Below are 136,540 nucleotides of genomic sequence, written 5' to 3'. Positions count from 1 at the left end.
CAGGCTCAGGGGAGGCCACAGGTGCTTAGACTTTGTCCAAAGTGGTGCTCATTGAACACGCTGGGTTCTCAAACAAATGTTAGGGCCAGCTGGTTAGACGGGAAGCTGGGCCTCGCCTGCTTGCTTTCTGCAACATTTCTTGAGCATTGCTGGGTGTCCAAAGCAGGGTGAGATTCCAGAGCAGTCACGACAGGATGTGTGATTGGTGCTCACTGCACAGTGCTGGGGACGCACAGGGAGGATGCCACTGATGGCGTAGGGGGTGGCGGTGGGGGTGGGGGGAAAGTTGCTAAGACTTGGCAGAGGGAGCAGCACGTGTCCAGGTCTACTGGTTCTCCAAGTTTGGTCCTAGAGCAAAGGCATCAGCATCACCTGGGAACTTGCTGAAAATTCTACTGTTTAGGCCCCACTACTGACCTACCAAAGCAGACACTCTGGGGGAGGGAGGAGGGACACCAAAAATCTGTTTTATCAAGACCTCCAAGAGACTCCGAGTAGTTTGAGAACCACGACTCTGGGAGCGGCCTGAGGATGCTTAGGATGAGCGCAGAGCAGAAAGGATTCGTGAAGGCTCTCTGATGCCCGTCAAAGGGTTAGACTTTGACCCGCAGGTGCGGCCTCCAGGTTTTTAAGCAGAAGCCTGTGGCTCTCACACGCCCTCTTCCAAGGCGGGGTCTCTGGGAGCCCTGGCTTTCCCAGGGCCCCCGGGACAGAGAGCTTACCGGCGTGGGACTGAACTCGCCCACGACCCCCGATACCAGGCAAGAGAGGTTGTGCCACAGACCCTCCACTCCCCAGCACCAGGCGCTCGCCGTCCAGGTGGAGGGGAGCACACGTGGGAGCCAGGGGCACCAGCGGAGACAAGAGCGCAGAAGGCAGGCGCTCAGGCCCACGCCCGCGGCTGCCGGGGAGGTAGGCGCTGCGAGCCCTGGCTCCACCCCTAGCCTGCGGGGCGCGGTGCTTTGGCCCCGCAGGCCCCGCCCCGGCGCGCGCCCGGCCCGCCTCCCCGGGCGTGCGGGCCGGGGGGGGAGACTCAGCCCCGCGCCCGTGCGCGCGCCCGCGGCCGGGTTGCAGGGCTGGGCGCGCGCCCCGCGTCCCGGGCAGGAAGATGGTGGCGAGCGCGCGAGTGCAGAAGCTGGTGCGGCGCTACAAGCTGGCGATTGCCACGGCTCTGGCCATCCTGCTGCTGCAGGGCCTGGTGGTGTGGAGCTTCAGCGGCCTGGAGGAGGACGAGGCGGGCGAGGTGCTGCGACAACCAGGCGGGCGGGCAGGCCGGGCGCGGGGGCGCGCGGGGTCCTGGCGGGGCTGCGGGCGGCCCCAGCCGGGGAAGTGGGGCACGGGCCGCGTGCGTGCGTGCAGGGCGCCGGCGGTCGCCTGGAGCGGGGCATCGGGCCCCCGGCACTCCCTTACCCCGCAGGCCTAGGGAGCTGCGCTCGGGGACAGTGCGTGACCTGGAGACCCGGGCCCTGGTGCATTGGGGGCCGGGGCGGGAGGAGCAGGTCATGCTGGGGTGGTCTCCGGCCAAGGGAGCGATGAAGGTCAGGCGCGGCGAGCGGGGCTGGGAGGCGGGGCTGGGCCCGAACCTGCTCGGAGGTGGGGAGCCCCAGGCCAAACTTTCTGAAGTTGGGAGGGGGCGGGGATGTGCGCGCCGTGGGCGGAGGAGTGGGGCCAAGGGACCCAGAGCGTCCTTCCCCAGCTGAGCCCAAGGGGGCAGCGGCCGGTGAGCAAGTGGAGCTCGGGGGTGGAATTCGGGCCTGGGACAAAGTGTGTACCTGGGAACTGAAGGAACAAGGAGTGACCCCGAGGGAGAGAACTGGAGTCTTCCCGAGGTGTGGCTTCCTCAGCCAGAGGTTTGAAGAACCTGGATGGGTCTCCGGAGGGCAGGGGGAGGAGGAACTGAGCTGGTGAGTTGGCCTCAGGACCTTAGGGAATTAGGGAGGGGCCCTCTGGCTCTAAGGGAATGGGGACTGTAACAGTCCCAGCCGTAGAGCAGGGGCAACCAACAGCCGTCTCAGCCCCCAGGTCCCTGCCTCGAGGGTCTTTCTCCCTCTTCCCTGATGTGGTTTCAGCTGGAGGCTCAGACACCTCAGCGGTGTGGTGAGGAAGGGTCCATTGGGTCTGGGTTCATGCTGCGGAGATGGAGAGGACAGGCCACACCACAGTCCTAAGCTGAGGCCCAGAGGTCAGGGCCTCCCTGTCCCCAGCGCCCCTGTTCTGCTGCCTCCAGGGCTCCGGGTCAGAGACTCTGTGTGCTGCTGTCCTCGGGCAAGCCCCGATACCCACAACCCCTTACGGCATCTCACCAGCCTGGAAGGCCTGGTGTGGAGACAGAAGAGCTGCCCTTCCCTTTTTTTGGAGAACCCAGAGGGTGGGATGGTGGTGGGGGCTGGAACAGAGTCACATGAGACCATAACTCCAAAAGGAGGTGGGGGCAGGGGCAGCTGGCTCCGTGACATCCGTGGGGATGTGGACCTACAAGTAGGACAAGCAAGTAGGAGAGTGTTTCGGGCCCAGTGTAAGAAGACTCTTTGGGCAGATGGGACATTCCAAGATGGAATGGGCTGCCAAGGCAGTTAGGGAGCCCTCTGACACTGGAATATGGGACCACTCTGGGCTACCGCCCCCATCCCCCCCCACCTCCTCCTCCAGCTTACTGGCTGAATGAATAGGGGAATCCTGGATTGGAATGTTTGAAAAAGCTTGTGCGGTCCAGGCACCCATTGCTGCTTGGACCCCCTCAGCTGCTCCCTCACCTGACTCTGGGGTTGCCAGGCAGCATAACGGGGTGCATGGGAAGGTGAGTGCTGAAGCTGGACCGCCCACTTCACCACTCTCTTCCAGCTCTGACCCTGAGAAGACCACCAGCAAATCACTTTGCCTCCTCCCTTATCCTCATCAGTATCCCTCCTCAAGATGGGGATAATATTGGCACCTCCTATGTTGGGCGATTATAAAGATTAAGTGAAAATGATGCCTGTGAAGCACTTGCAGGAGTTCCTGGCACACGCTCAGCTGTCAGCAAATAAATAACTCTTATTATCCCAGCACTGTGCATTGGGAATACGATTCATTCATTCATTCATTCATTCCATAAATAGGTATGAAGTCCTACTTTGTACCTGACACTGTGCTAACACTGGAGATACAAAAATAAAATAGATGAGGTCTCTGCCCTCATGGACAGGTAATCTACAGGAAGAAACAGACAGTGAAAAGGAACTCAATAGAATTACAAAGGGGTTGGGTTAGATCAGGGGGTCAGGAAAGGCTTCTCAGAGGAAGAGGTGGGCAGGAGAGTTCAGGTAGAAGGCCTGAGGAGAATGGGCTTAGCTGGGCACCCTTGAGGAATGGACAGGAGGGTGTGGTGCTTTCCCTGGAAGAAGGTTCCATCCTGTGCAGCTGAAAGGACCACAGCAAGGGGCAAGGGTTTTATTCTGAGTGCAGCGGGAGAGCACCGAAGGGGTTTAAGCAGCATAGGATTCAGTGTGCATTTAAGACGTGCGCTCTGCCCATCTATGGAGAGGCTGTGAATCCCAGGGATGGTCACTAACCTCCAGAGAGCCGCTCGATAGTTTCCAAAGCTTTCACAAACACCATCTCACCACTTGTTTTCAATGCAGCCTGAGGAGTCAAAGGAGGTGGGGATGGGGGGAGCATTTCTGTGTTCACCCTCTCTGTGACTCAGAGAAAGATTCTAAGGTGGGGCTGCAGAGCCAGGAAGTGGCAGAGGATTTTAATTGCCTCCTTGGAGGAGAGGAAGGAGCCTCTGAGGCCAGAATGCATCCAGGCCAGAGGTCAGAGGACCATTCCCCACCCTGTCATCAGAAGGGCTCCCGGCCTCAGGGCTGCTGGGGGCAGCCTGTGAGGGGCACAAGGCTGGGGCTGTGATGATGCTCTTTGGACATGCCTGGAAGGGACGGAGGTGGGGGCTAACTGCCCACCAGGGCCTCTCTGATTCCTCACTGCTGCCTCCTTGTCCCCCAGCCTTCTCTGGGATTGTCCTTCTCAGGGTCAGCCAGCTCCCACTGCAGTGCGGGGACCAACATGCCCATCTCCTCCCACATCCTGGCCCCCACCACAGCCAACCTGGCCCCGTGCCTCATGCCCTACCCTCCTGACCAGCTTCCTGACTCACTGATACTGGCTTCCACTTGGAGAGCCTACAGCTGTCTGCCATCTCTACCCACCTAAGCTTGGGAATGTCTTTCTCTGCTTGCTGTGTGGCCAGGTCACGTGTCACCAGGCTGATACACACTCAGCCCGGTGGGGCTGCATTTACCTTTCCTAGGGATTCCCCAGCCTGTGGCGCCCTCCCCAGTGTGGGTACAGAATAGGGTCTGCTGCCTCTTCTTGCAGGTATCTCTTCTCGGATGGGAATGGCCGCCCCCAGCTCCCACTGGCCATCTTTAAGAGATCAGAGGGCAACCAAGCACTGTGGCTCATGCCTGTGATCCCAGCACTTTAGGAGGCCAAGGTGGGAGAAGCGCTTGAGCCCAGGAGTTCGAGACCAGCTTGGATAACATAACGAGATTGCATCTCTATTAAAATAAATAAAATCAGAAGATCAGAAGGCTGGCTGGGTGCCAGGCACAGAGGGCATGGGTGTAGGGATGGGGCTCTGGCCTGAAGGTGGCTGTCATCCTGACAGCATGAGGTTCCTGATGTGCTCAGAAGGCCTGAGGAGAATGGTAGTGGGTAGGGTATGCAGGGGTTGGGGGAAGCCCTGGGGAGGTGAGGAGCACAGAGAACCCAACCCAGCCGAGTCCAAGATGTTGAGGATCTTGGGCCTCTCTTGACTTCACGTTTGACTATTTCCTTCTCCCATCTGAGTAATCATAATGATAAAGATGGCAGCATTGGGCTGGGTATGGTGGCTCACGCCTGTAATCCCAGTACTTTGGGAGGCTGAGGCGAGCAGATCACTTGAGGTCACGAGTTCGAGACTAGCCTGGCCAATACGATGAAGCCCAGTATTAACTAAAAATACAAAAAGTTGCCGGGCATGGTGGCACACGCCTGTAATCCCAGCTACTTGGGAGACTGAGGCACGAGAATTGCTTGAACCCAGGAGGTGAAGGTTGCAGTAAGCTGAGATCATGCCACTGCACTCCAGCCTGGGCAACAGAGTGAGACTCTGTCTCAAAAAAAAAAAAAAAAAAAAAAAGTAGCAGTACTTACTGAATGCTGTGCCTATGCCAAAGCTTTGCATTCATTCATTCATTCAACAAATACTAAGGCCAGGCACAGTGGCTCAGGCCTGTAATCCCAGCACTTTGGGAGGCCAAGGTTGGTGGATCACTTGAGATCAGGAGTTCAAGACCAGCCTGGCCAACATGGTGAAACCCTGTTTCTACTAAAAATGCAAAAAATTAGCCGGGCATGGTGGTGCGCACCTGTAATCCCAGCTACATGGGAGGCTGAGGCAGGAGAATCGCTTGAACCCAGGAGGCGGAGGTTGGAGTGAGCCGAGATTGCACCACTGCACTCCAGCCTGGGCAATGAGAGCAAGACTGTCTCAAAAAAACAAACACTTACTGAGTATGTACTACAGCCAGACACTCTCCTAGGCGCTAGGACTATGTCAGTACATACAGCAAAAAGCCCTGCCCTTGGGGAACTTACAATCTTCTGAGGAGAAAGACAAATTAAAAAAAAAATCAAAACAGTATAAATAAATAGTAGGGTGAGAGGAAATATTGTGCTATGGGAAAAAGCAGAGGAGGAGGAGGGAGGGCTGGCACTGTAAATCCAGTAGTCAGGATGGCCCTACTGAGAAGATGGCATCTGAACAAAGAATTGAAGGAGGCAAGGAGTGAGCAGTGGGGCTATCTGGGTGAGGGTGTGCCAGGCACAGGGGATAGTGGGTGCAAGGGCTGGAGCCAGGAGTGCCAGGGGGGATGAGGGGACGCAGAGAAAGCCACTGTGGCTGCAGGAGAGTGAGCATGACAAATTCCCAGATGAGGTCAGAGAGGCCTGGGTGGAGAAGGGGGCATCCAGAGAGCTCACGGAGCCTCTGTAGGCTCCTGTAAGGGCCTTGGGGGTTTTTTTTTTTTTTTTTTTTTTTTTTTGAGACAGAGTCTCGCTCTGTCACCCAGGCTGGAATGCAGTGGCCGGATCTCAGCTCACTACAAGCTCTGCCTCCCAGGTTTACGCCATTCTCCTGCCTCAGCCTCCCAAATAGCTGGGACTACAGGCGCCCGCCACCTCGCCCGGCTAGTTTTTTTGTATTTTTAGTAGAGACGGGGTTTCACCGTGTTAGCCAGGCTGGTCTCGATCTCCTGACCTCGTGATCCGCCCGTCTCGGCCTCCCAAAGTGCTGGGATTACAGGCTTGAGCCACCGTGCCTGGCCAGGGCCTTGGTTTTTATCCTAAGAGGGGCCACTGGAGGTTTGGAGCAGGGGAGTGGTGAAATGGGATTTTAAGAGTTGTAACAGAAACACCGGCTGCTGTGATGAGAATGGAATTTAGGGGAACAAGAGTAGGAGCTGGAAGACCAGGGAATCCAGGCAGGGATAGTAAGGGAGGTGTTGAGAAGAGATCGGATTCCAGATATATTCTGAAGGTGGCCCCGACGGGATGTACTGATGGAGTGGATGTGGGGTGTAAGGGAAAGAGAGTCAAAGATGACTCCTGACTGGGCGCGGTGGCTCACATCTGTAATCCTAGCACTTTGGGAGGCCAAGGCAGGTGGATCATGAGGTCAGGAGTTCGAGACCAGCCTGGCCAACTTGGTGAAACCCCGTCTGTATTAAAAATACAAAAATTAGCCAGGCGTGGTGGCATGTGCCTGTAGTCCCAGATACTCAGGAGGCTGAGGCAGGAGAATCGCTTGAACCCAGGAGGCAGAGGTTGCAGTGAGCCAAGATTGTACCACTGCACTGCAGCCTGGGCAACAGAGTAAGACTCTGTTTCAAAACAAAAAATTGATTCCCAAAAGTTTTTGGCCTGAGCATCTTGAAGGATGGAGATATCATTAACTGAGATGGGGAAGATGAAGTAGGAGCAGGTTGGGGATGAAGAGCGGGAGGTACTTTTGGGCTTGTGGCCTTGAGAGGTCTATCAAGCTCCCACGTGAGATGTCAAGGAAGCTGGTAGTTAAATGCCTGAAGGTTCAAGGGAGCTATCCAGGCCAGAGAGATCAATTTGGGAGTGGGGATGGAGTTTAGAAACCCAGAGACTGAAGATCACTTAGGAAGTGAAGGTGCTAGGACAGGAAGGGCCCCCAGATGTGCCCTGGGAGACAAGGAAGCACCAAGAAGACCATAAGGAGTGGCAGTGGAAAGAGGAGAAAAGCCAGGTGGGTATCCTGGAAAGCAAATGCGGAGGGCGCTTCAAGCAAGACAGAGTGGTCCATTAAGTTCTTGGCTGCTGAAAGGCCAAGAAAGAAGAGGACTTAGTCTTGGAGAGCTTGTGAACATGGAGGGGAAGGCCGGTGGGAAAGGGTTTATGAGGCTGGAGACGGCTCTCCCTAGCTGCAGTGTCTCATGCTCATTTGTTATTCTTCTTTACAGCTAAGGGAGCATGCTCAGAGAAGTTAGGGAACTGCTGGTGAGTTGGCAGAGCTAGGCCCAGAGCCCTGGAGACTCTAGAGTGTTCACCCGGTGGCCCCTGTTCCTCCGTCCATTCTGCATCTCATCCACCAGACACCAGCTAGGTGTCTGTGTGTGCCAGCTGCTCTGCTGGGCCCTGGGGAGATGGAGCTGACATGTCTCTTGTCAAGGAGTTCACTACTAGAGGAACATCCAGGGCCCTGGAGCTCAGCCCATTCCACTGCAGGGCAAATGGAATGGCTGCATGCCAGGGGCCTTGGAGCTGGATCTGAAAGGATGGATGGGATTTGATCAGGCAGGGCAGGTAGGATGGGGGAACGGAGGAGGAGGTGGCTGGACATGCTGTTCAGTCACCACCAGGCCATCTAGGGAAGTGCCTGGATTTGAGGAGAGGCAGCAGGTACCAGAGCACTTAGAGCCAGGAAGCAGGGGCGCGGCAGCGGTAGCGGTGCCCTGCTGCACGTGCAGCGAGGTGACAGCCTCCAGCTGCGGGCACCTTCAGGCCCTGTCTCAGCTTTCCAGCCACGGACTGAGTGTGGAGGTGGCTCAGGGCTCACCAGCTCCAGGCAGTACATGTGCTAGAGTTTTCCCGGGAGCCAGCCAGGACTTCCTCGAGGCTGTGCTGGAGAGAGAAGCTCTTCTTGCCCCTCTCCTTGCATGGTCATCTCCTTTGTGGTCCAAAGCCTTTCCCTGCCAGCCCCTGCCCCATCGCTCACGGGGGTACCCGCAGTGAATCTCACGCACTCTGACTCTCTCTTGATCTGCTTCCTAAAGGACCCAAGCAGTATTGGGGTCTCAGACTTCACCTCCGTCATCCCCCATGGGCACTCCTCCTTCACTGTGAAATGGCCTCAGTCTTCCCACATGGAAATGCTTTGGATTCATCTGGAAGTTAGAGTCCCCTGAAGACCACTGTCTCCTCCCAGCCCTCGGTGGGAGTGCTGGGTCTTAGGTGGACATTTGTACCCTTGGTGGGGTCTTTGCACCCTTCCCTTGGGACACGTGGATATTTATTTTAACATCTGCTGAAAAAGAAAGTGGTATCTGAGTCCAGAACAGAAAACCAAGCACAGTGCCATGTAATCTGAGAGCCAGTGGGGGACAGGGGTGTTGGTATGATGGAGGGAGGACCAGTGCTCCCTCAGTGGCTGACTAGGGAGGCGCTCCCGCGGTGGTGCTGATTGTGTGGAGTCCTTAGGTGAAAAGCACTTCTCTGGGTAAAAAGTGAGCAGGATTGTCTAGGTCTGAGGGTGCCCCCAACCAAGATGGAACTCAAGGAGCAGGAGGAGGTGAGGGGCTGCCCCAGTGATGTGTCTGCATATCTTTTACAGAAAGGAAGACAGAGGAAGCCACGGCCACTGGACCCTGGCGAGGGTTCCAAGGACACAGACAGTTCAGCAGGACGACGGGGCAGCGCAGGCAGAAGGCATGGGCGCTGGCGGGGCCGTGCTGAGAGCCCAGGAGTGCCCGTGGCCAAGGTGGTACGGGCAGTAACCAGCCGGCAGAGGGCCAGCCGGCGGGTCCCACCTGCCCCACCCCCAGAGGCCCCAGGCCGCCAGAACCTGAGTGGGGCAGCAGCTGGGGAGGCGCTGGTAGGGGCAGCCGGCTTCCCACCACACGGAGATACAGGGAGCGTGGAGGGCGCCCCCCAGCCTACGGACAACGGCTTCACCCCCAAGTGCGAGATCGTGGGCAAGGACGCGCTGTCTGCACTGGCCCGGGCCAGCACCAAGCAGTGCCAGCAGGAGATCGCCAATGTGGTGTGCCTGCACCAGGCTGGGAGCCTCATGCCCAAGGCTGTGCCCCGGCACTGTCAGCTGACTGGTGAGGGACAGGGGTGCTCCAGCCCTTCCCAGGCTGGGGCAGGGAGGTGGCATGGCCCGGATCCACACTCCCATCTCTCTGAGGAAGAAAGAGCCAAGGGGGGCCTACCTCCCTGCCTAAGTCTTCATCCAGTTACTTACTAAGTGGCAGGGGCAGAGTGAGGACCCAGGAGCATGGGGCTCCAAGTCTAGGCTTCTTTGGAAGGCAGGCAGCTCCCTCTTCCCATCTCACCCTGACCCTATGACCCTGGGGGGCCTCGCCAACGCCCGTCCTCTGCTCTCAGGGAAGATGAGCCCCGGCATCCAGTGGGATGAGAGCCGAGCCCAGCAGCCTGTGGATGGCCCCCCGGTGCGAATCGCCTATATGCTGGTGGTTCACGGCCGCGCCATCCGCCAGCTGAAGCGTCTCCTCAAGGCCGTCTATCACGAGCAGCACTTCTTTTACATCCATGTGGACAAGGTATTGTGGTGGGGAGAGGCCAAGGGGTCTGGGGTGAGCAGAGCAGAAACAGAAGGTTGCCGACAGACAGGGTCTCTGACCTGGCCCAGGTAGCCTAGAGAGAGAAACTGAGGCCCTGAACAGGGAGGTGGCAGCACGAGCCAGCTCAGCTGCTTAGGGGCTGGAGCCCTGCCCTGTGCTTTCCCTGTCTTGTGTCCCTTCACTCTGTCCTGGGGTGGGAGTGGGGATGGCGGTAACACTGGGGGCTAGCTGAGTGTCTCCTCCCCACCAGCGTTCCGACTACCTGCACCGGGAGGTGGTGGAGCTGGCCCAGCGCTATGATAATGTGCGGGTGACGCCCTGGCGCATGGTCACCATCTGGGGCGGGGCCAGCCTCCTAAGGATGTACCTGCGGAGCATGCGGGACCTGCTAGAGGTGCCTGGCTGGGCCTGGGACTTCTTCATCAACCTCAGTGCCACTGACTACCCAACCAGGTGTGGGGATGGGGCTCTGAGTCCTCTGGATGGGAGGGGATGCCTGTCTGGGCACCTGGGGTTGCAGGGCCTTGGTGGACCTTCTCTGCCCCATAAGCCTAACTCTGGGATCCGCCCTGCTCAGACATGGGCCCCTGGGCCCCAGCCATGTTTTAGGGGAGGGGTTGGTGTAAGATGAACTGAGAGTTGAGCATGATAGGAGATGGGGAGGAGGAGGAGGAGCCAGAGGTCTGTACCTGGTGTGCTGGATCAGACAGCAAGGGGCAGAGGAAGGATGGGGTGGTCTTCCTCAGGGGCCTCTGGTGCTCACCACCCCAGACATCAGCCAGGGGTAGGGCACATGGCCAGACAGCAGTCAGGGAGAGAGAAAAGCCAGAAGGTCTGCTCTGTGCCAGTGACTGCACAACTATCTCACTTGGCTGCCTGTCACCCCATTCCTTCACCAGGACCAATGAGGAACTGGTGGCATTCCTATCCAAGAACCGGGACAAGAATTTCCTCAAGTCACATGGCCGGGACAACTCCAGGTGAGGGGGTGGGAAAGGAGACCCTGGCCCCAGAGTCTTGTCCCAACACCCCCAACACAGTTGGGCTCAGTGGCTCCAGTCCTGGGTTTCAAAGTCTCCACACCAGTCACAGGTTGAGGAGTGTTGGTTGCCAGGCAGATGAAAGAGCTTAGACCCCACCCTGCAGGATCCCCAGCCATGGCCTCTCTGCCGCCGGCAGGTTCATCAAGAAACAGGGCCTGGACCGGCTCTTCCATGAGTGTGACTCGCACATGTGGCGCCTGGGTGAGCGGCAGATCCCGGCAGGCATCGTGGTGGATGGCGGTTCTGACTGGTTTGTGCTGACACGCAGCTTTGTGGAGTATGTGGTGTACACAGATGACCTGCTTGTGGCCCAGCTACGCCAGTTCTACACATACACACTGCTCCCAGCAGAGGTGGGTGGCCCAGCAGGCATGAAGGCCGGGGAGGGCATGGGTTGGGCTGCCTACAGCTCACCTTCCACCCTCCCTTGCTGCTTGAAGTCCTTCTTCCACACGGTGCTGGAGAACAGCCTGGCCTGTGAGACCCTCGTGGACAACAATCTGCGGGTCACCAACTGGAACCGCAAGCTGGGCTGCAAGTGCCAGTACAAGCACATCGTGGACTGGTGCGGCTGCTCCCCCAACGACTTCAAGCCACAGGACTTCCTCCGGCTGCAGGTGCTTGCCCGAGGCCCCAAGGCTGCCCCTGGCTAGTTCTTCTCCCCTGGCTTTTCACCAGGAGAACAGCAGGGTGGGCCAGTCAGAAAATCTGGGAGGCCTTGGCCTGGAGCAGCCCTCAGGGGTCTGGGACTACAACAGCAGCAGGAAAAGCCGCAGGAGGCTGAGCTCTAGGCAGTGCTGAGGGGCCGGCCCTGCCATGCCCTCTGGGGCTTCCAGAGCCCTTCACCCTCCTTGCCTCTCCTGCTCTAGCAAGTCTCCAGACCCACCTTCTTCGCCCGGAAGTTCGAGTCGACTGTGAACCAGGAGGTGCTGGAAATCCTGGACTTCCACCTGTACGGCAGCTATTCCCCCGGCACGCCAGCCCTCAAGGCCTACTGGGAGAGCACCTACGACATGGCGGATGGCCCCAGTGGGCTCAGTGATGTCATGCTCACCGCTTACACGGCCTTCGCCCGCCTCAGCCTGCACCATGCCGCCACTGCTGCACCCCCACTGGGCACCCCACTCTGCAGGTGAGACCCCCTTCTGACATACAGCAGGCACTTGGGGTGTGGTGCCCTAGGGGGAGGCCAACCAGAGAGTGACGTCCCCTGCCCACAACAAGGCCCCAGTCTGAGGCAGGGAAAAATGCAAATACCGAAAACAAGGCTAGAGCCAGGCATGCAGGTGCTGTGGGGCTGAGATCTGGGGGAAGGAAGTACCTGGGGAGGGGACTCCAGGCCAAGTCAGGTGTGCTGATGGCATCTCCCTTTCTCCCTGCTGGCACCTTAGGTTTGAGCCCAGGGGCTTGCCGTCCAGCGTGCACCTGTATTTCTATGACGACCATTTCCAGGGCTACCTGGTGACGCAGGCGGTGCAGCCCTCAGCCCAGGGGCCGGCAGAGACGCTTGAGATGTGGCTGATGCCCCAGGGGTCGCTGAAGCTGTTGGGGCGCAGTGACCAGGCCAGCCGGCTCCAGAGTCTGGAGGTGGGACAGGTCTCCCCACCCCCTTGCTTTCTCCCAACCCCTAGCCAGACTTGGGGTAGTGGGAAGAGACCAAGGGAGACAGACACCAAGGGAGGGGTAAAGTTCTTTTTCCCAGTCATGGCAGGCATGGTGGTGCCCCTATGCAGACATCCTGTGTCAGCCCCCAGCCTGTGCACACTGAGGAGCACTTCCCGGTTGGGTATGCAGAGGACATTCAGGGAGCAGGGAGGGAATTATCATTTCCACTACAACACAAGCCCAATCTTCCAGACTACAGCGATTTCTCCTAGAGGGGCAGGGACATTCGAATTGGGCCATGAAAGTACGCTTCTAAGTGGCTCCTCATCGCCTTTTTGTTTTGTTTTTTTGAGACAGTCTCGCTCTGTCACAGTGGTGCGATCTTGGCTCACTGCACCTCTGCCTCCCAGGTTCAAGCGATTCTCCTACCTCAGCCTCCCGAGTAGCTGGGACTATAGGCGCGCGCCATCACGCCCAGCTATTTTTTTTTTTTGTATTTTTAGTAGAGACAGGGTTTCACCTGACCTCGTTATCCACCTGCCTCGACCTCCCAAAATGCTGAGATTACAGGCGTGAGCCACCATGCCTGGCCCCTCCTCATTGTCTCTTTCTTAGAGACTTTGCCTTCATGTGGGAATGGTCTCTGGGTGGGACTTTGAACCTCATCCCTGCCGTATGGTCCCCAGTAACGGCGACTGACCTCCACTGCCTAGCAGTCAGAATGGAAGCCTAGAACGAATCTCAGAGCTAGGAGAGATATTAAAGATCTCCTAGTCTGACCCCTTCATTTTGCAGATGGGGAAACTGAGGCCCAGAAAGAGACAGTGACTGGCCTGAGATTACACAGTGAGAGGCAGCCTCAGAGGAGGGAGAAGGACCTTTCCCCCACACTCCTGCCCAGCTGCCTCTCTCTTTACAGGTTGGCACTGACTGGGACCCCAAAGAGCGTCTTTTCCGGAACTTTGGGGGGTTATTGGGGCCGCTGGACGAGCCTGTGGCCGTGCAGCGCTGGGTCCGGGGCCCCAACCTCACAGCCACAGTGGTCTGGATCGACCCAACCTATGTGGTGGCCACATCTTATGACATCACAGTAGATACGGAGACCGAGGTCACGCAATACAAGCCCCCACTGAGCCGGCCCCTGCGGCCAGGGCCCTGGACTGTTCGACTCCTTCAGTTCTGGGAACCGCTGGGTGAGACCCGCTTCCTTGTGCTGCCCTTGACCTTCAACCGCAAACTACCTCTCAGGAAAGGTAAGACTGCAGTTCTCAAATGAGGCCCAGAAGCCAGACAGAATAGGACTCGCCAGAGAGGTGACCCCAAGAAGCCAACCATCAGAGCTGATTCCCATCCCTAGAGTAAGGGAAGCATGGAAAGGCTGAGGCCTTGATCTTCTTTCCTGTAGCGTGCAGGGTCCTGCACTGCAGTGTGGTGGAAAGGGGAGCTTTACAGTCATGCACACTTGGTTTGGAACATAACTCTGACGGGTTCATTGGCCTTTTGTCTTTGGAAGTTACTTGGCCTTCCTGGGCCTCAGTCTTAGCACGTGAAGCAGGAATAGTACACCTATCAGGGACCTTGTGGTACATGCGACACAAATCCACTCAAGCGAGCTTGAGTTAAAAAGGGGAGAAGAAAGCTGGGCGCGGTGGCTCAAGCCTGTAATCCCAGCACTTTGGGAGGCTGAGACGGGCGGATCACAAGGTCAGGAGATCAAGACCATCCTGGCTAACACGGTGAAACCCCGTCTCTACTAAAAAATACAAAAAAAAACTAGCTGGGCGAGGTGGCGGGCGCCTGTAGTCCCAGCTACTCGGGAGGCTGAGGCAGGAGAATGGTGTGAACCTGGGAGGCGGAGCTTGCAGTGAGCTGAGATCCGGCCACTGCACTCCAGCCCGGGTGACAGAGCGAGACTCCGTCTCAAAAAAAAAAAAAAAAAAAAAAAAAAAAAGGGGAGAAGACTGGAAGAATGCAGAGGTCTCCTTCACAAAGCTAGGAAATGTCTCAGGCCTTACTGTGAACCAGAGGTGCTTTCTCCATCTCTCTGGGGCCATCTTGCTCCTCATCCTGTCGTGTCTCTATGCATCGACCTCAGACTCTGGCTCCCCATCCATGGCATCTCAGTGCAACAGACACTGACCAGGGACTTTTAGTTCCCAGGTTCCACATTCTTGGGACAGAAAATCTGACTGGCTGTCCCAGTCCATTCTCTGGCCAGGTAGGCAGGGTCATGTGGCTCTCTGCCCACTTGGCTGAGGCTAAAGGAGTAGGCTCTGAACAGAGACAAAGGCTGGGCAAATTTCCTGCAAGGAAGGGCCTAGTACAAGTAACTCCCCTGGAAGATATGAGGGATGAGCCTCTGGAGGGAAAGTGGCCAGTATGCAGGAGGTGATAATTGTAGGTGTTTCTTTCCCCCACCCCGTCCTATCACAAGAAGGTGGGTAAGAGGGGGGGTACCCTAGAGGAGGAGGGGGTGCTGGTGGGGCTGCAGCAGATCCAGGATCCAGGGCAGGCAAGCTGTGTCCCCCACACACCTGGACCTCCCAGTCAAGGGAAGAATGGCAGCAATGCACAGCAGGTAGGAACAGGGGCTGTGCCTCAAGGACAAAGTCAGAGAAGGTGCTCTAAGCTGAGGGGACAGAGCTGGCCAGTGTCTGTGCATGAAGGGCTGAAGTGCCCGAATACAGGCTTATGAGGGCTCCGGGAGCCCCCGATGATGGTCAGGAAAGGGTGTGGGACACAAACCAGACTGTTCCCTTCTTTCCTAAAGTGCCTTGAACCCACTGCTTTATTGCATCCTAAAGTTGGGAGTCTAGAGCTTACTGCCTTGATTTTATAAAACTCAGTTTTATAGGCACAGAAAGTCCCTTGGATTAGCCCAAGGTCACTCAGCAAGCTGTGACTCAGAAGTAGGGCTGTGACAGGAACTGAGGTACCCAACTCCTGGGTCTGGCCTCCACAGAGTCTGTGTGTGTGGGGGGGGGTGCTTACTGCCTGCTCTGCACCCACAGATGATGCCAGCTGGCTGCATGCGGGACCCCCCCACAATGAGTACATGGAGCAGAGTTTCCAGGGCCTGAGTAGCATCCTGAACCTGCCTCAGCCGGAGCTCGCAGAGGAGGCTGCCCAGCGGCACACACAGCTCACAGGCCCTGCACTCGAGGCCTGGACAGACAGGGAACTGAGCAGCTTCTGGTCTGTGGCCGGACTGTGTGCCATAGGCCCCTCTGCTTGCCCCTCCCTGGAGCCCTGCAGACTGACCAGCTGGAGCTCTCTGTCCCCCGACCCCAAATCAGAGCTGGGACCTGTCAAAGCAGACGGGCGACTCAGGTAGCAGGGCCCCAGCCAGTACCCGTGGAGAACCCGGGGAATTGCACCTTACAGACAATGGAGGGGTGTCCCCTCCCACAGGCAAGAACCAGAGGCCCAGGCTGCACACCCATTCAGCCATCAAGAACCCACACAGATGACAGGGTGGACACAGTATGAACTACTGCTGATGTCTCTGCTGGGGATCAGAGGGCTGGCGGGAACGTGAGAAGGGTGCCAGCAGCATTCCACACCCAGCTCTTCCTTGCCTTCCTCTCTAGTTTTTTTTTTTTTTTTTTTTTAACTTAAAAAGGAAAATGGGTGGTAGGGGGAGAAACTAGAACAGAAGATGTGCAATAGGGCTCAGAGCAGCCCCAGGAAGTGGGCCGTGTCTATGGGGAGCAGGGGCCTGCCGAGCCCACCTGCTATTGTTCTGGATGAGGCTGGGCCTGCCTCACTCTCCAGGGCCTCATCCCCCAGCGTAGGCCTGTGGTGCTCGTGGCTGAGGCTCCACGAGGGTGCAAGTGCCCTGCCAGGCTCTAAGGCCTGAAGAATCGGTGATATGGGGGGCACTGCAGAGCTGGGCTCTAGCAGGACAGTTATATTGTAGCCAGGGGACCCTGGAAGTGGGGTGGGGCTGGCTCCAGGGCTTTCCAGCATACCCTGCCCCTGGATGGGAAAGGCAGGGTCAGGGCCCACTGAGAGCCATGCAGAGTTTCCCAGGTGAGCACTGGAAGTGTGAGGTCACACGAGCAGCGTGGGAAGAAGACTCTGTCAAGACTCTCAGAAGAACCTGGAGTAATTGTGCCTGAAGCTCAGCGTGAAGTCTGAAATATGCAACAGAAGAAATATATCTCTATCTCTCTACTCTGGGCTCTGTGTTTTTCCTCCTGGGTGTCAGGAAGCCATCACCATTCATTGGGTCTTCTCCAGAAGTCTTAGCTGGTAGCCTTGAGAAGGTAAAGATCTCATTCCCTCAGATGGAGAACACTTTAGAATACACCCAAGAGGGACTCAAGAACTCATCTAGCCTGGGTGCAGGGGTTCACGCCTGTAATCCCAACACTGGGAGGCTGAGGCAGGAAGATTGCTTCAGCCCAGGAGTTTGGGACCAGCCTGGGCAACACAGTGAGACCTCGTCTCTATGAAAAAAATTTTTTTAATTAGCCAGGCGTGGTGGCGCACATCTGTAGTCACAGCTACTCAGGAGGCTGAGGCAGGAGGTTGAAGCTGCAGTAAGCCAAAATTGTACCACTGCACTCCAGCCTGGGTGATAGAGTCTCAAAAAACAAACATCTAATCCAACTCCTTTTTTCTGAGGGGTAAACAGGCCCAGAGAGGCTCGAAGACTTCTTCTTTGCCACCCAGCAGGCCAGGGGACCAGCAGGACCTGAGCTTAGTTTGAGAGCCCTGACCCAGCACTTCCACCCCCACCACCGGGCCAGGCTGCAGCAGATGCTGGTTCCTCTATCCTTGGCCTTAGCAGGGCCCATCCTAGAAGCCTGGCCCTGCCACGCGGGGTACCTTCAACAGAGGCAATCCCAGCCATGACCTGGTGGTTATGATTGGGGCACTTTTCTTTTAGGGGCAAGAACAGCAGCAGCCTAGGTCCCTGGTCACTGTCCTAGGACCCATGTTGAAAAGGGTTGTCCATCCTCCCTCCCTTTCCCAAGCCTCCTCTCCCCCTCCCACTCTCCTGCCGTTGTCAGCCAGGGCTTGGTATCAGTCCTTCACACCTTACTTAATGTGGGAGCAAGGGTGAAGGTTTCTAGACCTCTAAAGTCACCCTATCAGCCAGCCACACTGATCTCAGCTCAGGTTGGGGAACAAATTCCCACCCAGGCTGCCACATGTCAAGTTCTCCTAGTTGCCAGGACGGGGCAGTGCTGACAACCAACTGATAACAGCATTGGGGTTTTTGTCGGCTGATCATGCCTGCAGTATCTCAATCCTTACAGCTCTTGGAGGGAGAAGGGAGGCATTTTTATTATCGTCATTTAGCAGATCAGAAAACTGAGGCTGTGAAATGACGAGCCCAAAGTCACAGCTAACTATTAGATGATGGCAGCAGCCTTCAGAAAGAGGCAGGAAGCCTCCAGAGCCACTCAGTCACTACACTCTCCTACTCACATAAGAGCCTGGCCGGGCAGGTAAGTAGGAAGGAACTAATGGCAAGAATTCAAAGGAAAGAGTGCTTAGGTTCGGAGGCTAAGATTATTCATTTTCTTCTGGCTCCTATTTTAGTGAACATCTGAAGCTATACCCTGGTTCTCTAGAATGTTGGGGTTTTTGTTTCCCAGTATCAACTCTCAGGTCAATAAAGAGGAAAAATTAACAACTAGGTTCAGCATTTTAGGCACGGGCAGTAAATATTAGAACACTTAGACTTTGCTGCCCAAGAGCTCACAAACTAGCCGGTGGGTTTAACCTGGGCTATGGCTGTGCTGTGTTAGGCTAGCACAACAGTTTTCAAAGTAGTAGTATTTTTAGAGACAGGGTCTGGCTCTGTTGTTCAGGCACGATCATGATCATAGCTCACTGTAGCCTTGACCTCCTGAGCTCAAGCGATCCTCCTAGGTAGCTTAGGGCCACAGGTGTGCACCACCATGCCTGGCTTTTTTTTCCTTTCTTTTTTTTTTTTTTTTTTTTGGTAGAACAGGGGTCTCTCTCATGTTGCCCAGGCTAGTCTCAAACTCCTGGCCTCAAGCAATCCTCCTGCTCCAACCTCCCAAAGCATTGGGATGACAGGCATCAGCCACTACTCCTGGCCTCAAAGTACTATTAAAAAAAAAAACAAAAAACAAAAAAACCTTAGGTAGGACATGCACTTGCTGCATCCCTGTCCTTCACCATATTAGATCAGGTCGTAGTTAGCCATTATTGTCACCTGCTGTAAACATTTTGAGTTTACATTCTTCAACTCAAGTGAGTCGTGATCCTGACAGAGGATTCTGATTTAATGGGTCTGAGGTGACAACCCACAATGGTATGCTTTTAAAGCTTCTCAGGCCTTTCTAACAAGCAGGCAGGCAGAACCAGGGAAGCGTAGCCCCACCCCTGCTGCTCTGGCAGGCCTGTCTTGGCCCCACTGAGTTCGAAGCACTGCAGGACCCAGGACCAGGCCCCAGGACTCCTCCTGAGAGGTTCAGAGGGCAGGCTTGGGGGTGGAGGCACTCCTCTCCCATTCTCTCCCCTGTTCAGGTCACTGAGGTGAGTGGGAGCCCAGCTTTGCTGCCCAAGTTCCTAGCAGACAGTGTTCTCTACCCCCCCACCTTTCTGTAGGGTTAGCTCAGCCTGGAGGCTTGGGTTTTTTGAGGTTTTGAAATCCACTCCAGGCTGGGCCCCTGGGTTCAAATTCAGGATTTGGGCCAGGCAGGACACAGAGTGGGGGTAGGGAGCAGGTGCAGGCAGGCTGGGCACCCAGAGCTACACAATAACTGCTTTGGAGGGAGGAGAAGAGCCTGGACAGAGGCTTTTGTATTTCATGGCCTGGCGTACCCAGTTTCCAGGGCAACCATGGACACCACGGTTCTGTTAGAGGTGGAAGCCAAGACCAGAAGACAGCCAATTGACATTCAGAGCCCAGTTACCTGGGCCAATGGGAAGTGGAGGTGGGCAGTGGAGCTGGGAGGGATCTGGAACTGAGAAGTGCGGAGATCTGAGCGAGTTGGAGTCCCACTGGCTGTCAGGTTCAGCAGAAGCAGGGCCTGTTCCTCCCAACCCCTGCTCCGAAGGTTGTAGCGGGACCCTCATAGATGCCAGGCCTACAGAGGCAGGAGAGGCCGAGAGCCTGGAAAACTGCTTACAGATGCCCCTGCTCTGAATGAAGCTGTTCTTCCAAGCCAGGGTTCCCAGGGAGGGGTGTGGCACCTGGGGGGAGGGTCAGCCCTGTGGCCCTGCTGGCTGCCCTCAAGGCTGATGCCCTTTCCTGGCATCCCCTGCCACTGCTTCTCCGTGTGCAGACATCACCATGGACAACAGCCTCCTAGCCATAGTCATGGCCACCGGTGAGTACCTACTGCCATTCCGTGTCCCAGGGGTGGGGCAGAGGCACCGTAGGCAAAGCCCAGCTTCTTCATCTATAGGGTCACCTCAAGCAACAGCCCTCCCCAGCTAAGACTTGAGAAGTATGCTGTGCACGGCTGGCCTTTGATCCCTCTGGTCCCTTCCCTGTGCCAGGTCCTATGATGCCACAATCTTTGGTAACGAGAGGAGCTGGGCACCAGGGGCTGTTGAGCTGGGCTCTTGGGTCCTCTCCTGCCTCCTCAGATCCACTGTTTCTCAGGGTATCTGCTCCATCCCCTCCCTTTGTGTCTCTGTAAAATCTCCCTTACACACATCACCCCCTGGGCTGCAGGCAGGGAAGGGACAGGGCTACTCTGCTCCCCCTCACAAATCTCTGCCCCAAGGACTTGATGCTGTAGCAAAAAAGAAGCTGCCTGCACCTCAGTTTGCCTTGCTAGGCTGGTATCAGTCCCAGGCAGGTCATTCCTACACCAGCTTGTGGAGTGAATTCCAATCTGGTGAGGAAATGGGCCTGCATGTGCTGGGTCCAGGCTGCCCCTTGATGGTGCCTCTGGGGGGAGGGCAGCCTCATCTGCGGTGTTCATCATGGCCATCCTGCTGCTGCTGCTGCTGCTGCACCAGCGCGACCCCCAGTGCTGCCAGGTCCTCTGCACCTGCCACTTCTTCCGGAGTCCCAGCCAATACGTAAGCACCCTGACCCACCAACCCCTTGCCTTCATGGCCCCCACCCTGACCCAAATCCTGACAAAAGGGCACCTGTCCTCTGACCAAGGAGAAACAATTGTTCAGTATGGAAAGGGCCTTTGGAATCTTTCTCTGCAGCATCCAGCCTGGGTTCCCTCTGAGTCAGGGGAGCAGTGTGGAAAGGGTTAATAACAGCTAGGCCCCTCCCTGACCATTGTTAAACATAACTCAGTGCAAGGAGCTGCTCAGTGAAGACAAGGTCTTTTTCCAGCTCCCAAGGGAAAGTACAGAACCCCGACTTCTGGGGGAGGGGGTAAGTGGCAACAACAGCACTGTCAGTCCTCTCCCCAGGGACAGCGTGCCATATGGCATCCTGTACAGAAAGGAAACAAAATCTTCTGAGCTGCAGCCCCCCAGGCTCTGACACCATATCCCAACACTGAGCACCAGACAGGATGGAGGGGTAGGGACAGGAGGTGGTTTTCTCTGACTCCCCACCAAAGGTCATCAGACCTGGCTACCAGACGGTGGCAGAATGAGCTAGTGGCCAGAAAGGAGTGGATTATCTTTACACCCTAGTCCTTTCCAGAAATGCTGAGGGTCTGAGCTTTGTGACTTGGCCCAGGTGGAGAGGATTAAAGGGATGGAGAAAGGGGCATGGAGGGAAATAAAGGGTTTGGAATCTGCTGTCTTGCACACTGACCCTGAGCTTCACCTTGAGTTGTGCTTCATGATCCCAGGACTGCCCACCTCCCTACTTCAGCACCATGGGATGCCACACCGAGGTCCAGCCAGTGGAAAGGAGCCGAGAGTCCCAGGGGATACAGGTGAGGACCCCTGGACCTGCCACCTGGGATGGAGGAAGAAGTGCGCGCTGGGGTTGTGAAGCCAGGCAAGGGACCTAGTGTGGTTAAGGGGACTAAAAAGAATGCAGGGCAGGGCAAGGATGGGATAAGACCGGAGAGGCTTCTTGGAGGAGAGGGAGGAGTGCAATACCCCGAACTCAGGCTTGCTCTGGGGAAGAGGACCCAGACCGAAGCTGGATAACGCTGGTGCATGCCTCCCTGGCTCCCTTGGCTTTTCTTGGTCACAGGGCCACTCCCAGGTGGCTGAGGTATTCTGTGTGGGGCTGCCCAGGAGCCACCAGCTGCCCCTGTGGCAGCCAGCTTGCCTGCCCAGCTATGAGAGTGTTCAAAAGAAGGACCGGCAGCAACAGATTCACCAGCTGATTGCACAACGCTTCGGGCTCCGGGCCTGCAGAGAGGTGAATGTCCAGCCTTCTCAGCCCTGGGTGCCCTGGCTAACCCACCTTTTCACTTACTGCATTTTAACACACAATACCCAATTAGAGGCCCTGGGGTCAGGAAAAGGGCCACTAGTGGAGAACTCAAGGATATGAGTAGAGGCCCCAGTTCACTTCTTGTGTAGATGGTGCAGACCCCAGCCCAGGGAGGGCTAACCAGAGGGGTTTCCATGGAGCCAACATCTCCAGGGGAGATGCAGAAAGCAACAATCCAAAGAAAGGGTGTTACATATATGGGAGGAGAGCAAGAAAGTGGCTAATACCTTTGTTCTCCCATTTCTTCAGCTGCCACCAAGCTATGAGGACGCCATAAGGTCACTGCCTCCACCGCCGGCCTGCTGTGGCTCTACTCAGCCATCCCGGGAAGCAACCACCTGCCCTGATCAGGGGAACACCACAGTGTAGGAGGGAGCAACCACTTCTGTCTGGCTCTTCCCCTTTCTCCAGGGGACTGGAAGGGAGAACACTGAGCCTGTGGAGACAGCCCCCATCAATCTCCCCTGCCTAAAGACTACTCCAGCTGGGCCTTGGTACCTGATGCCCCCACACATGGTGCCAAAGTAAATCCCAGGTCACCTCTGCCAAGGATGTGCAGGAGATGAGGAATCCAGGGTAATGTTCTGGGAAAGCAAGATGACATGTTCAAGGCAGAACTCCAGAACTGGGAGGCTTCTCTGACCTCAATCCCTGGAGTGCCTGCCTTCAAGGCAGAGTAGAGTCCCTGAAAGGAAGCCACTGGACCCAACAGGCCCCTCTCTGGGACCGTAGCCAACACCACCTACCTCCAACAGCCAGGAATGATCATCCAAAATGAGATTTTCTTCCTGGCTCCTCCACTCAAAGGCAAGCCTCTAAAGGTCCTGGCTGGGATGACAATAGAGTGGCCTGACCCCTGCCCACTCTAAGCCCTCACTGAGTATTCCTGAAGCCAGATTCTTTGCTACTGTTTATCGTTTGAGATAAATCAAGAACCAGAAGAGAATGTGGGCCTGGTAGGCCTAGCTCTTCAGGTGAGCAGGAAGAAGCCATTTGTTACGTACTCTGCCCTACCACTGGAAAGACCTCGGCAGTCCGGGGCAGATGAGGCCTGACGGAGCCTCCCAGAAGCATATCCTGCCATCCCACAAGCTCTCTCTCTGCCCTAGACCTGGAGAGGTAGGGAAGAGGCTTTCCTGTGGCTATCTCTGGGGCTACAGCCCCAGCTCCCTTTGCATGTGGCTACGGGAGAAGAACATGACTGTGTTGCTTCCTTTACTGGCTGCCTCCACCCCTCCTCCCAGGGCCCAGCCCCTGGCCTTTCCTGGGATCTAAGAGGGGAAGCAGCAATGACACCCTCAAGCACGAGCTCCCCTCCTTCCCCTCTGGAGGACAGTGCCAAAGCAAGTCCCCCTTCTCATTTCCTCACTCAGATACATTCTTTCTTGCTTTGAGGCTCCCCCTTGGTGTGCACTAGAGAACCTGGGTAAGGACCAACAAATCACTAGGCAGTTCCATCCAGGTGTGTCCCTAAATAGCATGCGTTCATGACTCTGGCTCACTTTATTTTTGGCCCCAGGTCAGGTCTCCCAAAGGGTTTCCCAGCAGTCACTTCAGAGTCTCCTGCAGAATCACCATCAAGCAGACCTCTTCCTTGGGAGGCCGTGTCGTCACCCCAACCCTTGACTTCTGGTATCACCATCTCCTGTCACCTGGGCTCCAGTCTCTGTCTGATGGCCTCAAACAGGACATCAAAGCATAGCTACCAGTTTGAAGGTGCCCTCCGGCTTGGCAGGAACCACGTGGACAAAAGTCTTGTAGAGTACAGCACCCTTGGGCAGCCTGGTGATCAGATCCACAGCCTCCGTGTTTCTGGGATGAGGCACGTAGACCTCCTTAGTGTAGCGGACTATCCCCTCTTCCAGGGCATACAGACATTTATTCTTCCCAAGACCCACCTGCAACACACAGACCCGGTCAGCTGGTCAGCGAGGTGGCCCGTCCCAGAATTTTGGGACAGACTTCTCACACAGAGCCACGCCCTGGGGCCGAAGAGGGGGATCAGAGAATGCCATCTCAGGTTCCCTTTCCCACTGGCTGGCACTTCCAAACCTTCTGCTTCTTTACTGACTCATAACAAATGAGGGAAAAGAAAGCTCCAACAGCCAACGTGGGTCACTGTTCAGTCCCAGGGGGCTGTTACCTGGAGCCATGTCTATGTAACTGGTCAGAAGCCACAGTGGACAGATCCCAAAACCCAGGAAGATGCCCTAAATCTTCACTTAAGACTTAAACAACACTAGAACTGTCATATGTCATATTAAAACACTAGTTTGATGTAAATTTTCATCTAGGTAGTGATTTATAAAGTTTAGGCTCTATGGAAAATATAGACCAAAGCTATATGTATAATGCATATGCCAATAAAACAATCATACTATTGCATCAGCTAATACCCATGTAAGCCCTTTAATACCCATTACGTCATTTAATCCTCACCTTGTAAAAGAGGTATTATCTCCAATGCCATTTTTCAGATGAGAAATACGAAGCAGAGAGGTTAAACTATGTTGGATGTACAGTTGTTAACCATATTTTTTAGCTTTTTCTTTTAGAACTTCAGGCTGGGTGTGTGGCAGATTTTACCCATGTAGTCCAGCACTATTCTGTCTCTCTGATTAAAAGAATGGGCTCTGGAGCCAGGATGTCTGGTTCAAATACCAGCACTGCTACTTACTCCTGTGTGGTCTTAGGCAAGTTTACTTCACTGTGCCTCTGTTTTTTTTCATCTGTCAAATGGGAATAATATTAGCTACTTTACAGGATCAATTTGAGGATTCACAGTCAACAATCATAAAGGGCTTAGAATACCGTCCAGCTCAAAATATGTTAGCTTTGATTGTTGTTGACATAGCTACACATCTAATGTCTTAAGTTCTAAAAGGTAAAGCTACTACATATGAAATTATCCAAAAAGGGGTGAGGGAAGGGAAACTGTTTACAAAGGAAACTAATATTTAAAATAATGTGAAGAGTAGAGTATCGTTCTGTCTCTGTAACAAAGAACTGTCCTACCCTATAAAAATGATGCCAACTTGCTGAAACTGAAATCCCCACCTGGTATGAACCTAATTTCTGGCACACTGAATTCTATTTCATTAAATTCAAGCTATCTTTCAACCATCTACAAGTAAGTCTATGCAAAGGGAGAGGTCTTAGACATAATGAAAAACTAATAAATTGAAATTAGTTTCCCAAGACTAAAATAATATTTTAGATATCTTGTCCTCCAAGAACTGAGGGTTAGAAAGAAGAACCAAGAATACCAGGCCAATGCAACACCAAAGCAAAACATAGTGATCTGGGAGTTAGGCAGACCTGGTGCAAATCCCAGCAGTCACTTGCTCCTTCCACCCCCTCTAAGTCTCTGGCATTTCACCTGTAAAATAGAGACAATACCCACCTCACAGGGATGCAGTAAGGAAGAAATGAGATCGTGTAGGCATGGGAATCAGCAAAATGCTTGCCATTTGGTAAGCACCCAATATATGCAACTGTTACTACCATGCTTAGGGGCAAGGAGAGGTCATCCTAGAAAGGAAAAAGGGGGCAGCAACAGAGCAACTCACATGGGCACCTGGGTGCCAGCGGAAATGGCGCTGTGTTCCAATGATGTTCCCAGCATGAACATAGTGACCTAGAAGAGAAGTCCACAGTGATTGGGGCAGCATAGCAAACTACCAAGAAAACACGATGGCCTAAATGCTGCATACCAACTTCCAAGCCTGCCCCTGGCCAAAAACAACTCCCAGACAGTCCAACACAAGCACTGCAGGATCTGCCACCCAGCAGCTCTTATCTCTAATTGCATGGTTATGGCTCACACCCACCCACCCTATGACCCTTCCTCAGGTCTTATCTGTTCCTTTAATCTGGAGCCAATTATGATGGTGAGGAAGAATAGGGCCAGGAACATGCAGGGTTCTTCTGCTCTCCTAAGGAACACCAGGACAGGGTGCAGCTGGGAAGGGGAAGCCAAGGCACATCCTCACCTTCCATTTTCTTAATGCCTAGGCGTTTGCCTGATGACTTTCCACCAAGGTTTCTGGAGCTACCACCCGTCTTCTTGGATGCATATCTGACAGCAAGAGCTGTAGCAGGAGTGGAGCTCAGCAAGGATGTAACTGCAAAGAAAACAGAAACATTGTTCAGACAGACAGGCTCAAACTATTTCTGCCTCAATGGGGCACATGCTGAGAGGTGAGAGGTGGTGGGGAGATGAGAAAGATGTGTCAGGGGAGCAGAAGTGCCACTGAGTGTATTAGTTCTCAGGGAATACCTGAAGGTCCTTGGCTTTCTTCTTTTGGGGGAGGGGGCGGGGGAGCAGTGAAACATAAATGGAAAAAAATAAACATCATGTGTTCTGGGTCCTGACACATTTAGTCTAAATGTGCTGAGGAGAAATGGACACCACAAAGCTGCCTGCTTCAGAGGCTCACTCACCCTCATGCACCATGGAGGGGCCAGAACAGACTTGGGAAGCCCAGCACATCCAGAGAGGCTTCTGTTTCAGGCTCACTCACGACTTTTTCTTTTTTTTTAAGACGGAGTTTCACTCTTGTTGCCCAAGCTGGAGTGCAATGGGCGCAGTCTTGGCTCACTGCAACCTCCGCCTCCCGGGTTCAAGCGATTCTCCTGCCTCAGCCTCCCAAGTAGCTGGGATTACAGGTGTGTGCCACCACGCCCGGCTAATTTTTTGTATTTTTAGTAGAAACGGGGTTTCACCATGTTAGCCAGGCTGGTCTGGAACTCCTGACCTCAGGTGATCCCAAATTGTTGGGATTACAGGCCTCACCCGTGACCTTCTCAGCTATTCACTCATCCACTGCTCACCAAATACTAGTAAACTAAAAGGGTAGCTGGTCTGAAGGTGGCTCCCACAGGGTCCTGGCCATTTCAGAAGGCTGGGCCCTTTCTTCTCAAAGCACATCAAGCAGAGGTCCAACCATGACCCACAGACTGCCCTTGTTAATATGACCCCTCCATACTCATTCCAAAGTGCTCAATAGCATTCATTTGAAAAAGTAAAACAAACTAAAATTCATACTAAGATGGTAGTCCCTTGCTGTATGACAAGCTTAGGGGTGCAACTCCTTGCCTGCAGGTCTCCAGACACAGCCATGATTTAAGGCCCATGCCAGTGTCTTTAGAGAAGCTTTGTGGGTCTCTGGAGCCTGTAAGTTCAGAGTGTCTGAAGCCTGGGTTTCTGACATTTCCATGACAACATAGACTAACTGCGGCAAAGGACCAGAGATAAGGACTCAGAAAGACAACATGTTAAATGCCCAGCACCAAGATCTACCTACCTTTAAACATCTATTCATTCATTTACATACTTACTAAGCTCAGGAGCTGGGCTTTTACTTTACTTACATTATCTCATTCACAAATATTTGCTCTTCACCCTACTCCCCATCTTCCTCCTCAAAGTAAATGGTGCTACCATTCAGCCAGTTGCTTAGGCAGAAACCACAGTCACTGCGGATTCCTTCTCTTTGCTGACCTCACATATTCAGTTCCCCAGCAAGCTCTGTGGATGCTAACTCCAGAACAGATCTCAAATTCATCCATTTTCCTCCAAGTTCACTGCCACCACAAACGTCTTGGCTAAATCATCTCAGCTCAGGGATATTATGGCTTTCCATCTGATTTCCTCATTTCCACTCCTATCCCCTTTAAATTTACATTACAGGAATAGTTTGCTTCTCAAAATGTAGAACTGGCTCAAGTCACTCTCCTGTCCCTCACTCTACACAGGGCTAGGTCTCCTGTCATTCTTTTTTTTTTTTTGGGGGGGGTGGGGTGAGGATAGGGCCCCATTCTGTCACCCAGGCTGGAGTGCAGTGGTATGTACATGGCTCACTGCAGGCTCGACCTCCTGAGCTCAGGTGATCCTCCCACCTCAGCCTCCTGGGTATCTGAGACCACAGGCAAGCGCCACCACACTGGGCTAATTTTTGTATTTTTTGTAGAGATGGGGTTTTGCCATGTGGCCCAGCTGGTCTTGAACTCCTGGGCTCAAGCGATCCGCCCGCCTCGGCCTCCCAGTGTTGGGACTACAGGCATGAGCCATCATACCCCGCCTCCTGTCATTCTTTAGTTCTTAAATGTTATCTCCTCAGAAGACTTCCTTCACCGTTCAATCTAAGAAAACACACACACAAACACACACACACACACACTCATTTTCTTTCTTCACAGCACTTGCCAGTTTGCAACTACTTTATGTGTTCATTTATTGGCTTATGCACCAGAGAAAACCGTTCGGGGGCTAGAAGCCATGTCTTCACGTTTTCTGCTGATTTTCTGAACACCTGCCGCCGTGTCTACCACAAAGACAGACCTCAATTTGTTGAATGAATAGATTAATTTTTTCATCACCAATGTGCCATTGTTACTAATACTCATACAGAGAAAGGATCCACCCAAACCCCCAACCGCCAAGGAAGCCGTCCGTGCTCCTGAGGCAGGGGAAGGCCAAGTGCTCCTCCAACTCCCCCACTCATGGTTCTACCCAGGATGTGTCACGTGACCAGCGACAGCGTCCCTCAAAAATGGAGTGGCCCACACACTTCCCCTCGCATCCAGGGTCCTCCGCGGGGATCAGTATCACCTCCTTCCCTCCCTGCTGGAGCTCCACTCTGCCTCCCCGCCTCGCCCCGCTCTGACTACTGCGTCCCATTACCAGCTGTTCGGGTCCTCAGCGCCAGCACCACAGACGCCATGTTTGCGTTCACTCACTTCCGGTCTCGAAAAGGTTCTACTTCCGCTATCAGGAGATCTACTTCCGGGCCCTGCGTGGCAGTTGAAAGAGTGGCGGGAGAAGTTGCAGGTGAGTGTACCCCGCTGCAGGCCAGCGGATTAGGCGGGACTTCCCTCCTGAGCACCTATCTGCAGAGTCTTGGTGGCTAGGGCGTCCAGGAGCCTCTGCAGCGGACCGCCAGCCTGAGAGGCGCAGAGCTTGTCGGACAGGGGCCCGCTTGTCTCACTCCCCTCATTTGCAGATGTCAACGGAGGCCCAGCGAAAGGGTCAGAGATGAGGCCCCCTCCCTAGTCATTCAACTTACTTTATTCAGCCAGCTGTGTGCTAGATGCTGTACTAAGCGCGGTAGATGCATTATTTTATTTAATTTTCACCACCTTATAAAATGGGTGCTGTTATCATCCCTGTTTTACTAAGGAAGAAACTGAGGCCTAGGCAGGTTACATGTCTCCTCCTGGGTCATACCTACAGTGTTAGTAAATGTTCCAGGAATGATTAGCTTTGCATATGACCCAGCAGTTTTACTCCTAAGTATATACACGAAAGGGATTTGAAAACATACCCCCACAAAAAGTAGTACATCAGTGTTCATAGCAGCATTATTCATAATAGCCAAAAAAATGGAAACAAATTAAATGTCCAAGTGATGAATGGATAAACAAAATGTAGCATATCCGTACAATGGAATATTATTAAGTCATGAAAAGTAATTAAGTACTGATACAGGCTACATCACAGATAAACCTTGAAAACATGCTGAGTGAAAAAAGGCACAAAAGGCCACATATTGTATGATTCTATTTATATGAAATATCCAGAATAGGCAAATGCATAGAGACAGATGTATGGTTGCCAGGAGCTGGGGAGAGGGAGGGAATGGATAGTGACTGCTTAATGGCTGCAGGAATTCTTTTTGAGGTGATGAAAATAGTGATGATGGTTGCACAACATTGTGAATATACTAAAAAACTACTGAATGTACACTTTTAAAAGGATATTGTGCTGTGCAAATTATATCTCTATTTTTATTTTTATTTTTATTTTTCTTTAAAGCAGGGTCTCACTCTGTCACCCAGGCTGGAGTGCAGTGGTACAATCACAGCTCATTGCAGCCTTGACCTCCCAGGCGCAAGCGATCCTCCCACCTCAGCCTCCTCAGTATCTGGGACTACAGGTGTGAGCTACCATACCCAGCTAATGTTTGTATTTTTTTGTAGAGACGAGTTCTCACTATGTTGCCCAGGCTGTTCTTGAACTCCTGGACTCAAGTGATCCTTCTGCTTTGGCCTCCCAAAGTGCTGGGATTATAGGCATGAGCTACCATGCCCAGCCTATGTCTCAATTTTTTAAAAGAACAGTTTTTGACCAGCTGTGGTGGTTCATGCCTGTAATCTCAGCACTTTGGGAGGCCAAGGCGGGCAGATTACTTGAGTTCAGGAGTTCAAGACTAGCCTGGCCAGCATAATGAAAACCCGTCTCGGGCCGGGCGCGGTGGCTCAAGCCTGTAATCCCAGCACTTTGGGAGGCCGAGGTGGGCGGATCACGAGGTCAGGAGATCGAGACCATCCTGGCGAACACGGTGAAACCCCGTCTCTACTAAAAAATACAAAAAAAAAACTAGCCGGGCGAGGTGGCGGGCGCCTGTAGTCCCAGCTACTCGGGAGGCCGAGGCAGGAGAATGGCGTAAACCCGGGAGGCAGAGCTTGCAGTGAGCTGAGATCCGGCCACTGCACTCCAGCCTGGGCAACAGAGCAAGACTCCGTCTCAAAAAAAAAAAAAAAAAAGAAAAAAAAAAAAAAGAAAACCCGTCTCTACTAAAAATACAAAAATTAGCCAGGCGTGATGGTGGGCACCTGTAATCCCAGCTAGGCTGAGGCAGGAGAATCGCTTGAACCTGGGAGTGAGGTTGCAATGAGCCAAGATTGTGCCACTGCACTCCAACCTGAGTGCCAGAGCGAGACTCCATCTCAAAAAAGAATAACTTTTGACATCTCCATTTCAAATGTGAAGATCAACAAGGGGGTGGAGGTGTTAAATCTTGTTACCACCTCCCCCCATTAAAATTTTGTAATGGTAACTCTACTTTGTTTATACCTCAACTTGACCTGGAAAGAATTTGAGGAAGATTCCTGTTAGATTACCAAGAGTTAGAGTTCCAGACTGAATGTGTTGGGACCATGTCATATTTCTCTGTTTATGTATTCTCTGTATCTTATATTTACGTCATAAAGCCTGGCTATGGAACACAGCTGGTGGACTGAATTGAATGCTCTAGTCTGTGTCGTATGTCTCTTTTCCTTTTAGGGAATTATTTGATAGCACATACTGATGGCTCTAAGGAAGTCATCACCCTCACGAGATTCTGGTGATAGTGACTCTGAGGAGTTGCCAACATTTGCCTTTCTGAAGAAGGAACCATCTTCAACAAAGAGGAGACAGCCTGAGAGGGAGGAGAAGATTGTAGTGGTTGACATCTCAGATTCTGAAGCCTCCTGTCCTCCAACACCAGGGTTACTTTCACCACCTGTGTCAGACACAGCTGAAACTGTCACACAAACGCAGCCAGTCAGGTTGCTAAGCAGTGAAAGTGAAGATGAAGAAGAATTTATTCCTCTGGCTCAAAGGCTTACATGTAAGTTTCTGACCTACAAGCAACCGAGCCCTGAGGACTCTAGCTCCCCAATTAAAAGTGTTTTGGATCATCAAAATAATGAAGGTGTATCATGTGACTGGAAAAAGCAGCCCTTTCCAAAGATCCCTGAAGTTCCTCTCCATGATACCCCAGAGAGGAGTGCAGCAGATAACAAGGACCTGATCTTAGATCCATGCCGTCAGCTTCCAGCCTACCCCTCTACCTGCCCTGGCCAGAGCAGCAGCTTGGTAGTAACCAAAGCAAATTCTGATATCCTCCCACCACAGAAGAAAACCAAGCAGAGTCAGAAGGTCCAGGAAAGAGGCTCACAGGGATGCCGGCAGCAGAGACAAGCAAGGCAGAAGGAAAGCACCCTGAGACGACAGGAAAGAAAGAATGCAGCACTGGTTACCAGGATGAAAGCCCAGAGGCCAGAGGAATGCTTAAAACACGTCATTGTGGTGCTGGATCCAGGTCCTCACATGTATCTTTGTCCTGTGCTGAGTTATCTGCTTTCTGGACCACCCACTGACAGTCCCTTTTCTATCTGTTGCAGTGCTTTTACAGATGGAAGGTGGGGGCCAGCTCCTGGGAGCACTGCAGTCCATGCAGTGCCGCTGTGTGATTGAGGTGCAGGCCGTGCCTTGCAGTGTCACTTGGAGGAGAAGGGCTGGGCCGTCTGAGGTAGGGATTTTCTGGCTGACATTTCCTCCTCCTCCCCTTGCAGTTACAGGATAAATATGTTTTTATTTTAAAGGATACTTAGCAGTCAGGGCCCCAGCAGGAAGAGAGATGGCACATTCAACTCAGGGTAATTGAAGGAAGATTGAATAAAGGGACTGTTTGCCAAGGCATGGGCAGGGTATGAGGAAACTACTAGTGACAGCATGGTACCTCACAGTAATAACAGCACAACTTACGGTTTTTCAACCTCAGAATTATTGACATTTTAGATTGGAGAATTCTTTGTTTTGGGAGCTGTCCTGTGATGTGCAAAATGTTTAGCAGCATTCCTGGCCGCTATCTACTAATGTACCCCTCTCAGTCATGACAATAAAAAATGTCTGCAGACATTGCCAGATGTCATTTGTGGGGAAAAATCACCCCCGGTTGAGAACCATTGGCATAGCTGTTACCATCCCTATGCCTGAAGGGATGAGGGGAAGGAGTGGTCAACAGAATCCAGGAGAGAGACATGGAGAGAGGATCACCTTGAGCGAAGCTATGAGCTGCCATAGAGGGGGACGGCAAACCCTAGGTGACCCCGCTGGGAGGGAGCCAGGGGAAAAATACCGACTTCACTTTCCTCCTTCCCACTAGTCCTCTCCTCGGGTTCCCCGCTGGTGACACCCAGCTGGGAGCCAGAAGACGTGGGCCCTGTGTTTTTTGTAGAGATCGTAGTGTGGAGCTTGTATATTTGGTAGAGACGCGGTTTTGCCATGTTACCCAGGCTGGTCTTGAACTCCTGAGCTCAAGCAATCTGCCTGCCTTGGCCTCTCAAAATGCTGTGATTACAAGTGTGAGCCACCTTGTCTGGCACTAAGATTCTTTATCTCACCAGAAGCATCTTGTATGAAAAAAGAAAAAAAAAAGTATTTTTTCCTCTCTTTGATTTCTTTTTTGGATCTGATAACTTTCTCAGTAACACAGGACAGTTCCCCACACGTTTTACTCTGGGGGTATTAGTAAGCCTTTATATTCATAGAGCAGCTTACCCTCTCAAGGCACTCCCACATTCTCTCTTGTGTTTCTGTCAGTCATCCTATAGGGTAGGACTTCTCCCCACATCACAGGTGGGGAAACTGGGGCCCAGAAAAGTTAAAAGCCTTATTGAGGATCACAACGGGAATGAGAACCCAGAGCTCCCCCGACCTATAGGTCTTGCTTTGCTTATAGGGACCCAATCAGAAAACTTTCTATAAAAGTCCTGCTCCCCAATTACTCCATAATACTGTACTGCTGGAGGATTGTTGGCCTTGAGGCATTCTTGACTTTGATTATGCCCTACCTGTGACAAACAGGAGGTGCTCTCATAGACTGAAGTTTCCCTTGTGATTCTTGTCTTTGTCACAAAAGAACTTACATGTTTGTAAGGGCCACTCAGCTCACAGCATCTGCCTTCAAAGCCAGAGTCATTTACTTGTACTAAATCCTTTGGAAGAGTTTCCCTTTCCTCCATTCCCCTATTCAAAATGTACAGAACAAATTGGCCCCAGCCCCTTTCAACTTGCTATGTTCCTTTCTCCTTTTTTTTTTTTTTTTTTGAGACAGAGTTTCACCCTGCTGCCCAGGCTAGGGTGTAATGGCGTGGTCTCGGCTCACTGCAACCTCCACCATCTGGGTTCAAGTGATTCTCCTGCCTCAGCCTCCCGAGTACCTGAGATTACAGGCATGCACCACCACGCCTAGCTAAATTTTTTGTATTTTTAGTAGAGACAGGGTTTCACCATGTTGGCCAAGCTGGTCTCAAACTCCTGACCTCAGGTGATCCGCCCACCTAGCCCTCCCAAAGTGCTGGGATTACAGGTGTGAACCACTGTGCCTGGCCTGCTGTGTTTTTTGTTTTTTTGTTTTTTTTAAGACGGAGTCTAGCTCTGTTGCCAGGTTGGAGTGCAATAGTGTGATCTCGGCTCACTGCAACCTCCGCCTCCCAGTTTCAAGCAATTCTCCTGCCTCAGCCTCCCGAATAGCTGGGATTATAGGCATGTGCCACCACACCCAGCTAATCTTTGTATTTTTAGTAGAGATGGGATTTCACCGTGTTGGTCAGGCTGGTCTCGAACTCCTGACCTCATGATCCGCCCACCTCGGCCTCCCAAAGTGCTGGGATTACAGGCGTGAGCCACCACGCCCGGCTGCTATGTTCTATTCTTATTCACTGTCTCTGAGATGCAGGGCACCAAGACTGAACAATTGAGGGCTGGGAGGAATAGCAACACTGTTTCTTGCCAGTGACTTCATTCCAGAGGGATAATGCATAAGGGGTGGGAGTTAGTTCATTCACCCAGAAGACCTGGGCCACTCTCACAGGTGCTCATTACCTGCTGACCTCCTTCCCTGGGCTGTGTTCCGGGTACTTTGGCAGGACGGAGAGGACTGGGTAGAGGAGCCAACAGTCCTGGTGCTGCTCCGGGCAGAGACATTTGTGTCCATGATCTACAATGGAAAGCAGGTGGGCCAAGCCAGAGGGTGGGAGGACATGGATCAGAGGGCTGACTCTTACTAGGAAGCAAGTATTAATGCAGTTTCTGCCCCTTCATGCAGGGAAGCCTGGACAGCACTATGAAAGGGAAGGAAACGTTTCAGGGCTTTGTAACTGACATCACAGCAAGGACAGCAGGGAAAGCTCTGTCACTGGTGATTGTGGATCAGGAGAAATGCTTCAGGTTTGGATTTGCCCTGGTGATTTCATGTTAAAAGGGGCAGCTCTTGGGCCAAGAGGGGTGAGTTTATTCTTCGCAGATGTAGGTCACTCTGCAAGGTAGTCTGTCTCTAACAAGCCCGGGGGGATGCTCTGGTCCAGTCTTCTTCCGCATCTTCTGCCTGACTTCAGCCTGGAGCTGCTGTCCTTTGATTTCCTCCCCTGCACCAGCACTCGGAATCCTCCAAGCAGAGGGAAACAGGGAACAAATAAACAGACCAAGGAGAAGCAACAGAAACAACCAGAGGCCAGCATAGGGTCCATGGTATCCAGGGTAGACGCTGAAGAGGTAAGAACGTCCTGTTGCCTGAATCGGGCTGGGTACTCACTGGTCACCTGAGACTTCCTATTGATAAAGAATAAAATGCCTGCTGCATACTGCTTTCTCTCTTGGCACTGAGAAAGAGAGAAGGTGCCAAACAGGGAGCCAAGGGGCTGTGGTGTGGCTTTAGTGGACAGTGACTTGCAGCTAGTCTCTCTCTACCCCTCCCGTCCATCGTTGCTTTTGGGTTTCTAGGCATTGGTGGATCTGCAGCTACACACAGAAGCCCAGGCTCAAATTGTGCAGAGCTGGAAAGAACTGGCTGACTTCACATGTGCATTCACAAAGGCTGTGGCTGAGACGCCCTTCAAGTGAGTAACCCCAGCAAGTCCAGCCTCCACGCTGGGCCTTGTCCTTTACCATGGCTCTTGCAGTCAAAGCAAATGTCCCTTTCCCCTCATCTCTGCAGTCAGCCCATTGTCTCTCAAGCTGGAGGCAGAAGGAGCTGACCTCATGCTGGGGATTCTTGGGAAGAGTCCTCAAGCCTAGCCCCTTTTCAAATATTCTGCTTTCGCTTATGTGTAAGTATGTGTTCTACAGGCTGACATCATAGGCCAGGTTACCATAGGCCAAGTTACCAGGATTCATTACAGGTCAGATCACAATGTAATAAGCACTCGGAAAGGAAATTTTTAGCCTTAGTTCAAGGAGTGTTCATTGTCAGAATTTAAAATAAGTAAATGACCTCAGAGACAATCCAGTCCAAGTCCCTTATTTTATACTTGAGGGGATGGAGGCCTGAAGAGATTGACTTGTCTAAGGTCCTAGCAGTGAGAAGAACCAGAAATAGACTCCAGATTTCCAAATATTGAAGAATCTGGTACCTTTTCTTCTACCAAAATGGACTAGACGTAGTTTTTAAATTAATTAGCAACTGGCACTATACCTGGGAACAAAGTGAGCAAATTGTCAAAGGCACAAAAAGGCCAGATATAACATGGTGCCCACCTCTTCCAACGTCAGTGGGTGGGTTTTTCAGTTGCCACTTGAGAGAACAGGTGTAAGAGTAATGAGCAACTTGCAGCTCTCCAACTATGCTGTGGCAGGAAACTCCGAGATGAAACTACCTTCTCCTTCTGTGTGGAGAGTGACTGGGCTGGAGGGGTGAAGGTGGACCGTGCTGGCAGGGGTCTCGCACTGGTCTGGAGGAGACAGATTCAGCAGCTGAACCGAGTCAGCCTGGAAACGGCCAGTGCAGTTGTGGATGCCTATCCCTCCCCACAGCTCCTGGTACAGGTATGCCACTCCAGGGCTCAGGGGTCACTGCCCATTGCCTGCGCATTCATTGAGCCTCCGGATTTCCATGGACAACTGTTGAGGGCCCACAAAGGCCTCACAGGTCAGCATTGCACGTCTGCTAAGATCAGAGTTGCTAATGCTGACCCAGGGAGGGAGGACAGGTTCTCATGCCCCAAGCCAAGCATAGAACCCTCTATGCTCATGGAGAAGGGATCACTGTGGATGGTACCATATTAAGAGGTCATGTACCACTTCCAGGCTTATCGGCAGTGTTTTTCGGAGCAAGAACGCCAGAATTTGCTCGCAGACATACAGGTGCGCCGTGGGGAAGGTGTGACATCCACTTCTCGCCGCGTTGGACCAGAGCTATCGAGGCGTATCTACCTTCAGATGACCACTTTACAGCCACATCTCTCTTTAGATAGTGCTGACTGATTCTAGCCCTCAGGGATGGGATGAAAAGCTGGAAACTTCCACCTTCCCAACCTCAGAGCCTGACTGCAATGAAGAGACTGGCAGCACCTCCTGAAATACAAGCCTAGGTGAGGCCCAGTCTTTCCTGGGTCTTGTTATTTGTGAAGGTCTGCCTGTCAGCTGGGGCAGAGACTGAAATACTGCCACCTACCTTTGGCATTTAATGTTCCTCTCCTGGCAAAAATTCACTGTCACAAACCACCCCCACTCCTACCCAGCCAACCCTCAAAACACAAAGGAACAAAGACAGTCCACTCAGACACGTATTTAATAACTGTAGAAATCCAAAAGAATTAGCATCAAATCTTGGAAGTCGTGAATGAAGCTGTGGGTTGGCTTGACTGGGCTCAGCCACTGAGCTGCCTCAACCGGCCAAGGAACGGGATTATGATGACTATGCAGACTTCTATATTGTCTTCATCTCATTGTATGTATTATGTATTTAGTTTCAATAAAGCATTTGTACCAATGGCTCTGGAGCTTGGAGGAAGACTAGAGGAATGTGTAGTGAGTCTGAGTAAGGTGTAGACCTACGCAGCAGAGCTATGGGGGAGAAGATTAACAAAGTCCTTTCTTCCAATATCAGGACAGTCATGAGTGGCAGTCCCATGCAAAAGCTCATTAGGGCTAAAAGGCCCTCTGTCTCTGAATTATGACAGATTCTTGCTCCCTCCGGGGGGAGCCAAGGAGCTTGCAACTGGGAGTCTGCAGTGAATGAGCACCATGACACAGTCATTTCTGATCCCTCTATCCAGCTGTTGTGAAAAGATGAAGCAAAGGAGGCAAGAAAATGCTTACTCTAGCAGACAAGAGAATGGACAGCGCGATCCTTGTTTGTGCTAGTCATTGGGTGATGCACCACTTTTCAGCTCCATGATGCTACTTGTTTCCCTTCATTTCCTGTTTCCATTTATTCCCTTCAGTTATGGTCTAGAATCAAACAATTCTAAACCTCAGTGTCTTATGAAGCTGACACTTCAAAACCTGCAAAAGCAGGTTGCCTTTGAGGTATTTAGTCACACCAAATACAACTAGAGCTGTCATAGACAGTGTAGGTTTGCAGAGATCCACCTCCTTGCTTACTGGCAATTAGGGAATTAATGCTCTAAAACTGAGGCAAGGAGCCTGGACTGTTGCCATTTTATGGAAGCCACATAAGTTGGGCAGGACTCCACAGGAGCTGCCATGACCTGATGATAGCAAGAGATTTCTATCTCTGAGTCATGAAATCTGTCTACCATGAAAGATTCTACGCTTCGCCTGAGGAATCAATTCTGGTGTGAGTTCTAGTCTCTCAGGACATTATAAAGGAGGGAAAATGATGTAAAGGGAAAAAAGAATACCAGAGTGGGAATCCAGTTTTGCCTCAAACTAGCTGGGAGACTAGGCAAGTCATGGAAGCCCTGTTTCTCTGTCTGCAAGTGTTATATTGGACTGGATGGTCATGAAGTCCCTTTCATAGCCACAGATTTTGTGTGGCTGCTAAAATGCTTATATCTCTGAGGTCCTGAAGAAAACAGGAATACCCCTACCCCCTAATTTAGACTGGATTTACTGAGTGTGGTGTTTTAGTCCCCAAAAACTTCCTCCTGATCTGCCCTGATTCCCCAGGGAGGCATGAAAGAAAGGGTTTGTGGCATACAAAAGTATAAATGTAGTGACAGCTGACCATTTAGTAGAAACGAGCCTTGCCTTTACATAGCTTTGTATAACAACTAGAAAAGGCTATGTTTTCTCTCTCCCCACCCCCAAGCCTACTCCTTTAGGCATGCAGGTAACTGCTCCCCCCGCCGCCACCTCCCATTTCTCCTCATTCCACCAGGGAACCCTGACTAAGGAACGAAGAAGTCCTACAAAGAGGAGGTCTCATGTACCCAATCTGCAGCCATTTGATGATGGCAGGTAGGTCTGATGCTAAAAAGAGGTTGTGTCCAGCAGAACCCAATTCCATAGGAATCCAAACTCCAAGGCTGGGAGGCAGCAGGTGCTGGGGACAAGCTCACTGCTGAGAGTCGGTCTGGAGGACCCACTGGAGGATCTCATGGCGGCGTAGACCCTGGACTGCATTGTCATAGATGGTGTTCACGCTGGTGCAGAGGGGCTGCTGCTGTAGCTCTGTCACCCGACAAGCAACCAGCCCTCCCGCCACACCAAATAGCAGCAGCAGCAGCAGCAGCTTCAGCACAGCCCAGGAACGAGTGTGCTTCCGGGGTGGTGGCTTGCGGGGACGGGAGCCGGACTTAGATTCTGGAGGAACAGTAACAGTAGACAAAACAAGTTCAGTCAGAGGAGACCCACTCTATACCAATCTCTGCTAGTCTCCTCCGTACAGATCTACCTACATCCCTTCCTCAAGCAAAAACTCTCCAGGACTTGAAGACAAAAAATGTCTCCAGAGACCGAAACAGAAACACCTTTTCCCTTGGATCTTGAGGGGGTGGATTTGAAACTGGGACTCATTCTGTGTGTCTCGTGTAGCTCACAGCCCTCAGGGTCCTAAGTTCTCCTTGGTAACATGGTGATCCACACCTCTTGGGATCGCAGAGGGAGGGGCTTATCAGAAGGCACCCAGCGCTGACAGAGTACTGTCCACTTGGGGAAGCAGGGTCAGGATTTATCATTATTGTCATTATGATATAATGTATATATAAAAGAAAGCCCAAAAGGTAATACACCATATTGTAAGCAGTGATGATTGCTAGGAATGGGGGAGTACAGGTGGTTGCCACTTTCTGATATATGTATCTAGATAGATAGATATCTTTTCTCAATTCTTTGCAATGAACATATATTACATTTTTAATTAGAAAAAATTGGTTTTGAGATTTTTAGACAAAATTTTAAAAAACTTGACTGAGCATCCACAATGCCAGGAACTGCATGACCCTGCTTCCTCATTTAATCCTTATTACTACCCTGTATGATCTTCGTTTTCAACAAGGAAATTAAAAACCAGTGAGATCAGGAGGGTGGAGGCCTGTGGTCCTGTGCTGTTCAAGACAAGGGTGAGTAGGGGTAGGGCCACAGGCCTCCACTCTCTGTACAGAGCTCCTTCCCTCACCTGCCTCTCCCTCAGGGGTCCCTTTTCACCCAGAAGGTATCTGATCCTCTGCAGCATATGGAGCCACATCACTAACGAAATTCAACCAGACATATTCAGGTAAAACACAAAGATGTGTTTTCTATACAATATGCCTCCCTGAATGCAGGGAAAATGACACCTCTCGTGTTCAAGCAGAGAGGGGTCTCACTGTCGCCCAGGCTGGTCTTGAATGATCCTCCTGCTTCAGCCTCCCAAGTAGCTGGGACCACAGGTGTGTGCCACTACACTTGGCTAATTTTTAAATTTATGTAGAGACAGAGTCTCTCTGTGTTGCCCAGGCTGGTCTCAAACTCCTGGGCTCAAGTGATCTCACCTTAGCCTCCCAAAGCACTGGGATTAAAGTCCTGAGCCACAGAACCTGACTGTAAGGCACTTTTAAGAGTAAACTTGCTGGGCACAGTGGTTCACACCTGTAATCCCAGCACTTGGGGAGGCCGCCTGAGGTTGGGAGTTTGAGACCAGCCTGACCAACATGGAGAAACCCCATCGCTACTAAAAATACAAAATTAGCCAGGTGTGGTGGTGCACGCCTGTAATCCCAGCTACTTGGGAGGCTGAGGCAGGAGAATCTCTTGAACCTGGGAGGCGGAGGTTGCAGTGAGCCGAGATCATGCCATTGCACTCCAGCCTGGGCAACAAGAGTGAAACTCTTGTCTCGAAAAAAAAAAAAAAGTGGCCGGGCGCGGTGGCTCAAGCCTGTAATCCCAGCACTTTGGGAGGCCGAGACGGGCGGATCACTAGGTCAGGAGATCGAGACCATCCAGGCTAACAGGGTGAAACCCCGTCTCTACTAAAAAATACAAAAAGCTAGCCGGGCGACGTGGCGGGCGCCTGTAGTCCCAGCTACTCGGGAGGCTGAGGCAGGAGAATGGCGTAAACCCGGGAGGCGGAGCTTGCAGTGAGCTGAGATCCGGCCACTGCACTCCAGCCCGGGGACAGAGCGAGACTCCATCTCAAAAAAAAAAAAAAAAAAAAGAAAAAGAAAAAAAAAAAAAGTAAACTTGACCGTGTGTGATTTTTGCATTTCTTAATGATTTTAGAACCTCACCTCTAAAAAAAGGTGAGACTCTGTTCCGGGAATGCTCCAAGACATATCTGATCAAAACACCCGCACAGAAGTATGTGGGCACTGGAGAAACAAGCAAGCTGGGCACTAGCTCCCTAGGAGAGCCCCCCATTCCCTGGCACCAAACCTCTCATCCACTCCCAGGCTTTAGAGAGTAATGTATCTGACTAAGGTGTGCAGGCCTGCTCACCCAGTCATCTATGCCTAGAAACATGAGTGTCTCCACTGTACCCCTGCTGGAACCTCACAACAGGCAGAAAACTTACTCGGGGCCTGATTTGCTTCCTTCTTAGGTTTCTTCTCCTGCTCCCGCTTAGCTGCTTTAAGGGCATCATACTCCTTTCTCCGGCGCTCCTTCTCTTCCGCCTTCTCCCGCTTCCGCAGTTCCCGCTCCTGAGCTTCCTTAGCTCGCTGCTTGGCCTCACGCTTCTTCTCCGCCTCTACAACAAAATATACCAAAATTTCACTTTTCTCTCTCAAACACTCCAGCAGTTTGCTTTCCCAAGTGATTAAAAGTACAGATTCTGCCACCTTTACCCTGGTGCCATGGTTCACATAAGAAATATTCAAAGGAAACAGTCATCTTTCTGCTCCTGGAAGTAGCCCTCCCCAAAAGCAGCTGCTCTCAGGGTTTGCTGAATGGATTCTGATTACGAGGTTCCTCTCCTCAAGCAGCAGAGAAATTAGGGTAAAATAACAAGGAGGACCTAAGCAAAGTGTGAGGGATAAGTGGTGCTCCTCTAGAATTAGGTACTAACTCAGAAGGCATAGCAACTGATAGCCTTCTAGCACTCAGCCATGCAGAGAAAAAGCCATGGCAGTTTTCTATGGGACTCCCATCTTCCCAAGCTTCAGAAATGAATGTGGCATGGGGGGACAAGTGAGAACAGAAAATGAGCACTCAAGTTTGGGGTTAGAAACAATGAGGCCAGGAACAGTAGCTCATGCCTATAACCCTAGCACTTTGGGAGGTGAAGCTGGGAGTATCACTTGAGGCCAGGAGTTTGAGACCAGCCTGGGCAACATAGCAAGACTGTCTCTACAAAAGAAAAAAGAAAAAATTAGCTGGGTGTGCTGGCGCAAGCCTGTAGTCCCAGCTACCTGGGAGGCTGAGGTGGGAGGATTGATTGAGCTCAGGAGGTAGAGGTTGCAGTGAACCGTGATCGTGCCACTGTACTCCAGCCTGGGTGACACAGTGAGACCATGCCTCAAAGAAAATAAAAAAAGTAACAATGGCAATGTTGTTCTTAAAAAGTGAACCTACCTTCTTACTATTGCACTGACTGCTTTCTGTTTTTTTTTTTTTTTTAAAGGCTAGTCAAGTGAAGAAGTGGGAGTGGAGAAGGAAGAAAGAAATCTCTAACTGGTTGTGATCAGTTAGTTGTAAACAACACTGCACTAGGACCAGCCTGCACTTGACTAGTCTTAAAAAACAAATAAGCCTAAGAGTTTGTCAGAGTAGCCTCTAGACTTGAACTCATGAATCTGAGAACTGAACACAGGAACACACTCAGATTTACTCAACAGTTCAAGCATGTTTACACACTTCCAAATTACAACCTCCAAATTATTGGGTTCTAAAAATGCATTTCCAAATTAGTTATTTGGAAGGCTGAAATACATTTTTCCAAAGCCAGAATGCCACAAATGATGGTTAAATGTCCTTTTAGGGCTTAAAAGCCCATGTTAGCCATAATGTAGCTGAATAGTACTACTGTAAATACTGTAGCTTTCCACTGCTTCTCCATGTAGAAACAAGCTCCAAGTTCCAGCTGGGCACCAGAATGCCAAGAACACACTCCACCCAGCCTCTAGGGAACACGGGCCACTGAGAGGTGAAGGCAGCAGGGCTCAGAGTAAACATGGGCCTGCCTTGCCACAGTGGCCATGCGTAATAAGGGATGGCTGTAACTTGGCATGGTGCTCTCAGGGACTGCCTGTAATCACTACTGTAATATCCTTTCTTGAACCACAGGAGTCCTCCAGCGAGGGGCTCAGAAATCAGCCAGCCAGTCACCTACTATGTGCCAGGGGTTATTCTAAGTGCTTGAGATGCAGCAATGAAGAAAACAGGCCACGTTCCAGTGCCTATATCATTTACTTTCTAAAGGAGACAATAAACAGGTGAACATAAAGAGGACAGTGATCTGTGCCCTAAAGAAACTAGCAGAGGGGCACCTGTAGTCCCAGCTACTCAGGAGGCTGAGGCAGGAGAATGGCTTGAAGCCAGGAGGCAGAGGTTGCAGTGAGCCGAGATCGTGCCACCGCACTCCAGCCTGGGCAACAGAGTGAGACTCCATCTCAAAAAATAATTAAAAAAAAAAAGAGAAGAAACTAGCACAGGGTATGACAAAGTGAAGGTAGAATGGCTACTCTAGTCTGGTGGTTCTAAAAGGGTTACAGTTAACCTAAGGCAACATTTGAGCAGAGATGTGGGATTATGAAGCCAGCACATAGAGACTAAGGGAAAAGGAAACCCAGCAAAGCCCCTGAGTGAGACTGCAGTTGGTGTATTCAAGCTCCAATTAATGGCACAGTCTCATTTGTGTGTGCAACAAGGCCGGTGGAGAGCAGGCAAGCAAGCTTGAGCCAAGGTGGGTTTTGCTGGCCTTCCTTGTCAATGAGTTTGGATTTCATTCTAAGTTCAGTGGGATGCCATCAGAGGGTTTTAAGCGAGCAGCAGCATAATTATTTATGTTTTAAAAAGATCTCCCGGACTCTTGTGAAGAGACTGAGTTTAAGGAGATGGCAGCATCATGGAGATATGCTGGAAGGCATTGTGGTGGTCCCAGAATGGTGGCTGGTTACAGAGATGGCACCGAAGCTGGAGAAACAGTCCCACATAGGACTTGCTGACAGACTGGATATGGGAATTACAGAAAAAAAGGAGTCATTAACATCTTTCCTATTTCAGGCTTGAATAACTACAGGGAAAGTGATTTCCTATTATAGGGAACACTAGGAGGGACTGAAGGGCCATCAGGAATCTCTTTTAGCCACACTTCATATGAGTGCCTATTAACCCTCCAAGCAGAGATGAAATATAAGCAGTTGACTGCCTCTAGAGCTCAGCAGAGAAGCCAGGACTGAAGAGAGATTCATCAGATGAAGATGATACCATCCACCACAATACTGTCCCCCCACCACCCAATTACTGCTCTTCATGACTATTCTACCGGATCCCAGCTCCTGAAGCATGAGAATCCACTGGCTGGGATGAGGACCTGAAAGACAACTACAAGAGGGACAGCCACCTACCACGTTCTACTTCCAGCCGCCGCTGCCTCTCCCGCTCCTGATCCGCCTGCACGGCCTTCATGTGCTGTAACACCTGCAAAGGGAAAGGAGGAAAAGTAGTGCTCTTCACAGTCACGTTTGCTCAGGGAAGTCTCAAAACAGACTGTTTTCAGGCTCCCAGATTATCATGATAGCAATGTAGAACTAAAAGAGTTAGGCTGAATGTGGTGGCTCACACCTGTAACTCCAACACTTTGGGAAGCCAAGGTGGAAGGATTGCTTGAGCCCAGGAGTTCAAGACAAGCCTCGGCAACATAATGAGACCCTGTCTCTACAGAAAAATGTAAAAAATTTGCCAGGCGCAGTGGCACATGCCTGTAGTCTCAGCTACTTAGGAGGCCGAGGAGAGAGGATCACTTGAACCCAAAAGGTCAAGGCTGCAGTGAGCTGTGGTCACGCCATGGCACTCCAGCCTGGGTGAAGAGTGAGACCCTATCTCAAAACAATCACCACCACCACCACCAAACTAATGGAGTTAATTGTATCTTTGTATCCTAAAATTACTGTGCCAACCTTAGTTGGAGAAGAGTGATATGAGCCCAGGTCATTAAAACTGCCAGAAAAAAGTGAAAGACAATGCCAACTTGAATCTGTAAAAAGTTCTGCCATTTACACTCACTCTCACATGCATGATTCCATATGACCCTCAACAACTTGGGGGCAGCATTTCCTCCAACACGCCTTCCTGACTGCCCCTGCTTTGGCTACCTTAAGTCCCACTCCATCTACTCCTGTGGAATTCAACACAGGACACTGTAACCACTTGCTACCTATCTGGCTTGGTCATAAGATGGCAGATTCCTTAATGGCAGGAACCGCTGTATGGTCTGTAGGTATCCCACAGGGCATGCTTAGCACAGAGTTTAGCTAATCGCAGGCATTCAATACATACTTGAGGAATGGCTGATTCCCATTTCAAAAGGAAGAAAACCAAGACTCAAAGGATGATTTGTCCACTGCTAATGGCCAGAAAGCAGCACAGCTAAGACCTGAGCACAGTCCCCTGCATTCCTAGGGCAGAGCTTGTCCCACACACTCACCACATGCACAGGAAAGCTCCGAGAGAAGCCTACACACAGCACACTTGTACTCGGCACTCTGAGCTTCCCAGATCCCTATCAACTCGCTCATGGATGACCTCTAACCACACAATCGCAATGATTCTCGCTATGGTATGTGGGGTAGGTACAAACAGACCTTTTCTGTTTGTATTTTTTTTAAGCTGGTATTCTTCGGCTGTAGGGGACAGAGTGTAAGCTTGGAGCCCAACGCAATCCTGACTACCCCTTATTGTATAACCTTGGCAAGTGACTTAACCTTTCTGAGCCAATTTTCTGATCTAGAAAACAGAGATAAGATACACCTCTATGGAGTGTTGTGAAGAATAAATAATATAACTTGTATTGGCTGCCTTGTATAATCTCTGACATTATATGTGCTCAATAAGTACTGTTGCTTATTATTTTTACCACGTAAGAAAAAAAGAAGAAAACCCAAACTACTAGCAAAAGGGTCTTGTTTTACTACTGCACTTAACAATTACATTTGAATATGCATGCCCATGAGACAGACATGTATATTCATATTTAATTCTTATTTCTAGAAAACTCCAGACAGGCATACCTCCAGACAAGCACACACCCATCATAAGAAGTATTCAGGAGCAGACCAGCAAAAGGATCTCCTTTCAAGAGCCTGGTTTGGGCCAGGCACGGTAGCTCACGCCTGTAATCCCAGCACTTTGGGAGGCCAAGGTGGGCAGATCGCTGGAGCTCAGGAGTTCAAGACCAGCCTGACCGATATGGTGAAACTCCATCTCTACTAAAAAATACAAAAATTAGCTGGGCGTAGTGGTGTGCGCCTGTAATCCCAGCTACTCAGGAGGCTGAGGCAGGAGAATCTCTTGAACCTAGGAGGTGGAGGTTGCAGTGAGCCGAGATTGTGCCACTGCACTCCAGCCTGGGCGATAAAGCGAGACTCTGTCTCAAAAAAAAAAGAAAAAAAAAAAAAAGAAAGAAAAGAAATCAGGTCTGGACCCAGAGTTAGGGCTCAGGGCACTCAGGCAGTGGAGAAGTCATGGGTCCCGTTGCCATGATGCAGGGAGTGTGGAAAGTGAGAGTCCAGGGTGTTGGCTGAGGAAGAGGAGTGAGGGGAGTGGATCACCTGAGATCAGGAGTTCAAGACCAGTCTGACCAACATGGTGAAACCCTATCTCTACTAAAAATGCAAAAATTAGCTGAGGTGGTATCCCAGCTACTCAGGAAGGTGAGGTGGGAGAACTGCTTGAACCTGGGAGGTGTAGGTTGCAGTGAACTGAAAGCGTGCCACTGCCCTCTAGCTTGGGTGACAGAGCAAGACCCCATCTCAAAAAAAAAAAATTAATTATCTGAAAACACAGGCAATGCAGAAATGGGACAGATTCTCATAGTCTGGAGTCTGTGAACTCCTGGAGGGTAAATTTTTGTCTAGCTACCCTAGTTCACAGCATACAGTAAGCACTTGATGAATACACTGAACAAATCATTTTTAGAAGTTGCTTTAATATGTACCAAGCTGATTAAGACTAACCCATATACCCACCAGGGTTTAGGTCTTACCTGGACAGAGCTAGTAAGACCTAAACTAATTCCTGCAGACAGGCGACCTGATTCTGACTAGCCCAGGCCATTTCCCTACAAAGCCTAAAGGTGTGCTGCAGCTCCAGGACAGCTGTGCCAGAGACCATGGCTTTAGTTACCACATCCACTACGTTGCCTGGAGCTTTGGCTGAAAGACATATGCAAATACAAAACGCCTTTGTACTCAATAAAAATTATTTTTGTATGTCAAAAACTGTAGAATATCATCAATTTCCTATGGTTCCACATATCATCTACTGAATGGATGGATGGATGGATGAATGAAAGGTATGTATATGCTAAGGGTTTCTTGTGTCAGAGAAATGAAAGTAATGCTGACTCCTCAGGGCTCTGAGGATTGTGAGATGGTGCATGGAAAGCATCCAGGACAAGGAAAAGAGTAATCAATGGTAGCTACTGTCAGTTTTCAGAACAGACATCACTCCTACAGCACCCAGTTTTCAAAAGAGGATTTCACTGATCATTTACACTGTTCTCATCTAAGGGAAAACTCTTGTCTTAGCTACTTGGTTGTGTTAACTTTGTACTTGATTTATTATAATAAGTGATGATACAGATGATGAGATTATATAAGAAGCCCTGAGCTAATGATAAGAAGTATCTTACTCTCTTACTCTCTACTTGAGACAGCAGAGACTCATCCTTCACCCATGAAATCTAGTAATTAAAGTTAGGTCTTTTTTGTTCAACATGCACCTTAAACATAGCCAAGTCAGTCATTTGGTGCTCAGCTGAAGCAGCAGCAATCTGTTCCAAAGCTGGAGGGAAAAAGTGACTATAGTTGGAGTTATTAAGATAGGTATAATGCTGTTCTTAATAGGCAGGGTACGACACCTTCCAGGCTACTGACCACAGACAATGGTTGTCTTGCATGCTGCTTTCAGTTCCTCACTCCTATGTCAGATGACTCAACTGTAATCAAATACCAGGTCTGCCCAGGACGTGTCTGCTTACAGCTATAAACTTACAGCTGTAACATCTTTATCATCACTTTTATTATCAACATTCCTACGACTGTGCCTCAGAAAGGCCATGGCCCCTAACCCCCTGGTACTGTTAAAACAACTGTCCACACAGTGTCATGCTGCATCATGCAAGCTCCTGGCTTCTTAAGAGAGGAAGTACTGCAGTAGAGAAGTCTTGTTCTGCGACTTGTGAAGTAAATGCAGGCCGGGCACGGTGGCTCACACCTGTAATCCCAGCACTTTGGAAGGCCAAAGTGGGCAGATCATTTGAGGTCAGGAGTTCGAGACCAGCCTGGCCAACATGGCGAAACCCCATGTCTACTAAAAAATACAAAAATTAACTGGGCATGGTAGCAGGTGTCTGTAATCTCAGCTACTCGGGAGGCTGAGGCAGGAGAATCGCTTGAACCTGGGAGGCGGAGTCTGCAGTGAGCTGAGATTGTGCCACTGCACTTCAACCTGGGCAACAGAGCAACTCCGTCTCAAAACAAATAAAAAACAAAAAAATAAAGTAAATGCAGAAACAAAGGTCTCTGCTTGACAGGCTCATAGTGGACATATTTCACTGGGACCTGAATGCTTAACTCCACACAAAGCTCCAGGTGCCCTAGGAAGGAAAAACAGGAGGAGGAGAAATCCCAGGGGAGTATATAAGGCGCCACCGGGAGCTTGCTGCTTACCTTGTTTGCACACTGCTTACACTGCTTCTCATCCAAGCAGTCACCTGCCACCTTGGCCAGGACAGGATCCAGGGGGTTATCCTTCAGGTCCAACCACTTCAGGTTCTAAAGAGATGGGCAATGGGCAAAGAGGCTTGTTAAGCCCAAGTTCACATACATAGACCTTCAGGGTGGAATAAAACGAGCAGGAAGAATGCCCCTCTGTGTTCCACCTGTAGGAAGCGCCATCTGAGGCAGGACAACAAGGGGGTATTTCTGTCCGTCTTTCTCAGGGCTGTGCTCCAGAGTCCCTGAGTTCTCTGCCACACCTGGCCATGAAACACTGGTTCATGAATTGTTACCTTGAGCTGAGCAAAGCTGACAGGCAAGGTGACCAGCCTGTTGTTGAGGAGATCCAGGTGCTGGAGGTTGACCAGACGGCCGAAGTCTGCTGGCAGCTGCTGCAGCTTGTTCTTACTCAGGTCTAGCTTCACCAGGTGTGTGAGGCCACAGAAATCCGACTAGGATCCAAAGAGAGAAACTAAGCTAGGCTTGTCCAACACACAAGCCACGACAGCTTTAAATGTGGCCCAACACAAATTTGTAACCTTTCTTAAAACATTACGAGGTTTTTTTTTCTTCTTTATTCAGCTCATCAGTGTATTTTATGTGTAGCCCAAGATAACTCTTCTTCTTCCAATGTGGCCCAGGGAAGCCACAAGACTGGACACTCCTCATCTAAGCCTTGGGCTCACACACTTTGGTGTAACAGTCTGGAAGCCCTCAAGTCAGAGGTACCCCCTGCAAATATCCTGGTTCTACTGTTAGCAGCCGTTCTTCCTCAAATGAAAATGCAGAGAACACCTGCCATTCCTGGTGATAATTACCAAGATGTGTATGGAAAAGGGCTTAGCACAAAGTAGGCACAAAACACTATTTCTTCATCCTCAGTTCTTGCTCCAGCCCGCCCTCCACACTGCTCCTGGAGTGGTGTGGGACCCATTCTGTCCTTCCACAGCACCCTATGCTCACCATTGATAGGATCTGTCAAAACAGTGTGCTCATGCATTTTAAAAAGATCAGGCACTCCTGGAGTCCTCAGTCTGATTCTTGTTATTTGCAGCGCCTAGCACAGTACTTAACACAGATGCTCAACGGACATTCTGTGAATAACTAACTGAACAGGCTGGGGCCCAGCTTACCCAAGTCCTGGCTCTTTCTCAACACAGGTCAAAACATCCCCGACATTAAACCTTTGCTAAGCACTCATCTGAAAGCGATGGTACAACTTCAGCTAATGAGGCACTATTCGTGCTCTCTAGGGACTTGGAAATGCCAGTGGATCTGCAGTGCAGAGTGAAATGGAAGTTGTCAGTACAGACAACAGAACAAGCTCAGATTCAAAAGTGCACTTGGCTGAATGACCATCTGGCAAAGTGTACAATAGAAGTGTGGCTGCAAGGAATTGCTACCCTGCTTTTATTTTTATTTTTTTAGAGGTGGGGTCTTGCTATGTTGTCCAGGCTGGTCTCAAACTCCTGGGCTAAGTGATTCTCCTACCTCAGCCTCCTGAGTTACCAGGATTATAGGCATGAACCACAGCTCCCAACATATTCTTCTTTTATTCAACACAAAATACTTTCTGGAAGAAGTGGGATCTCAGATGCTTTTTGAATGTTAGAAACAGTTTTTGATGAGCTGTGGGAAGGTACCATGGACAATGAGCAAGGCCTAGGAGTATACTGAGAGGTGAGTGGACTAATGATCCAATGAGGACATTGTGAACTTCTGAACTTGATCCCTGAGCCACAGCCAGGGCCAAATAGGAAGTTACTCTGGAGTACAGCAAGGAGTGGCACGGCTAGAGTGATGGGTGGAAGAGGCAACAATAGCCCACTTAGGCCTGACCGTGCAGGAGCACTGCTACGTCGGAGAGGCTGAGGGGCTGAATGAATCCACTGTCTACACAAGTGGAGCAGAAAGAGAACTAGCAGATGTTGTGCAAGAAAAATCAAAAGGATTTGATTATAGACTGAATGTGCTGACCAAATTGAGCAAATCTCAAGTAATTCAAGTCCTTTGGGAGAATAATGATAAGGTAGTCCCATAAAATCACATTCTTTCTTGCTCCCCACCAAAAGATGCACAAGGAAGCTGTTCACAGCTTTCTCCCTGGAATGCAGAGCAACTTACAAAATGGTCTCCGCATCCTCTAAGCAGTAGGGAGGTAAACTATTTTTCAGAGGAATAAAATAATGTAGAAAAAAGATGGGCCCAGTAAGTTACTTAGCATCCTATTGAGTCTAGTTTTCTGTGGCCTTACTTTATCACTGTTCTGAAGAATAAGGCCTCCATCTCAATTCCTTTCCCACTGAGACTAACCACCCCACTCCACTATGCCTCCCCTACACACTCAGATTTAGCTATAGCCTGCCTGTAGGCCTATCCTGAAATTATGCCTTATGACACCCTCCCGCCCCCCATCCACCCCCGAAACAGGAAGGAGATGCATCCGAGGCACCAGAAGGAGTCATGGCTGCATGCCAGTCTTACCGGTAGAGTAGTCAGTTTATTACAAGACAGATCCAGGATGGTGGCCTTTGGAAGAGCAGCCTAGGTAAAAGAGGATGAGAAAAACCTGTCAGACCAACACCTGGAACAATTCAGTGACATCTGTTAATGAAGCATTTTCCAGAGAAAGTTCCCATGATTAGGAAAGGCCTTTTTAAAATGGCAGTAAAGAGTAACATTCCTGGGAATAAGAGGAAAAATGAGCCAGTCAACCACGATCTAAGGAAGAATGCAAACAGAAGGGACGTGGCTGTACAACATCCAAGAAGGGAAACCTTAGGCGAGGCACAGGGACTCACATCTGTAGTCTCATAGTCTCAGCTACTCAGAAAGCTGAGAGAGGAGGATCGCTTGAGCCCAGGAGTTTGAGGCCGGCTGGGCAACACAGTGAGACCCCATCTCCAAAAAAAAAAAAAAAAAAAAAAAAAAAAAGGAAGGAAGGAAGGAAAGCAAAATTTAGATTCTTAGACATTATTCCTAGCACTTTAAAAATAAATATTACCCAGTGTCCCTCTTATTAGGTTTTGGGGCAGGGACAGTGTCTAATAAAGCTTTGCAATTTCCATACTCCCCAGTTCAGGCCCTTCCTCAGAACAAGTACTCAATATTCATACATGTTCCCTGAATCATGACTGATCGAGTAAGTAGCAGAGTGAATGACAGAGTGAAAAAACAAGGCCCTGCCCGACACATTGGCTCACGCCTGTAATCCCAGCACTTTGGGAAGCCGAGGTGGGCAAATTACCTGACGTCAGGAATTCAAAACCAGCCTGACCAACACGGAGAAATCCCGTCTCTACTAAAAAAAGAAAATTAGCCAGGCATGGTGGCACATGCCTGTAATCCCAGCTACTCGGGAGGCTGAGGCAGGAGAATCGCTTGAACCCAGGAGGCGGAGGTTTCAGTGAGCCGAGATCGCGCCATTGCACTCCAGCCTGGGCAACAAGAGCGAAACTCCGTCTGAAAAAAAAAAAAAAAAAAAAAAGGGCCCTCACATCCCACTCTGTTTTCCCATGATGTCCAGGCGGGACAAGCTCAGCAAAACTTTCTCTCTAAGGTTAATGCTGGGCTGTTCAGATGCCTGGAGTACATGGTTTCAGAGAGCAGTCCTAGGGCAGGTTGAAATAAGGCTGGCCATCTATCTTCCTGGGGTAGAAAAGAAGGCAAATATTCAGTTAAGGATCCTCTGGCAAACTGCACTTTCTGTCACAAAGTCGTAAAGTGACGTTTGACCACCTAAAACAGTTTTAAATACTACAGTGGGAAAAACCACAATACCAGCTACGAGTATCAGTATTTGCACCTTCCAAGCATTTTCCATTACAATGGTATTTAACCTCGCATTAAGCTTATGAGATGGAAACTATTATCACCATTGTATAAATGAGGAGATCTAAGCATAAAGGCTAACTAGCTTGCCAAGGGCACTCAGCTATTAAGCAATGGAGCTGGGAGGGGCTGGAAACCCGGTTCTAAGCATCGCCATACCCGTCCACTGTGGAAGAAAGACTGGGCCCAGGGCCCAAGGCAAATGTAATTTATCAACGTAAGAAAGCAAAGTGCGGGTCACCCAAAGTGAGTCCAGTAGGGCGTTGGCGGGGATGGGAGGGGGAACGGAGTGAGAAAAGCAGGGATGTGGGAACTAGTTCCACGTTGACAAAACTAGATGCCTAATCTTCCTGGAGCCCTAAGCCTCAGTTTACAGGAGAAAGGTTGGGGGAGAGAGGGGCGAAGGAGACTCCCGCCAGTTTCAGCGGAATTGGGATGAGACTTTACCAGCCAAGCTGGGGGGAGACTTTAGTTTCTTCGAGGTAGGCTGCCTCAGGGCTCGGGCAGCCAGCTGGAATTGCCAGCTTCCTAGAAGAGCCAGGTTCTGGGCCACACCCAGGTCTACCAGAAGGCCTACTCCCCCGGAACGAGTCACTCATTCATTCTCGAATACATCCAGTAACTGCTCCGTGGGCTCCTACTCTGGGTCGGGCATGGAGCTGGGCGCTGTGAAAGTCCCCCAAAGGTGGCAGATTCGTTTCTTGGCCTGTAAAAAGTCTAGGGCCAGAGAAGCAGATCTTCCCTATGCTCTGGAACTGCGCCAAAGTGACACGTGTACATCCCGGGAAGAACCTTGGGCTGGACGCGGCCTCCCAGAGGACTTAGTCCCACCACCCCGCTTTTTTTTTTTAAAGAAAAGGAAACTGATGCTTCGGAAAGTAGGTGGCCCACACAGGCGCCAGCGCCAGGCGAAGGTGGGCGCCTGGGTCTCGCGGGACGATACTGACCAGCTCCTTCACCGGGACTTCATTCAAGTCGCTGAGGCTCAGGTCCAGTTCGTTGCCGTCCAGCTTGTCGCGGAGGTTCCCGCCCTTGCTACCGGCCTTGGTCATGGTAACGCCGGCTGAGCGGGCCCCGGCTCGGAGGTTCCGACTGGCGGGTGAAAGGAGCTGAAATGCCGCTTGTCAGTTCAGCGGCCCCCCACCCAAACAACGACGCCTGAGCCCTCCGTCGCCGCCGGTGCGAGACCGCCTCCGCCCGTCCGCCTGCCGGCCGCACTCCGAGCCCCGTGCCTAGCTCCCACCGGTGCCGCGACGACGACCACTTCCGTGTCCACGTCACCTTCCGCGACCACTGAGATGGGCTGGGCCAGAGCGGCCCGAGCGTGTGCGGGCACGCCCCCTGGTGCCCAGAGTGATACACTGCACGTCGCAGCCGTCGGAGGGGTGGGGTTGGAGGCTGCGAGCCCGGTTCACCGGTGGCCCTCGGGCATTATTGCTGGCAGTGCCAAGAGGCAAAAGGGCACGGACTGGACGCCAGAAGATTGGGTTGACATCCAATACTGACCTCATCTGATCACCCCAATCCCCCTGATTAGGAGCAGAAGCTGGGTGTCCTCTAGAACTGCTCCCTGTCCTCTACTTAACCCCCGAATAACCATCATCGGGAAAACTCGACTTCCTGAATTTCTCCTCTCCTCCCCACTCACTGCCTCAGTGCTTGTCTCTGTCCTTCCATCCACTTTCACCCCGCTCCCCGCTGATCTTTCTAAAAATCTGACCAAGTCTCTCCCCTGCGTAAAACCCTTCAAACTTGCAGCTATCTCTAGGATACGGACCACTTTCCTTTCGAGGCTGGGTCCTGCCTGCTTCTGCACCTTCCAAACACGCTCCGGTCCCTGCCTGGCCTAGATGCTGTGTAGATTTCCGGGAGGTGGCTCCCACATCTGGCCCTCCCCTGCGATGGCCCTGCCTCCCCCCACTCACCTCTGTCTAGCTAATTCCTTAGTCTTTCAGGAAATCTCCCCTGAACACCGTGAATGCCAGACTGAGTTAGCCTCCCTCACCCACTTACGGCCCCGTGTGCTACTTTATCATCAAGAGATGGTAGAGCTTGATGGCCAAGTGGGACCTCTGGCACTAATACCCATCCACTGGGTATTCATCCTGGCTCTGCCATTTGTTACTTATAAAACCGCAGGCAATCACCAGGCTTCAGTCTTATCTATGAATCAATCTATGAGACATGTACCTAACAGAGGTTGGGGAGAACTGAAGGGGTAAAACACACCAAGAGCTTACAGCAGTCACTGGCACTTAGTAAGTACCCAGTAAATATTAGCTACAATTCATGATCCATCTTGTACTATACTTATCTTTATGTGTCTGTCCTTCATTCTGGACTGTGAGGACAGGGATTTTTGTCTTAATCATCTTCGTATGCCCAGAGTCAGCCTGTCTGATGTAGGATAGCTGCTAAATCAGATGTCTGTGGAATAAATGAATAGATAGATGAATGAACGAAGGAATGAATGAACCACTTTACCCACTCCAAACCTCAGTTTACTCATTTTGAAATGGGGATATTAAAGCTTATCTCAGAGGGGCCGAGCAGGGTAGCTCACACCTGTAATCCCAATACTTGGGAGGTCAAGGTGAGAGGATTATTTGAGGCTAGGAGTTCAAAACCAGTCTGAGCAACACAGCAAGACTCTGTCTCTACAAAAAATAAAAAAGCTTGTCTCAGAGGGGAACCAGGAAGACCAAATAAAGTAAGCACAATTGTTATGGGGAGGGTCCTTGTTCTTAGAACTCCCAAGATGGTGGCAGGGTGCTTCCAAGATGGTGGCAAGCCTCTTGTTCTCTGACCTGGGGTTCTTGGCCTCCCAGATTCCAAGGAATGGAATCTTAGGCTATGCAGTGAGTGTTATAGCTCTATTCAGCTCAATTAGGACAAACCCAGGCACTTAGCCATGCAGAAACAATGGCAAGCCTTAGCCTGATCGGGAGCAGCAATGGGTGCCTAGCTGGATCAGGAGCACAGCGGACACCCTGCCAGATCCAGAGGGGTGGAAGTCAGTGGTGGGTCTGTGACAGCAGCAAACAGCAGTGGTGGACCGTAAGCAAAAGCTCAGCTCAAGCCATAACACGGACCAGAAGAGTGTGCAGTTGCAAGATTTAATAGAGTGAAACCAGAGCTCCCATAAAATGGGAGGGGACCAAAAGGGGGTTGCCATTGCTGACTTGAATGCCTGGGTTTATATCCCTATCATTGTCCTTCCTCCTGTGCTCTCAGGCGATAGGTGATTGACTATTTCTTTACCTCCTGTTTTTGCTTAATTAACATTTTAGTGAGCTCTCTTTACTACCTGATTGATCGGGTGTGAGCTAAATTGCAGGCCCCGTGTTTAAAGATGGATGCAGTCACCTTCCCAGCTAGGCTTAGGGATTCTTAGTTGGCTTAGGAAATCCAGCTAGTCCTGTCTCTCAGTCCCCCCTTACAACAGGAAAATCCAAGTGCTGTTGAGGAGGTTGGCTGATGACTGCTCTAACTGCTTCCTGCTGAACTGAGGCGTAGTAGGGGTCATGCAGTTGAGATTTCCTCGGGAGGGGTGCCTTCGATGTCACCAACATCAGAGCATGGATTAGCAGGCTGGTCCAGGGGTCCGCAGTAGATCTTAGTCATGGACTGCATCGGAGGCTCCATTTGAAGAACCATTTGTAGTTTTACAGCTTCGATTCTGGAAGAAACAAACTTAACAAGGAGGTTAAAGATACAGGGATTGAAATGTATGGCCTGTAGTGCAGGGGATTATTTCTTTGGCACACTTCACAGGCCCTGACAATCTGCTTGATAGTTTTGAAAAACTCTGGTCCAGTAAATAATAATTTGGCAATCTGATGGGTGCTATCAATACCTAAGTGAAAGGTTTGGTGAAGGGTTTTAAGTAATTTCCATTGGTTAGCTGCAGGCAAAAGTATTTTTCCTTCTCTGGTGGCTAGCCATTCTGAGGGGAGGAAACTATGTCCTCGTGAGGTTCCCCATTCTATTTCTCCTGCTGAGTACTGGGGCTTGTTTCCCGGAGGGGATTACCCCATACTAGGGGTTCTTCTATAAGCATTTCTAATGGAGGGTCCTGCCTTGCGGCTCTTTTGGCTTCAATATCTGATTGGCGATTCCCTTCTATTTCTTCTTTCCTTTCTTTTCTGATGACCCGGCAGTGTAAGACTGCCACCTCTTTAGGTTTCTGTATAGCCAATAATAATCTCCTGATGGCTTCCTGATGTTTGATAGGTGTTCCCTCAGAAGTTAGGAATTCCCTTTCTCTCTGTATTGTTGCATGGGCATGGAGGACTAGGTAAGCATACTTTGAGTCTGTATATACATTTATCCTTTTTCCTTCTAATTCTAGTGTATAGTGGCCCCTGCTTTTGCTAGAATGTCTCTCCCTAACAAGGGAGTGGGGCTTTCAGGCATAATTAGAAAAGCATGTGAAAAGGGTAAAGTTCCCCAGTCGCAGCTTAGTGACTGGGAGAAGTATCTAGTGACTGGCTGTCCTAGGACCCCTTGGATAGTGATACATCTGGAGGACAGTTGTCCGGGACAGAAGAGTGAGACTGAGAAGGTCGTGCCAGTGTCCAGGAGACAGTTAACCTCCTGGCCCTCAATGGTCAAGCATGGGGCTCTGTGACGGTGATGGCATGGGCTGGCACTTGCCCTGGGCACCCTCAGTCCTGCTGCTGGATCCATCTGGTTAGTGGCTTCTGACTCAGAGGACCTTCATCCCCTGGAGCAGTGGGCCTTCCAGTGATTCCCTTGACATAAGGGGCATCAACAGGAGGCAGCTTATTTCTATTCGGACGATCTTTTTAAAAATGTCCTTGGCCAGGCGTGGTGGCTCACGCCTGTAATCCCAGCACTTTGGGAGGCCGAGGCGGGTGGATCATGAGATCAGGAGATCGAGACCATCCTGGCTAACACAGTAAAACCACGTCTCTACTAAAAAACACAAAAAATTAGCCAGGCGTAGTGGTGGGTGCCTGTGGTCCCAGCTACTCAGGAGGCTGAGGCAGGAGAATGGCGTGAACCCGGGAGGCGGAGCTTGCAGTGAGCCAAGATCGTGCCACTGCACTCCAGCACTCCAGCCTGGGCGACAGAGCAAGACTCTGTCTCAAAAAAAAAAAAAAAAAAAAAAAAAAGGTGTCCTTGTAGGCCGTACTGGAAGCAAGCCCTATTAGGCATTCGATTTGCCCAGCCTTTCCATGTTCCAGAGCCCTCAAGGTCTGCTTGCCTGAGGGCCATGACTAAAGCGGTGGCCTTTTTCTTATCTCATTTGTCCTGTTCTGCCTGTTCCTCCTGATCTCTACTATAAAAAACTGAGGTTGCCAAATTCAAGTAGGGTTTCTAAGTTTTGCTCCAGAACTAAGGCGGACTTTTGAAGTTTTTTTTTAATGTCTGCAGCTGACTGAGTGATAAACTTATCAAGATTAGTTGGCCTTCAGTAGAGTCAGGTGACAGGGAGGTATGCTTCCTCAATGCCTCCCTTAATCTCTCCAGAAAGGCAGTAGGATTTTCTTCCTTTCCCTGTGTTATAGTGGACATCACTGAATAATTTATAGGCTTCTTCCTAGTTTTCCTTAGTCCTTCTAGCACGCAAGTTAGTAAATGTCTGCGGCACCAATCTCTATGTTCTGATTCTGCATCCCAGTGAGGGTCTACACTGGGAACTGCCTGCTGGCCTGTGGGGAATTGTTCTCTTTCCTCTTGTCATCCTATCATTGACCTGACTCAGATACCAGACATCACCAAACTCTCAGGCTGCAGTTATGGCGACACTTCTCTCATTTGGGATTAGTGTCTGATCTAGCAGTAACATTATATCTCTCCATGTCAGATCAAAGGATTGTCCTAACCGTTGTAAAACATCAATATAGCCATCAGGGTTATGTGAGAGTTTACCTAGGTCTGTTTTTTGTTTTTGTTTTTGTTTTTGAGACGGACGCTCACTCTGTTGCCCAGGGTGGAGTGAAGCGGTTCGTTCTTGGCTCACTGCAAGCTCCGCCTCCAGGGTTCACGCCATTCTCCTGCCTCAGCCTCCCGAGTAGCTGGAACTACAGGTGCCCGCCACCATGCCTGGCTAATTTTTGTGTGTGCGTGTGTTTTTAGTAGAGACGGAGTTTCAACCTGTTAGCCAGGATGGTCTCGATCTCCTGACCTCGTGATCTGCCCGCCTCAGCCTCTCAAAGTTCTAGGATCACAGGAGTGAGCCACCGCGCCCAGCCTTACCTAGGTCTATTTTAATTTGCTTCAAGTCTGACAGGGAAAAAGGTACACACACTCTGGGCCGAATTCTCCAGAATACATCTTAGGGGCATTTTTGCCTTGGGGGGAATGTTTCCTATCTGAAAAGAAAACATAGGGATGCCAGCACCCCTAGTCATTTTCTGATGAGTATTAGTCCTAGAGCGTCCTCTATGGTCCTAATGCTTATTCCTTTCCAAGGTGCGTCACCACCCATGGACCTCTGCTTATCGGATTAGTTACGATCACTGATGTAGCAGTCCTGCACCCCTTTTCTCGCCTTTCTTGACCACAAAAGGGTCTGGGCTGCTGGATTCTAGTCCTTTACCAGCGTGCCCAACATTGCCTTTGTGCTCAGAGGCAAGTTCTAGAGCTGGGCTGGGTTCCTGAGTATTTCGTAACAACCCAGCTGCCCCATCAAGATGCATTCCCATAAACAACAGTTCTTACGCAAATTCGCTTCAGAGAGGGTGTCGGTAACCTTTTGAGTCAGGATTGAGATAGAGTCTTTTCGATTCTGTAAATACTTTAAGGCTTGGCTGAGGGCAAACAGCTCCCACATTTGAGCAGACCAGTTAGGCAATTCTTCTAACTCTGCTTCCACAAGAGTCTCCTTGTCAATTACTGAATACCCATTGTGTTTTTCCTCAATCCTGGGAGGAGCCATCATCTATAGTTCTGTTCTGAAGGGAGTTCCTCCTAGGTCTGGTCAGAACTTTGTATGGTAATTAAAATTTAAATCCCCTGTTAGGAAATCTGCTGGGTTAAGGGAATTTTCAGTGGTTAATGTTAAATCACCTTTTTCTAACAGACTAGCCCCATACTTATAAGATTTTTGAGTTAGTAAGCCACCTTTTTGCTTTTTTGACTTAGAACCATTCTGAACTGGTGAGGTGTGCTCACAATGAGGTTTCCTCTAAAAATTACTTTTCTAGGCTGGGCGCAGTGGCTCACGCCTGTAATCCCAGCACTTTGGGAGGCCAAGACGGGTGGATCATGAGGTCAGGAGATCGAGACCATCCTGCCCAACAAGGTGAAACTCGGTCTCTACTAAATATACAAAAAAAAATTAGCCGGGCCTGGTGGCAGGCGCCTGTTAGTCCCAGCTACTCAGGGGGCTGAGGCAGGAGAATGGCGTGAACCCGGGAGGCAGAGCTTGCAGTGAGCCGAGATCACGCCACTGGACTCCAGCGTGGGTGACAGAGCAAGACTCCGTCTCAAAAAAAAAAAAAAAAAGTTACTTTTCACTTTCTTCTGTTAGCAAAGCAGTTGCTGCTACAGATTGAATGCATTTGGGCCATTTGTGGGTTGCTGGGTTAAGGATTTTTGATAGGAAGGCTACTGTGGTCTCAGTGTTTTCAGGCTACGCCCTTGTTTACACTGACAACAAGGCAATATTGGAGTGTTATAGGGTCATAGAGAAGACCTTCAATTATCAATTATAGGTTTTAAATTCATCCTGGCTTTTAAAGGAATAGGGCACACTGTTTTTTCTTTACTACATTTATCTCTCTTTTTCTCTCTCTCCCTCTCTTTTTTCTCTCTATCTCTCTCTTCTCTCCTTGACTTGCTCAATTCACTTCCATCTTGATCTATTATGTTATTGTTAGAACTGATGACCCAGTTCCAGTTGTTAAAGTACTGGGTCATCAGTTCTAAGGCCCTGGCCAATGAGCCAAGGCTTGGAGATTGTATCACAGAGGGGTAAGATGGGTAGAAATCAGGGGAGGAGAGCATCTCACACAATGGAAGAGCAATCCTCCTAGCCATTTATAAACTTGGGGCCCTGGCAAGGGTGGTGGGGAACAGGTCCCACATAACTGCCCATGTAGAAAGCTGTATGCCTCAATTGGGAGGGACACCAGGGACAAGACTCCTTGGGTTCATAGCCTAGATGCCTAAGGACACAGCATAGAGCTGCCTTAGATCCCTTTGGAGATACAACCTGCTCTAATACTTGGGAGAGGAAGTGAAAGTCTGAAGCATCAGTACCTAGGAGGCAGGGATCAGAGGAAGTAGATTCAGAGGTAAGGAGAATTTTGGGGCTACACTTTTAAGAAAGTCATGCTTGGGACCCAGGAGGTATGGGTCAGAAGGAAAGCTAGGGGTGCACGCATGGGTGACTGTTGAGTAGAGACTTCTGACTGAGCCATGATCTCAACTGGCTAACGTCGGGAGTTTGGGATGACGGCTTTCTGCCTCTAGTCAGCCCTCAGCTTCCCCAGGAAAATTGAAAGCAGAAGCTGGTTCCAGGCAGACCAACGCTCCCAACCCAGAAGGGTTGGGGGTTGTTAGAAAGCCCTTTCCCAGACAGCCTTATATCTGAGTCTTAGGTGAGGCGGCCACGCTAATCATTTTTAACTGGCCGACAGATGCCCAGTATTTTCCTCCAATTCTAAGGAAGGATAGGACAGAAGAGCAAGCAAAAGTGGTCCAATATTACTGCATTGGAGTTCCCTTCATGGTTGCCAATATCTTACTGAGGGTCCCTGTCCTTAGAGCTCCTAAGATGGTGGCAGGCCGCTTCCAAGATGGCGGCAAGCCTCTTGTTCTCTGACCTGGGGTTCTTGGCCTCACACATTCCAAGGAATGGAATCTTGGGCCATGCGGTGAGTGTTATAACTCTATTCAGCTTGATTAGGATTAACCCAGGCACTTAGCTGTGCAGGAACAATAGCAAGCCTTTAGCCCAATTGGGAGCGGCAATGGGTGCCTTGCTGGATCAGGAGCACAGCGGACACCCTGCTGGATTCGGAGGGTTGGAACAGTGGCAAACAACAGTGGTGGACGGCAAGCGAAAGCTCAGCTTAAGCCATAACAAACACGGACCAGAAGAGTGTGCAGTTGCAAGATTTAATAGAGTGAAAACAGAGCTCCCATAAAATGGGAGGGGACCCAAAGGGGGTTACCGTTGCCAGCTTGAATGCCTGGGTTTATATCCCAATCATTGTCCCTCCTCCTATGCTCTCAGGCGATAGATGATTGGCTATTTCTTTACCTCCTATTTTTGCCTACTTAGCATTTTAGTGAGCTCTCTTTACTACCTGATTGGTCAGGTGTGAGCTAAGTTGCAAGCCCCATGTTTAAAGGTGGATGCGGTCACCTCCCCAGTTAGGCTTCGGGATTCTTAGTCGGTCTAGGAAATCTAGCTAGTCCTGTCTCTCACAATGGTCTACTCCTTACTGAACAAATCCCCGCTGTGCACACCTCAACCCGTCCCCAGCAAGGCACTGTGCTGGGCTTCTGGGAAACAGACAAGGGCAATTGGATCATACATACATTAGCATTTGGCAATCTCTGAATCCTTGAGCATCCATTATCTTATTTTGATAATGTACATGAGGAGACAGTGAGGCACATTTTATTGTTCTGAAGAAACCAAAGCTCAGAGAGGAAAAGCCACTTGTTCGCAGCCACACCATTGGTTGAGGGGCAGACTTTTTTATTCCAAATCCTGTTTCTTTTCACTACACCCTATTTTTCCTACCACGAAGGCGCCTACAGTCCATGCAAATAATTATTATACAAGGTAAAAGGATAAGTGCCTGAATACATACAGATGAGATCTGTGCATGAATATGTAGGGCTGTGTGTGTGTGATAACATCAGGTCGACAGGTGCTAAAACATTCTTTGTGCCTCGGACTGTGCTTTACGTATATCAGGTCTTTTAACTTGGCCTTCACAACAGACTTATAAAGCAGATATTATAAGGCTGAGCTTTCGCTTGCCATCCACCACTGTCAGTTTTACAGGTAAAAACAGACATATGTCAGTTTTACAGGTAAAAACAGACATATGTCAGTTTTACAGGTAAAAACAGACATATGTCAGTTTTACAGGTGAAGTGATTGAGGTTCAAAAAGGTCAACTATTTAATGATAATCACAGCAGAAAAGTGAATGCATTCCAAGAAAGGTGGGTGCAAACCCAGCATGGTGGGGAGGAGGAGCCTATAGAGAAGAGAGAAATCAGAAAAGGCTCCATGGAGAAGGTGGCATTTAGGTTGGGCTTTGAAGGATGGGTCAGGTCCAGACAGGCAGCGATGCAGCCCAGGGAAGCAGAGAGGCAGAGCAAGGAACTGACGACAAGTCAGTTCACTTGGGGAAGATTTGTTTAAATCTCTTAGGCTAGAGCCCTGCAGCTTTGTGAGAAAGTGAAGCCTGTCATCTGTTGGCAGCCTTCTTCTTGGAAACAACAGGCTGGCCCTAGGCTGAACCCCCCCCCAAAACCAAATGCCACCTTGTGCTTGGATGTCTGAGGTTGTTCAGGGAGCTGCCAAATGGAACACAAGTACCAGTAGCAATTGAGAAGCCCAAGATCAAGACCAGGACAGGAGTCATCAGCTGCCTGAAAACCCTTGGGTGTCAGGCCAATGCAGCCACTGCTAACTCTGGGGCAATCTTGGCAACTTGTTACAGTACCAGCTTCTGTTCCTCCTTCCGTAAAACAGATATAATAGCCAGGAGCAGCAGCCCCTGCCTGTAATTCCAGCTACTTGGGAGGCTGAGGTAGGAGGATTGCCTGAGCCTAGGAGTTCGAGGCCAATCTAGGCAACATAATGAGAGCCCACCCCCCCCACTCTAAATAAATAAATTTTTAAACATTGAAAAAATGAGCACAATAATATGAAGTAGTGCGTCAAGGATCCACAGAGAGACAGGTGAGAAAGAGCCAATAGCACCACACAGCAGGAATCAACTTTTCTAAGGGCAGCTGAGTCCCTTTGTGCTTTGTCATCATAGTGGGAGGTGGGTTGAAAAAAAAAAGGCAGTCCGGGCATGGTGGCTCACGTCTGTAATCCCAGCACTTTGAGAGGACAAGGCAAGCGGATCACCTGGGGCCAGGAGTCCAAGACCAGCCTGGCCAACATGGCAAAAACCCATCTCTACTTAAAAAAAATACAAAAATCAGGCTGGGCATGGTGGCTCACGCCTGTAATCCCAGCACTTTGGGAGGCCGAGGCAGGTGGATCACAAGATCAGGAGATCGAGACCATCCTGGCTAACATAGTAAAAACCCTGTCTCTACAAAAAATACAGAAAAATTAGCCAGGCGTGGCGGTGTGCGCCTGTAGTCCCAGCTGCTGGGGAGGCTGAGGCAGGAGAATGGTGTGAACCCAGGAGGCAGAGCTTGCAGTGAGCCGAGAGTGCGCCACTGCACTCCAGCCTAGGTGACAGAGCAAGACTCCATCTCAAAAAAAAAAAAAAAAAGAAAAAGAAAAAAAATTAGCTAGGTGTGGTGGCATGCACCTGTAGTCCCAGTTACTCTACTCGGGAGGCTGAGGCAGAAGAATCGCTTGAACCCAGGAGGTGGATGCTGCAGTGAGCCAAGATCACACCACCACACTCCATCCAGCCTGGGCAACAGAGCAAGACTCCATCTCAAGAAAAAAAACAAAAAAACAACAAAAAAAAGCAGTCTCAGGCCTTGAGGACGTGACCCCCCAAAGTATATTTTAATATTGATCTCTGTTTATACAGTTTACTTACTTACATAAATTTGCTTTCTTCAAGACAGAGTCTCTGTCTCCCAGGCTAGAATGCAGTGGCATGATCTCAGCTCATTGCGCCTCCACCTCCTGGGTTCCAGCAATTCTCCTGCTTCAGCCTCCCAAGTAGCTGGGATTACAGGTGTGTGCCACCACACCCAGCTAACTTTTGTATTTTTACTAGAGATGGGGTTTTGCCATGTTGACCAGGCTTGTCTTGAACTCCTGGCCTCAGGTGATTTGCCCATCTCAGCCTTCCAAGGTGCTGGGATTACAGATATAAGCCACCACGCCCGGCTATAAATTCTCCTTAAATACTTCCACATGTGGAAACATACACCATGTTCCTGTAAGTCAGCCCTTACCAAGGTAACCCTCAAATTGAAGGCAATTGCACATAGAAATCCCAAGATTTTTGTTTTGTTTTTGTTTTTAGACCTAAGTAAATATTCTCTTTGTTTGTTCGTTTGAGACAGGGTCTTGCTCTGTTGCCTAGCTGGAATGCAGTGGTGTGATCACAGCCCACTGGAGTCTCTACCTTCCAGTGCTCAAGTGATCCTCTCCACCTTAGCCTCCCTAGTAGCTGGGACCACAGGCATGGGCCACTGTACTTGGCTATTTTTTAATTTTTTGTGGACACGGGGTCTCCCTATGTTGCCCAGGCTGGTCTTGAACTCCTGGGCTCAAGAGATCCTTTCATCGCCACCTAGCAAAAGTGCTGGGATTATAGGCAGGCCACTGCGCCTGGCCTCATATTATCTTAAAATGCATATAGAGGGGCCGGGTGCGGTGGCTCATGCCTGTAATCCCAGTATTTTGGGAGGCTGAGGCGGGCAGATCACAAGGTCAAGAGATGGAGACCATCCTGGCCAACATGGTGAAACCCCGTCTCTACTAAAAATACAAAAATTAGTTGGGCATGGTGGCACGCGCCTGTAGTCCCAGCTACTCAGGAGGCTGAGGCAGGAGAATCATTTGAACCCAGGAGGCAGAGGCTGCAGTGAGCAGAGATCGCGCCACTGTACTCCAGCTTGGGCAAAAGAGCGAGACTCCGTCTCAAAAAAAAAAAAAAAAAAAGCACATAGAGGGGTGGCTCACGCCTGTAATCCCAGCACTTTGGGAGTCCGAGGCCGGTAGATCACGAGGTCAGGAGTCCAAGACCAGCCTGGCCAAGATGATGAAACTCCGTCTCTACTAAAAATACAAAAATTACCTGGGCTTGGTGGCAGGTACCTGTAATCCCAGCTACTCGGGAGGCTGAGGCAGAGAATTGCTTGAGCCAGGGAGGCGGAATTTGTAGTGAGCCGAGATTGTGCCGCTGCACTCCAGCATGGGCGACAGAGACTCTGTCTCAAAAAAAAAAAAAAAAAGCATATAGAGGGATATGACAACAATTGTACTTTTTAAATAAATATATTTCTTAAAAATGCTCATAGCGGGAAAAGTCAAGTTTACATGGCAAGAAAAATGTGCAGGAATCGCCATGAAGCTGGGCACAGTGACTCATGCCTGTAATTCCAGCACTATGGAAGGCCAAGGCTGGAGGGTTGCTTGAGCCCATGAGTTCAAGACCAGACTGGGCAACATAGGGATGGACACTCTGTCTCTACAAAAAGTACTAAAATTAGTCAGGCATAGTGGCCCACACTTATGGTCCCAGCTACTCAGGAAGCTGAGGGAGAAGGATCGCTTGAGCCCAGGAGGGTGAGGCTGCAGTGAGTCATGATTGCACCATTGCACTCCAGGGTGAGACCCTCCCACAACCAAACAAAACCAAAAAACAAACAAACAAACAAACAAAAAACGCCGGGCACAGTGGCTCATGCCTGTAATCCCAGCACTTTGGGAGGCCAAGGTGGGCGGATCACCTGAGGTCTGAGGTCAGGAGTTGGAGAATAGTCTGGCCAACATGGCAAAACCCCGTCTCTACTAAAAACAAAACAAAACGAAACAAAATTAGCCAGGTGTGGTGGCACGTACCTGTAGTCCCAGTTATTCGGGAGGCTGAGGAAGGAGAATCGCTTGAACCCAGGAGGCGGAGGTTGCAGTGAGCCAAGATCGTGTCACTGCACTCCAGCCTGGGTGACAGAGCAAGCTCTGTCTCAGGAAAAAACCAAAAAAAAAAAAAAAAAAAAAAAGTCAACTCCATCAACAAGTGAGTTGTTGAAAACCTGAGAATGTATTTATACAATGGAACATTACTGTGGAAAATTACACAGCCATTAAAGAGAATGACTAGGAACTGTATGTATTGACCTGGAAAAAAAAGTTTATTGCATATGGTCAAGAAAAAAAATTCAAGTCATTGAGTACAGCACACGGCCTGATCTCATTTTTTAAAAACAGAATTTCATTTTGACATTATTTCAGATTTACAGAAAAGTTGCAAGAATAGAAAGAAGAATTCCTGGAGCTGGGTGTGGTAGCTCACACCTGTAATCCCAGCACTTTGGGAAGCCAAGGCAGAAGAATCACTTGAGGCTAGGAGTTTGAGATCAACCTGGGCAACATGGCAAGACCCCATCTCTATTATAAAAATAAAATAAAAATAATTTGTGGGCCGGGTGCGGTGGCTCAAGCCTGTAATCCCAGCACTTTGGGAGGCCGAGACGGGCGGATCACAAGGTCAGAAGATCGAGACCATCCTGGCTAACATAGTGAAACCCCGTCTCTACTAAAAAAATACAAAAAACTAGCCAGGCGTGGCGGTGGGTGCCTGTAGTCCCAGCTACTCGGGAGGCTGAGGCAGGAGAATGGCGTAAACCCGGGAAGCGGAGCTTGCAGTGAGCTGAGATCCAGCCACTGCACTCCAGCCTGGGCGACAGAGTGAGACTCCGTCTCAGAAAAAATAATAATAATAATAATTTGTGTACTTTTTGTGTGTGTGTGTGACAGAGTCTTGCTCTGTCACCAAGGCTGGAGTGCAATGGTGCAATCTCAGCTCACTGTAACCTCCGCCTTCCAGGTTCAAGCAATTCTCCTGCCTCAGCCTCCCCAGCAGCTGGAATTACAGGCGCGCACCACCACACCCAGCTAATTTTGTATTTTTAGTAGAGACGGGGTTTCTCCATGTTGGTCAGGCTGGTCTCGAACTCCTGACCTCAGGTGATCCACCCACGTCGGCCTCCCAAAGTACCAGGATTACAGACATGAGCCACCGCAGCCGGCCCTTCTGTGCACTCTTTACCCAGATCTCCCATTTGCCATTTCACTACAGTTGCTTTATCCTTCTCTCTCTGTCTCCACACACACACACACAATTTCTAAACTGAATATGTTGCAGATATGATGCCCTTTTATCACTAAATGTATCAATGTGTTTTTCCTAAGTACAAGGAAAGATATAACCATAGGACAATTGTAAAAATCAACAAATTCACACTGATCAATACTACTCTCTAATCTATAGACTTTATTCTGATTCCATTAATTGTCCAGCATGGTCCTTTTTTTTTTTTTTTTTTTTTTTGAGACGGAGTCTTGCTCTGTGCCCCAGGCTGGAGTGCAGTGGCCGGATCTCAGCTCACTGCAAGCTCTGCCTCCCCGGGTTCACGCCATTCTCCTGCCTCAGCCTCCCGAGTAGCTGGGACTACAGGCGCCCGCCACCTTGCCCGGCTAATTTTCTTGTATTTTTAGTAGAGACGGGGTTTCACCGTGTTAGCCAGGATGGTCTCGATCTCCTGACCTCGTGATCCGCCCGTCTCGGCCTCCCAAAGTGCTGGGATTACAGGCTTGAGCCACCGCGCCCGGTCAAGGTCCTTTTTTTTTCTTTTGTAAAAATAGCCAGATTTAATGGCTTATGCCTGTAGTCTCAGTTACTTGGGAGGCTGAGGCGGAGAATGGTTTGAGCCCAGGAGTTTAAGATCAGCCTGGGCAGCATAGCAACTCTTCCTCTCTTAAAAGAGAAAATAAAAAATATATATATAATATTAACAGAGATATGACATATTAATATATAATATATAATAATATATATAAAGGAGATAAACATGTTTATATGATCCTAGGAAAATGTATAGCTGAATATCCATACTTTTTAAACCTAGTTCACCTTAAAGATTTGCTAAAATCAGCCTTATTACTTTTGTAATAAATTATAATATAGAAATGTTTATTACAAATAAATAAGCAATGAATGAATGAATAAATAAAATCATCATATGTTGAGATGGAATTGAGATCAAATCTTGTTCTACCAACTTTGGACACATTATCTAATCTCTCCAAGCCTGGATTCCTCAATCATAAATCTCCACCTGCAGAATAAACTATTTTGTTTCTTTGTTTGTTTATTTTATTTACTTATTTTTTACCAGACAGAGTCTCACTGTCTGTTACCCAGGCTGGAGTGCAGTGGCGTGATCTCGGCTCACTGCAACCTCCGCCACCCAGATTCAAGCGATTCTCCTGCCTCCGCCTCCTGAGTAGCTGGGATTACAGATGTGTGCCACCATGCCTGGCAAATTTTTGTATTTTTCGTAGAGATGGGGTTTCACCATGTGGCCAGGCTGGTCTCAAACTGCTGACCTCAAGTGATCTGCTCACCTCAGCCTTCCAAAGTGCTCAGATTTATAGATGTGAGCCACTGAGCCCAGCCTGTTCTTGTTTGTTTGTTTGTTTTGAGACAGGCACTTGGTCTGTTGCCCAGGCTAAAGTGCAGTAGTGGCGTGATCACGTCACTGTAACTTTTTTTTTTTTTTTTTTTTAAATAGAGATGGAGTTTCACCGTGGTGCCCATGCCGGTTTTGAACTCTTGGGCTCAAGTGATCTGCCTGCCTCAGCCTCCCAAAGTGCTGGGATTATAGGCCTGTGCCATGGCACCCAGCCAGCTCACTGTAACTTCAAACGCCTGTGTTCAAGGATTCTCCCACTTCAGCCTCCTGAGTAGCTGGGACTACAGGTGTGCACCACCACGCCCGGCTAGAAGCTATTTTTTTCATAAGGATTAAATGAGTTCTTAGTCCATAGAAGGCACTTAAAAAATCATTCCTGTAAAACTGTTCATCTCTTCCTTATTCCTGCCTTCTCCCCTCTGTTCATTCCATTTGGCTTGGAATGCCCTTTCCTTCCTCCCTTTCCATGGTCACCATCCTTTTCATCCTTCAAATTCCAGTCCAAATGCCACCTCCTCTAAGAAGTCTTACCTGATCACGCTGACCAAAAGTGAGCTATTCTGCTGATGCCCATAGTACTATGTCCCGCTTGGCATTAGTTGTTGGCATGCGTAGCAGTCATAGCAGAGGAGCCTGAGGGCAGTCTGCTGGGGGTTTCCAGAGAAAGGCTTTCCTTGCTCATCAAAGGCATACCAAGACCATGAGGGAAGGCACTACCTTATTCAAAAAAATAAAACAAAGAAGGCAGAGGAAGATTCGACAAAGAGGAGGAAATGTGAGCACAGAGGCAGAGATTAGAATGATGTGGCCATAAGCCAAAGAAAAACTGGAGTCACTAGCTGCTCTAAGAGACAAGGAATGGATTCTTCTCTGGTTTCCCTCAAAGGAACCAGCCCTGCCAACATCTTGATTTTGTTTATTTATTTATTTATTTATTTGAGACAGTCTCACTTCGCTGCCCGGGCTGGAGTGCAGCGGCGTGATTGGATCTCCGCTCACTGCAACCTCCGCCTCCCGGCTTCGAGCGATTCTTGTACCTGAGTAGCTGAGATTACAGGTGTGCACCACCATGCCCAGCTAATTATTATTATTATTATTTTTTTTTTTTTTTTGAGACAGAGTCTCGCTCTGTCACCCAGGCTGGAGTGCAGTGGCCGGATCTCAGCTCACTACAAGCTCTGCCTCCCAGGTTTACGCCATTCTCCTGCCTCAGCCTCCCAAATAGCTGGGACTACAGGCGCCCGCCACCTCGCCCGGCTAGTTTTTTTTGTATTTTTAGTAGAGACGGGGTTTCACCGTGTTAGCCAGGCTGGTCTCGATCTCCTGACCTCGTGATCCGCCCGTCTCGGCCTCCCAAAGTGCTGGGATTACAGGCTTGAGCCACCGTGCCCGGCCTAATTATTATATTTTTAATAGAGATGGGACATCGCCGTGTTGACCAAGCTGGTCTTGAACTCATGACCTCAGGTGATCCACCCACCTCGGCTTCCCAAAGTGCTGGGATTACAGGCATGAGCCACTGCACCTGGCCCAACACTTTAATTTTAATCCCGTGAGACCCTTAAGACTTTTGGCCTCCAGAATTGTAAGGCAATAAATTTCTAGGGTTTTAAGCCACTACATGTGTGCAATTTGTTCTAGCAGCAATAGGAAACTGACACACTGCTTCTTTCTCAGGACTAGATGCAAACCTCCAGGAGACCTTCTGCAACACACCTTGGGTAGATGCCTCTCCCCCAGCCTCCCTCACACAGCACTGGCTGCAGTGCAGGCCATTGTCAGTCTCAGGACTGGTGTTTTCTCCTAGACAGCGAGCTCATTGAGAGCAGACGCCATGTCTCATTCATATCATGCTTGTCAGCAAGTAGTTACTCAATGAATGAAAGTTGAACCAATGAATAAAAAAGGGAAGTTAAATTAGATTTGGTTTAACACTGGGTCTTTATCCAAGACTTCACAGTTGATTTTAGTTCTTGACTTTGACCCAAGGGAAGTAAAGTATTATGCCATCCAAATAAAGATTTTTGTCCTATCCTCTTACAAAAGCAAGGCTTTCATAGTGTTTTTGGCAGTTGCTGGGATTATGGCTTAGTTTTTCAATTTGGGGATGTAAGCAAGAAAATACAGATCATTTAAAAACACGTCTGCCTGTGCCTGCAGCAATTGTTAGTCGCAATCAAGATAATTTTACTCAGCTGGGTGTGGTGGTGCCTGCTTGTGAATCCCAGCTCTCTGGGAGGCTGAATCAAGAGGATTACTTGAGCCCAGGAGTTCAAAATCAGTCTGGGCAACACATTGAGATCCTCATCTCTACAAAAAAAGAAAAATTAGCCCAGTGTGGTGGCATGCGCTTGTAATCCCAGCTACTCAGGAGGCTGAGGTGGGAGGATCACTTGACCCCAGGAGTTCAAGGCTGCAGTGGGCTATGACTGCCCTACTGCACCACTCCAGCTCCAGCCCAGGTGAGAGAGTAAGACAGTCTCAAAAAAAAAAAAAAAAAAGATAACTTGATTCTACACAGTAGTTCACAGCAAGTTCCTTGTTTTCACTTTCAGTTTAAGAATGAGAAACATCCATGTTTAAAACAATTTTTATTAGGCTTTTTAAAAAATATATATTGACTACAGGATCTAATTGACTTGATTAGCAGAATATATGCATTCTGTTCCAAGTCGTTTCAACCTCTTTGAAAACTGAAACTTCCTCATCTTCCTCTCTCCTTTTCTTTCTGTGGCTGCCAGCGGTCTCTCCTTTTTCTCCACCTCTCCTTCATGATCACTGCATTTCTTATTAGACAGCTCAGTTCTCAAACACACAGTGAAGGAAATTCTTTAAAAGGACCATTTTTCACTTACTATTTGGAGACAATTACCACAGAGAGCTATGAAAAATTACACTAGAGAAAAGGGATTTGCTGAAGGTCATTGACAGAAAAAGCACTAAGGCTGGATTCTTTCCAGATCTGACGCTGAAGTTGATTGAAGTTGATTCTAAGTCTAAGTAAACTCTTTGTACTCCTTTTTTTACAGTGAAAACCTCATCAAACTCATTAGTTCCTGTAACTGATTGAAGCCTCCCTCAGGTATGTTAATAAAAAACTTTATTAAGAGAAATCATATACACCATCTTAGAAAATAAAATAAGGAAACAGTTTTGTTTGTTTGTTTGTTTTTTTCAGACTGAGTCTTGCTCTGTCACCTAGGCTGGAGTGCAGTGGTGTGATCTCGGCTCACTGCAACCTCTGCCTCCCAGGTTCACACCATTCTCCTGTCTCAGTCTCCTGAGTAGCTGGGACTACAGGTGCCCATCACTACACCCGGCTAATTTTTTATATTTTTAGTAGAGACAGCATTTCACTGTGTTAGCCAGGACAGTCTCGATCTCCTGACCTTGTGATCCGCCCACCCAGCCTCCCAAAGTGCTGGGATTACAGGCGTGAGCCACTGCAACCGACCGAAAATAGCTTTTTTAACAAAAGCCTGTTCTCTGCCCTCACTGTTCCTCCCACTGCCATGCCCCAAAGAAAAGTTTTTTTAAAAGTTGTGGAAAAATAGACATAAATAAAATATATCGTTTTAGCCATTTTTAGGGGTACAGTTCAGTGGCATTAAGTATATTCACATTGTTATACAACCATTACCACCATCCATCTCCAAAACCCTTTCATCTTCCTAAACTGAGACTCTATACCCATTAAACAAATAATAACTCCCCATTCTCCACCCCACACACCTCACCCCTGGCAACCACCATTCCACTTTGTCTCTATGAATTTGACTACTTGAAGGGTCGCATATGAATGGAATCATACAGTATTTATTCTTTTGTGTTTGGCTTATTTCACTTAGCACAATGTGTTCAAGGTTCATGTGGCTTGTAGCATGTATCGGAATGTCCTTCCTGTTTTGAAAGCTGAATAGCATTCCATTGTATGGATATACCGCATTTGTTTATCCATTCAATCACTGATGAATATTTGGGTTGTGTCTGTCTTTTGGCTATTGGGAATAATTCTGTTGTGAATGTTGGCACACAAATGTTTGTTGGAGTCCCTACTTTCAATTATTTTGGGTATATACCCAGAAGTAGAATTGCTGGATCATATAACTCATTTTTAATTTTTTGAGGAACCACGATACCATCCATTGCGGTGGCCCCATTTTACATTCCCACTACCAATGCACACGTGTTCAATCTCTCCACATCCCCATCAGTACTTGTTATTTTCTGTTTTTTTGTGTGGGTGTTCTTTTTTTTGTTGTTTTTTGAGACAGGGTCTTGCTCTGTCACCCAGGCAGGAGTGCAGTGGTGTGATCTCAGCTAACCACAGCCTCAACCTCTCGGGGTCAAGCGATCCTTCTGCCTCAGTCACGCACCACCACACTCAGATAATTTTTGTACTTTTTGTTTAGGCAGTTTCTCACTTCGTTGCCCAGGCCTGTCTCAAATTTCTGGACTCAAGTGATCCACCCACCTTGGCCTCCAACAGTGCTGCGATTACAAGCATAAGCACCCACACCGGGCCTGTTGCTGTTTTTAAATAACAGCCATCCTAGTGAGTGCGAGGATGGTTTTGATCTGAATTTTTTGAGTACCTTCTCAAGTGCTTATTGCCCATCTGTATATCTTCTTTGGAGATATATTTCTTTTTTTTCTTTTTTTGAGACAGAGTCTTGCTCTGTCGCCCAGGCTGGAGTGCAGTGGCGGGATCTCAACTCACTGCAAGCTCCGCCCCCCGGGTTCAAGCCATTCTCCTGCCTCAGCCTCCCAAGAAGCTGGGACTACAGGCGCCTGCCACCACGCCCGGCTAATTTTTTCTTTTTCTTTTTCTTTTTTTTAGTAGAGACAGGGTTTCACCGTGTTAGCCAGGATGGTCTCAATCTCCTGACCTTGTGATCCGCCTGCCTCGGCCTCCCAAAGTGCTGGGATTACAGGCATGAGCCACCGTGCCCGGCCTGGAGATATATTTCTTTGGGGAATATATATTTCTGTTTTATCTTCTTCTGTTACTTGCCTCTAAATGACATACTTATTTTGCCATTTTTAGATTTTCTGTTTGATAAGTGGGGATTTGCACCCTATCTCTCCTCTCTTAAGTCTTGCTACTATAGTTTTTTGTTTTTTTTGTTTTTTTTTTGAGATGGAGTCTCTCTGGGTCGCCCAGGCTGGAGTGCAGTGGCCGGATCTCAGCTCACTGCAAACTCCGCCTCCCGGGTTTACCCCATTCTCCTGCCTCAGCATCCCGAGTAGCTGGGACTACAGGCACCCACCGCCACGCCTGGCTAGTTTTTTGTATTTTTTTAGTAGAGACGGGGTTTCACTGTGTTAGCCAGGATGGTCTCGATCTTCTGACCTCATGATCCGCCCGTCTCGGCCTCCCAAAGTGCTGGGACTACAGGCTTGAGCCACCGCGCCCGGCCGCTACTATAGTTTTATTATTATTTTTGTACATAATGACATACTCCTTTATTTTTATTTTATAGTCTTCCCCGCCCTTTCCCTCTCAACTACTGACAGATGTAACTTCCAAGGTTAGTGATACTTACATTTACATTCTGTTCTGTAACTGTGACTAGGTCTTCTGTACTTTATTCATAGGTTGATGTTACAAATGAAAAAAAATCAATAAATGGTGTTTTCATTTTGAGCCTGCTTTTGAAGCACAGAAGCAGGACATGGGCAAAGGGGCGGGAACAAGGGCTTTCTCATGGTAGCCAATGGCATGAGCCAAACTACAGGGATCATAAATCATGCAAGTCACTTGCAGCATAAAGGAGATGTGATGGCTCAGGCAGAAGGCCCCTTAGGGAGCAATGGGGAATTGAATTGGTTAAAGGGAAGGAAGGGAACTTGGAAGACCTGGATGGCCCACTGCCCTGCTTGCCACTTCCCTATACTAACCCAAGAATGCTGGGTCAACATGATTCCCCCACCATGGCTCACAGACTTCCCCACCAGCCATCCTGACTTTCTCCCAGCCTTCCTCCCCATCCACAGAACTACTGCCTACCAGGGCTTTGCAGAAATAAAACAATTCCCCCTCCTAAAAAAGGTTTGCAATTCCTAACACAGAGGAAGGTCTTAGAGTGAAGACACGAGAGGAAGGAGAGGATGGAGGAAGAAACAATCACTGAAAACTGGCCAACTACCAGTTCTGTGCCACCTACTCGATTCTTATCCAGCCCTCTGCATGAAGTTGGTATTATGATCCCCATTTGACAGATAGTGAGGCTGGAGAGGCCCCGTGACTTGCCCAAAGCCACAAAGAGACTACGGGCAGAGCTTTGACCTATGTTTAAGAGGCTGAACCTCTTTAGGATTCAGTTTCTTCATCCATAAAAACAAAGACACATACCAAGGCATGCCTGTTCCTTGCAGGGTGTTTGTGAGGGTCAGAGAAAATGTCCTTGAAGAGCCTGGCATGTACAAGATACCCTGAAACTGGTGGCTATGATGCCACGGCCTGTGCACCTAGGAAGAGTCAGGAAAGCCCAGTGTCTTGAAAAGCCGAGGCTGGAGCAAAGTTCAAGGAGGAACTCACTTCTCTCCTGCTGAGGACTGACCCTCAAACTAGCCAGGAGAGTGGAAGGACCTACAAGATCAGTACCTACCCCTCACTTCATAGGCCAAGAGAGGGACAATGGTTTACCCAGGGTCACCAAGCAAGCTAGAGGCTGAGCCTGCCAGTCTGGGCTGGGACCCCAGACTTGTGAATGCCCCAGCCCTCCACATTCCCTGGTCCACTATCAAAGAGTTAGTCTAATTAGGAAGGCACACCCTTGCAGGCCCAGCCTCCTGTGATCTCTTTGTTCCTCTGTCTCTTCCTGCCCCAACCCCACAGAAACTGAAGTGTGTGGACCCTCCCTAGGAACCGGGGTTCCAGGGAGGATTTGAGGTCACGCTCAAGATCATAAAGAGGCTCAGCGTGGACTCCTTCTCATGACCAAAATGGAGCCAGAGTTCCCAGATAAGGGCAAACGTCACCTCAGGCCAGGCTCCACTCTCAGCCACCCCTTCTGCCTGGCAGAGTTCACTTCATCTCCTCCTGTCAGGAGAGGGGAGGTCACACTGCCAGGGCCTTTGCCTCATTCTTCTCCAGCTCCTTCTCTAGAGGAAGAGTCATGGCTAGCCCGAGGCAGTGTGGACCTGGAACAGGCATAAACTGTGCTACTCTTTGGTGCCCAGTGCCACCTTTCCTAGCCAGGAGCAGAGCAGGATTATCACCTTCTGTGTCCCGCAGCTCGGCCGTGTCTTAGTACCCCACCCACCCCTGGAACTCAGGAACCCTAAGGAGGGGCATAGGGTTGCTTTCCATTCACGCCTAGGGCAGCACAGGGAACTGTGCCACAGGCCCCAAGACAGGCAGATGGAGGATGAAATACACAGGTCCCAGTCCCTGAGGCCACCTTACAGTGCCCGGCCCCCAACCCTGTGAAGAAGGTCAAGGCAGAGGCAGCAGAGGAGGGATGGGAGGATGCCTCGTGTGAGATGGGGTACAACTGGTGTCCCTTCTGAAGCTGACATCTGGCCTCAGCTACGACTCTGGCGCCAGCGGGCTCGCAGGGGGCTCACCCGTGACACCCTTTGTCCCGGCTGCCTCCCCACCCCTGCGGGCCCTCTGCTCCAGCTGGCATGCCTCAAGGGCGCTTCGCGCCTGCTCCTTTGGCCCCTGGCTTGCAAGCAGCGGGGCCAGCACGTGACCCGAGCGCTAAAGGGGGCAGGGGATGGACGGATCTTGACCTTGCCATCTGGCCCCTCTGGAAAATCAACAAACGTTTGCGCCTCTAACATCCAGGCCCCTGAGAATGGTCGCGAGGAAGATCTGTCTCGGACTGCAGCTGGGGCCTTCGGATCCAGAGGAAACCAGGGCTATTCTTCGAGGGTAGGAGGGGGAGGGTCGCGGGGTCCGCGGGGAAGGTGGCCCCGCGCGAAGTCGCCACCGCCGCGCCTCGCCCCGCCCCGCCGGCCGAGACCGAGTCCGCCGCACCCCATAGGCAGAGGCCACCCTCCCCGCCTCCCCGCCTGCTCCGCGCCCGCCCCGCCCCGGCTCACTTTAAAAGTTTACTCTGGCCGGGACGCTGGGCGATGCGAGCCACTGCAGCCTACGTCGGGATGCTGCGCCTGGGGAGAATGTGCGCCGGGAGCCCGGGGGTGCTGGGGGCCCGGGCAGCCCTCTCTCGGAGTTGGCAGGAAGCGAGGTTGCAGGCTGTCCGCTTCCTCAGGTACTGACCCCCCGCGGGAAGAGAGGGGGCGGGGCAGTTCCCTGGGAGAGGAACTTGGAGGTCCTGCCGAGCTTCGGAAGCCCCACCTCTGGACGAGTGCACCGGGGGGAAGGTACCCGCCCCTCACCCGCCCCCTACGAGCACCTAGGCAATAGGAAAAGCTGGCTTGGCCTGGTGGACTTGGCAGGGGGCTTTGGTTGGTGGCTGCAGGGACTTCGAGTTCTGGTCCAAGACTCTCGATTCTTTCTCCTTTATGGGCACAGAGGGCAAGGAGTGTGGGCTTTAAGGAGAATATTCCGATGGGGAGGGGCCAGGGCCAAGGCCTGGGCTGTACGCCCAGGCCACTGCCTCTGAGTTGGAACCCCTGCATGGGCAAACTTGGGGATCAGCCCCATTCTCCCCGACCCAGGCCACTAAACTTAGCAGTCTCCTCTCTCCTCATCAGCTGCTCACTAACATGGCTTTTATTCTTTGCTGCCTGCTCCTGGGCCTATTTTCTTCTATCCTCAGTGCAAGGGGTGGGATGGAAACTGGCAGAGGATTTCAGTTCCCAGTAGTTTCACTGCCTCTGCAGCAGCACAGTAAGTAAAGCTGCCTTCCGGCGCGACCAGTCCCTGGGAGGACCGCCTGAGATGGCAAATGTGAAAGTGCTTGAGTCATAGAGAGCAGGCTGCCACCAATGCTATCAGTGCTGTTAGCTTCAGCAGCACCACTGGGGAGCCCTGTGCACCACTGAGCCTGTCCTACCACTCAACTAGGCCAGATACTAAGTCAGTGGTCAGGACACCACTTTCAACAACATCAGATGGGGTGTGGGTCTGGACGTGGAAAAAGGAGAAGTCAGAACAAAGCTGTGTCTCAGAGAACTAGATTTGTTTTTGTTTTTAAAAAGGCTAAGCAGGAAGAGTTGGAGGGACATGCAGACTCCTTTTTTGCTGGAACTCCGAGATCACAGTTTTTGAACTTGCTGATTCCTGAATGCTAGAAAGCATGCAACGCCTTAACATCACTCTGCCTAATTTGCTGAGAAAACTAAGTGGATCAAGGCTGGTCAGTAGATGGGACTGAGATGAGGACAGTGGGGTCCTCTTCCCAGTGACCCTGGGAAGTCACTCACTACTTCCCAGGGTCTCCCTAGACAAGTTCAGCCCTCCCCTGATCCCCTAGTCTCTTAAGCCTCTCCTCTGGACTCATGGGTGCCCCCTCAGGCTGGGAGGACTCTAAGGAAAGTTACTCCCCACCGTGTGCATATTTTATCATACTAAATCAGACCAAAGGGGAGTCTCTCAGCCTACTCTGGCTCAGGAGGCTGCCTAATACAAAACAAACAAAGTAATAAATAAATAATAAATCAGGCCACATGGCAACATTCCTGACCTTTGACTTTTTTGTCTATAAACAAAATAGGTCACTTACCTGCTACAGCCCTGAGGCCTCTGAGAGCACCAAGCTTCAGAGAAATTCTTATTGCTGTGTCAGGAGGAGACTCGTTTATCCAGAGAGATGATTTTCTGAGTGTTTGGCCTACCTCCTTTCTGCCCCTTCCACTCCCTTGTGCTTGTACCCTTATTGGCTAACTGTGGTGGTTTTACCTGATTTCTCTCCTACTTTCCACTTCAGAAGCCTCAGGGCTCAGGCCGGGCATGGGGGTTTATGCCTGTAATCTCAGCACTTTGAAAAGCAGAGGTGGTAGGATCACTTGAGCCCAGGAGTTCAAGGCTGCATTGAGCCATGATCATGCCACTGTACTCTAGCCTGGGCGGCAGAGCAAAACCTAGACTCAAAAATAAAAATAAAGGCTGCGTGGGTGGCTCATGCCTGTAATCCCAGCACTTTGGGAGGCCCAGGCGGGCGGGTCACTTGAAGTCAGGAGACCGGTTTGGCCAACATGGTAAAACCCCGTTTCTACTAAAAATACAAAAATCAGCCAGGTGTGGCCTGTAATACCAGCTACTAGGGTGTCTGAGGCAAGAGAATTGCTCCAACCTGGGAGGCGGCGATTGCAGTGAGCCAAGACTGCACCACTGCACTCCAGCCTGGGTGACAGAGCGAGACTCCATGTCAAAAAAATAAAAAATAAATAAAATAAAGGCCAATCATGGTGGCTTAGTCCTGTAATCTCAGCACTTTGGGAGGCTAAGGTGGGTGGATCACTTGAGGTCAGGAGTTAGACCAGCCTGGCCAACATGGAGAAACCCCATCTCTACTAAAAATACAAAATTGGCTGGGCACGGTGGCACATGCCTGTAATCCCAGCTATTAGGGAGGCTGAGGCAGGAGAATCGCTTGAACTTGGGAGGCGGAGGTTGCAGTGGGCTGAGATCATGCCATTGCACTCCAGCCTGGGCAACAAGAGCGAAACTCCGTCTCAAAAAAAAAAAAAAAAAGCCAGACGTGGTGGTGCATGCCTGTAATCCCAGCTACTTGGGAGGCTGAGGCAAGAGAATTGCTTGAACCTGGTAAGTGGAGGTTGCACCACTGCACTCCAATCTGGGTGACAGAGAAAGACTTCGTCTCAAAAAAATAAAAATAAAATAAAAATAAAAAAAGAAGCCTCAGGGCTGAAACCATCAGCAAACATTCCTGAGAACAGATTCTGTGTCAAGTGCCTAGCACGTGCAATGGATATAGAGGCCACAAAACTCAGTCCTCACCCTGCCAGGAACTTGCAGCCTCGTGGGAGGAGAAATAAATCAAGTTGAGCACAATTTAGTGTTGCAAGTGCCATGGTGAGGAATGCACTTGGACTTTTGTCCTCTGTTTTCTCCAATCTGCTCACACACAGCCTGCTTTCCTGATGCCCAACACCCAGCCTACTACTTATCAGATCCTCGTTTTGCCTGATAGAAAAGAGCAAGGACTTTGAAGTTATACTGTCCTGGATGACAGCCCTGGCTCCTCTCCCTGTTGGTTGTATGACCTCGGGCATGTTACCTACCCTCTGAGCTGGTTAGCTCATCACTCTTACTACCTACTTGATGTGTTGTTGGGCCAATGAACAGAAAAAGCTTGCTCTTCTTCTCAGCCTTTCCTTTGAGGCAGGTCTGATCCCTGGAAACCCTTGCTGGTGCCTGGGTAGGAATTCTGACTGATTTGAAAGTAGGAGAGGATCCCCTCCTTGGTGGCCTCTTTCTGGAACCCAATTATTTCTCCTTTCTGGAACCCAATTATTTCAATTATTTCATCTGATTACCAAGATGGTGACTTCCGCCCAGCTACATGTCTAGTCCTTGGGTCTGCTGGACGTCCTCCTCTCCATTTGAGGCAGAGCTGTTCAGAGTCTTTTTCTTTTTCTTTCTTTCTTTCTTTCTTTTCTTTCTTTTTTTTTTTTTTTTTTTTTTGAGGTGGAATCTCGCTCTTATTGCCCCAGGCTGGAGCGCAATGGTGTGATCTCGGGTCACTGTAACTTCCACCTCCTGGGTTCAAGCAATTCTCCTGCCTCATCCTCCCAGGTAGCTGGGATTACAGGTGTACACCACCTGCCCAGCTACTTTTGTATTTTTAGTAGAGATTGTATTTTTAGGAGTTTCACCATGTTGGTCAGACTGGTCTCAAACTCCTGACCTCAAATAATCCACCTGCCTCAGCCTCCCAAAGTGCTGGGATTACAGGTGTGAGCCCCCGCGCCCAGCCCAGAGTCTTTCTCCCCAGAAGGAAAGAAAAAGCCGTCCTTTGCTTTCCAGAACTCCTCATGACCACCTCCTTCCCCCTGTCCACATGCCTCCTTTCCCAAGGAAGGTGGATGGGTTAGTCTGGGGCTTCAGCGAACCTCCAAGGAAGGAATTCAAAGAGAAACCTGGACTGAGCAGCCTTCCTCCAGACCTCCCCTAAAGCTGGCCTGGGGCTGTCTATGAGGCAGCTGCATTCAGGGTGTTGGGAACACTCAGAGCTGGGAAGACAGAGAGATCAGTGGCTAAAGCCTCTCAGAATTGGGTGTGGTGCTCAGAGCTGGGGATCCAGTGACTTGGGGCTGATGGTAGGGACAGAGGAGTAAGTGGGCTTTGTGGACCACTCTCCATGGGGATGGCTATGATCATATAAGACCATAGACCAAAGGCAAAAAACCCAGGCAAAAGTAATATAAGTAGAGAGTTTATTTGGGGCAAGTTTTCAGACTGCAACCCAGGAGCATAGACTCAAGTTGCCCTGAATATATGCTCCGATGAGCAGCAGTTACAAGTGGGTTTTTAAAAGAAAAGAAGGCTGGGCGCAGTGGCTCACGCCTGTAATCCTGGCACTTTGGGAAGCCGAGGCGGGCAGATCACAAGGTCAGGAGTTCGAGACCAGCCTGGCCAATATGGTGAAACCGTGTCTCTACTAAAAATACAAAAATTAGCTGGGTGTGGTGGCAGGTGCCTGTAGTTTCAGCTACTCGGGAGGCTGAGGCAGGAGAATCACTTGAACCCAGGAGGAGAAGGTTGCAGTGAGCCGAGATCGCACCACTGCACTCCAGCCTGGGCGACAGAGTGAGACTCTGTCTCTAAATAAATACATAAATAAATGAAAAGAAGAGACAGTTGCTAAGTGATTTACCAAGAATGTACATTAAAATGATTTAAGCTATTGATGTGTTATACCTTGTTCTTTGTATCACAAATTTTGTAAACCTGAAAGTAATGGGTGAAGCAGTTAGTTAGGAGCAAAATGCCTTTAAACAATTTTCCCTGGGAAAGGGGGAGCATGACTGAAGTCCCACACTCAGGTCTCTCTGGGCTTGATACATTTTGCGTATATCACATAGCTCAGACAGCTGCTGAGCTATTTTTCTGTTCTTGTGACCAACGATTTACACACACATGGAAAACTACAAAATGCTGTTTCTATATGAGTGCCTTGTGTTAAGCCTGGAAGTGTTTTGGGTGGTAACCATAAATAGGTACAAGAAATAGACTCTTCCCATAATTTCCAAAACATGATTTACAAATGATTTGGTGACGATATCCCTATGCATTCCACTGGGGATCCTCCAGTCTAAATGTAACAGTAGAAAATAACTATGAACTTGGCTGTTGGAATCAGTGAATGGTACACATCTGTTTTAGTTACCCTCCTCTACCTTGAATGCTGTACATTCGCTGCAGTCTACTGTGAAGCATGTAAAGGTAATAAAAAGATGAATGAGTTTGTTTTCACGGACAGAGTTATTTTTCTAGAAGGAGTCTACAGGGGAAGACCATAGACACACTGATTCAATGCAGAAAGTTTGCAGTACCATTAAAGATGTCAATCAAAGCAGGAGGAATCTGGTTTGTGGAAATAGGAGGGGGGAGACTTCCCAAAGAGCCTGGGGTTAGAGCCTGATTCCTGAAAGGATAGGTCTGCAACTTGAAGCCTTTGTACTTCCGTGAAATCTCACTTGTGCTTCAATCGTTATGAACGATCATAGCGCACTATAATCTCAAACTTCTGCGCTCAAGCGATCCTCCCATCCCAGCCTCCCAAGTAGCTAGGACTGCAGGCGAGTGCCACCATACCCAGATCATTTTTAAACTTTTTGTAGAGATGGGGTTATGAAGTATTGCCCAGGTTGGTCTCAAACCCCTGCCTCAAGCCATCCTCCTGCCTTGGCCTCAAGTGCTGGGATTATAGAGGTGAGCTGCTGATCCCGGCCTCTATTTTACTTCAATCTACAGATGAAACTTTGGATCCAGGCAGATCTTGATTCAAATGAACCACTTTCTAGCTGAGTAGTTTTTTTTACTTAAGCTGAACTTGACTTTTTTTTTCTTTCTCTTTTTAGTGGAGACAAGATCTCGCTCTGTCACCTAGGCTGAGTGCAGTGGCACGATTACAGCTCACTACAGCCTCAAACTCTTGAGTGATCCTCCTATCTCCGCCTCCCCAGTAGCTGGGACTTCAGGCCTGCATCACTACGCCCAGCTAATTTTTGAACTTTTTTGTAGAGATGTTGTTTTGCCATGTTGCGCAGGCTGATCTTGAACTCCTGAGCTCAAGTTACCTGCCTGCCTCAGCCTCCCAAAGTGCTGGGATGACAGACATGAGCCACCATGCCTGGCCTTGACTTTTCTTATGTATAAATAGTGTGTTGTAAAGGTTAAATGAGGTCCCATAAGAAACTGCTTAATGCACAGTTTGATGCCAAGGACATTTTCAACCCATTGCATGGGTCAGTGAGCAACTTGTCTTAGGGGTGAGCTATTTTACAGGAATGCTTGTGTAACGATGGCTTAGTCCATTCTTACAGTGACCCCGAGGCCCACAGTACAGTAACTATGTCTGGGGAGTAGGAGGGAGAACGTTCCCGCAGGGGAAGCTGCCTAAGCAAAGGTGGGGCTGCTGGAGATGGGTGGACAGGCCTGAGCTTATGCTGAGGATGGAAATAAAACTGGTCATACATTCAACAGGCCAACATGCAGGCTGTAATTTCATCTTCTAGGTTGGCCTTGCCATGGGAGTGTCCTAATAATGAAGGGTAGGAACAATTCTGCCAGTGCCTCTCCCTTTAGAACTAACATGTTGTATTTCTAGCTTACAAATCATGCTTTCTAAACCTCAGCGGCATGCATGTATTCCTCCATGTGGGAGTTAGTTGACAGGAAAGCAAATCCCAACCCTTCCTCTCCTAACTTAGTGTGGCTTTAGGCAAGTTACTCAATCTCTGCAGACCTTAGTTTGTTTGTAAAATAGGCTGTTTGGACAAGATGTGCTCTACCTTTCGGAGAACATTCTGTGATTCCTAAATGGTCTGGAGTTTCAGCCTGATCCCTAAAACCAATAAGGCTGTGATTTGAAGTATACAGCCTTCATACATGTGTGAAATTTCACTTGGTCTCTTATGAACTCTGAGTATGCAGCCTTCTTAACCTTCTGACATTCTGTAATTCTGTAGTCCCTGTTCAAAGAGAAGCATCAAGTTTTGTTTTATATATACACATGCACACACACACACATTTAAATATGTTTTTCTTTTTATTTTTCTTTTTGAGACGGAGTCTCCCACTATCACCAGGCTGGAGTACAGTGGCACTATCTGGGCTCACTGCAACCTCCGCCTCCCGGATTCAGCAATTCTGCCTCAGCCTCCCAAGTAGTTGGGATTACAGGCACCCACCACCATGCCCTGCTAATTTTTTGCATTTTTAGTAGAGACACGGTTTCACTATGTTGGCCAGGCTGGCCTCAAACTCCTGACCTCATGATCCGCCTGCCTTGGCCTCCTAAAATCCTGGGATTGCTGGACTCAAACAATCCTCCTTCCTCAGCCTCCTGAGTAGCTGGGATTACACACAAACCACCATGTGCACCCGGCTACCTCAAAGGTTTTCTTCCTAGAAAACTAAGATCTAGCCTTGTATGTATTTTAGTAATCCTATCAAGGGAAAAGTGTCTTGACTCAGCCCCCATCCCTGACTCCTGGGCACTCTTCTCCTGGGGTCTTTGTCCAACTATTCCAAAAAAAACCCTGCAGCGTGGATGCCTCCTGACTCCAAGTATTTCAGGCTACTCTGTTGCCTGAGCTGGAGTGCAGTGGCGTGATCACGGCTTACTGCAGCCTTGACCTCCCAGTCTCAGGTGATGTGCCCACTCTGCCTCCCAAATAGCTGGGATTACAGGTGTGCACCACCATGCCTGGCTAAATGTTTTGTATTTTGTTTTGGTAGAGACGGATTTCCACTTTGTTGCCCCAGTTGGTCTCAAACTTCTGGGCTCCAGTGATCCTCCCGCCTCAGCCTCCCGAAGTGCTGGGATTACAGGTGTGACCCACCGCACTGGCCCTTCTATGTCTTCTTGAGAGAGTTTTCTGAACCCAGATTATCACTTCTTATGTATTTTCTGTACGTACTTACAGACACCAGTGGTTCCATTCAAGATGCTGAAAATGGGCCAGGCACAGTGGTTCACACCTATAACTCAGCACTTTGGGAGGCTGAGGTGAGAGGATCACTTGAGCCCAGAAGTTTGAGACCAGCCTGGGCAACATAGGGAGACCCCATCTCTACAGCTAATACTTTTTACAAATTAGTTGGGTGTGGTGGCATGCGCCTGTGGTTCCAGCTTCCTGGGAGGCTGAGGCAGGAGGATCGCTTGAGCCCAGGAGGTCAAGGCTGCAGTGAGCCGTGATCATGCCACCACACTCTAGCCTGGGTGACAGAGTGACAGCATGTCTCAAATAATAATAATAATAATAACAACAACAAAACAAGATGCTGAGAATGGAAGCTTCCACCAATATAGAGTATCTTGTTCAAAATCATTACTGGGCTGGGTATGGTAGCTCATGCCCATAATCCCAGCACTTTGGGAGGCCGAGGCGGGTGGATCACCTCAGGTCAGGAGTTCAAGACCAGCCTGACCAGCATGATGAAAACCCATCTCTACTAAAAATACAAAATTAGCTGGGCGTGGTGGTGTACACCTGTAGTCCTCGCTACTCAGGAGGCTGAGGCAGGAGAATCTCTTGAACCTAGCGGGTGGAGGTTGCAGTAAGCCAAGATAGCACCACTTCACGCCAGCCTGGGCGAAAGAGCCAAACTCCATCTCAAAAAGAAAAAAAAAAAAATTTTTTTTTTACTGTAGCCCTTACTACTCTTTGTAGTCGTTTGTAGTTTGTTCTTTGTAGTCGGTGTTTTTCGTAGGTCACATACTCCTCAGGGAGGTTATGTTGAGTGGTAGAAAGGTCGTGGGGCTTTATGGTATAATTACATACAGTAAACCGCACAGATCTTTTTTTTTTTTTTTTTATTCTTTTCTTTTTTTTTTTTTCTTGAGACGGAGTTTCACTCTTGTTGCCCAGGCTGGAGTGCAGTGGAGCTGCACAGATCTTAAGCGTAGTTTGATGAATTTGGACAAATATATCTACCTATTGCTCAATATCCCAAGATACAGAATTTGTTCATTACTCCCAAACAGGGCTGTTCAGTAGAAATATCATGTGAGCCACATATGTAATTTTACAGTTTTCCTTCTTTAAAAAGTGAAGAGAAATAGGAAATATTAATTTTACTTATTTTATTTATTTTTAAATTTTTTTATAGAGATGAGGTCTCACTATGTTGCCCAGGCTGGTCTTGAGCTCCTAGATTCAAGCGATCTTCCCATCTCAGTCTCCTAAAGTGCTAGGATTACAGGTATGAGCCACCATGCCTGGCCAGATACATTAATTTTAATGATATACACTTTTTAGCCTAGTGCAGCCAAAATTATTTCAACATGTAATCAACCTTTGAATATTACTAATGAGATATTTTACATTTTTTTCATAAAGTCTTCCAAGTCGAATGTGTATTTAATGCATACAACACAGCTTAATTCAGACTAACCACATTTAAAGTGCCCCATAGCCACATGTGACTAGGGCTACCATATAGACCATGCTGTTCTAGAAATTTCTCTTGTACCCCTTTCCGATCAATTCCCTTCCCCAGCCAGAGACAACTGCTGCTCTGATTTGTCTCCATGGATTAATTTTGTCTATTCTTGAATTCTAGAGTATGTATTCTACATACTTTTGGGTCTGGCTTTTTTTTTTTTTTTTAAGACGGAGTTTCGCTTTTGTTACCCAGGCTGGAGTGCAATGGCTCAATCTTGGCTCACCACAACCTCCGCCTCCCAGGTTCAAGCGATTCTCCTGCCTCAGCCTCCCGATTAGCTGGAATTACAGGCATGTGCCACCACACCTGGCTTATTCTGGATTTTTGTAGAGATGGGGTTTCTCCATGTTGGTCAGGCTGGTCTTGAACTCCCAACCTCAGGTGATTTGCCTGCCTCAGCCTCCCAAAGTGCTGGGATTACAGGCATGAGCCACCGCACCCGGCCTGTGGCTGGCTTTTTTTGCTCAGAAGCCAAGAAGTGCTTTTGGGAGGAACAGCTCATTAACCTTGACAAAAACTCACAAAAGTGAGTTTTATATACTAAATAGCTCAATGTTTCAGAGTTCTGTATGTATTCTAGCTAGTACTATTCCTTTGTCAGACATATGGCTTACAAATATTTTTTCCCACTTTGTAGCTGTTTTTCATCCTCAAAAGGATCTTTTGCAGAGCAATTTTTTTTTTTTTTTAATTTTTTGAGAAAGGCCTCACTCTGTCACCCCAGCTGGAGCACAGTGGTACAACCACGGCTCAGTGCAGCCTCAACCTCCCAGGCTCAAGTGATCCTCCTGCCTCAGCTTTCCAAGTAGCTGGGAATATGGGTACACGCCACAAAGCCCAGCTAATTTTAAAATTTTTTCATAGAGATGGGATTGCACTGTGTTGCCTAGACTGGTCTCCAACTTCTGTGCTCAAGTGATTTTCCCACCTCAGTCTCCCAAAGTGCTGAGATTACTTTGCAGATGTGAGCCACTACGCCCAGAACACAGAGCAACTTTAAAAAAATTTTTATAAAGTCTAGTTTATAAAGTCTAGTTTAGTGAGTTTTTTTTTTTTTAGGTGGGGTCTCATTATGTTGCCCAGGCTGGTCTCCAACTCATGGGTTCAAGCAATTCTCCTGCCTCAGCCTCCCAAGTAGCTGGGACTACAGGTGCATGCCACTGCACCCAGCTCTCAGTGAGTTTTTTTGTTTGTTTTTAATGGATCATGCTTTTGGTGTTAAGTCTAATAACTTTTTGCCTAGCTCTAGATCCAGAAGATTTTATAAATGTTTTAAGTTTTACATTTTACACTTAAGTCTGTGATTCATTTTATTTTTACTTATATAGAGTGTGAGACTTAGTCAAAGTTAGTTTTTGTTGCTGTTGTTGTTGTTTTCCTGCGACAGAGTTTCACTCTTGTTGCCCAGGCTGGAGTGCAATGGTGCAATCTCGGATCACTGCAACCTCCACCTCCCGATTTCAAGTAAATTTTCCTGCCTCAGCCTCCTGAGTAGCTGGGATTACAGGCGTGTGCCACCCCACCCAGCTATTTTTTGTATTTTTAGTAGAGATGGGGTTTCACTGTATTGGCGAGGCTGGTCTCGAACTCCTGACCTGAGGTGATCCACCCGCCTCGGCCTCCCAAAGTGCTGGGATTACAGGTGTGAGCCACCATGCCCAGCCAGTTCTTTTTTTTTTCCTGAGGCTCTTGTGCTTTTAATGGCCAGCATGCATTAAAATGGCCATCAATTAAGAAAATGACCATTTAGTAGTGCTCTTTTGGGGATTTTGTTTGTCACAACAGCACCTTCATCTTGAACAATAGTTGCACATTGTAACTAGTATAAATATATCACCTATTTATTCAGGTACATAAAAATTATAATTTTATTTCAGGATAAAACAACTATTACAGGTTCAGATTCAGCAGTTCAGGGTTGTCCCTCCTGCACAAGCATTGGCCATCTCTACTCCCATATCAACGACCACTGGAAGGTCAACCACTAGCCTAGTGTCTGTGCAAATTAGGGAAAGGAGCCCCCCAGGAGGATGCAGCCCCATGGCACGTGGCTTGGCGAGTGGCACATGGACTAGAAGAGTGAGATCCTAAAACTTTGGGTGGTGTGCAAGGGAGATGGGAAGGGAGAGCCTGCCTTTCAACTGCCATGAGCTAGGAGATACATTGGACAAATGAGCTAGAACACAAGAGTGAATGTGTTGAATGAGGACTGAGGCTTTGCTATGAGTACAGCATGTGAATGTCATGGACAGATCAGGGCTCTTGCTTATTGCATAAATGTTGGTCTTGGCTGGGCACAGTGGCTTATGCCTGTAATTGCTGCACTTTAGGAGGCTGGAGTGGGAGGGTTGCTTGAGGCCAGGAGTTTGAGACCAGCCTGGGCAACACAGCAAGACCCTGTCTCTACAAAATAACATAAATAAATAAAAAACCCAGCTAAGCATGTGACTCCTGCCTGTAGTCCTAGCTACAGGAGGCTGAGACAGGATGATCACTTGAGCCTAGAAGTTTCAGGCTGCAATGGGTCATAATCATGCCATTGCACTCCAGCCTGGGCAATAGAGCGAGACCCTGTCTTAAAAAAAAAAAAGTTGTTCTTGACCTTGACCCTTTACATGACAGGTGCCGTGGGTCTCCCACCCATGCCAGGAAGTTGCTTCATCTTTTGGATGTTGTAGACAGCCCTCTTAGGAGATCATCAAGTCCCTTGTATTTTCCCTCTTAAAACTTTCCTGTGGGAAAAAAATTGAAACACAATTACATGGAAAAATAACAAACACCTGTGTGGCTGACACAGAATAAAAATTTAACCTTTCTTGTTTTCAGAAAATTATAAATGAAATAAAACACTACAGATCAAGTTGAAGTCCCTTTTCTGTCCCTCCTCTAGCCAACCCCCACAGAGAGCCACCATCATAAATTTAATATATGTTGTGCTGAAGCACATTTTATACTTTTAGCACATCTCTGAGTCCATAAGTAGTACAGTTGCCCTCTAGTATCTATGGGGGGTTGGTTGCAGGACCTCCCTTGTATACCAAAATCCTTGGATGCTCAAGCCTGTGGTATAAAATGGTGTCGTATTTTCATATAACCTATGTGCATCCTCCCATGTACTTTAGATAATCTCTAGACTACTTACGATACCTAATACAGTATCTACACATCACTTCATTTGTGTGGATTCATTATAGTACTTAGTGAGTAGCAAGTTCAAGATCTAAGTTATTAGTTTTACCAGCTGTATAGCAGTCCATCCTATGACTATATCTCTAGCAGTGAAATTGCTGTGCTGAAGAGTTGACATTTTCAGCTTTTTTAGGTATTGCCCTGGCGAGATTGTGCTACTGTGACCACCAACAGCAACCAAGTTTTGCTATTTTCCCACATCCTTGCAAATATTTAGTATTGCTGGACTGTAAAGTATCTGCTGCTGGGCTCAGTGGCACGACCCTGTAGTCCTAACTACTTTGGAAGCTGAGGTGGAAGGATTACTTGAGGCCAGGAGTTTGAGGCCAGCCTGGGCAGCATAGACACTGTTGCTAAGGAAAAGAGTTTGCCACTCTGGTGGGGGTGAAAGAGTATCTCACTGTGGTTTTAATTTATACTTCCCTAATTACCAGTGAGATTGGGCATCTTTTAAAATATGTATTGGTAATGACTTCTGTGTCTATTCTGTTCCTATTCATCGCCCATTTATTGTGTGAGATTATTTGTCCTTATTGATTTGTGTTTTTTAAAACACAGGCTAAATATTAATCCTTTGTCTCTTATATATAAAATGAAATTTATAAATCTAGGCCGTTGCTTGTCTTTTAGCCTTGTTGATGATGTAAGTTTCTCTGTGGACCTAGGGACCAGCCTCCTATTGGGGGTAAGGAGCAGAGGCCAGTCCATGGCTTGGAACAAAACAGGATATTGCTTTAAATTTCATTTTGAAAGCTTCACTGGTGGCTAGCTAGTATGGCACCCTCTCCAGGAAGCAGGGGGTGGCCTCAGCGTGGGGACCATTCCTGCAGTTCTCTGGGCCCCTCAGAAATCAAGGTTCTGAGTCCTTCATCCTCCCTCCCCAGTGGCTTCTGAAGAGGCCTTTCCTAGGGCCTGAGGCGATTCCATCCCCCAGTAGGGGCAGGGTCCACCTGTAAACCTCTGGCCTGGGTTCCAAGAACCTCTACCCGGAAGGTAATATGTAACAGGAGGCAAAACAAACAGCTTCTCCTCTTATATTCTCCATGGCAGACCTGTTTGCCCAGGCATTTGCAATCCTCCCTGTCAACTGTGGCTCCCTCAGAGCCCAGCTCTGCCTGTGGTCTCTAATGACCGTGTCAGAACTGTGCAATCCTTTGTGCCCACAGTGACCTCTAGCCCCTGACTTTAGTTGCCGGCCCTGAGTGTCACAGAATGCCACAGCTATTTCACCTGCATTGCCCTGAACCAGCTTGCTCATGTTTTCTGTCCAGTTCCTGCTGGTAGGCAAGGCTGGGCTGGGCAGGGCTGACGCTGGGGCAGAAGGCTTTCCAGGTGGGTCCGACCAGGTGGCTGCACAGGTAGGGTGCAGAGCCACTGTGGGTTGCTGCCAGGAGAGGTGAGCTGGCTCACAAGAGCAGAACAATGAGAGAAGAGGCAGCAAAGAAAAAGAATCAGACACCACAAGGAGATCGTGGAAAAGTCAGTGTGCGCTCAAGGACTGCTAAGTGAGAGGCCTAGTGAGGGAAGCTACTGAAGGCGCCATCCCGGGAGGGGCTCCCCATGGGCCAGAGGCACTCAGAGGGCTCCCCATCAGCCTGCAGGGCCCCAGGGCAGGACATGGATGGGCTGAGGAGTAAAGAGCAGTACTCTTGGACAGGGGTCCAGATTTGCCACCCATGAGGGTCAGAACCTTAAGAAAATGAACTCCATAGGCCGGGCGCGGTGGCTCAAGCCTGTAATCCCAGCACTTTGGGAGGCCGAGATGGGCGGATCACGAGGTCAGGAGATCGAGACCATCCTGGCTAACACGGTGAAACCCCGTCTCTACTAAAAAATACAAAAAACTAGCCGGGCGCGGTGGCGGGCGCCTGTAGTCCCAGCTACTGCGGAGGCTGAGGCAGGAGAATGGCGTGAACCCGGGAGGCGGAGCTTGCAGTGAGCTGAGATCCGGCCACTGCACTCCAGCCTGGGCGGCAGAGCGAGACTCCGTCTCAAAAAAAAAAAAAAAGAAAAAAGAAAAAAAAAGAAAATGAACTCCTTGCCGGGCATGGTGGCTCAAGCCTGTAATCCCAGCACTTTGGGAGGCCGAGACAGGCGGATCATGAGGTCAGGAGATCGAGACCATCCTGGCTAACCCGGTGAAACCCCGTCTCTACTAAAAAATACAAAAAACTAGCCGGGCAAGGTGGCGGGCGCCTGTAGTCCCAGCTGCTCGGGAGGCTGAGGCAGGAGAATGGCGTAAACCCGGGAGGCAGAGTTTGCAGTGAGCTGAGATCCGGCCACTGCACTCCAGCCTGAGCGACAGAGCGAGACTCCGTCTCAAAAAGAAAAAAAAAAAAGAAAATGAACTCCTTGCTTCTTCATTCTTAAAAAGAAATGGTCTGAGAGTAATGTGAGAATCATATGAGACACCCAGGCTGTGTGGTGGCACGATGTCGACCCACTGCAGCCTCAATCTCCCCAGGCTAAGGTGATACTCCCACCTCAGCCTTCCCAGTAGCTGGGACCACAGGTGTGCACGACCACACCCAGCTAAATTTTTTTTGGTACTTTTTGTAGGGATGGGGTTTCACCATGTTGCCCAGGCTGGTCTCAAACTCCTAGGCTCAAGGGATCCACCCACCTTGGCATCCCAAAGTGGTGAGATTACAGGCGTGAGCCACCACGCCTGGCCTGGCGGTCCTTTTTAAGTCACAGGGCTCTAAAAAGATTCATTTTGTACTGCATTGGGGTCTTGGAAGCCAGACAGTCCAGGGTTTGAATCTCAGGTTGGCTGTTTACATGCTCTGTGACTTTGGGTGAGGCGCTGCATTTCTCAGAGCCTCATTCCCTCATCTGTAAAATGGGTATGGTATCTTGGTCAGGGAGTGGTTAGGAAGATCACAGGAGATCAGGCATGCAGGGTCTTTAGAAGAGAGCTGGCATGAGGACACAGCAATAAACATCAGCTCACATTTTTCCAAAATCTGCTTTATCACCCACAGTATGTTAGACATTTTCCATGTCATTAAATATGGTGTCTTCATTTAAAAAAAAATATTTATTTATTTATTTATTTATTTATTTATTTATTTAGAGACAGGATCTTACTCTGTCTCCCAGGCTAGAATGCATGGCACAATCATGGCTTACTGCAGCCTTGAACTTGTGGGCTCAAGCAATTGTCCCGCCTTAGCCTCCCAAGTAGCTGGGACACAGGCACACACCACCATGCCTGGCTAATTAAAAATACTTTTTTTGGCCGGGCGCGGTGGCTCACACCTGTAATCCCAGCACTTTGAGAGGCCCAGACGGGTGGATCACCTGAGGTCAGGAGTTCAAGACCAGCCTGGCCAACATGGTGAAAGCCCATTTCTATTAAAAATACAAAAATTAGCCAGGCATGGTGGTGCACGCCTGAAGTCCCAGCTGTTTGGGAGGCTGAGGCAGAAGAATTGCTTGAACCCTGGGGGTGGAGGTTGCAGTGAGCTGAGATTGTACCACTGCACTCCAGCCTGGGTAACAAGAGTGAAACTCCATCCCAAAAAACAAAACCAAACCAAACTTTTTTTTTTTTTGATAGAGACAGGGTCTGCCCTATTGCCCAGGCTGACCTCAAACTCCTGGAATCAAACGATCCTCCCCCTTTGGCGTCCCAAAGTGCTGGGATTACAGCCATGAGCCACTACACCTGGCCTTTTAGTTTAGTTTTGTTTTAGAGACAAGATCTTTCTCTGTCACTCAGGCTGGCATGCAGTGACACATTCATGGCTCTCTGCTGCCTAGACCTACTAGGCTCAAGCCAACCTCCTGCCTCAGCCTCCTGAGTAGCTGGGACCACAGGTGCACACCACCACACCTGGCTAATTTTTAATTTTTTTTGTAGAGACGGGATCTCAATATGTTGCTCAGGCTGGCCTGAGCTCCTGAATTCAATCGATTTTCCTGGCTTGGCATCCCAAAGTGCTGGGATTATAGGTGGTGAGCCATTTTGCCTGACCATGTATTCATTTTTTAATGGCATAGTGTTGCATTGTGTATGCTCTCTGACTTAGTTATCTAATCTCTTACTCATAGGAATAGTTTTTTTTTCCCCCAGTTCTTTGCTAAGCAGCAATTAATGTCTCTATTCATACTTTTAGGCATTTTTTAGTTTAGTTTTTTTTTTTTTTTTGAGACGGAGTCTCGCTCTGTTCCCAGACTGGGGTGCAGTGGCGCGATCTTGGCTTACTGCAACCTCCACCTCCTGGGTTCAAGCAATTCTCGTGCCTCAGCCTCCCACATAGCTGGGACTACAGGTGCATGCCACCGTGCCCGGCTAATTTTTATATTTTTAGTACAGACAGGGTTTCACCATGTTGGCCAGGATGGTCTCGATCTCATGACCTCATGATCAGTCCGCCTCAGCCTCCCAAAGTGCTAGGATTACAGGCGTGAGGCAGTGCGTCTGGCCAGGTTTTTTTTGTTTTGTTTGTCGTTGTTGTTTTTTAGAATAGAGCCCTAAAATTAGAATTGCCAGGAGGCCAAACAGCTTCTCCCCTTAGATTCTCCCTGGCAGACCTGTTTGAAAAGGTATGCATTTTCCAAATGTTAATAGATATTACCAAATCAGAAGGAATCCAGATTTATAGATTTTGAAGCTAATACAGTTTGGGATGCCCTGTTTCTCAACAAGAAAAAAAACTCTTAAGTATCAGATTTTGTGCAAACTGAAGACTGATTTAGAATAAGAAAAGAATTTGCCACCAGTTGCTGCAAGCTTGAAGATTCTGTTTTGAGCTCTGTTTAAGCAATTTGTCAGAAATGCTGACAGATAAATGCTTCTTGATTTGCAGCCAGCCTTCCCTCTCCAATTTCCAGGCACGCCCAGCACTGGGGTGGTAGGTAGGGGCCAGGCAGGGGGGACATGCTGAAGTGTAAGTTTCTTAGGCTTCCTGCCTTTGTACTTACCATCTTCTAAAAATCTTATACCAATTTACATTCTGGTATATTTCTCCACATCCTTGCCAACATTCCATATAATCAATAACTTGTTTTTATGTTGAAATTCATAGCCATTTTATTAATCTTCTCTACTTGGGGAGTTTTATTTAGGCCCTATTGAATGCAGCATGATAATTTAGTGATCTAGCTTATCCAAAATAACCTCTCCCACTGATTGCATAAAGCCAGCAAGAACATGAACCTACTTGGGTTACAAGGATGAACTCTTATTTAGCTGCAACTGCTTTCTAGTACTGTCTGTGAATACTCTTTGACAAAAGTGCCTATCGTGGAAATTTGAAATTAAACACAGACTCCTCTAGAAAGACAGCAATCTTTGGTTTGGGTAGAGGATTACTGATTTGTTCTATTTTCTCTTCTTGTAATGTTTCATTTATTACAGTATCAGACAGGTTGAATTATTTTATATCTATATATAATTTTTGGAATAGCAGCTTTTTGGCCCCAGTGGTATAATAATTTAGATAAATGATCAAAAGGAATTAAGTTTGAAATATCAGCCACTGGCTGGGCACGGTGGCTCACACCTGTAATCCCAGCACTTTTGGAGGCCAAGATGGGCGGATCACTTGAGGTCAGGAGTTTAAGACTAGCCTGGCCAACATGGCAAAACCCTATCTCTACTAAAAATACAAAAAAATTAGCCGGGCGTGGTGGTGCATGCTTGTAGTCCCAGCTACTCTGGAGGCTGAGGCAGAAGAATTGTTTGAACCAGGGAGGTGGAAGTTGCAGTGAGCTGAGATCCCACCACTGCACTCCAGCCTGGTGACAGTGCGAGACTCCGGCTCAAAAAAAAAAAAAAAAAAAAAAAAAAAAAAAAAAGAAATAGGAAATATCAGCCGCTAAATGATCAGAGACTAGATATCTTCCCCAGCCCCTGACTTTCTCTCTCTCTCTCTATCTACACACACACACACCCCCACGCACACACTTTTGCCACCATTTGAAAATAAGTTGTAGGCATCCTAAAATCCATATTTTTCATCTTTGCTTATCTCCTGGGGAACAAATGCCTCATGGTTGTCTTTCCTTGGTCTGTGATGTGGGCACCTCCTCCTATGCTTACTGGCCATTTGTCTTCCATCTTCTGTGACTTTGTGGCAGATTTGGCCATTATTATCTTCTGTGTGTGTCACTTGGTCTGTTTTAGTGGAAAAATGTTAGCAATTAGATAATGTGGCTTTTTTTTTAAGAGACTGGGGCTCATTCTGTTGCCCAGGCTGGAGTACTGTGGCATGATCATAGCTCACTGCAACCTTTAAGTCCTGGGCTCAAGTTATCCTCCTGCCTCAGCCTCCTGAATAGTTGAGACCACAGGTGCACGCCACTACCCCTGGCTAATTTTTAATTTTTTTTTTATAGAGACAGGATCTTACTGCATTGCCCAGGCTGGTCTTGAACTCCTGGACTCAGCGAATCCTCCTGCCTGGCCCTCCCAAAGTGTTGAGATTATAGGCATGAGCTACCATGCCTGACTTACATGAGGTTGTCAATTAACCTTTTTAGCAGCATCTTGGACCAGTTGCTTAACTTTTTCATCTCAGTGTTCTCCATCTTTAAAACAGGAATAAAAGTCCTTATCTCCCACAAATTGCTGGGACAATTTGCCTCGAAAACCTGTATGATTGCATTACAGAGGAGATACTCAGTGTTCTTTTTCTCTTCTGTTCAGATACCCTGCAGATTTACCCATCTCTGCCTTCCCCTCTGAGAGTGCTTATCTTTTTCATAAAGCAGAATCATTACATCCCCGACTTGTCATCAAAACTGTCTACAGGCTGGGCATGGTGGCTGGCGTCTGTAATCCCAACACTTTGGGAGGCCAAGGCAGGAAGATTGCTTGAGCTCAGCAGGTCAAGATGAGCCTGGGCAACATAGGGAGACATTCTGACTCTACAAAAAAATTTTTTTTTTGATCATCTAGGTCTGCTGGTCCATGTCTGTTGTCCCAGCTACTCAGGAGACTGGGATAGGAGGATCGCTTGAAATTAGGAGGTCAAGGCTGCAGTGAGCTGTGATCATGCCACTGCACTCCAGCCTATGCTTCAGAGCAAGACCTCATCTCTTAAAAAAAAAAAAAAAAAAAAATTGTAAACCTGCCCTTTGGATCTTGCTGGAGCCTTGCATTCAGTAAGCCATATTCTAAATGAGCAACTCTGTGTCATCAGCTGCTCTGTGCTCCGAACCTGTAGAACATGCATCCACATCTGAAACAGGTTGGCAGGGCTAACAGTCACATTCTACCATGACTGTCCAGAAAACACATCCTCAGGAAGGAAAAGCCCACGACATTCAACATTAGGACTGTTTATTTTCTTGAGTAATTTCTAAGACAGAGATCATGAACAGATGTGTTTTCTTGCTTGCCCAGTTTTATTAATGTATATATTTTGCACAGACGTGCTATATGCTGCTTTTATTTTTCTGACAGAATGTTAAATGGGTACTGTAATGTTGCTAGATTTAGTTTATTAATTATGACTATATTGGCAGTAGTTTAAGCCCTAGAAGGTTTTTTTTTAAACTTCATGTTGAAATATATGACAGATTCAGAAAAGTACACTTTTTTTTTTTTTGAGACAATCTTGGCTCACTGCAATCTCCGCCTCCTGGGTTCAAGCGATTCTCCTGCCTCAGCCTCCCAAGTAGCTGGGATTACAGGCACGTGCCACCATGCCTGGTTACTTTTTGTATTTTTAGTAGAGAGGGGTTTCACCATGTTGGTCAGGCTGATTTCGAACTCCTGACCTCAAGTGACCCACCCACCTCGGCCTCCCAAAGCCACCACACCCAGCCAGAAAAGTACACATATTTTAAGGCCCACTTGATCCACTTTTGATAAACTGAACACACCCATGTAACCAGCACTCAAATCAAGACACAGAACATGACCAGAAACCAGGAGTTCCCTCGTGACCTCTTTAAGTCACTGACCCTCACCAACTGACCACTCTCCTGACTTCTAACAGCATAGATTAGTTTTGCCTATTTTGTACATATAAATGGAATTAGACAGTACACCTTTTAAAATCTGGCTTCTTTCATTGAACATTATTTTTATGAGATTCATTCAGATCACTGGGCATAATCATAGTTTCTTTGCTCTCATTACTGTATAATTACAAATAAGTCACCACTTATTGATCTATTCCATTGCTGATGGACATTTAGGTATTTTGAATATTGGAAATGATACAAATAACCTAGTACCTGTCTTTTGGTGAGCACATGTTTGATTTCTATTGGATATATACCTAGGAGTAGACATTATTTTTTAAGTGTACATTCAATGGCTTATGGTATATTCATAGATATGTGTAACCATCACTATGGTCAATTTTAGAACATTTTCATCACCTCACAGTGTTACCCTATGCCCTTGTAGCTATTATCTCTCTGTCTTCCCATCCCTCCCAGCCCTAAGCAACCACTTAATCTGTTTTCTTTCTCTATAGAATTACCTATTCTGGACATTTCATATATATGGAGTCACATTGTCCTGTATGATCAAAATAAGGATGGCCAGGCATGGTGGCTCCCTCTTGCAATCCCAGCACTTTGGGAGGTTGACACAGGTAGATCACTTGAGCTCAGGAGTTCAAGAACAGCCTGGGCAACATGGCGAAACCCAGTCTCTACCAAAAGTACAAAAATTAGCCAGATATGATGGTGCATGCTTAGAGTCCCAGCTACTCGGCAGAGTTGGGACAGGAGGATCTCTTGGGACCCAGAGACAGAGGTTGTAGTGAGCTGAGATCACGCCACTGCACTCCAGCCTGGGCCACAGCGTGAGACTCTGTCTCAATAATGAAATGATCAAAGTATGATTTCACGAGTCACACAGTTTATGGCCATACCAAGAGATTTTTTTTTCTTTTTTTGTTCACAGTGCTTAAAGCGGGGAGAATAAGAAAACAAATCTCACAGGGAATACACTCAATAGAGGAGCTCCCTTAGCCATATAGTGAGTGAGTTCCAGTCTGTTAGAGTCCAGTTATTAAAGTCTAACTGCCCGCTTAGGATGAAAGCAAGCCTCTGTGGAAAGTAGTCTAACTGAAGCTTGAGGCGTACGTTTATAGGAGAGATTCTCAGCTAGATGGCTTGACCATGCTAGAGGGTGTACCGGAGTTGGGTGAAGCTTTGGAAATTAGCTTAAAGGCTAATAGAGTGTGGCCTTAGCTCAGCCTGAGCTTTCACTCTTCTGAGAAGCTCTCAGACAGAGTGTAGCCATGCCACAGCCCAAGGTCTCAAAGTGTCTGTCAAACTCTTGGGTTTATATGTACAGTCCGGCGTTGCTTAACAATGGGAACACATTCTGAGAAATACATCAGATGATTTTGTCGTTGTGCAAACATCAAGTGCACTTACACAAACCTAGATGGTAGAGCCTATTACACACCTAGGCTATGTGGTAGAGCCTGTTGCTCCCAGGCTGCAAACCTGTACAAATTGTCACTGTCCTAAAGACTGTAGGCAGTTGTAACACAGGGGTAAGTATTCATGTATCTGAACATAGCTAAACATAGAAAAGATATAGTCAAAATATGGTATTACAGTATAATCTTATGGGACTGCTGTCATATATGCCATCCATCATAAGCCAAAATGTCATTTTGCAGTGCATGACTGTATTTTAGAGTCCAGTAGTTGAGGTCAATAGCTCACACATGGGGTCTCATAAGGTGTGATGGTGTCACATTCTCAAGGGGAGAGGAGTACACTCTATGTTCTTGTCACAGCAAAACATGTCACTCCCATAGCAAATGTCAACATAAGTAACAAACAGAAAAAAATTCTTCAAGTATAATGAGTTTAATTGGGAATAAGCATTGCAATGAGGAATATGCACACCACAGTAAACTATGGGCATATTCATGGGGGTAAAGGAAGACAAGGATTTTTAAAGATAAAATGAGGGTTACATTTGTTGTCTTGAAACAATTATCCTCGGCCAGAAGGATCAAAAACAAGGGCGGCATCTGTCCAGGGCTGGACAGGTAGTCGCTGGTCAAATGTCTTCACAGAAGTATTTTTTGTGTGTGTAAGATTGAGGTGGCCTTTGTGCAAGGTTGTGGTTTTGGCAAAGTCTCTTGTGATATCTTTTGTTATCAGGTAGTCATGCACCGGAACCCTCCCTGCATGTTCTTACCTGGCTCCATCTTGTCAAGGTTTGACACAAGTGACGCCATTTTGATTCTAGCAACTTTTTCACAAACTATGTATGTATTTGGAATTATTTCAAAGTTGTATAACATATACAATATGTAGTTTTGTTGTTGTTGTTGTTGTTTTGAAGACGGAGTCTCGCTCTGTCGCCCAGGCTGGAGTGCAGCGGTGCGATCTGGGCTCACTGCAACTTCCGCCTCCTGGGTTTAAGCCATTCTCCTGCCTCAGTCTCCCGAGTAGCTGGGACTACAGGCGCCCACCACAAAGGCTGGCTAATTTTTGTATTTTTAGTAGAGACAGGGTTTCATCATGTTGCCCAGGGTGTTCTCCAACTCCTGAGCTCAGGCACTCTGCCTGCCTCAGCCTCCCAAAGTGCTAGGATTACAGGCATGAGCCACCACGCCTGGCCCAATATGTCATCTTTTGTTACTGGCTTCTTTCACTTATAAATGTTTTCAAGGTTCCACCATGTTGTAACATGTATCAGTACTTCATTTCCTTTTTAAAAATTGCTTTATTGTAGTAAAATACACATAACATACAATTTACCATCTTAACCATTGAAGTTTGCAGTTTAGTGGCATTAAGTACAGTACACTCACACTTTTGTGCAAACATCAGCACCACCCACCTCCAGAACTTGTTCATCTTTCCCAACTGAAATTCTGTACCCGTTAAACGATAAGTTCCCATTGCCCCCTCCCCAGCCCCCAGCAAGCACCATTCTACTCCTAGACAGCTTTTCCCTTCAGTTTCTTTCCTCTTTCACTTAATAAATGAGAGGGTCCATTGCTGACAAATGGGATTGCTTCTCTAAGTGGAGGCCTTCTTGCATATATGCAATTGAGTTTATCCTAAAAAAGAGTAACAGAAAATGTGGTTGTAGAAAGACAAGAGGTGGAGACACAAACTGGCTGAGGGTTTTCATATTGGGTGTCCTATCCATAGGCCATAGCAGCCCCACTGCAGATCTGCCCGATTCTTTGGCATCAAGACGTTGATCCAGCTCACGCCTCTAATCCCAGCACACTGGGAGGCCGAGGCAGGTGGATCACTTGAGGTCAAGAGTTTGAGACCAGCCTGGCCAACATGGTGAAACCCCATCTCTACCAAAAAATACAAAAATTGGCCAGGTATAGTGGCACATACTTCTAATCCCAGCTACTTAGGAGGCTGAGGTGGGAGAGTTGCTTGAACCCAGGAGGCAGAAGCTGCAGTGAGCCAAGATCATGCCACTGTACTCTAGCCTGGGAGATAGGGTGACACCCTGTCTCAAAAAAAAAAAAAAAAAAAGGTGATCCTGCAAGCCATTTCCATGTTGTGGATTTGCTGGCAGATTTCAGAGCTTTCCTGCTGTCACTGTCAGCATAGCTTCTCATAATACTACCAACACTTAATGTTCTTAATGAGTTCATCCACGGTGAGGACTCTGTTTAGGGTCCTGTATGTGCCTTCCACATTCCCTTCCTGTGCCATCATAGTCCTGGCAATGAACTTCAGGTTTTAAATCCATGAGCTTGGATCTAAGTCTCCACTCTGCCAAGCCTGATGTTCCATACCCAGATGACCCCTGTAATCCAAGTAATAGATTCCATTGTATGGACGGATATGCCACATTCTGTTTATCCATTCATCTGTTGCTGGACATTTGGTTTGTTTCCACCTTTTGGGTATTGTGAATAGTGCTGCTGTAAACATTCATGTACGAGTTTTTGTTTGCTTTGTTTGAGACAGAGTTGCACTCTGTCACCCAGGCCGGTGTGTAGTGGTGTGATGGTAGCTCGCTGTAGCCTCGACCTCTCAGGCTCAAGTGATCCTTCCACCTAGCCTCCAGAGTAGCTGGGACTACAGGTGTGTACCACCATGCTCAGCTAATTTTTAATTTTTTTTTTTTTGTAGAGATGGAATCTCACTATGTTGCCCAGGCTAGTCTCAAACTCCCGGGCTCAAGCGATCCTCCCACCTTGGCTGCAGAGAGTACTGGGCTTACAGGCATGAGCCACTGTGCCTGGCCCAAGTTTTTGTTTGAACACATGTTTTCAGTTCTTTTGGGCATATATTATAACTAGCAATGGAATTGCTGGGTTATATGCTAATTCTGTATTTAACTTTTTGAAGAGCCACCACGCTGTTTTCCAGGCAGCTGAATCATTTTACATTCCCACCAGCAATATACAAGGATTACAATGTCTTCACATGCTTGCCAACACATATTTTGTTTTCTGATTTTTTTTTTTTTTTTTTTGAGACAGAGTTTTGCTCTTGTCAACCAGGATGGAGTGCAAATGGCACAATCTTGGCTCATTGCAACCTCCGCCTTTCGGGTTCACGCGATTCTCCTGCCTCAGCCTCCCAAGTAGCTGGGATTACAGGCACCCATGACCACAGCCGGCTAATTTTTGTATTTTTAGTAGAGACAAGATTTCATCATATTGGTCAGGCTGACCTCGAACTCCTGACCTCCAGTGATCTGCTCGCCTTGGCCTCCCAAAGTGCTGGGATTATAGGCATGAGCCACCGCGCCCAGCGCTTGATTTTATTTTGTTTTTTGCCTTCCGGGTGAGCATGATGTGGTACCTCATTGTGGTTTTAATTTGCGTTTCATCTGCTTGTTAGCCATTCATAGATTACCTTCAGCAAGATGTCTACTATTTTTTAATTGAGTCATTATGTGCATTATTTTTAATTCATTCATTTGGTCATTCATTTGAGCACCTCTTATGTTCCTGGCACTCAGGCACTTGGGATAAAGCAGTGAACACGTTAGTTGCCAACACTGAAAAGTCAGGAGAATTCTTAAAAAATAAAAAATAAAATTTCTCGTTCCTGACTTCTCTACTCAGATCTGGGCCTGAGTTCTCAGGAGCCAGCCTACTGCCGGCACCTTTAAGGTGGGGCTGTGCTTTGTTTCTTCAAGGCTCTTATCAGGCCTCAGTCCCACCTGGGCCCTGAGAGCCTTGGGTTTTACAATACCCATGCTAAGTAGCTGATGCCTCTCCAAGTAGTTACTTTAGTTCTGAGTTGAGAACAACTGGCACCGCTGTTTTTCCTCTAACTCCTTAAGCTTCCCATGTCGCATTGAAAAAATAATCCTAAGACCAAATCCCTTTAAGAATAGAAGTTGGGATACCGTGGCTCATACCTGTAGTCCCAGCTACTTGGGAGGCTAAGATGGGAAAGTCTCTTAAGCCTGAGAGTTTGAGGCTTCAGTGAGCAGTAATTGTGCCACTGCACTACAGCCTGGGTGACATAGTGAGTCTCAAAACAAAACGAAACAATAGAAAAAGAAGTGTCGGGTTGAGGGGTGCAGTTGGGGGAGGGAGAGCATCAGGGTAAATAGCTAATGCACGCAGGGCTTAATACCTAGGTGACAGGTTGATAGGTGCAGCAAACTACCATGGCAAATATTTACCTATGTAACAAACCTGCATGTTCTACACAGGTATCCCAAAACTTAAAATAAAATTAAAAAAAAAAAGACAGAGAAAGAAGTGGCCACCCTTTATGCCCCAGGCATTTGGGGTGTGGGCAAGGAAGGAGAATTGGTTTGTTTATGCTCCCTCTTTCTAAATGATGGGTGGTTCCTGTGTTTATGAGCACATTGCATTGATATGAGTTTGTAGAACTCTTAATTCCTTGGAAGAGCCGCCTGTTTCCAACTCAACCCTGCCCTACCCTGGCCCCAGTTTCTTGGGATCAGTTAGTAGAAATTGCGGAGGTTATATTATCTCTGATGATCAGATAGGATATAAATTCCAAACCAGAAGGAACAGGAATTGCCTATGCCCACTCCTTTCTCCCAGATCTGAGGGTGGAGCACAGGCAGGCATGGCTGTAACGTTGAGGCGGTTGCACCGTGTCCTCTGCTCCTGGCTCAGGTGTTCATCAGTCACATGGGCCACTTGATCTCTTTGCACTTCAGCTTCTTTACCTGTAGAAAGGGAGTTCATGATTCTCACCTGCATTAAAAAAATTTTTTTTTTTTAAATTTTGAGACAGAGTTTCGCTCTGTGGCCCAGGCTGGAGTGCAGTGGCACAATCTTGGCTCACTGCAACCTCCACCTCCTGGGTTCAAGTGATTCTCCTACCTCAGCCTCCTGAGTAGCTGGGATTACAGGCACACACTACTACACCCGGCTAATTTTTTGTATTTTTAGTAGAGACGGGGTTTCACCATGTTGGCCAGGATGGTCTCAAACTCCTGACCTCAGGTGATCCACCCACCTCAGCCTCCCAAAGTGCTGGGATTACAGGCATGAGCCACCGCACCTACAGGATTATATTAGTGTATCTCGAAGAAACCCAAACTGAGAGTGACTGAAAGAAGATGGGGGCAAGGGAATGGTTGTGTGTCCTGACTATTATCAATATCAATATCCTGGCTACAATATTGTACTATAGTTTTGCAAGATGTTAACATTGGGAAAATTTGAATATTGATGGTGAAGAGTGCATGAGATATTTCTGTATTGTTTCTTTTTTGTAGTTTTTTGTGGTTATTATTATTATTTTGAGACAGGCTCTTGCTCTGTTGCCCAGGCTGGAGTGCAGTGGGCGTGATCAACCTTGAACTCCTAGGCTCAAGAGATCCTCCTGCCTCAGCGTCCCAAGTAGCTAGGAGTACAGGTGCACGCTACTATTCCCAGCTAATTAAAAGAAAAAAAAATTGCCCGTGTGGGCAACATGGCAAAACCTCATCTCTACAAAACATACAAAAAAATAGCCAGCCATGGGGTCATGCACTTATAGTCCCAGCTACACAGGAGGCTGAGATGGGAGAATCACACGAGCCCAGGAGGTCCAGGCTGCAGTCAGTGAACCATGACTACACCACTGCCCTTGAGCCTGGGCGAAAGAACTGTCTCAAATTTTTTTTTTGTTCTTGTTTTTGTTTTTTTAGAGACAGGGTCTTGCTCTGTTGCCCAAGCTGGTCTCAAACTCCTGGGCTTGAGCAATTCCTCTGCTTTGACCTTCCAAAGTGCTGGGATTACAGGCATGAGCCACCATACCTGGCCTCGATATTATTTCTTACATCTGCATATGAATCTACAAATATCTCAAAATCAATAATTTAATTTTCAAAAGCGAAAAAAGAAAAAAGAAAGGAGATGGGACTTTCTTTATCTGGGAGACAGCCAGTCTGTGACTGGTGTGGTAACTCCTGCTGTCCAGGCGCCAGGCTCCTCTCTTATTGCTGTGTGGTGCCCAAAATCACTATGTGGTCTAAAATGCTACCATTATTTTCCTGTCACAAGCAGCATTCCAGCCTGAGGAAGAAAAAAAAGAGAAGATGTCCCTTCCTTTGAAAGTTTCTTCTCCGAAGTTGCACACACTACCCCTCTTTAAACTCCACTGGCCCAAACCTCACCATCTGGCCAGACCGGCTGCTGGGGAAGCTTGGAAACCTGGTCTTTATTTCACACAGTGTGGCCAGCTAGATGTCTGAGTCTGTGTCGTGAGAGAAGGACCTGTTGGGGTTTCTGTCACACCACCTGTCGGAGCTGCTGTGAAGACACAGGAAAAAACACATAGAAGAAAGACGCAGGAGAAAGCCAATTGAACGGAATTTTTTCTTTTTTCTTTTTTTTGTCCCATAAATCAGCCTGTTGATTTCCCAACTAGAATTTCCAGGAGACCACTGTTTGGTCTGAAAACCATGGTGAATAATGGAGAACCAAGTTCCAAACCAAATGGGACTCCTGAGGCCGGGCGCGGTGGCTCAAGCCTGTAATCCCAGCATTTTGGGAGGCCGAGACGGGCGGATCACGAGGTCAGGAGATGGAGACCATCCTGGCTAACACGGTGAAACCCTGTCTCTACTAAAAAAAAAAAAAAATACAAAAAACTAGCCGGGCGCGGTGGCGGGCGCCTGTAGTCCCAGCTACGCGGGAGGCTGAGGCAGGAGAATGGCGTGAACCCGGGAGGCGGAGCTTGTAGTGAGCCGAGATCGCGCCACTGCACTCAGCCTGGGCGACACAGCGAGACTCCGTCTCAAAACAAAACAAAACAAAACAAAACAAACAAAAAAAAACCCCCACCAAATGGGACTCCTGGTCATTGTGAGAATAGGAGGATGCTTGTTAGGAGGCTGAACACCTGCCGTCCAGGCTGGAGTGCAGTGGCACCATCTTGGCTCACTGCAACCCCTGCCTCCCGGATTCAAGAGATTTTCCTGCCTCAGCCTCCCAGGTAGCTGGGACTACAGGTGTGCACCACCACACCTGGTTTATTTTTGTATTTTTAGTAGAGATGGGGTTTCACCCTGTTGGCCTGGCTGGTCTCAAACTCCTGACCTGAGGTGATCCATCCGCCTCGGCCTCCCGAAGTGCTGGGATTATAGATGTGAGCCACCATGCCTGGCCAGTTCCCAGACTTTATAGGTGGGGAAGGTGAGCTCTAGAAAGGAGAAATTCTGTGTCTTAATTTGAATTCCCCTGAGAACAAGGACTTGGGTGCAGGTAGTTTATTTTGGAGAGTGATCCTAGGAAGTGGAGATAGGAGGTAGAGAGAGCAAACAGGGAGTGGGGAAGCCGATGAGGGGATGTTGTTAATATCATCACCCTAGGCAACAAGAGCTTCATTCACCTGGACCTCTGAGAAGGTACAGATACCTCCCAGAAAAGGGGAGACTTGGAGCTCCAGCCCCATGGGGTTGACTGCTGTGCCTAGAGGCATGAGCTCCTCTTCCAGTCTGGGCTGGCCTGCAGAACCGGGGACTCCCACATTGAGGAAGTTCCTGTAGCTAAAATCAAGGGTGGGCGGAGGAGCTGTGACATGAGACACCCGTCACCCACCCAGCCAGCGGCACACCTGCAATGAGACCTGGGATCCCCGACTCCCTGGCCTGGTGCGTTCTCCTCCCGTCCCCTGAGCTTCAGAGCATCAGCAGTGTTCCTCCTTCCCCGTGATGCTTGTCCTCACCTCCCAGGTGAGGAGTCTAAGAAAACAGCCTTTCCATCAGCCCCTGTCGTGATAGACCCTCCAGTGGGATGGCAGCGGCTGCCTCGCCCATTTACAGGGCAACCCAGTTTTGCTCCCTGCTGCCCTGAAATTTGTTCCTCCCGGAAATTGTCCCTCACAAGGCATGAGCAGTCAATCAACAGAAGATATACGTGGTCTTCCTAGCACAACAGCTGCAGAATGAGCTGTGAAGTGCCCCATCAGGAGTCCTGAACAGCTTCAAATGTTTCCCCTCTAGTAACTGCCTGACACGCCCCAACCCCAATAATCATTGTGCATTTAACTTAGGGGTTGCCTCACCCTTGGGAGATCCAAACCCCTAGTCTGACTTCCTGTCCTTCATGGAGGAGAAGGCTCTCGTCCCCAGTGTACTACTCAGTTTCTACTCAGGGCCAGTGACCTGGAGCCTTGGCACAGAAAGCCTGGAGAGAGAAGCTGAGGTAAATCACACTGCTTTGGCCAAGCAGACAGGTGACCTGTGAGAGGTGGGAACAGCCTCATCCTGAACACTACACCCTGTGATATAAAGGTACCTGGTGGCCGGGCGCAGTGGCTCATGCCAGTAATCCCAGCACTTTGGGAGGCCGAGGCGGGTGGATCACCTGAGGTTGGGAGTTCAAGACCAGCCTGACCAACATGGAGAAACCCTGTCTCTACTGAAAATACAAAATTAGCCAGGCGTGGTGGTGTGTGCCTGTAATCCCAGGTACTCGGGAGGCTGAGGCAGGAGAATCGTTTGAACCCAGGAGGCAGAGGTCGTGGTGAGCCAAGGTCATGCCATTGCACTCCAGCCTGGCAACGAGAGCAAAACTCTGTCTCAAAAAAAAAAAAAGTGCCTGGTGGCCGGGTGCAGTGGCTCACACCTGTAATTCCAGGACTTTGGGATGCCAAGGTGGGAGAAACTTGAGCCCAGGAGTTCGAGACCAATCCTGGCAACATAGTAAGACTCCATCTCTACCAAAAAATAAAAATAAAAATAAAAATTAGCTGGGTGTGGTGGCACACATCTGTAGTCCCAGCTACTTGGGAGGCTGAGGTGGGAGGACTGCTTGAGTTTGGGAGGTCGAGGCTTCAGTGAGCCATGGTTGCACCGCTGCACTCTAGCCAGGATGACAAAGTGAGATCCTTTCTCAAAAACAAACAGACAAACAAACAATGAAAAAAAACAAAAGAAAAAAAAAGACCCCTGGGAAGTCCAGGTGTCACACCCTATTCCCAGGACTGCGTGTCCTCACTGGCCTGCTCTAGGTACCGGTTTCTGAGCTGTTACTCAGACCTAGGTGGGAATGTGAACAGAGCAAATTCTGTTCCCATAGAAGGTGTGCTCTGGTTTCCAGACCTTCCAGGCCATCATTGGATATGTGCTCGGCCTGGTGGACTCCAGGTATAGGCTCCAGGGGCCCCCTATGCTGAGGACCACACTCTTGCAGGAGGATGTGGAGGTTTGGAGGGACATGCAGCATCTTCCTTCATCAGTAGGGGGATGGGAAGAGGACCAATTTTCCACTCTAGGCCTTGGCAGATCTCAGTAGACCCTGAGGACCCACAGATTTCATAGACATGTGGAATTGAGTGAAATTACAAGGGTGAGAACCAGGAGGAGCTGAGGTTGGTAGTTGAGATGTGGGGAGTGTGGGGAAAGAAAGCCCACTCTTGTCCCATGTATCCCTGGAGAGAGAGTAGGTTATCTTCCTTTTGTTCTCTTCCTTACTGAATAGTCTTAATCCGAGAGTTGAAATGATTTGTTTACATACCTTTCTCTTCCTACCACACTGTGACTATTTAGAGGGCTGGGAGCAGTGTCTTATCCATCCCTGTATCCCTAGCACCTGGCACAGGGCTGGCACACAGTAGGTGCTCACTAAAGCTTGCTTGAATAGATGAGTCAAAGACGGTTGGGGTGGCTTAGATTGCCAAGAGAGTGGTTGTCAAAGTGTGGTTCATAGAATCCTTCTCATCCAGGCCCACTTCAGAATCACATGGGATTCTGTTAAAAATTCAGATTCCCCCGTCCACTCCCCAGAAGCTCTGCAATGAGTAGGCATTGCAGGGACCCAGGAATTTGCATTCTTTGTGAGATCCTGAGATGATTCCGAAGCAGATCTCCATGGACCACATCCTGAAAAACTGTCCCTTGGAGGAGGGAGTGACACTGGTTGAGAAGGTTCCTTCTGATGTCTCTGGAGGGATAAGGGAGGGATCAGCCCATAAACACAGATCCTGGTTCCAACATCCATCCATCCCTCTTCACTTCATAAATGATGTGGGTCCATTTGGGCCCATGGGTGGAGAAAGCCCCAACCCCGGAACCTGGAGTATGGGACTCTCCTCATTCTTCCAGGCCGAATGTCCTCTGCTCTGGGCCCTTTGGTTTCAGCTGGGTTCAAGTTCCAGTCACTCCTCCCATTCTCACAGCACTCGCTCTCATTTTCTGTGCTCCAGCCACAGAGACAAGCTCTCCTCTGCCGGAAATGCCCTCCTCTCCCTTCTCTGATGATGAACACTTCCTCACCCTTCAGCTCTCAGCTTAGGCATAACTTTCTTAAGGGAGTTTTCCTTGAAGCTCCAGGTGATCCCAGATTCCCTCTTACAGGTGCTCCTCGGACCATGGTCCCTTCCTTATCTCAGCTTTCTAAACATACATTCATCATTACTAAGGTTGACTGCACTCCTCTCTTTCCGACCAGACCCTTAGCTCTGCAAGGACAGGGACTGTTTTTGGTTATGTTCATTTTTTAGCATTGGGCCTTCTCTGTGGTGGGTGTTTACTAAATATTTGTTGGAGGAATAAATGTTGGCTAATTACTCTGTAGGGCTGAGGAGGCCATAGTGTGGGTGGCCCCAGGGCCCAGGTCTAAGAGAGGCTACCTTAACCCAGCTTTGAGGGGACAGAGAATGGGCCTCAGATGGGCTGGGGGTCTCCCCCCATAGTCTGCCTCATGGCTCCCATTTCCTGATTTTCTAGGCTGTTCCCACCCACAAAGAGCTAATATGTCTAATTTCCCCAGAGACAGGGAGCTTCTTAGAGGAAGGACTGTGGCTTATTCTATCTCTAGTCCTAGCATAGTACTTGGCACATACGGGTGCTCACTGAATGTGTGTTGAATGCGTGGTCGATAAATGCCATGAATGGACGGTAAAATGCCTGTCGATTACAGAGCACTTCAGCATTCCCAGAGCACTTTTGCAGGCCTGTTCACACTTGAACCTCATGCCCCCCTATGGAATAGGCAAGGCAGTCTGTTCATCCCCTTCTAGCCAAAGAGTAAACAGATAACTTGCCAGGTCTCACTGGGTTTTGTTGGTTTGTTGTTTGAGACAGGGACTCTGCCTGTCACCCAGGCTCGAGTGCAGTGGTGCAACCATGACTCACTGCAACCTCTGCCTCCCAGGCTCGGGTGATCCTCCCCCCTCAACCTCCAGAGTAGCTGGGACTACAGGCATGCGCCACCATACCTGGTTAATTGTTAAAAATGTTTCATAGAGACAGGGTTTCCCTATATTGCCCAGGCTGGTCTCGAACTCCTGGGCTCAGGCGATCCTCCTGCTGCAGCCTCCCAAAGTGCTGGCATTACTTTACAGGTGTGAGCAACCGTGCCCGGCTCAGGTGCCACAGTTAATAAAAGGTGGGGAAAGTTCAGTGGAGCGTAATGGAAGTGCAGGTTCTCCTCCAGCTTGGCGTGCCCTTACTTGGGGGTCGTTTCTTACCTGGCAGGGCTGGGAGGAGATGGGTAGTTCCTGAAAGGCTGATGGAGAAAAGTGGGGAGTAGGTTACTACTCCCATGACTGCCCAGACCTCTACCCAGACCTGTTTCCACCTGTGCCCTGAGATGGATAGGCAGCCACATGTGAGAGGTGAAGAGTCCCGGTCCCAGACTAGAACCCGAGCCAGGTCCCGAGCTGGCTGCTTCCTCCACTTGACATCCTCTCAGTACTCTCAGGCTCTTGGTGCCCCTTGCTTGTCTGACATCTGGCCCCTTTTCCTTAACTGGCTGCTTTCAGCCAGCTTCTTAATTCCCTGGAGACCGAAACTGCCTGCCTTGTGACATCATCTGAGAGTGGGAGCTGGAGCCCAGGTGCCATTTGGCGTATAGGGGCTTTCTTCTTCATCTGCAGGTGCCCAGGATCTGGTAGCACCTGGCGCTGGACACCTACAGGCCTGTGGAATAACAGGGGCCTCCCAGCTGCCTCTCTTAGGGCCTCCATCTGCCCTCTCCTTTATTCCTTTCCTATTCTGTCTTTGGCTTTCAGGCCCTCAGGAGAAAAACTGGCCCACTAAGGAGCCTAAAATCCTAAGGCCTTGGATTCCAGCCCTGGGTCCAGGCACAGCTTCCCTGGTTCCTTAGGAAGGACCCCAGTGACCTGTTTATTCTCCAGGAGGCAGGGCCTGGGGGCGAAGGCATGGTCCTGCTTTGTAAGATCTGTCTGCGCAGGCAGGCTCTCCCGGGCTTCGCTAGGGCATCTCACCTTTCCCCAGAAGGTGAAGGAGGGCCCTTTGCTCCAGCTTGGTGTAACCTTGTCCCTGTCCTGCTGCCTTGGGATTAGGCTTGAGGCTGGGAAAAGGGTCTGGGGGATTTTAGGCTTACGGGAAGATCTGGAGAAAACCTAGTGGTTTCTAACATGTTGTCAGCAGCCTACCCCCTGGCTTGACTGGGTGTGCCATGCCCTTGGTTCCAGGGAGGCTGATCTGGGACAGTGAAACTCATAGCTCCTCTCCCTACAGTTCCAGAGAGGTGGATCGCATGGTTCCCCTGCCCGTTGGAGGCCTCAGCTACGTTCAAGGGTGCACCAAAAACCATCTTCTCAGCAAGACTGTGGGCCGGTGCCTGGAGGCCACAGCACAGAGGGTCCCAGAACGAGAGGCCTTGGTCGACCTCCATGAAAACGTCAGGTTGACCTTTGCCCAACTCAAGGAGGAGGTGGGTCCTGACCTGGAAACCTCAAAGTGGGCAGGTGCTAGTTCCCAAGCTGCCCTGGCTGAGCAGAACCAGGAGCGTGGGCACCTGGCTATGGGGCAGTGTGCTAGGGCTGCCAGAGAACCCCAAGGGATGGCAGGAGAAGGAGACAGGACTGAGGCACAGGGGGTCCAACACCTCCTGTATCAGCAGCTCCTGGAGCACTTGTTAACTATGCAGGCTCCAAGGCAGACCCACTGAGGCTGGGAATCTGACTGTCCTTTTGTCCCCAGTGATTGTGATGAGAACTCCCGGGCTAAGGGCTGAGGGTGGGCGTCTTGGGCCCCTTCCTGCTTGCCCCATCTCACCCCTTGTGCCCCATCTTTTACACCAGGTGGACAAAGCTGCTTCTGGCCTCCTGAGCATTGGTCTCTGCAAGGGTGACCGACTGGGCATGTGGGGACCTAACTCCTATGCGTGGGTGCTCATACAGTTGGCCACTGCCCAGGCGGGCATCATTCTGGTAAGGAGGGGCTTGCTTGGCACAGCTGGGTGTGCGTGGGGGAACATCATTCAAGGGGAGTCCCTCAGGCCCTCAGCCCCCAGGACCAAACCAGTGCCTGATTGGTTTCAAACCAGGTTGTGCTTTCTCCTGAGGCCCACCAAGGAGGCCTCCGGGAGTCAGGGGGTGTAGAGTGCTGCCTCTATGCCTCCTGGGGGTAGAGGGGCAGCAGGAGGGACAGGGTCTGCCCAGAATACTGATATGCCCTCACCGCTTCCACCAGGTGTCTGTGAACCCAGCCTACCAGGCTACGGAACTGGAGTATGTCCTCAAGAAGGTACAGCTCATTCGTCAGGGAGAGGCCCGGCTGGGGCCTGGCACAGGGGGCTGCACAGACTCTGCTTGTCACAGAGTGTGACGGTGTGAGCTAGGGCACGCGTGGGTGGGTGACATGCAGAGTGTCCTTCCTTAGGTCATAGATGGTTGGAAGGTGGCCCCAACTCCATGGAGAGGGTGGTTGGTCAAACACAAACCTGGCGTGAGTGGGCAGGGACGGGGGCATGTGTGTGTCAGGGCAGAGGTGTATGTACGCGTGTGTGTCCATCCTCATATGTGATGCATATGTGTCTCAGGGTGTGGTGCGTGTGTCTTGGGGTTGGTCCACGTGTGCATTTGTCTTGCAGTGTGGTGCCTGGGAGTGTGCTGGAGGTGTGTGTGTCAGAGACGGGTGCCTCTGTATGAGAGCAACTGATTAGTGAGGACTCCCCCAGAGCTCTAGTCTGAGGCTGACTGCAGGTGGGGGACTCCCCTTCCACAGGTGGGCTGCAAGGCCCTTGTGTTCCCCAAGCAATTCAAGACCCAGCAATACTACAACATCCTGAAGCAGATCTGTCCAGAGGTGGAGAATGCCCAGCCAGGGGCCTTGAAAAGTCAGAGGTGGGTGTGTCCCGGGTTAGTGGGTGGTGCGTCATTCAGCATCCCTGATCCCTTCACTTACTACTCACCCTGCCCCCTTCCTCAGCCCCTGTCTCTCACCATCCTCCCCACCCCCAGGCTCCCAGATCTGACCACAGTCATCTCAGTGGATGCCCCTTTGCCGGGAACCCTGCTCCTGGATGAAGTGCTGGCGGCTGGCAGCACACAGCAGCATCTGGAACAGCTCCAGCACATCCAGCAGTTCCTGTCCTGCCATGACCCCATCAACATCCAGTTCACCTCGGTAAGGCAGAGGTCTCCAGGCCCCAAGCCCGGGTGGACACATGCCCCCTGCCGCTGTGACACTTCCGTAGGGATGGGGAGACAGCAGAGGAGAGCAGGCATTCTTTACTGAGACTGGCCTTCAGCTGTCCTCTCTGCTCTGGAAAATATCAGCACCTGGTGTCCTTGTCACATTTCCTCCCCCAGCCTCCTGCCTTCTCCACTCCAGCCCTCTTGTTCACGGTGCAGTGGCAGATTCACTGAACCAACACAGGTTAGAACTGCTAGAGGCTGCCCCTCATTTAGCTGATGGGGAATCAGAGACCCAGAGAGAGAATTTACCCAAGCCAGCTTATGGGTGGCAGAGTTCTCTGGGCCATATAGGTGGCATGAGAACGGAGACCTTATCTTCTGCATTGCTGGACCCTGACACCTGGCATTGTGGTAGACCTTTTGCAAATATACTGAACAGATGGATCTGGGGCAACAATCCCTGTCTCCTGATTCCTGGTCCAGTGCTCTTCAAGGCAGTGGCCCAGGGTGGGAAGGAGATGACAAGGAGGCCAAGCCATGCCCTGCTTGCCTTGTCAGGGGACAACAGGCAGCCCCAAGGGGGCCACCCTCTCCCACTACAACATTGTCAACAACTCCAGCATATTAGGAGAGCGCCTGAAACTGCATGAGAAGGTGAGGCGGCTCTAGGCCCAGGGCAAGGCTGCAGGAGGGGTGGCTCAGGCAGGGGTGGGGGGCTGGCTGGGCTCCCCTTGCCAGCTAGAGGAACTGGCTTCTGGTTCCAAGACAGACCCAGCCTCCTGTCTCCATCACCAGACACCAGAGCAGTTGCGGATGATCCTGCCCAGCCCCCTGTACCATTGCCTGGGTTCTGTGGGAGGCACAATGATGTGTCTGATGTACGGTGCCACCCTCATCCTGGCCTCTCCCGTCTTCAATGGCAAAAAGGCACTGGAGGCCATCAGCAGAGAGAGGTGGGCACTGGTGAACAGGCTACTTGTAGGCTGATAAAACCCTCTTGTTCCTCACTCCTGGGCCCTGACACCTTTCCGAGCTGCCTCCTCCCGCCAGCCAGGAGACTAGGGATGGGGACAGTGGAGGACCCCCAGGAGAGGACCAGTTCCTGCCTCAGGAGTGTCTCCTGCCTGTTCCCTTTGCTGCAGTTTCATGGCGGGGTGGGTGAGAAGAGGGAGTTCCCTTCCACTTCCAAGCCTAATTTCGAGACCTCCTCCTATACAGAGGCTCCTTCCTGTATGGTACCCCCACGATGTTCGTGGACATTCTGAACCAGCCAGACTTCTCCAGTTATGACATCTCGACCATGCGTGGAGGTGGGGTGGGGCCAAGGGCAGCCAGGCGTGGGGAGGGGGCTGCTTCCCCTACAGGAATGGCCTGGGTGAGTTAGCTCCCAGTCTTTTATTTAGGGGGCAGGAAGGACACTGTAAAAATGTGGGTGGGAGGGAGGGAGATCCCCAGTGTCCCGGGACACCAGCCCAGGGCCAGCTGCCAGGTGTAGGAAAGGCTTGGGGTCAGGGGAGAAAAGGGAAGGTTCCTCCCTCGAATGAGCTGTAGGTGAAAGGACTCCACTGGGCCTGGAGAAGTGGGGAGCTGTGTCAGCCCCTCTCTCTGTGATTCAGGTGTCATTGCTGGGTCCCCTGCACCTCCAGAGTTGATCCGAGCCATCATCAACAAGATAAATATGAAGGACCTGGTGGTGAGTGGTGACCGGGGCCCAGGCTGTGGGCAGGCCAGGCCTGGGATGACAACAGATTGACAGACATGGGGATGAGCCCAGGCCAGATGTTCAAAGGCGACCCTTGCAGCCAGCCCTCCCTCCAGAAAGCAGATGTGATAAAAGATAGTCTGACCTCATCAGCACCTGGTGGGTGAAGGAAATAGGTGGCAGGGGACTAAATATCATACATACATACATTTATATTTATAGAAATCTCAGGAAGAAATTGCAGCATGGGAAGATGGCAGCAAAGCACCGATGTCCTGCTAGAATGTCCTGGCAGGTGGGGGCTGGCAGAGTTGGGGCATGGGCTTTAAAACCCTTTCTGGAAGCAAGGGGTGGGGCAAGGATCTGATGATTGTTGCCACGTGGCAGGGAAAGAGGAACAGAGGAAGGATGATCCTGGAAGGGTGGCCATCCTGATGACCAACCCGTTGTGGCTCTGATTGACTTGGGGGGGGTCTCAGCAACAGCTTCTCTGAGAGGAGCTGGAGGGTGGGGAAGGCATGATGGCTGGGGAGGGGCTCAGCCTTCCTTCTCCCCAGGACACTGCTGGGTGGAGCTGGGTTGGTAGTGGAGTGCCTGAGGCCCCCTGCCAGGACGTGTCTAGGTGTGGGCAGCTCTGTGCATCAGCAGAGGCTGTGGGGAGAAGGTAGGGGTGGAAGTGGGAAGGTCAGTAGTCTCTCCGGTGGAAGGCAGTGGCCAGTCACCAGGACTGGCTGAGTCAGAACCTGCAAGGAGGCAAGGATCGATGTCAGTACTCCAGCAACCCAGATAATGCTTGGAGAAAATGATGGAAGTCCTGGGCAGGAGCTTTTCCTCCCTTTGAAAGGGGCCCCAGTCCTCCCCTCCTCTCTCTGTAAAAATGGAGGGTCTGCCTGCCCCTCCAGTGGGAGGGGGTACCCTGGAAGATACCAGCTCACTTGCTGGAATCACCAAAGAGGGATATAGGGGACGTGTTTACCCAGCCCCCACCTGTTTAATGGCGGCCAGCTTTCTTGGACCTCTTGGTAGGGAACTTGCAGCTGCGGAAGGCGTCTGTGTCACGGATGTGTTGGCCCTTGAACTTGGCAGGTGAGGCACAGGTGGCATCTGGGCGGGAGGCCTTGGCTTCTAGCCACCTGGAGAGACAGAAACTTGCTGGGTCTGGGGAAGAAGGTGGGAGTGCTGAGGGGAAGGGCAGTGAACTATGGGACCAGGATTGACTTGGCCACAGGATAGTCTGAAGCTGTCATCTTCATTTTACAGATAGGGAAACTGAGGCTCCCAGGGTCCCATGCCTATTAGGTGGCAGATCTAGGATGCATGTCCAACATGTCTTAGTGCAGGGCTAATGTGTCTCTATCACATGAGGGTGGGCTCTGGGAGTGACACGGGGGTGTTCTTACCGCCGAAGACCCCGGAGCTGGCAGGTACACTTCCAGGGGTTGTTGGTAAGGGTGAGGGTCTCCAGGCTGTCGAAAGGGAAGTTGGAAGGCAGGTGGTTCAGGCGGTTGTTCTCCAAATGGGCGTGTTTCAGTGTGGTTACACCCAGGAAGGCACCATCTGAGAACTGGGGAGCAAGGTGGTCATGAGCGAATGAGTGAGCACCCGAGCGCCAGAGGGGCAGCGTCCTTCCCTGAACCTGAGCCATAGCGCTTTGAGGAGTTTCCCGGTTTTCAAAGCAGTGTGACCAAGTGGTCTCAGATGATCCAATCTACACAACCCTCTTTGAGACAGGTGGTGTTATTTTCTTTTCTTTTCTTTTTTTTTGAGACAGAGTCTTGCTGTGTTGCCCAGGCTGGAGTGCACTGGCACGATCTCGGCTTACTACAACCTCCACCTCCCGGGTTCACACCATTCTCCTGCCTCAGCCTCCCGAGTAGCTGGGACTACAGGCTCCCACCACCACACCCGGCTAATTTTTTGTATTTTCAATAGAGACGTGGTTTCACCGTGTTAGCCAGGATGGTCTCGATCTCCTGACCTCGTGATCTGCCTGCCTCGGCCTCCCAAAGTGCTGGGATTACAGGCGCGAGCCACCGCACCCGGCCAGGTTGTGTTATTTTCAATATGCAAATGGAGAAATGGAAAAAGTGCTGTCCTTTGCCCTGGGTCACAGCAGTGGGTAAACAGTAGCCACAGGACCACACCCAGCTCCTCTTCCCCTGGCACCACAATCCCTGCACAAACACTGGGACTGTGGAGCTGCCAGAGTTTGGCCCCAGCAACCCAAACTGGTACATGGTGAACTTGGTCTGTGCTTAGTGGAGTGGGCAGTGGGCCCAGGCTCCCCACAGTCCCAGGGTCCCAGGACTTCCCCCAGCTCTGTCCTCACTGCTCCCCCACTGCCAGCCAGACGCTATTTGTGAAGCCACCTTGGTGGAGCCTTTGGCCAGGTTGGACGGCTCCAGAGGAAATGTTCTATTGGTGCCCACACCTTTGCCCAGGCGCCACAATTCCTGTCTGGCCTCCCCTGCCCCAAACCACCCCGATTCGCCGCTCTGCTGCCCACTGAAAGACCACTCTGGCACTGGTGGGCCACAGGGGACTCCAACTTCAGCTGGGGAGAGGCAGGGCTGAAGAAGGGCAGGCTTGAGCAGGCTCCATCCACCCAAACAAAGGTTGGCTGCTGCCCAAGTGAGATTCTGCCCACATCTCCACACCTGCACCCTCTCCTGTGGCCCACATTAAGGTATGAAGGTCTCCAGTAACCAGACTCTCCTCTACCTTGTTGGTCCCCACCCACACCTCCTGGCTGAAGGCCCTGTACCAGGGTGATTTTTCCAGTCCCAGAGAAGGGATTCTGCTCGGATCCAATATAGCCCCAGCTGGCCAGACACTGGGCACCCCAGGGGAGAAAGGAATGAGTGAGGAAGCAGACAGGAGACGAGTCTAGTGACGGGGGAGGGCAAAGGGCAGTCAGCAGTCTGGAGACAGTGAGGCATGCCAGTCTTCCCTATGGAGAGACACTTGGGGTCTTGTGCCAAGGATTGACAATAGTGGTCTTGCCTTTGCCCCTTCACGGAGCCCATGGGCATGATGCTTGCAGCCTGGGGGAGCCCTTGGTCCCATGCCTACTGAGCTGCAATGGACTTGAGAATGCAATGAATTGTGTCTGTGTGAATTGGGCAGGGCCATCCACCGGGGCCTCTGTGGGGCATGGAGAATGTCTTCCTCAGGCATTTGCTTCCCCTCACTCCCCAGTCCCCCACTCCCCCTTAGCACGCATGCACAGCCCCCACCAGGAACAGGGTCTCTTTGTGGGCCTGATCTGCCCAGCTCCTCTAGAAGGCTCCTCAATAAACAAACCTTCCTTTATGGGGTGGTAGGTTTACTGGAGACGGGAAAACAGCAGAGGGGGGCTGGAAGGCCCAACAGGAAGAGGTGGCTGCTGCCCGCAGTGGGGGGTTTGGGAGCACTGGAGATGGCCCTAGGGGTCCATTTGTGGGGCCAGGGCAGCCCCACTCCTTTTATATGTAAGAATCCTAGGAGGGCAGTGGCCGAGACTGGCAGCCGACAGGGATTAGGGTAGGGATGTGACAAGGTGAGGAAGGGAGGTGGCAGAGCTGTTCACCTTGGAGATAGCCAGAGGGACAGGGAACCTGGGGACAGGGGTTGGTGCCAGCTGTGGCTCTGGCTCCTGGGGCCTCCAGGAAGGGAAGAAGGAACCAGGGCAGAGCCTGCAGCCAGGAGCTCACCTTCTCCAGGTTAGTGTTGTCCAGCCAGAGGGTTTCCAGGTATCTGCCAAAGGACTGGAAGGCATTGTCCGGGATGCTTTTCAGGGGGTTGTGGGACAGCTTCAGCTCCTCCACCACCCGTAGCTTGCTCAGGGCAGCCGAGGGGTAGCTGGACAGCTGGTTCCTGTCCACGTGGAATTTGGCGAGGTTCTCCACGTCGTCCAGGGCCCCGGGCTGCAGGGAGCTCAGCGCGTTTTCCGACAGGTAGAGCCAGCGCAGGTCCTTGGCTCCCTGGAAGGCGCCTGCGCGCAGCTCACGGATTTTGTTGTTGTTGAGCTGCAAGATGAAGAGGTTGACCAGCGGGGAGAGCAACCCCCGGGGCAGCTCGGTGACCTTGTTGTGGTCCAGGTAGAGGTAGGTCAGCTCGGTCAGGTCGTCGAAGGCACCTGCGCGCAGCACGCGGATGTCGTTATGGGACAGGTACAAGTAGATAAGCTGCTTGAGGCCGCGGAAGGCACCGGCGGCCACCTCGCGAATCTGGCAGTGCTGCAGGTGCAGCGACACGAGGTTCGGCATGGCCCGAAACGAGTTGGCAGCCAGCACCGGGAAGTTGTTGCGCTGTAGGTTGAGCAGCTTTGTCTTCTCTGATACCTTGGGGATCTTCTGCAGCCCCACCTTGTCGCAAATGACGTGCTGCAGGTCGCCGTGGCAGTGGCAGTTCTGGGGGCAGGCGGCCAGCGCCGGCAGCAGACCAGCCAGGAGGCCGAGGCTGAGCAAGAGCATTGGGCTGGCCATGGCCAGGACTCCTGGGGCCGGGGCTGGGGGCAGCAGCGGCGGCGGGGCGCGGGCAGCGGCGAGTCCTGGGCGCTCGGGTCTGCCGCCCTCTTTATACGGTGGCCCTGACCGCAGCCGGCAGCCGAGCCAGCTCCTACGTGGAGCATCGAGGCCACTGGGCTTAACTCGCTCGCGCCCAGAGATGCGCCCCCGCCCTCCACGGGGAAGGGGGCGGGGCCCTTCCCCCAGCCGGCGACCGTGCATAGGGGAGTGGGACCGTGGCCCCCGAGCCCCGGCTCTAGCCCCCTGCTCTCCTGTGCTGCTCCTCTGCCTACCGCCTTTCCCGGGGCTTTTCTGGGAAGGGGGAATGGTTATGTCTGGAGCCCCGAGTTTACATCGTAGAGAGGGAGGCGTTCCCTGAACTTATTTGTTTGCTCAAGTTTGAGCCTCCACGCTGCACCATCCACACACACTCGGCCGGGTGCCCTGGATGCGAGGCGGTAGGAAGCGGGACCGGACAGCCGGACGCGTCTCCCCGCGGTGGGCCAGCTGGCGGCGCTTTAATGGGGTGCTTGTGCAGCGCCGGCCGAGAGTGAGAGCCGCCCTGGCGTGGGGCTCCCACTTCGGACGCGCCGAAGTTGGCCCTGGGGAGACCCGAGCGCTTTCCCCACCCTGGGGCGCGCCCCCACCCCTCTCTCCCAACCCTGCTTGCGCCCCCATCCCCTTTTTCCACAGCTGAAGGCTGAGCAAAAAAGTGGGAAGTCGGGGAGGGTGGCCAACGGGAATGGCAAACACACCTGGAAACCACAGGCCACAAGCACAGTCTCACTATCCTCCCTCCTTCATCGCCCCGAAATATCCCCATCCCTCATCCCCAACCCTAGTGGTCAGGACCCGCCCCGAGGGGTCTCAGGGTGGCGGCTGAGTGGCGCCGAGGTGTACTTGGCAGAGGCCACATTCGGGCAGTGGCCCCAGGACTGTGAGGACGGGTGTGGGAGGGGGCGGGGCAGGTCGAAGGACCAGCCCTGGACGGCTCTGGCTGCCAGACCCTAAGTTCTGTGGGCAGTCCCGCCCCAGCCCGCCAGATTTCTCTGTACCCACTTGCCAGCCACGATGTCCGGATTCCTGTGGAAAGGGGAGGGTGAACAGGCAGGGTCACAGCTCCGGCCTCAGGGTGAGCTCCAAGCTGCCTGGCACAGGATATTGTCTGTGAAGGGTGGAGGGAGAAACCAAACCCCACATTGAACCAAACCCCAGTCGTGTCAGAGCCAGAGCAGCTGATAGGGGGAAGCTTGGTGCAGGGAGGAGGATGGATGAGATCTGGTGTCCATTAATTAAAAGGGACCTAGGACATGGGGTAGCTAGCCTCTCTCCCCTTACCCAGTACCCTCGTGTTGGGGCCTGATTTCCAGCGACTGCTCTTTTCCCAAACCTCTCTGCCCCTTGCCTCTAGGATAGGGGGGTCATACTTGGCCTAGACTATTCCTTGATGGTATTTAGGCTTCTCCAAGGCTGGCTTCTGGTTTTTCTGTTGCTCAGGCTTTCCAACCACTGGAAATGGGGGAGGTGGGGGGGGTGCCACTGGTTTTTAAAATCACTGCTTACGTTGTTTTTTATTTTGATGGAAATAAATTCACGGGAAACTCTCCAGAGCTTGGGGGACGCCTGCCCCAAGGCCAGGCACTTGTTCAGGGTTTGCGGAATGGGGAGGGGGGTGGGTTGTGTTTGTGCCACTCCTAGCTGGGCCAAGGCAGGCTGGCTTTCTCATCAAGTATATGGGGCCTTTGGCTTGGAAGCGAGGGGCAGGGGGTGTGGCCTGAAATCAGGAAGGTGGGGTTAAGGCAGCCAGGGGATTGGGGAGAGAAGGGTGGAGTGATGGTAATACCGGAGCCACAGGCACAGACAGGTGGCTGGTCCAAGGAAACGGGGCACTGAGAGAGCTCCAGCTGGAAGAGAATGATGTCCCTGCTCTCAAGTTTCCTTCAGATCTGGGGCCCTGCAGAGATCTAGCCTGCTCACTCCCAGCATCTCTGCCTCCTGACCCCAGGCCCCTACCAATAAGGTCTCTGTTTCTACCATTCAGCTGCCCTCCACTTTCCCTTTTCTTTCATGAATTCCTTCCCATTTCCCCAGATAGCTCACCCAATCCCTCTGCATGCGTGGAGCCCTCTTCAGGCACCCTTTCTGGACCCTCTAGGTTGCTTATGGAACCACAGAGAACAGTCCCGTCACATTCGCGAACTTCCCTGAGGACACTGTGGAGCAGAAGGCAGAAAGCGTGGGCAGAATTATGCCTCACACGGAGGTGAGCCCCTGACCAAGACTCCGAAGCCCCACCTCCCATCACCCAACTGGGGTGCACCCAGCTGGGACATCTGTTGCTTTTAGTGAGAGAGCCAAATGGCTCACTCAGGATGCCTAGAGCTCCCCAGCAGCAGCGGTGTGCTAGGCCTGGCCTGGAGCGTTCTCTGTGGGCTAAGCATGAAAGGGGGAAAGCTGGAACGGTGGCTGTGAGCCGCTGCCAGCTGAACTTCTCCGCAGCCTCCCTTCCTGTCTGAGGTGTGTTTTTGCCAAGCCCACTGTCTGTTTCAGGGCAGCCAGGGTAGCCTCAAAGAGAAGCCAGAGCACAGAGAGTTTTCCTACATAGCTTCTTTTCCTCCAGTGGTCCCCGCCTCTCGCTTTAGCAGAGTTTCTCTTCTTGCTTGGCATAAACACTTCATTTCTCAAGCAGCCTATCCCTTTAGGGGGGTCCCTTTGCCCCTCAAAGGTTGCCCCAGAGTGCATCTCAATCTTAAACCCCAGCCATGCCTCCTTTCCTGCTCTAACACTGGGGCTGTGCCAGCTGGCTCCTGATTTCCCCTGCACCCTTCTGCTCCCACCCCTGGGGGATTGCTGCCCCTGTGCACAAGTAGCTGCTTCTGCTGGTGCTGACCACTATCCTGGTGTGAATATGCCCTGCCCTCCCGCCAGAGCAGCCCTGTACCCAGGGTTTGAGTAGGGATGTGAGCCCCCTCCCGTGTGTCCTACAGCTGCACTGCCATTCTCACTAGGATGCTCACCTGGAAGGGAAACAGGGGCAGACATCACTTACCCCGTTTCACAGATGCAGACACTGAGGCACATGGAGGCTCAGCTTTCCTTGGCACAGTGGCCATGGCTCTTTGCTCTACCGGACTTTCAGACTCTGCCTCTCCTATTCACATGGTGTTGCCGTGCCTTACCCTCTTTGGCTTATTTGCTGTTTAATGGGAAGTAAGAGGAGACTCCCTTCTCCTCTCCACAGTTTATAATTCTTCAGCTGGCTCTGCAGTCCACAGACCTCTTTCTTTGCAGCAGCTGCCTGCCTGCTCTGTTTCCTCAGCACTCCCAGCTTTGGCCTCAGCTCTTCTTTCATGCCCAGCTCAGGTCTCTGACTGGCTTTGGGTCGACTCTAGCCTTTGTCTCCCTTCTCTGGATGGGGATAGGCAGAGCCAGGGGGCCTCATTCCAGGTGCTTGAGTTGGGGGGTTGAGAGCAGGCAAAGCTCTCTCCATTTCCGAGGACCACCTATGCTGAAGCAAGAGGACAGGAAGCCCCAACCTGAGGCTGTCCTGTCCCAGGCCCGGATCATGAACATGGAGGCGGGGATGCTGGCAGAGCTGAACACGCCCGGGGAGCTGTGCATCCGAGGGTACTGCGTCATGCTGGGCTACTGGGGCGAGCCTCAGAAGACGGGGGAAGCAGTGGATCAGGACAAGTGGTATCGGACAGGGTGAGAAGGCAGGGCGGGGTGGAGGCTCTGGCTGCTGAGGGGAGGCTGGAGGTCTTGAGGCTGAGCCGGGAACATTAACCTGGCACCGTGAGGATGTGGGTATCAAGATGACCCCTCACATGCTGGAGACTTAATTTCCAAAATGTATATGGTGGGGATGATCATACATAGCACAGAAGAAATCAACTGGGTCATCATCCTACACCAGCAGCTGCAAAAGCTGAGTCCAGATTCAGTCACTCATACTCATTTGTTAGCTCAGCAAATTCTTATTAGAATTCCTTATGTGCTAGCACTGTTCTCACCGCTGGAGGTCCAGAGGAAAGTAAGATGAGAAGGATCCTTTTTTTGGAGGAAGACAGATGATGCCTGACATCGATAAATAACACCAAGAAAATAGGCTAGGCACAGTGGCTCACACCTGTAATCCCAGCACTTTGGGAGGCTGAGGCGGGTGGATCACATCAGGTCAGAAATTCGAGACTAGCCTGGCCAACACAGCGAAACCCCACCTATACTAAAAATACAAAAATTAGCCAGGCATGGTGGCGCGTGCCTGTAGTCCCAGCTACTCAGGAGGCTGATGCAGGAGAATCGCTTTAACCTGGGAGGTGGAGGTTGCAGTGAACTGAGAACGTGCCACTGCACTCCAGCCTGCACGACAGAGCAAGACTCCATCTCAAAAACAAACAAACAAACAAAAAACACCAAGAAAATAAAATAGGGTTATAGGAGAAAGAGTGGCTGTGGTGGGGAGGGGAGCTTCCCTTAGGTTGAGTGGACAGAGAAGATGTCAGGAGACATTTGAGTTGAGACCCGGAAAGAAGCCAGCTGTGAAAAGCATATGTATAGATATGTTGAGAGAGAGAAAGAGAAAGAGAAAGAGAGAGAGAATATGTTATAGGTATTGGTTTGTATTTGTCTGCCTCCCTTCCCCTTACTAGACTATTAATTCCAGAAACTGTGTCTTGTTCCTGCTATGTCTCCCAGAGTCTAGAGCAGTGGAAGACACACAGTAGGTGGTCAATAAATGTTTCATGAGTGAGCAAGCAAGTGAGTGAACAAGGCAGAGGTGACAGGTCACCCCTGGGCTTTCCTTACAGAGATATCGCCACAATGAACGAACAGGGCTTCTGCAAGATCGTGGGCCGCTCTAAGGATATGATCATCCGGGGTGGTGAGAACATCTACCCCGCAGAGCTCGAGGACTTCTTTCACACGCACCCGAAGGTGCAGGAAGTGCAGGTGAGGCACCCGGCTCAGGTGAGCCCCCAGAAACAGGAAACACACATGAACCAGGTGATGTCTGATACTTTTCCCTGGCCCTGGAAGGTCGTGGGAGTGAAGGACGATCGGATGGGGGAAGAGATTTGTGCCTGCATTCGGCTGAAGGACGGGGAGGAGACCACGGCGGAGGAGATGAAAGCTTTCTGCAAAGGGAAGGTGGGAGCCTCCGCCCAACCAAGCTGATGCTGCTCGGTTCTTTGTTCGCCCACTCCTCTGCCAACCAGCCTGGGGTGGGGGCTGCTCTGCCCTCGACGAAGCTGACTCCCGGCCAAGCCAGCCCCGGTCCCCTTCCCATACCCCTGTGAGCTTGCCCAGCCTCACGCCTTACCTCCCTCCCTCTGGTCTGCAGATCTCTCACTTCAAGATTCCGAGGTACATCGTGTTCGTCACAAACTACCCCCTCACCACTTCAGGAAAGGTGTGTAAGGTGAAGGAGACTAGGGAGGGCAGCCTGGGCTCTGGGGTCCCATGGGGCCCCACCTCTGTTTGCTTCAGCAATGGGTGTGGAGAGGCTGGCAGTAGGGTGACCAAGTCACCTAATCCTGGTTTGCCTGGGGACTTTCCCTGTTTTGGCACTAAAAGCCTGAGAAACCCCTTATTCTTGGGCATACCAAGACAGTTGGTCACCCTAACTCCTTTTTCTTTCCTCTAGATCCAGAAATTCAAACTTCGAGAGCAGATGGAACGACATCTAAATCTGTGAATAAAGAGGGAGGAAGGGTCTGCCCAGGCCCTCCTCCTGTCCATCCTCCGTACTCCCCTTGTCTGTCCTTGTGATTTGGCATAAAGAGCTTCTGTTTTCTTTGGCCTCTTGCTGGTGGGCTCTCTTGGCAGCTCCTATGGGATGGAGAAGGGAAGACACTGAGGGAAACTAGCACTTTCAGACCTCCTATTCCTTGTCATTGAGAGTGCAGAGCACCTTGATGTGGATTATCTACTTAATTTAACCCTCACCCTTGGTATCCCTTTGAGATACCAACCCATTTTTGTTGTTGTTTTTTGAGACGGAGTCACCCAGGCAGGAGTGTAGAGGTGCAATCTCAGCTCACGCAACCTCTGCCTCCCAGATTCAAGTGATTCTCCTGTCTCACCCTCCCACGTAGCTCGGATTACAGGTACCCACCACTACCCCCACTAATTTTTGTATTTTTAGTAGAGGCGAGGTTTCACCATGTTGGCCAGGCTGGTCCTCAAACTCCTGACCTCAAGCAATCTGCCTGCCTCAGCCTCCCAAAGTGCTGGGATTACAGGCATGAGCCACTGTGCCTGGCCCCAATTTTTTATTTTTAATATACTCTAATTTAATTCTTTTTCACATTGTTGCCAGATTAGTCTAGCAAGACGTATTCTTTTATATATATATAACGGCTTGATTGAGATATAATTCACATACTATCCAGTTCACTCACCCCTCCCCCGTTTTTTAGAGACAGGATCTCATTCTGTCACCCGTGCTGGAGTGCAGTGACATGATCATAGCTCACTGCAGCCTCAAACTCCTTGGTTCAAGCAGTCCTCCCACCTCAGCCTCCTGAGTAGCTGGGACTGTAGGAATGTGCCACCATGTCTAACTAATTTTTAAACATCTTTTTGTAGAGACAGGATCTTGTTATTTTGCCCAGGCTGGTCTAGAACTCCTGGGCTCAAGCAATCCTCCTACCTCAGTCTCTCAAAGTGCTGGGACAATCCACCATTTAAAGTATAGAATTCAGTGGTCTTTAGTATATTCACAAATGTGTATAACTATCACCACAGTCAATTTTAAACATTGTCATCACCTAAGAAAGAAACCCCATACTCTTTAACTATTATCTCCCATCCCCAGCCCCCTTCCTCACCAACCAGCCTCATTTTTATTTTTTATTTGTTTTGATTGGTGAACCTGGGGCATCCCTAGTAGGCAGGGCCAGATAAAGCAGGTTGTACCTTGACCTAAGAAATAAAAACAGCTGAGTTCCAAAAGGCACATAGGTTCCCAGCTCACAGGAATGGAAACTTGCCTCCTGCCTGTCCCCTTACCTCCCAGCATGCCTGCCCCCTTACCTCCCAGCGTGCCTGCCCCCTTACCTCCCAGCGTGCCTGCCCCCTTACCTCCCAGCGTGCCTGCCCCCTTACCTCCCAGCATGCCTGCCCAAAGCAGCAGCAGCCTCCTCTTAACTTTTTCAGAAATGAACATAGGTTTAAGGTACTTTCAGTACCAGTCTCTAGGCTAGGTATTTTCACATTATTTTGTCTCCAAATCTTCCCAACAATCCTATCAAGTAGCCATTGGTCCCACTTCACAAATGACCCAACAGAAACTCAGGGAGGTTCAGTATCTTGCTCAAGGTCGCACCGCTGGATCAGAACCCAGCTGTCTGTTAAGCAGGTTCACTGCACACTGGTTACCAACTTGTCAAAGTCCAGTGAGGTGAACACCCACAAGTTACATAACGCTGAGTCCAGTGAGGTAAACACAAGGGACATGCAGTGTGTTTATTACCTATAGGTAGGCAGTAAGGGACAACAGAAGGCTGGGATTTATTTGGAGCTGGACCCCTAAGGCTCAGGAAAACTGCTGAGGCAGATGGGGGATGGACTGTCATCTGTGCATGCCCGACTTTTTTTTTGTTGGTTTGTTTGTTTGTTTTGAGATGGAGTCTCGCTCTTTTACCGAGGCTGGAGTGCAGTGGTGTGAACACCGGGATTCAAGCAATTTTCCTGCCTCAGCCTCCCTAATAGCTGGGATTACAGGCGTGCACTATCATGTCCAGCTATTTTTTTATTTTATTTTTTTTTTAGTAGAGACAAGAGTTTCGCCATGTTGGCCAGGCTAGTCTTGAACTTCTGACCTCAGGTGATCCACCCGCCTCGGCCTCCCAAAGTGTTGCAATAACAGGTGTGTGCCAACACGCCCAGCCAGCCAGACTTGTACTGAAGTGAGGGACCCCAGAAACCAGCCTGCCCTGTTTTTTGTTTGTTTGTTTGATACAGAGTCTCACTCTGTCTCCCAGGCTGGAGTGCAGTGGCACGATCTGGGCTCACTGCAACTTCAGCCTCCCAGGTTCAAGCAATTCTCTGGCCTCAGCCTCCCGGGCAGCTGGGACTACAGGTGCACACCACCACGCCCGGCTAGTTTTTTGTATTTTTAGTAGACATGGGGTTTCACTGTGTTAGCCAGGGTGGTCTCAATCTCCTGACATTGTGATCTGCCCTCATTGGACTCCCAAAGTGCTGGTATTACAGGAGTGAGCCACCTCGCCCGGCTTCCTCCCTGGGTTTTATACCCTGAGGCCATGTGACATGTTGGGCTGAAGTGCTGAAGGACATCCTTTTCCTAGGGGGGACTGGAACAGGGCATGGCTGTGCTGGCCAGAACTTCCTTCCCTCAGGATGTTGCATTCTCTGCACACTCTACAGTTTTATTTATTTATTTATTGAGACAGAGTCTTGCTTCGTCACCCAGGCTGGAGTGCAGCGGCATTGTCTCAGCTCACTGCAACCTCTGCCTCCCAGGTTCGAGGGATTCTCCCTGCTCAGCCTCCTGTGTAGCTGGGATTACAGGTGGCCACCACCACGCCCGGATGATTTTTGTATTTTTGGCAGAGACGGGGTTTCAGCATGTTGGGTAGGCTGGTCTTGAACTTGTGATCTCAAGTGATCTGCCCGCCTCGGCCTCCCAAAGTGCTGAGATTACAGGCATCTACAGTTATTCTCGAGAACTACAAGCAAGAAAGGAGGGGAGAACCAGGTCAGTTCAAGGCCACTGGGAGAACTGTCCTGCACCGCCTGCCTCTGAAGCCCATGATGTTTCTGCTTTGTGGGACAGTTCTTCAGGTGCCTGCTTCCCCAGGCGTTCCCCTGTGCTGTCTCTCCTGCACATACCATCTGACTGTCCTCCCAGCACGTACACCTCCAGATGCTTGGGTTGACCTGACCCAAAACAGTCTACTCTCCCGGCCAAGCCAATGGCCCCTGGGATTTTCTGCTCCTCCAAGATCCAGCGCATAGCCCTGGTGGTGGCTCATGCCAGTACAATCCTTGGTTACTCCGGATACTGAGGCAGCAGGATCGCTTGAGGCCAAGGAGTTCAAGACCTCCCCTCTCCCAAATATTTTTTAATGAAATTAAAAGCAAGATCCAGCCCAAGTGCCTCTTCTCCCCTACTGACTCCCACACTCTTATAACAGATGACCTCACAGCACTGGGCGCACGGCTCTGGTGTCCAGCAGGCAAGGAATTAATTAAGCCTGTCCTGGCCGGTTGGCTTACCTGTCAGAAGGCAACCTGGCTTTGCGCACCTAGATGTCCCCAGCGCCCAGTTCTGAGCCAGGCACGTCAAATGTCAAGGAATTGACTGAACTAAGAGCTCCTGGATGGGTCCGGGAACTCGTCCGGGCACACGGTGCCAAAAGGCAGGCAGTCCGCTCCGCGGACTGGGGAAAGAACCGACAGGCGGCCGCGGTGAGCGCCCGGGCGCCGACAGGTGGCGCCGCAGCCCCGGGCCCGGGCCCTCTCGGCGCGCGGTCACGCAGCCCCTCTTCCTTCCGCCGGCTCCGGACTCACAGTGAGCCCTGCGCGCGTCTCTTACTCGGGTCTGTGCCCCGCGCCACGCTGGGCGCCATGGCGCTCCCCGGAGCCCGGGCCCGCGGCTGGGCGGCAGCAGCCAGAGCGGCCCAGAGGCGCCGCCGCGTGGAGGGCGCAGGAGGGTCCCCGAGTCCTGAGCCTGCGGGCCGGCGCGCGGCGCTTTACGTACACGTGAGTAAGGGCGGGGGCGGAGCCCGCAGTGTGTGGCCGCATTGGTGGCCGTGACCGTGGCGGTCCAAAACCCAGGTGGCGGCTTGTCACTCTATGAACCCGCCTGCCGTGTTTCCGTGCCCCCGTACGAGGTCTGGGATGGGACCCGGTGCCTTGGCAGGGAAATGACTTGGTACAGAAACCTGAAGTCTCTGCTTCTCACCAGCTCGGTGACTGACCAAATGGTTCCGATTTCACAACAGTTTTCCTCTTAGCAAGACAAATTTTTTTAAGAGCCGTGTTCTGATTCGGTAGCTGGGAAAATGGCCCGTAGGAAAATTGTATGCAAATTCTTTGATCCCAGAAAGAGCTTGGATTGAGTTCCTTCCTGACGTCTGCTGGTTGGAAGAGGCAGCGTAACAAAGGAGTGAGCCTCAGTTTTCTCACATTGAAGTGGATATAATAACCCCAGTGCGACTGCCTTGGGGAGTTGTGTGGCCTAGATGTCCTAGCTACTGTGGAAGGACCTCGGGATGGGGGTGGGGATGGGGTTGGGGATGTGTGCGACTAAACCCTGGAAGTGGCCAGGGCAGCTCTCACCGTGCACCTGCACCCACTGCCCCCAGTGGCCTTACTGCGAGAAGCGCTGCAGTTACTGTAACTTCAACAAGTACATCCCCCGCGGCGTAGAGGAGGCTGCCATGCAGAAGTGTCTGGTGACCGAAGCGCAGACGCTGCTGCGGCTCAGCGGGGTGCAACGGTGGGTAGTGGGGGCTGTAGGCAGCGTTTTGGGAATTATTTGGAGGAGTAGTGGGGGATAGGTGCAGGCATCCCCGAGGGCTCCCCCAGGTCTCATTTCTCCATCCTCTTTCCCCAGGGTGGAGTCTGTGTTCTTTGGTGGGGGGACTCCCAGTCTAGCCAGTCCCCACACGGTGGCTGCTGTCCTGGAGGCTGTGGCACAGACAGCCCACCTGCCTGCAGACTCGGAAGTCACATTGGAGGCTAATCCCACTTCAACTCCAGGCTCCAGACTGGCAGAGTTTGGGGCAGCAGGGGTCAACAGGTTGTCCATAGGCCTCCAGGTAACCCATGGCACCCAGCCCATCCCAGTGCACCCTGCCCTTCAGTGCTATCTCCTCTTTGGTCACATTCATTCATTGGACAGACATTGATTGAGCACATTCTGGGTGCCAGGGACACAATAGGGCCTAGTGTGACACTTTTGTAACTCCTTAATTGTCTGCTGCTGTCATAGAGCACAAACTTCATGAGAAAGGATCAGGTGTGGCTTTTCTATTTCAAGCACCCACCATAGTGCCTGGCACATTGTAGGTGGTCAAAAAGGATTTGCTACGTGACTGGAGACATGGGGGATGCAGACATGTAGCCAGATTATTGCAGCATGGTAAATGCCACCTGTAAAGGGAGTCTCTATAAAAGGCTTCCAGAGTACAACCTGAAGGGAGGTCACTCTGATGAAATCACTGAAACTTTTCTGGAGGAGATGATGTTTGAATGAAGAGGAGTTCACCAGGTGAGGGAGTATGGGGGAAACGACACAGGACATGGAAGAGCCTGGCATGTTTTGGGGGAGCTGTGAGTCATTCCTTGTGACTGGAGAGGCTGGAGACAAGGCTGCAAGGTAAAGTCCAAAACCTTTGATGTCTACTAAGGAGTCTGGGTTTTGTCCTAGTAATGATAGGTAGCCATTGAAGGTTTTTAAGTAGGGAGAAACCTTAGTCCTCTCAGGTTGAGCTCTGATATTTCCATAGGACTTCTGGGTTGTGGGCTTTGTTCTGATGGGATATACTGAGAGAAACACATCACTTCTAAGATATTCTTACCCCAAAGTGCATATCTTGAATCTAATTGTCAGGAAACCCTGAATTAAGAGACTTTTACAAAATTATTGTGGTAAAAACAGACAGCATGAGATCTACCCTCTTAACAGATTTTTAAATGTACAGCACTGTTAACTATAAGCAATGTTATACAGCCAATCTCTAGAAATTATTCATTTTAAATAATTCATTTAAATAATAATTATAATAATCATACATAATGTATTTAAATTCATTAAATTATGCATTTTAAACAACTGGCCTGTATTCTTCAAAAATGTCAATGTCATGAGAGACAAAGGCTGAGAATCTAAAGGAGACAAAAGAGACAGCTGAATACAATGTGTGGCCCCTGACTGGGGAGGAAGGAGGAAATTACTACAGTAGATGTTATTGGGACCATTAGCCAAATTTGAATATGACAGTGTATTATGTAATGGTGTTGTGTCAATGTTGCATTCCCTGAACTCTGTAATTGGATTGCGGTTATGTAAGAGAGTGTCCTTGTTCTTTAGGAAATACACACCTAAGTATTTAGAGGTTAGGGAGTATAATATCTATAACTGCTATTCAATATAGTGGCCACTAGCCACAGACTACTGAGCATTTGAAATGTGGTAAGTTAAATTCGCTTAAATTTAAATAACCACATGTGGCTACTACCTTTCATATTGGACAATACAGATACTGAACATTTCCACCATTGCAGAAAGTTCTTTTGGACAGTGCTGGTTTATAACTTAACTATGATTCAGCATAATCACATGTATGTATGTTTAGAAAGAAATCTGGACAGGCCGGGCGCGGTGGCTCACGCCTGTAATCCCAGCACTTTGGGAGGCCGAGGCGGGCGGATCACAAGGTCAGGAGATCGAGACCACGGTGAAACCCCGTCTCTACTAAAAAATACAAAAAATTAGCTGGGCGCGGTTGTGGGTGCCTGTAGTCCCAGCTACTCGGGAGGCTGAGGCAGGAGAATGGCGTGAACTCGGGAGGCGGAGCTTGCAGTGAGCCGAGATCGCGCCACTGCACTCCAGCCTGGGCGACAGAGCGAGACTCCGTCTCAAAAAAAAAAAAAAAAAAAAAAAAGAAAGAAATCTGGACAAATGGTGAATCTAGATGAAGGTTTTTTTTTTTTTTTTTTTTTTTTTGTGATGTCCTTTCAACTTTTCTATAGGCTAGAATTATTTAAAAATGAAAAGTAAAGTAAATAAAGACTGTTAATTTTGGAGTCGGACGGTCCTAAATTCCAGGTCGAACTTTGCAACTACATGGCCTTGGGCAAGTTGCTTAACACCTCTGAACCACAGTTTTCTCATCTGTAAAGTAGAACTAATATTGGAGGGTTACAAAGGAGGTTACAAAGATTAAATTAGACACTACATAAAGGTGCTTCGCACATAGCAACCCTTCTGTGAAGGGCAGCTCTTGGTGCCAGCCTTCCAGCTCCTGCCTTCCAGCTGCCTGCCACATGCTGTGTTCTCCCTGTTTCTGTGTCTACAATGGGGTGGAGCGTTCTTTTCTCTCTCTGAGCTTACACCCACCCTCTTTTCCCAGTCCCTAGATAACACTGAGCTCCGGCTGCTGGGACGGACGCACTCGGCCTGCGATGCTCTGCGGACGCTGGCAGAGGCCCGGCGCCTCTTTCCCGGGCGCGTGTCTGTGGACCTCATGCTGGGTCTGCCGGCCCAGCAGGTGGGGCCGTGGCTTGGGCAGCTACAGGAACTGCTGCACCACTGTGACGACCACCTCTCCCTCTACCAGCTGTCCCTGGAGCGGGGCACCGCACTCTTCGCCCAGGTGCAGCAGGGTGTCCTTCCAGCCCCTGACCCGGAGCTCGCAGCTGAGATGTACCAGAGGGGCCGGGCTGCCCTTCGGGAGGCTGGCTTCCGCCAGTATGAGGTGTCCAACTTTGCCCGGAATGTAAGTTCTGGGGCTGGTGGCTGGAGGTGGAGGATGAGCAGACTGCAGTGTGACCGGGGCATTGTGACCTTCTAAAGAGAAGGATCCTGACTGGGTGCTCTCAGGCCTGAGATGGTGGGACATTCTAACCTGGGGCCCCTTACCTAAGCAGAAACTAGACCCACCCTCTTCACTCTGCACTATTTCCTCCCTCCCCGCAGGGGGCGCTCAGTACCCACAATTGGACTTACTGGCAGTGTGGTCAGTACCTTGGCATTGGGCCTGGTGAGTCCTGTGAACTACAGAAAGAATGACTCAGGAGAGGAGTGTCATGGCTGTGTGATCTTGGGCCACATTAACCTCTCCAAGCCTCTATTTTCTCATATGTAAAATGTGGCAAAAAAATAATACCTCCCTATAGAACTGTTGAGCATGAATTATAAGGGGCTTAATGTCGCACCTTGCACTGCGGTTCTCAGCCTTTAGTGTGTGTGAGAATCTCTTGGAGGGCTTGTTAAAACCCAGGCTGCTGGGCCCCACCTCCAGAATTTCCAACTGGACAGGGCTGGAGGAGAGCCTAAGAATTTATATGTCTTGGCATTTTGGGATAGATGATTTAAAAAGAAAAAAGAGAAAAGGGCCTGGTGTCTCGTGCCTCTAATCCGAGCTACTTGGGAAGCTGAGGTGGGAAGATCACTTGACCCCAGGGGTCCAAGACCAGCCTGGGCAGCATAGTGAGATACCATCTCAAAAAAAAAAATAAAAAGAATTTACATTTCCAGTGTGTTAGAGGCAGTTGCTCTAGGGAGCACATGATTTAAGGCTGGTAGGCACATAGTATTAACAGCCATTAATGTGGGGATGGTTGTTGATGTTGTCAGGGGCCCATGGGCGATTTATGCCCCAGGGGGCTGGAAGCCACACCCGGGAGGCTCGCATCCAGACACTGGAGCCTGACAACTGGATGAAGGAGGTGATGATGTTCGGCCATGGCACCCGGAAGCGTGTCCCCCTGGGCAGGCTGGAGCTGTGAGCATCCAAGGGCACAGGGCTCTCCCCCAGGGTCCCCACACCCCAGGACCACCTCTATTTGTACATCTTTTATTTCCTGCCTTGCCCTGGCCCCTGCCCTGCCACATACTGTATGGTCCCTGTTAACCTCTAAATGCATCCCAGTGAGGAATTTGGAGAATGGGAGGCCCACAGGCCTCCTCTCTAAGACTCCTTGATGATTTTTCTTTGAGGCTGGAGGAAGTTTTGGCCCTGGGTTTACGCACTGATGTGGGGATCACTCACCAGGTAAGGAGTTGGGATTCTTGCACACAACTCCCTCCTAAGTCTTGCAGAATCAGTGCCCCCTCCCTTCCACCCCCCGACACACATACACCTCCAATTTCTGTGAGATTGGCAGCTAGAAGTGGGGCCCGGGTCCAGCTGAGGCCTGATGAGCAGAAGCAGTGAGCAGTGGCGCATAGCTAAGAACCCGAGACCAGGGCTGCAGAGACCCAAGTTCCAGCCCACATTTTACTGCAACCTTGGACACAAATCCTTTCACCTCTCTCAGCCTCAATTTTCTGAGCTCTTTGAAGCAATAGATAGATAAAAGGTTTCCACTTGTTTTTAAGGAGCACTGAAACCTCTCATAGGAAGCACAGTAGATAATGATCAAGCAAACCCAGAGCTTCTCTGGATAAAGTCAGAGCCATAAAGCCCTGGCTGGAGCTGGCTGAGAGGGGAGGGAAGAGAGGAGGAATAGAGGAAGGCCTGGCCTGGCTGGAAGCTGGGTTCCAGCCTCAGTAGAATAGGAGTGAAGGTGCCCTCCTCCCTGCTGGCCCATTGGCCTGGTTCTGGTTTCATGCATGTCAGCTGCTGAGATCTCCATGCTGGGCTGGACCCTCCCCTACCTCTCTCCACACCCCAACTACGTGGCCCAGAGTAGCCAGGCCAGCTCCCCCACCTCTGACCCTCTGGCTTCCCCAGCACTGGCAGCAGTTTGAGCCCCAGCTGACCCTGTGTGATGTGTTTGGAGCGAACAAGGAGGTGCAGGAGCTGCTGGAGCAGGGCCTACTGCAGCTGGATCACAGGTGTGTTGGGGGGTGCCAGGCAGAGGGGGCTGAGGCATCTCAGGGAGCCCTGACTACAGCTCTCCACAGACCCAGGAGAAGTGAGAAAGACTGACTGGTAAGGAGGGGCCTGCGGGTGCTGGGGGCTTGGCCCTGCTGGGGGATGGCTTGAAATTGGTAAGATGAAGTAGTCACCTTCAGGCCTCTTGGTTTTCCAGGGGTCTTCGCTGTTCCTGGGAGGGTCTGGCTGTGCTGGACTCTCTCTTGCTGACCCTCCTGCCTCAGCTCCAAGAGGCCTGGCAGCAGAGAACCCCCTCCCCTGTGCCAGGAGGATGACCAAATGTTCCTGTGTTCCAGGGTAACTCCAGGTGGGTTTTGAGAGCTGGGTCGGTACTTCAGACATCTCTTCTCCATTGTCAGGTGCTGTCTCTGCTCTATGTGGTCATTGCCCCCTGGCATCCCCAGGGGAATGGCAGCAGTGAGGTAGATGGGAGGATATTTCTGGTCGGGGAACTGGCATCCCATTCAGCATCTCAGGACTCACAGGCCAGCATGTGTTCCATGGCTAGGAATTGCTTACCACCCACATCAGCTTCTGTTTACCTTTTTGGCATTAAATAATGACAGTGTTTGGAAATCTTTCTACAGGAAATTACCTCCCCAAGAGAAGCCTTCCTTACTTTGGAGTAAGGTCCTACGACAGCTGGATGAGTCAGGAAAACCATGTCCCCTCTAGGTATTATTAATATAAGCAGGAAGGGATCTACTATAGGAATGAAGTATTTATAAAACCACTGAAAGGGATAGAGAAGTGAAAATTGGAGAAAGCCAGTAGCAACTGTCAGAAATCAGCAACGTGCAGGAGGCACAGAAAACTCCTGCTGATGGTCTTAGCTTCCAGCTGCACAAAAGCAGATGATGTACAGGAAAATGCTCAGAAGATGCTCCAAAACTCATGCCTACTGTCTGCTACTGCTGGAAAAGGAATCATGGTTTCTAGAAGTGCCTCTCATTAGTGGACTTTAAAGCAAATCCTGGCTGGCAGGAAATTCTGAGGAATATAGTTCTTAGGCTTCCAGCCTCTACTATGCAGGAGAGAACACAGAAGGACTGATGTATGTTGGTGGATCCATGGATGTGTCCAGCACAGTGGCCTGCTGGACTCTGAGAACTGGAAAAGATCAGAGCAAGCCTTGCCTCTTATCTTCGGGAAACCAGAATAAGTTTGGGGTGGTAGGAGCCACACAGACTCTCCTGAGTCCCCTAACCCACTTCCTTCCCCCTGTGCCTTTCCTTTGAGAGTGAAGGTGGGTGGAGTTGCCCAGAGAAAGGGGAGAGAATTCGGGAAAGACCCAAAGTGTTTGTAATTCTCCTTTGTCCTTTTACCTACAGAAATGGTCACATGGTTCTATTCAATAGCCTAATAAACACATCTGGAGCCTGCCTTGACTGTGGTCCTCTCCTTTGTCTGAGCTCTTTCCTAGAGTGTGGAATACTGATTTCGGGACTAGAAGCTTACCCTAGGGCTGAGATTCCTTTCCCCACTCACTACATTTTATTTTGAAGGATTTCAGACCTACAGAAAAGATGAAAGAATAGTTCAATGGAGGCTATATATCCTTTGTCTATTATGTATCTGTAAAGTCTGGAAATAGGCAAATATTCATAATGC

General features: G+C 50.1%; 8 protein-coding genes and 5 long non-coding RNA genes across 24 annotated transcripts; 6 read left to right on the top strand and 7 right to left on the bottom strand.

Annotated features, from left to right (window-relative positions):
- Positions 1 to 1,070: 1,070 nt before the first annotated feature.
- On the top strand, positions 1,071 to 16,678 carry XYLT2 (xylosyltransferase 2). 2 transcript variants are annotated; one of them, XM_001093519.5, is made up of 11 exons: positions 1,071 to 1,243; positions 8,882 to 9,374; positions 9,658 to 9,833; positions 10,105 to 10,307; positions 10,754 to 10,834; positions 11,034 to 11,250; positions 11,338 to 11,514; positions 11,767 to 12,029; positions 12,289 to 12,484; positions 13,422 to 13,755; positions 15,514 to 16,678. In XM_001093519.5, the coding sequence occupies exons 1-11, from the start codon at positions 1,109 to 1,111 to the stop codon at positions 15,834 to 15,836; spliced, it is 2,598 nt and encodes an 865-aa protein (XP_001093519.2). In that variant the 5' UTR covers positions 1,071 to 1,108; the 3' UTR covers positions 15,837 to 16,678. The 2 variants fall into 2 exon arrangements, with proteins under 2 accessions (XP_001093519.2, XP_028692206.1); XM_028836373.2 differs by having other exon boundaries at positions 11,001 to 11,250.
- Positions 16,679 to 19,779: 3,101 nt separating this feature from the next.
- Positions 19,780 to 24,253, top strand: LOC144335592 (uncharacterized). The gene is made up of 5 exons (XM_077971201.1): positions 19,780 to 19,818; positions 20,368 to 20,521; positions 21,262 to 21,348; positions 21,615 to 21,785; positions 22,110 to 24,253. The coding sequence occupies exons 2-5, from the start codon at positions 20,423 to 20,425 to the stop codon at positions 22,227 to 22,229; spliced, it is 477 nt and encodes a 158-aa protein (XP_077827327.1). The 5' UTR covers positions 19,780 to 19,818; positions 20,368 to 20,422; the 3' UTR covers positions 22,230 to 24,253.
- On the bottom strand, positions 23,326 to 28,599 carry MRPL27 (mitochondrial ribosomal protein L27). The gene is made up of 4 exons (XM_015119314.3): positions 28,546 to 28,599; positions 25,853 to 25,984; positions 25,430 to 25,497; positions 23,326 to 23,758 (listed from the first exon to the last, which is right to left on the bottom strand). Exons 1-4 carry the CDS (start codon positions 28,583 to 28,585, stop codon positions 23,552 to 23,554), a joined length of 447 nt encoding a protein of 148 aa, XP_014974800.2. The 5' UTR covers positions 28,586 to 28,599; the 3' UTR covers positions 23,326 to 23,551.
- EME1 (essential meiotic structure-specific endonuclease 1) lies at positions 28,546 to 37,184 on the top strand. Of its 3 annotated transcripts, none has more exons than XM_015119307.3 (9): positions 28,546 to 28,692; positions 30,928 to 31,729; positions 31,812 to 31,939; positions 34,341 to 34,427; positions 34,520 to 34,641; positions 34,848 to 34,965; positions 35,194 to 35,309; positions 36,045 to 36,234; positions 36,496 to 37,184. In XM_015119307.3, the coding sequence occupies exons 2-9, from the start codon at positions 30,952 to 30,954 to the stop codon at positions 36,670 to 36,672; spliced, it is 1,716 nt and encodes a 571-aa protein (XP_014974793.3). In that variant the 5' UTR covers positions 28,546 to 28,692; positions 30,928 to 30,951; the 3' UTR covers positions 36,673 to 37,184. The 3 variants fall into 3 exon arrangements, with proteins under 3 accessions (XP_014974793.3, XP_014974794.3, XP_077827323.1); XM_015119308.3 differs by having other exon boundaries at positions 34,809 to 34,965; XM_077971197.1 differs by having other exon boundaries at positions 34,779 to 34,965.
- On the bottom strand, positions 36,962 to 53,635 carry LRRC59 (leucine rich repeat containing 59). Its single transcript, XM_015119312.3, has 7 exons — positions 53,288 to 53,635; positions 50,994 to 51,053; positions 48,803 to 48,961; positions 48,462 to 48,566; positions 44,139 to 44,211; positions 41,147 to 41,320; positions 36,962 to 38,958 (listed from the first exon to the last, which is right to left on the bottom strand). The coding sequence occupies exons 1-7, from the start codon at positions 53,390 to 53,392 to the stop codon at positions 38,711 to 38,713; spliced, it is 924 nt and encodes a 307-aa protein (XP_014974798.1). The 5' UTR covers positions 53,393 to 53,635; the 3' UTR covers positions 36,962 to 38,710.
- Positions 53,636 to 76,392: 22,757 nt separating this feature from the next.
- On the top strand, positions 76,393 to 125,101 carry ACSF2 (acyl-CoA synthetase family member 2). 8 transcript variants are annotated; one of them, XM_077971196.1, is made up of 17 exons: positions 76,393 to 76,565; positions 110,787 to 110,934; positions 111,259 to 111,454; positions 111,825 to 111,953; positions 112,216 to 112,269; positions 112,750 to 112,868; positions 112,986 to 113,151; positions 113,721 to 113,816; positions 113,958 to 114,115; positions 114,381 to 114,472; positions 114,779 to 114,855; positions 121,507 to 121,614; positions 122,908 to 123,059; positions 124,163 to 124,304; positions 124,392 to 124,502; positions 124,696 to 124,764; positions 124,999 to 125,101. In XM_077971196.1, the coding sequence occupies exons 3-17, from the start codon at positions 111,278 to 111,280 to the stop codon at positions 125,047 to 125,049; spliced, it is 1,701 nt and encodes a 566-aa protein (XP_077827322.1). In that variant the 5' UTR covers positions 76,393 to 76,565; positions 110,787 to 110,934; positions 111,259 to 111,277; the 3' UTR covers positions 125,050 to 125,101. The 8 variants fall into 8 exon arrangements, with proteins under 8 accessions (XP_077827322.1, XP_077827321.1, XP_077827316.1 ...); XM_077971195.1 differs by lacking the exon at positions 76,393 to 76,565 and adding an exon at positions 76,734 to 76,905; XM_077971190.1 differs by lacking the exons at positions 76,393 to 76,565; positions 110,787 to 110,934 and adding an exon at positions 76,734 to 76,905 and having other exon boundaries at positions 111,825 to 111,938; positions 112,240 to 112,269.
- LOC144335596 (uncharacterized) lies at positions 76,733 to 79,458 on the bottom strand. Its single transcript, XR_013406529.1, has 2 exons — positions 79,033 to 79,458; positions 76,733 to 78,737 (listed from the first exon to the last, which is right to left on the bottom strand). It is a non-coding gene; the product is annotated as an uncharacterized LOC144335596 (long non-coding RNA).
- Positions 80,221 to 82,718, bottom strand: LOC144335598 (uncharacterized). Its single transcript, XR_013406532.1, has 2 exons — positions 81,144 to 82,718; positions 80,221 to 80,483 (listed from the first exon to the last, which is right to left on the bottom strand). It is a non-coding gene; the product is annotated as an uncharacterized LOC144335598 (long non-coding RNA).
- Positions 87,359 to 91,770, bottom strand: LOC144335594 (uncharacterized). Its single transcript, XR_013406527.1, has 3 exons — positions 91,462 to 91,770; positions 88,783 to 91,130; positions 87,359 to 87,615 (listed from the first exon to the last, which is right to left on the bottom strand). It is a non-coding gene; the product is annotated as an uncharacterized LOC144335594 (long non-coding RNA).
- On the bottom strand, positions 115,059 to 119,397 carry CHAD (chondroadherin). The gene is made up of 4 exons (XM_015119311.3): positions 118,557 to 119,397; positions 116,265 to 116,428; positions 115,852 to 115,997; positions 115,059 to 115,607 (listed from the first exon to the last, which is right to left on the bottom strand). Exons 1-3 carry the CDS (start codon positions 119,328 to 119,330, stop codon positions 115,856 to 115,858), a joined length of 1,080 nt encoding a protein of 359 aa, XP_014974797.2. The 5' UTR covers positions 119,331 to 119,397; the 3' UTR covers positions 115,059 to 115,607; positions 115,852 to 115,855.
- LOC144335593 (uncharacterized) lies at positions 115,087 to 118,176 on the top strand. Its single transcript, XR_013406526.1, has 3 exons — positions 115,087 to 115,159; positions 115,891 to 115,950; positions 116,636 to 118,176. It is a non-coding gene; the product is annotated as an uncharacterized LOC144335593 (long non-coding RNA).
- Positions 125,102 to 127,742: 2,641 nt separating the features above from the next.
- LOC114673135 (uncharacterized) lies at positions 127,743 to 129,056 on the bottom strand. The gene is made up of 2 exons (XR_013406524.1): positions 128,598 to 129,056; positions 127,743 to 128,047 (listed from the first exon to the last, which is right to left on the bottom strand). It is a non-coding gene; the product is annotated as an uncharacterized LOC114673135 (long non-coding RNA).
- RSAD1 (radical S-adenosyl methionine domain containing 1) lies at positions 128,866 to 136,312 on the top strand. Of its 2 annotated transcripts, none has more exons than XR_003723772.2 (10): positions 128,866 to 129,083; positions 129,689 to 129,822; positions 129,940 to 130,144; positions 132,461 to 132,826; positions 133,027 to 133,090; positions 133,687 to 133,834; positions 134,050 to 134,104; positions 134,786 to 134,986; positions 135,087 to 135,236; positions 135,517 to 136,312. XR_003723772.2 is itself a non-coding variant. In XM_015119309.3 (10 exons), exons 1-9 carry the CDS (start codon positions 128,949 to 128,951, stop codon positions 135,202 to 135,204), a joined length of 1,329 nt encoding a protein of 442 aa, XP_014974795.3. In that variant the 5' UTR covers positions 128,866 to 128,948; the 3' UTR covers positions 135,205 to 135,236; positions 135,517 to 136,312. The 2 variants fall into 2 exon arrangements, 1 of the variants encoding a protein (XP_014974795.3); XM_015119309.3 differs by having other exon boundaries at positions 134,786 to 134,889.
- Positions 136,313 to 136,540: the final 228 nt, after the last annotated feature.

The sequence above is a fragment of the Macaca mulatta genome, chromosome 16 (assembly GCF_049350105.2).
Source record: "Macaca mulatta isolate MMU2019108-1 chromosome 16, T2T-MMU8v2.0, whole genome shotgun sequence".
Classification (NCBI taxonomy): domain Eukaryota; kingdom Metazoa; phylum Chordata; class Mammalia; order Primates; family Cercopithecidae; genus Macaca; species Macaca mulatta.
This window is presented reverse-complemented; position numbering and strand designations above follow the sequence as displayed.

Excerpts from the sequence above, each read along its gene's own strand:
- XYLT2 (XM_028836373.2), top strand. The coding sequence starts at position 1,109 with ATGGTGGCGAGCGCGCGAGTGCAGAAGCTGGTGCGGCGCTACAAGCTG. Across the intron at positions 10,835-11,000 it reads CATGGCCGGGACAACTCCAG|GATCCCCAGCCATGGCCTCT; the intron begins GTGAGGGGGTGG and ends CCCACCCTGCAG. Across the intron at positions 12,485-13,421 it reads GCCGGCTCCAGAGTCTGGAG|GTTGGCACTGACTGGGACCC; the intron begins GTGGGACAGGTC and ends CTCTCTTTACAG.
- LOC144335592 (XM_077971201.1), top strand. The coding sequence starts at position 20,423 with ATGGCCATCCTGCTGCTGCTGCTGCTGCTGCACCAGCGCGACCCCCAG. Across the intron at positions 20,522-21,261 it reads TCCGGAGTCCCAGCCAATAC|GACTGCCCACCTCCCTACTT; the intron begins GTAAGCACCCTG and ends TCATGATCCCAG. Across the intron at positions 21,349-21,614 it reads GAGAGTCCCAGGGGATACAG|GGCCACTCCCAGGTGGCTGA; the intron begins GTGAGGACCCCT and ends TCTTGGTCACAG.
- MRPL27 (XM_015119314.3), bottom strand. The coding sequence starts at position 28,585 with ATGGCGTCTGTGGTGCTGGCGCTGAGGACCCGAACAGCTG. Across the intron at positions 25,985-28,545 it reads GCTGAGGACCCGAACAGCTG|TTACATCCTTGCTGAGCTCC; the intron begins GTAATGGGACGC and ends TTTTCTTTGCAG. Across the intron at positions 23,759-25,429 it reads GCTGGCACCCAGGTGCCCAT|GTGGGTCTTGGGAAGAATAA; the intron begins GTGAGTTGCTCT and ends TGTGTGTTGCAG.
- EME1 (XM_077971197.1), top strand. The coding sequence starts at position 30,952 with ATGGCTCTAAGGAAGTCATCACCCTCACGAGATTCTGGTGATAGTGAC. Across the intron at positions 31,730-31,811 it reads CATTGTGGTGCTGGATCCAG|TGCTTTTACAGATGGAAGGT; the intron begins GTCCTCACATGT and ends TATCTGTTGCAG. Across the intron at positions 35,310-36,044 it reads GTGGCTGAGACGCCCTTCAA|GAAACTCCGAGATGAAACTA; the intron begins GTGAGTAACCCC and ends ATGCTGTGGCAG.
- LRRC59 (XM_015119312.3), bottom strand. The coding sequence starts at position 53,392 with ATGACCAAGGCCGGTAGCAAGGGCGGGAACCTCCGCGACAAGCTGGAC. Across the intron at positions 48,567-48,802 it reads TCAGCTTTGCTCAGCTCAAG|AACCTGAAGTGGTTGGACCT; the intron begins GTAACAATTCAT and ends CCATCTCTTTAG. Across the intron at positions 38,959-41,146 it reads GGAAGCAAATCAGGCCCCGA|AATCTAAGTCCGGCTCCCGT; the intron begins GTAAGTTTTCTG and ends CTGTTCCTCCAG.
- ACSF2 (XM_001097818.5), top strand. The coding sequence starts at position 76,769 with ATGCGAGCCACTGCAGCCTACGTCGGGATGCTGCGCCTGGGGAGAATG. Across the intron at positions 112,270-112,749 it reads TGGAGTATGTCCTCAAGAAG|GTGGGCTGCAAGGCCCTTGT; the intron begins GTACAGCTCATT and ends CCCCTTCCACAG. Across the intron at positions 123,060-124,162 it reads GACAAGTGGTATCGGACAGG|AGATATCGCCACAATGAACG; the intron begins GTGAGAAGGCAG and ends CTTTCCTTACAG.
- CHAD (XM_015119311.3), bottom strand. The coding sequence starts at position 119,330 with ATGGCCAGCCCAATGCTCTTGCTCAGCCTCGGCCTCCTGGCTGGTCTG. Across the intron at positions 116,429-118,556 it reads ACAACACTAACCTGGAGAAG|TTCTCAGATGGTGCCTTCCT; the intron begins GTGAGCTCCTGG and ends CTTGCTCCCCAG. Across the intron at positions 115,998-116,264 it reads CAGCTCCGGGGTCTTCGGCG|GTGGCTAGAAGCCAAGGCCT; the intron begins GTAAGAACACCC and ends CTGTCTCTCCAG.
- RSAD1 (XM_015119309.3), top strand. The coding sequence starts at position 128,949 with ATGGCGCTCCCCGGAGCCCGGGCCCGCGGCTGGGCGGCAGCAGCCAGA. Across the intron at positions 130,145-132,460 it reads GGTTGTCCATAGGCCTCCAG|TCCCTAGATAACACTGAGCT; the intron begins GTAACCCATGGC and ends CTCTTTTCCCAG. Across the intron at positions 133,091-133,686 it reads GTACCTTGGCATTGGGCCTG|GGGCCCATGGGCGATTTATG; the intron begins GTGAGTCCTGTG and ends TGATGTTGTCAG.